Source organism: Salmo salar, chromosome 11 (genome assembly GCF_965601325.2).
Source record: "Salmo salar chromosome 11, fSalSal1, whole genome shotgun sequence".
Lineage (NCBI taxonomy): Eukaryota > Metazoa > Chordata > Actinopteri > Salmoniformes > Salmonidae > Salmo > Salmo salar.
This window is the reverse complement of record NC_138301.1, coordinates 113,397,345-113,541,523: the sequence shown is the minus strand read 5'-3', so window position 1 is coordinate 113,541,523 and position 144,179 is coordinate 113,397,345. Positions and strand designations below refer to the sequence as shown.

General features: G+C 45.3%; 4 protein-coding genes across 21 annotated transcripts; 2 read left to right on the top strand and 2 right to left on the bottom strand.

Annotated features, from left to right (window-relative positions):
- Positions 1–63,881: 63,881 nt before the first annotated feature.
- On the bottom strand, positions 63,882–104,492 carry nf2b (NF2, moesin-ezrin-radixin like (MERLIN) tumor suppressor b). 14 transcript variants are annotated; one of them, XR_014379486.1, is made up of 19 exons: positions 103,734–104,017; positions 102,942–103,060; positions 102,618–102,743; positions 102,322–102,444; positions 98,618–98,701; positions 98,419–98,487; positions 98,225–98,307; positions 97,613–97,688; positions 95,942–96,088; positions 95,630–95,704; positions 95,408–95,521; positions 94,769–94,891; positions 94,447–94,664; positions 93,765–93,867; positions 93,420–93,550; positions 93,040–93,211; positions 67,824–67,940; positions 64,277–67,126; positions 63,882–64,204 (listed from the first exon to the last, which is right to left on the bottom strand). XR_014379486.1 is itself a non-coding variant. In XM_014129706.3 (17 exons), exons 2-17 carry the CDS (start codon positions 103,029–103,031, stop codon positions 67,079–67,081), a joined length of 1,782 nt encoding a protein of 593 aa, XP_013985181.1. In that variant the 5' UTR covers positions 103,032–103,060; positions 103,734–104,017; the 3' UTR covers positions 63,882–67,078. The 14 variants fall into 14 exon arrangements, 1 of the variants encoding a protein (XP_013985181.1); XR_014379484.1 differs by having other exon boundaries at positions 63,882–64,258; positions 64,297–67,126; XR_014379485.1 differs by having other exon boundaries at positions 63,882–64,240; positions 64,297–67,126.
- mettl27 (methyltransferase like 27) lies at positions 103,925–125,542 on the top strand. 3 transcript variants are annotated; one of them, XM_014129710.3, is made up of 6 exons: positions 103,925–104,209; positions 112,517–112,648; positions 113,383–113,511; positions 113,653–113,788; positions 115,587–115,679; positions 121,092–125,541. In XM_014129710.3, exons 2-6 carry the CDS (start codon positions 112,535–112,537, stop codon positions 121,298–121,300), a joined length of 681 nt encoding a protein of 226 aa, XP_013985185.1. In that variant the 5' UTR covers positions 103,925–104,209; positions 112,517–112,534; the 3' UTR covers positions 121,301–125,541. The 3 variants fall into 3 exon arrangements, with proteins under 3 accessions (XP_013985185.1, XP_013985184.1, XP_013985186.1); XM_014129709.3 differs by lacking the exon at positions 103,925–104,209 and adding an exon at positions 104,624–104,876; XM_014129711.3 differs by lacking the exons at positions 103,925–104,209; positions 115,587–115,679 and adding an exon at positions 104,624–104,876 and having other exon boundaries at positions 121,092–125,542.
- Positions 125,543–130,040: 4,498 nt separating this feature from the next.
- Positions 130,041–132,947, top strand: LOC106563814 (methyltransferase-like protein 27). 3 transcript variants are annotated; one of them, XM_082958291.1, is made up of 5 exons: positions 130,041–130,186; positions 130,374–130,500; positions 130,658–130,793; positions 131,315–131,407; positions 132,481–132,749. In XM_082958291.1, the coding sequence occupies exons 1-4, from the start codon at positions 130,179–130,181 to the stop codon at positions 131,359–131,361; spliced, it is 318 nt and encodes a 105-aa protein (XP_082814417.1). In that variant the 5' UTR covers positions 130,041–130,178; the 3' UTR covers positions 131,362–131,407; positions 132,481–132,749. The 3 variants fall into 3 exon arrangements, with proteins under 3 accessions (XP_082814417.1, XP_082814419.1, XP_082814418.1); XM_082958293.1 differs by lacking the exon at positions 132,481–132,749 and adding an exon at positions 132,815–132,947 and having other exon boundaries at positions 130,059–130,186; XM_082958292.1 differs by lacking the exon at positions 132,481–132,749 and having other exon boundaries at positions 130,059–130,186; positions 131,315–131,501.
- A 2,533-nt stretch (positions 132,948–135,480) lies between these two features.
- LOC106563811 (claudin-4) lies at positions 135,481–136,713 on the bottom strand. Its single transcript, XM_014129676.3, has one exon. The coding sequence runs from the start codon at positions 136,578–136,580 to the stop codon at positions 135,624–135,626; it is 957 nt and encodes a 318-aa protein (XP_013985151.2). The 5' UTR covers positions 136,581–136,713; the 3' UTR covers positions 135,481–135,623.
- Between the last annotated feature and the right edge of the window lie 7,466 nt (positions 136,714–144,179).

Sequence of the window (144,179 nt, the reverse complement as noted above, 5' to 3'; positions counted from 1 at the left end):
TACAGTCTAATACAGTGAGATACAGGCTACTAAAGTGAGATACAGCCTGCAGCCTACTACAGTGAGAAACAGCCTACAGAATACAGTCTACTACAGTGAGATGCAGGCTACTACAATGAGATGCAGCCAACAGGCTACTACAGTGAGATACAGGCTACAACAGTGAGATGCTGCCCACTACAGTGAGATACAGCCAACAGACTACTACAGTGAGATACAGGCTACCACAGTGAGATGCAGCCTACTACAGTGAGATGCAGCCTACTACAGTGAGATCCAGTCTACAGCCTACCACAGTGAGATACAGTCTACTACAGTGAGATACAGCCTACAGTCTACTACAGTGAGATACAGCCTGCAGCCTACTACAGTGAGATACAGCCTACTACAGTGAGATACAGCCTATTACAGTGAGATACAGCCTATTACAGTGAGATACAGCTTACAGCATACCACAGTGAGATACAGTCTAATACAGTGAGATACAGGCTACTAAAGTGAGATACAGCCTGCAGCCAACTACAGTGAGATACAGGATACAACAGTGAGATGCTGCCCACTACAGTGAGCTACAGCCAACAGCCTACTACAGTGAGATACAGGGTACTAAAGTGAGATACAGCCTACAGCCTATATTTGATACATTATGAATATGGTATTCAGGTGAGGTTATCTATGAGATTACCGGTTTACTGTTGTGCGCATTCAGTGAGATACAGGGTACTAAAGTGAGATACAGCCTACAGTCTACTACAGTGGGATACACGCTACAACAGTGAGATGCAGCCTACTACAGTGAGATACAGTCTACTACAGTGAGATACAGTCTACAGTGTACTACAGTGAGATACAGCCTGCAGCCTACTTCAGTGAGATACAGCCTACTACATTGAGATACAGCCTAATACAGTGAGATACAGCCTAATACAGTGAGATACAGCCAACTACAGTGACACACAGTCTACTACAGTGAGATGCAGCCTTCGGTCTACTACAGTGAGATACAGCCTGCAGTTGACTAAAGTGAGATACAGCGTACTACAGTGAGATACAGCGTTCTACAGTGAAATACAGCCTGCAGCCTACTACAGTGAGATACAGCCTACTACAGTGAGATACAGCCTACTATAGTGAGATACAGCCTACAACCTACTACAGTGAGATACAGCCTACTACAGTGAGATACAGTCTACTACAGTGAGATACAGCCTACAGCCTAGTACAGTGAGATACCGTCTACTGCGGTGAGATGCAGCCTACAGTCTACTACAGTGAGATACAGGCTATTACAGTGAAATGCAGACTACTACAGTGAAATACAGCCTACAGCCTACTACAGTGAGATACAGCCTACTACAGTGAGAAACAGGCTACTACAGTGAGATAGAGCCTACAGCCTACCACAGTGAGAAGCAGTCTACAGCCATTTACAGTGAGATTAAGCCTACAGGCTACAACAGTGAGATACAGGCTACTACAGTGAGATGCAGGGTACTACAGCGAAAAGCAGACTACAGCCTACTACAGTGAGATACAGGCTACTACAGTGAGATACAGTCTACTACAGTGAGATTCAGCCTACTACAGTGAGATACAACCTACAGCCTACTACAATGAGATTCAGCCTACAGCCTACTACAGTGAGTTACAGCCTAATGTAGTGAGATATAGCCTACAGCCCACTACAGTCAGATACAGCTTAATACAGTGAGATACAGCCTACAGCCTTCTACAGTGAGATACAATCTACTACATTGAGATAAAGCCTACTACAGTGAGATACAGTCTACTTCAGTGAGATGCAGCCTACTGTTTACTACAGTGAGATACAGCCTACAGTCAACTACAGTGAGATACAGCCTGCAGCCAACTACAGTGAGATACAGCCTACTACAGTGAGATACAGCCTAATAAAGTGAAACACAGCCTACAACAGTGAGACACAGCCTAATACAGTGAGATACAGTCTACTACAGTGTTATACAGTCTACTACAGTGAGAAACAGCCTACTACAGTGAGATACAGTCTACTACAGTGAGATGCAGCCTACAGCCTACTACAATCAGAAAGTAGGCTCCAGTGAGACACAGCCTACAGCCTACAACCGTGGGATACAGCCTACTGTCTACTACAGTGAGATACAGCCTACAGCCTATTACCGTGAGATACAGCCTACTACAGTGAAATGCAGCCTACAGCCTACGACAGTGAGATGCAGCCTATAGCCTACGACAGTGAGATGCAGTCTACTATAGTGAGACACAGCCTGATATACTGAGATACAGCCTACAGCCTACTACAGTGAGATACAGCCTACTACAGTGAGATACAGCCTAATACAGTGAGATACAGCCGACAGTCAACTACAGTGAGATACAGCCTACTACAGTGAGATACAGCCTACTACGGTGAGATACAGTCTACTACAGTGAGATGCAGCCTACAGCCTACTACAGTGAGAACAGCCTACTACAGTGAGATACAGGCTACTACAGTGAGAGGCAGCCTACAGCCTACTACAGTGAGATACAGTCTGCTACAGTGAGATACAGCCTGCTACAGTGAGTTACAGCCTACAGCCTACTACAGTGAGATACAGCCTACTACAGTGAGATACAGCCTAATACAGTGAGATACAGCCTACAGTCAACTACAGTGAGATACAGCCTACTACAGTGAGATACAGCCTACTACAGTGAGATACAGGCTACTACAGTGAGTTACAGCCTACAGCCTACTACAGTGAGATACAGCCAACTACAGTGAGATACAGCCTACTACAGTGAGATACAGCCTACAGTCTACTACAGTGAGATACAGCCTGCAGCCAACTACAGTGAGATACAGCCTACAACAGTGAGATACAGCCTAATACAGTGAGATACAGTCTACTACAGTGAGATACAGCCTACAGACTAGTACAGTGAGATACAGTCTACTGCAGTGAGATGCAGCCTACAGTCTACTACAGTGAGATACAGGCTACTACAGTGAGATAGAGCCTACAGCCTACCACAGTGAGAAGCAGTCTACAGCCAACTACTGTGAGATACAGGCTACTAAGGTGAGATGCAGGCTACTACAGTGAGATACAGCCTACTACAGTGAGATACAGGCTACTACAGTGAGAGGCAGCCTACAGCCTACTACAGTGAGATACAGTCTGCTACAGTGAGATACAGCCTGCTATAGTGAGTTACAGCATACAGCCTAATACAGTGAGATACAGCCTACTACAGTGAGATGCACGCTACTACAGTGAGATGCAGCCTACAGCCTAGGACAGTGAGATACAGGTGACTACAGTGAGATGCAGCCTACTACAGTGAGACACAGTCTACTACAATGAGACACAGCCTACAGTCTGCTACAGTGAGATACAGCCTGCAGCCTACTACAGTGAGATAAAGCCTACTACAGTGAGATACAGCCTAATACAGTGAGATACAGCCGAATACAGTGAGATACACCCTGCAGCCAATTACAGTGAGATACAGCCTACAACAGTGAGATACAGCCTAATACAGTGAGATACAGTCTACTACAGTGAGATACAGCCTACAGACTAGTACAGTGAGATACAGTCTACTGCAATGAGATGCAGCCTACAGTCTACTACAGTGAGATACAGCCAACAACAGTGAGATACAGCCTAATACAGTGAGATACAGTCTACTACAGTGAGATGCAGCCTACAGCCTACTACAATCAGAAAGTAGGCTCCAGTGAGACACAGCCTACAGCCTACAACCTTGGGATACAGCCTACTGTCTACTACAGTGAGATACAGCCTACAGCCTATTACCGTGAGATACAGCCTACTACAGTGAAATGCAGCCTACAGCCTACGACAGTGAGATGCAGCCTATAGCCTACGACAGTGAGATGCAGTCTACTATAGTGAGACACAGCCTGATATACTGAGATACAGCCTACAGCCTACTACAGTGAGATACAGCCTACTACAGTGAGATACAGCCTAATACAGTGAGATACAGCCGACAGTCAACTACAGTGAGATACAGCCTACTACAGTGAGATACAGCCTACTACAGTGAGATACAGTCTACTACAGTGAGATGCAGCCTACAGCCTACTACAGTGAGAACAGCCTACTACAGTGAGATACAGGCTACTACAGTGAGAGGCAGCCTACAGCCTACTACAGTGAGATACAGTCTGCTACAGTGAGATACAGCCTGCTACAGTGAGTTACAGCCTACAGCCTACTACAGTGAGATACAGCCTACTACAGTGAGATACAGCCTACTACAGTGAGATACAGGCTACTACAGTGAGAGGCAGCCTACAGCCTACTACAGTGAGATACAGTCTGCTACAGTGAGATACAGCCTGCTATAGTGAGTTACAGCCTACAGCCTACTACAGTGAGATACAGCCTACTACAGTGAGATGCACGCTACTACAGTGAGATGCAGCCTACAGCCTACGACAGTGAGATACAGGTGACTACAGTGAGATGCAGCCTACTACAGTGAGACACAGTCTACTACAATGAGACACAGCCTACAGTCTGCTACAGTGAGATACAGCCTGCAGCCTACTACAGTGAGATAAAGCCTACTACAGTGAGATACAGCCTAATACAGTGAGATACAGCCTACTACAGTGAGATACAGGCTACAGGCTAGTACAGTGAGAAACAGGCTACTACAGTGAGATACAGCCTACAGTCAACTACAGTGAGATACAGCCTGCAGCCAACTACAGTGAGATACAGCCTACTGCAGTGAGACACAGCCTAATACAGTGAAACACATCCTACAACAGTGAGACACAGCCTAATACAGTGAGATACAGTCTACTACAGTGAGATACAGCCTTCAGTCAACTACAGTGAGTTACAGCCTTACAGCCTACTACAGTGAGATACAGCCTACTACAGTGAGAGGCAGCCTACAGCCTACTACAGTGAGGTACAGTCTGCTACAGTGACATACAGTCTACTACAGTGAGTTACAGCCTACAGCCTACTACAGTGAGATACAGCCAACCACAGTGAGATACAGCCTACTACAGTGAGATACAGCCTACAGTCTACTACAGTGAGATACAGCCTGCAGCCAACTACAGTGAGATACAGCCTACAACAGTGAGATACAGCCTAATACAGTGAGATACAGTCTACTACAGTGAGATGCAGCCTACAGTCTACTACAGTGAGATACAGGCTACTACAGTGAACACAGCCTACTACAGTGAAATACAGCCTACAGCCTACTACAGTGAGATACAGCCAACTACAGTGAGATAGAGCCTACAGCCTACCACAGTGAGAAGCAGTCTACAGCCAACTACAGTGAGATTAAGCCTACAGGCTACAACAGTGAGATACAGGCTACTACAGTGAGATGCACGCTACTACAGTGAGATGCAGCCTACAGCCTACGACAGTGAGATACAGGCGACTACAGTGAGATGCAGCCTACTACAGTGAGACACAGTCTACTACAATGAGACACAGCCTACAGTCTGCAACAGTGAGATACATCCTGCAGCCTACTACAGTGAGATACAGCCTACTACAGTGAGATACAGCCTAATACAGTGAGATACAGCCGAATACAGTGAGATACAGCCTACAGCCAACTACAGTGAGAGACAGCCTACTACAGTGAGATACAGCCTGCAGCCAACTACAGTGAGATACAGCCTACAACAGTGAGATACAGCCTAATACAGTGAGATACAGTCTACTACAGTGAGATACAGCCTACAGACTAGTACAGTGAGATACAGTCTACTGCAGTGAGATGCAGCCTGCAGTCTACTACAGTGAGATACGGGCTACTACAGTGAGACACAGCCTGATATACTGAGATACAGCCTACAGCCTACTACAGTGAGATGCAGCCTACAGCCTACGACAGTGAAATGCAGTCTACTATAGTGAGACACAGCCTGATATACTGAGATACAGCCTACAGCCTTCTACAGTGAGATACAGCCTACTACAGTGAGATACAGTCTACTACAGTGAGATACAGCCTGCAGCCAACTACAGTGAGATACAACCTACAACAGTGAGATACAGCCTAATACAATGAGATACAGTCTACTACAGTGAGATACAGCCTACAGACTAGTACAGTGAGATACAGTTTACTGCAGTCAGATGCAGCCTACAGTCTACTACAGTGAGATACAGGCTACTACAGTGAGATAGAGCCTACAGCCTACCACAGTGAGAAGCATTCTACAGCCAACTACAGTGAGATACAGGCTACTACAGTGAGATGCAGGCTACTACAGTGAGATACAGGCTACTACAGTGAGAGGCAGCCTACAGCCTACTACAGTGAGATACAGCCTACTACAGTGAGACACAGTCTACTACAATGAGACACAGCCTACAGTCTGCTACAGTGAGATACAGCCTGCAGCCTACTACAGTGAGATACAGCCTACAACAGTGAGATACAGCCTAATACAGTGAGATACAGCCGAATACAGTGAGATACAGCCTACAGTCAACTACAGTGAGATACAGCCCACTACAGTCAGATACAGCCTGCAGCCAACTACAGTGAGATACAGCCTACAACAGTGAGATACAGCCTAATACAGTGAGATACAGTCTACTACAGTGAGATACAGCCTACAGCCTACGACAGTGAGATACAGGCGACTACAGTGAGATGCAGCCTACTACAGTGAGACACAGTCTACCACAGTGAGACACAGCCTACAGTCTGCTACAGTGAGATACAGCCTACAGCCTACTACAGTGAGATACAGCCTACAGCCTACTACAGTGAGATACAGCCTACAGGCTACTACAGTGAGATACAGCCTACAGCCTACTACAGTGAAATACAGCCTATCAGCGAAATACAGCCTACAGCCTACTACAGTGAGATACAGCCTACTACAGTGAGATACAGGCTACAGCCTACCACAGTGAGATGCAGCCTACAGCCAACTACAGTGAGATACAGGCTACTACAGTGAGATACAGCCTACTACAGTGAGATACAGCCTACAGTCTACTCTAGTGAGATACAGGCTACTACAGTGAGATCCAGCCTACCACAGTGAGATGCAGCCTACAGCCTACTTCAGTGAGATACAGGCTACTACAGTGATATGCAGCCTACTACAGTGAGATGCAGCCTACTACAGTGAGATGCAGCCTACTACAGTGAGATACAGCCAACAGCCTACAACAGTGAGATACAGGCTACTACAGTGAGATGCAGCCCACTACAGTGAGATACATCCAACAACAGTGAGATACAGTCTAATACAGTGAGATACAGGCTACTAAAGTGAGATACAGCCTGCAGCCTACTACAGTGAGAAACAGCCTACAGAATACAGTCTACTACAGTGAGATGCAGGCTACTACAATGAGATGCAGCCAACAGGCTACTACAGTGAGATACAGGCTACAACAGTGAGATGCTGCCCACTACAGTGAGATACAGCCAACAGACTACTACAGTGAGATACAGGCTACCACAGTGAGATGCAGCCTACTACAGTGAGATGCAGCCTACTACAGTGAGATCCAGTCTACAGCCTACCACAGTGAGATACAGTCTACTACAGTGAGATACAGCCTACAGTCTACTACAGTGAGATACAGCCTGCAGCCTACTACAGTGAGATACAGCCTACTACAGTGAGATACAGCCTATTACAGTGAGATACAGCCTATTACAGTGAGATACAGCTTACAGCATACCACAGTGAGATACAGTCTAATACAGTGAGATACAGGCTACTAAAGTGAGATACAGCCTGCAGCCAACTACAGTGAGATACAGGCTACAACAGTGAGATGCTGCCCACTACAGTGAGCTACAGCCAACAGCCTACTACAGTGAGATACAGGGTACTAAAGTGAGATACAGCCTACAGCCTATATTTGATACATTATGAATATGGTATTCAGGTGAGGTTATCTATGAGATTACCGGTTTACTGTTGTGCGCATTCAGTGAGATACAGGGTACTAAAGTGAGATACAGCCTGCAGCCAACTACAGTGAGATACAGCCTACAACAGTGAGATACAGCCTAATACAGTGAGATACAGTCTACTACAGTGAGATACAGCCTACAGCCTACGACAGTGAGATACAGGCGACTACAGTGAGATGCAGCCTACTACAGTGAGACACAGTCTACCACAGTGAGACACAGCCTACAGTCTGCTACAGTGAGATACAGCCTACAGCCTACTACAGTGAGATACAGCCTACAGCCTACTACAGTGAGATACAGCCTACAGGCTACTACAGTGAGATACAGCCTACAGCCTACTACAGTGAAATACAGCCTATCAGCGAAATACAGCCTACAGCCTACTACAGTGAGATACAGCCTACTACAGTGAGATACAGGCTACAGCCTACCACAGTGAGATGCAGCCTACAGCCAACTACAGTGAGATACAGGCTACTACAGTGAGATACAGCCTACTACAGTGAGATACAGCCTACAGTCTACTCTAGTGAGATACAGGCTACTACAGTGAGATCCAGCCTACCACAGTGAGATGCAGCCTACAGCCTACTTCAGTGAGATACAGGCTACTACAGTGATATGCAGCCTACTACAGTGAGATGCAGCCTACTACAGTGAGATGCAGCCTACTACAGTGAGATACAGCCAACAGCCTACAACAGTGAGATACAGGCTACTACATTGAGATGCAGCCCACTACAGTGAGATACATCCAACAACAGTGAGATACAGTCTAATACAGTGAGATACAGGCTACTAAAGTGAGATACAGCCTGCAGCCTACTACAGTGAGAAACAGCCTACAGAATACAGTCTACTACAGTGAGATGCAGGCTACTACAATGAGATGCAGCCAACAGGCTACTACAGTGAGATACAGGCTACAACAGTGAGATGCTGCCCACTACAGTGAGATACAGCCAACAGACTACTACAGTGAGATACAGGCTACCACAGTGAGATGCAGCCTACTACAGTGAGATGCAGCCTACTACAGTGAGATCCAGTCTACAGCCTACCACAGTGAGATACAGTCTACTACAGTGAGATACAGCCTACAGTCTACTACAGTGAGATACAGCCTGCAGCCTACTACAGTGAGATACAGCCTACTACAGTGAGATACAGCCTATTACAGTGAGATACAGCCTATTACAGTGAGATACAGCTTACAGCATACCACAGTGAGATACAGTCTAATACAGTGAGATACAGGCTACTAAAGTGAGATACAGCCTGCAGCCAACTACAGTGAGATACAGGATACAACAGTGAGATGCTGCCCACTACAGTGAGCTACAGCCAACAGCCTACTACAGTGAGATACAGGGTACTAAAGTGAGATACAGCCTACAGCCTATATTTGATACATTATGAATATGGTATTCAGGTGAGGTTATCTATGAGATTACCGGTTTACTGTTGTGCGCATTCAGTGAGATACAGGGTACTAAAGTGAGATACAGCCTACAGTCTACTACAGTGGGATACACGCTACAACAGTGAGATGCAGCCTACTACAGTGAGATACAGTCTACTACAGTGAGATACAGTCTACAGTGTACTACAGTGAGATACAGCCTGCAGCCTACTTCAGTGAGATACAGCCTACTACATTGAGATACAGCCTAATACAGTGAGATACAGCCTAATACAGTGAGATACAGCCAACTACAGTGACACACAGTCTACTACAGTGAGATGCAGCCTTCGGTCTACTACAGTGAGATACAGCCTGCAGTTGACTAAAGTGAGATACAGCGTACTACAGTGAGATACAGCGTTCTACAGTGAAATACAGCCTGCAGCCTACTACAGTGAGATACAGCCTACTACAGTGAGATACAGCCTACTATAGTGAGATACAGCCTACAACCTACTACAGTGAGATACAGCCTACTACAGTGAGATACAGTCTACTACAGTGAGATACAGCCTACAGCCTAGTACAGTGAGATACCGTCTACTGCGGTGAGATGCAGCCTACAGTCTACTACAGTGAGATACAGGCTATTACAGTGAAATGCAGACTACTACAGTGAAATACAGCCTACAGCCTACTACAGTGAGATACAGCCTACTACAGTGAGAAACAGGCTACTACAGTGAGATAGAGCCTACAGCCTACCACAGTGAGAAGCAGTCTACAGCCATTTACAGTGAGATTAAGCCTACAGGCTACAACAGTGAGATACAGGCTACTACAGTGAGATGCAGGGTACTACAGCGAAAAGCAGACTACAGCCTACTACAGTGAGATACAGGCTACTACAGTGAGATACAGTCTACTACAGTGAGATTCAGCCTACTACAGTGAGATACAACCTACAGCCTACTACAATGAGATTCAGCCTACAGCCTACTACAGTGAGTTACAGCCTAATGTAGTGAGATATAGCCTACAGCCCACTACAGTCAGATACAGCTTAATACAGTGAGATACAGCCTACAGCCTTCTACAGTGAGATACAATCTACTACATTGAGATAAAGCCTACTACAGTGAGATACAGTCTACTTCAGTGAGATGCAGCCTACTGTTTACTACAGTGAGATACAGCCTACAGTCAACTACAGTGAGATACAGCCTGCAGCCAACTACAGTGAGATACAGCCTACTACAGTGAGATACAGCCTAATAAAGTGAAACACAGCCTACAACAGTGAGACACAGCCTAATACAGTGAGATACAGTCTACTACAGTGTTATACAGTCTACTACAGTGAGAAACAGCCTACTACAGTGAGATACAGTCTACTACAGTGAGATGCAGCCTACAGCCTACTACAATCAGAAAGTAGGCTCCAGTGAGACACAGCCTACAGCCTACAACCGTGGGATACAGCCTACTGTCTACTACAGTGAGATACAGCCTACAGCCTATTACCGTGAGATACAGCCTACTACAGTGAAATGCAGCCTACAGCCTACGACAGTGAGATGCAGCCTATAGCCTACGACAGTGAGATGCAGTCTACTATAGTGAGACACAGCCTGATATACTGAGATACAGCCTACAGCCTACTACAGTGAGATACAGCCTACTACAGTGAGATACAGCCTAATACAGTGAGATACAGCCGACAGTCAACTACAGTGAGATACAGCCTACTACAGTGAGATACAGCCTACTACGGTGAGATACAGTCTACTACAGTGAGATGCAGCCTACAGCCTACTACAGTGAGAACAGCCTACTACAGTGAGATACAGGCTACTACAGTGAGAGGCAGCCTACAGCCTACTACAGTGAGATACAGTCTGCTACAGTGAGATACAGCCTGCTACAGTGAGTTACAGCCTACAGCCTACTACAGTGAGATACAGCCTACTACAGTGAGATACAGCCTAATACAGTGAGATACAGCCTACAGTCAACTACAGTGAGATACAGCCTACTACAGTGAGATACAGCCTACTACAGTGAGATACAGGCTACTACAGTGAGTTACAGCCTACAGCCTACTACAGTGAGATACAGCCAACTACAGTGAGATACAGCCTACTACAGTGAGATACAGCCTACAGTCTACTACAGTGAGATACAGCCTGCAGCCAACTACAGTGAGATACAGCCTACAACAGTGAGATACAGCCTAATACAGTGAGATACAGTCTACTACAGTGAGATACAGCCTACAGACTAGTACAGTGAGATACAGTCTACTGCAGTGAGATGCAGCCTACAGTCTACTACAGTGAGATACAGGCTACTACAGTGAGATAGAGCCTACAGCCTACCACAGTGAGAAGCAGTCTACAGCCAACTACTGTGAGATACAGGCTACTAAGGTGAGATGCAGGCTACTACAGTGAGATACAGCCTACTACAGTGAGATACAGGCTACTACAGTGAGAGGCAGCCTACAGCCTACTACAGTGAGATACAGTCTGCTACAGTGAGATACAGCCTGCTATAGTGAGTTACAGCATACAGCCTAATACAGTGAGATACAGCCTACTACAGTGAGATGCACGCTACTACAGTGAGATGCAGCCTACAGCCTAGGACAGTGAGATACAGGTGACTACAGTGAGATGCAGCCTACTACAGTGAGACACAGTCTACTACAATGAGACACAGCCTACAGTCTGCTACAGTGAGATACAGCCTGCAGCCTACTACAGTGAGATAAAGCCTACTACAGTGAGATACAGCCTAATACAGTGAGATACAGCCGAATACAGTGAGATACACCCTGCAGCCAATTACAGTGAGATACAGCCTACAACAGTGAGATACAGCCTAATACAGTGAGATACAGTCTACTACAGTGAGATACAGCCTACAGACTAGTACAGTGAGATACAGTCTACTGCAATGAGATGCAGCCTACAGTCTACTACAGTGAGATACAGCCAACAACAGTGAGATACAGCCTAATACAGTGAGATACAGTCTACTACAGTGAGATGCAGCCTACAGCCTACTACAATCAGAAAGTAGGCTCCAGTGAGACACAGCCTACAGCCTACAACCTTGGGATACAGCCTACTGTCTACTACAGTGAGATACAGCCTACAGCCTATTACCGTGAGATACAGCCTACTACAGTGAAATGCAGCCTACAGCCTACGACAGTGAGATGCAGCCTATAGCCTACGACAGTGAGATGCAGTCTACTATAGTGAGACACAGCCTGATATACTGAGATACAGCCTACAGCCTACTACAGTGAGATACAGCCTACTACAGTGAGATACAGCCTAATACAGTGAGATACAGCCGACAGTCAACTACAGTGAGATACAGCCTACTACAGTGAGATACAGCCTACTACAGTGAGATACAGTCTACTACAGTGAGATGCAGCCTACAGCCTACTACAGTGAGAACAGCCTACTACAGTGAGATACAGGCTACTACAGTGAGAGGCAGCCTACAGCCTACTACAGTGAGATACAGTCTGCTACAGTGAGATACAGCCTGCTACAGTGAGTTACAGCCTACAGCCTACTACAGTGAGATACAGCCTACTACAGTGAGATACAGCCTACTACAGTGAGATACAGGCTACTACAGTGAGAGGCAGCCTACAGCCTACTACAGTGAGATACAGTCTGCTACAGTGAGATACAGCCTGCTATAGTGAGTTACAGCCTACAGCCTACTACAGTGAGATACAGCCTACTACAGTGAGATGCACGCTACTACAGTGAGATGCAGCCTACAGCCTACGACAGTGAGATACAGGTGACTACAGTGAGATGCAGCCTACTACAGTGAGACACAGTCTACTACAATGAGACACAGCCTACAGTCTGCTACAGTGAGATACAGCCTGCAGCCTACTACAGTGAGATAAAGCCTACTACAGTGAGATACAGCCTAATACAGTGAGATACAGCCGAATACAGTGAGATACACCCTGCAGCCAATTACAGTGAGATACAGCCTACAACAGTGAGATACAGCCTAATACAGTGAGATACAGTCTACTACAGTGAGATACAGCCTACAGACTAGTACAGTGAGATACAGTCTACTGCAATGAGATGCAGCCTACAGTCTACTACAGTGAGATACAGCCAACAACAGTGAGATACAGCCTAATACAGTGAGATACAGTCTACTACAGTGAGATACAGCCTACAGCCTACGACAGTGAGATACAGGCGACTACAGTGAGATGCAGCCTACTACAGTGAGACACAGTCTACCACAGTGAGACACAGCCTACAGTCTGCTACAGTGAGATACAGCCTGCAGCCTACTAAAGTGAGATACAGCCTAATACAGTGAGATACAGCCTACAGTCAACTATAGTGAGATACAGCCTACTACAGTGAGATACAGGCTACTACAGTGAGAGGCAGCCTACAGCCTACTACAGTGAGATACAGTCTGCTACAGTGACATACAGTCTACTACAGTGAGTTACAGCCTACAGCCTACTACAGTGAGATACAGCCAATCACAGTGAGATACACTCTACTACAGTGAGATACAGCCTACAGTCTACTACAGTGAGATACAGCCTGCAGCCAACTACAGTGAGATACAGCCTACAACAGTGAGATACAGCCTAATACAGTGAGATAAAGTCTACTACAGTGAGATACAGCCTACAGACTAGTACAGTGAGATACAGTCTACTGCAGTGAGATGCAGCCTACAGTCTACTACAGTGAGATACAGGCAACTACAGTGAACACAGCCTACTACAGTGAAATACAGTCTACAGCCTACTACAGTGAGATACAGCCTACTACAGTGAGATAGAGCCTACAGCCTACCACAGTGAGAAGCAGTCTACAGCCATCTACAGTGAGTTTAAGCCTACAGGCTACAACAGTGAGATACAGGCTACTACAGTGAGATGCACGATACTACAGTGAGATGCAGCCTACAGCCTACGACAGTGAGATACAGGCGACTACAGTGAGATGCAGCCTACTACAGTGAGACACAGTCTACTACAGTGAGACACAGCCTACAGTCTGCAACAGTGAGATACAGCCTACTACAGTGAGATACAGCCTACTACAGTGAGATACAGCCTAATACAGTGAGATACAGCCGAATACAGTGAGATACAGCCTACAGCCAACTACAGTGAGAGACAGCCTACTACAGTGAGATACAGCCTGCAGCCAACTACAGTGAGATACAGCCTACAACAGTGAGATACAGTCTACTACAGTGAGATACAGCCTACAGACTAGTACAGTGAGATACAGTCTACTGCAATGAGATGCAGCCTACAGTCTACTACAGTGAGATACAGCCAACAACAGTGAGATACAGCCTAATACAGTGAGATACAGTCTACTACAGTGAGATACAGCCTACAGCCTACGACAGTGAGATACAGGCGACTACAGTGAGATGCAGCCTACTACAGTGAGACACAGTCTACCACAGTGAGACACAGCCTACAGTCTGCTACAGTGAGATACAGCCTGCAGCCTACTAAAGTGAGATACAGCCTAATACAGTGAGATACAGCCTACAGTCAACTATAGTGAGATACAGCCTACTACAGTGAGATACAGGCTACTACAGTGAGAGGCAGCCTACAGCCTACTACAGTGAGATACAGTCTGCTACAGTGACATACAGTCTACTATAGTGAGTTACAGCCTACAGCCTACTACAGTGAGATACAGCCAACCACAGTGAGATACACTCTACTACAGTGAGATACAGCCTACAGTCTACTACAGTGAGATACAGCCTGCAGCCAACTACAGTGAGATACAGCCTACAACAGTGAGATACAGCCTAATACAGTGAGATAAAGTCTACTACAGTGAGATACAGCCTACAGACTAGTACAGTGAGATACAGTCTACTGCAGTGAGATGCAGCCTACAGTCTACTACAGTGAGATACAGCCTACAGACTAGTACAGTGAGATACAGGCTACTACAGTGAGACACAGCCTGATATACTGAGATACAGCGTACAGCCTACTACAGTGAGATGCAGCCTACAGCCTACGACAGTGAGATGCAGTCTACTATAGTGAGACACAGCCTGATATACTGAGATACAGCCTACAGCCTACTACAGTGAGATACAGAGATACAGCCTACTACAGTGATATACAGTCTACTACAGTGAGATGCAGCCTACAGCCTACTACAGTGAGAACAGCCTACTACAGTGAGATACAGCCTACTACAGTGAGATAAAGGCTACTACAGTGAGAGGCAGCCTACAGCCTACTACAGTGAGAGGCAGTGTGCTACAGTGAGATACAGTCTACTACAGTGAGATACAGCCTACAGCCTACGACAGTGAGATACAGGCGACTACAGTGAGATGCAGCCTACTACAGTGAGACACAGTCTACCACAATGAGACACAGCCTACAGTCTGCTACAGTGAGATACAGCCTGCAGCCTACTACAGTGAGATACAGCCTACTACAGTGAGATACAGGCTACAGGCTAGTACAGTGAGAAACAGGCTACTACAGTGAGATACAGCCTACAGTCAACTACAGTGAGATACAGCCTGCAGCCAACTACAGTGAGATACAGCCTACTGCAGTGAGACACAGCCTAATACAGTGAAACACATCCTACAACAGTGAGACACAGCCTAATACAGTGAGATACAGTCTACTACAGTGAGATACAGCCTTCAGTCAACTACAGTGAGTTACAGCCTTACAGCCTACTACAGTGAGATACAGCCTACTACAGTGAGAGGCAGCCTACAGCCTACTACAGTGAGGTACAGTCTGCTACAGTGACATACAGTCTACTACAGTGAGTTACAGCCTACAGCCTACTACAGTGAGATACAGCCAACCACAGTGAGATACAGCCTACTACAGTGAGATACAGCCTACAGTCTACTACAGTGAGATACAGCCTGCAGCCAACTACAGTGAGATACAGCCTACAACAGTGAGATACAGCCTAATACAGTGAGATACAGTCTACTACAGTGAGATGCAGCCTACAGTCTACTACAGTGAGATACAGGCTACTACAGTGAACACAGCCTACTACAGTGAAATACAGCCTACAGCCTACTACAGTGAGATACAGCCAACTACAGTGAGATAGAGCCTACAGCCTACCACAGTGAGAAGCAGTCTACAGCCAACTACAGTGAGATTAAGCCTACAGGCTACAACAGTGAGATACAGGCTACTACAGTGAGATGCACGCTACTACAGTGAGATGCAGCCTACAGCCTACGACAGTGAGATACAGGCGACTACAGTGAGATGCAGCCTACTACAGTGAGACACAGTCTACTACAATGAGACACAGCCTACAGTCTGCAACAGTGAGATACATCCTGCAGCCTACTACAGTGAGATACAGCCTACTACAGTGAGATACAGCCTAATACAGTGAGATACAGCCGAATACAGTGAGATACAGCCTACAGCCAACTACAGTGAGAGACAGCCTACTACAGTGAGATACAGCCTGCAGCCAACTACAGTGAGATACAGCCTACAACAGTGAGATACAGCCTAATACAGTGAGATACAGTCTACTACAGTGAGATACAGCCTACAGACTAGTACAGTGAGATACAGTCTACTGCAGTAAGATGCAGCCTGCGGTCTACTACAGTGAGATACGGGCTACTACAGTGAGACACAGCCTGATATACTGAGATACAGCCTACAGCCTACTACAGTGAGATGCAGCCTACAGCCTACGACAGTGAAATGCAGTCTACTATAGTGAGACACAGCCTGATATACTGAGATACAGCCTACAGCCTTCTACAGTGAGATACAGCCTACTACAGTGAGATACAGTCTACTACAGTGAGATACAGCCTGCAGCCAACTACAGTGAGATACAACCTACAACAGTGAGATACAGCCTAATACAATGAGATACAGTCTACTACAGTGAGATACAGCCTACAGACTAGTACAGTGAGATACAGTTTACTGCAGTCAGATGCAGCCTACAGTCTACTACAGTGAGATACAGGCTACTACAGTGAGATAGAGCCTACAGCCTACCACAGTGAGAAGCATTCTACAGCCAACTACAGTGAGATACAGGCTACTACAGTGAGATGCAGGCTACTACAGTGAGATACAGGCTACTACAGTGAGAGGCAGCCTACAGCCTACTACAGTGAGATACAGCCTACTACAGTGAGACACAGTCTACTACAATGAGACACAGCCTACAGTCTGCTACAGTGAGATACAGCCTGCAGCCTACTACAGTGAGATACAGCCTACAACAGTGAGATACAGCCTAATACAGTGAGATACAGCCGAATACAGTGAGATACAGCCTACAGTCAACTACAGTGAGATACAGCCCACTACAGTCAGATACAGCCTGCAGCCAACTACAGTGAGATACAGCCTACAACAGTGAGATACAGCCTAATACAGTGAGATACAGTCTACTACAGTGAGATACAGCCTACAGGCTACGACAGTGAGATACAGGCGACTACAGTGAGATGCAGCCTACTACAGTGAGACACAGTCTACCACAGTGAGACACAGCCTACAGTCTGCTACAGTGAGATACAGCCTACAGCCTACTACAGTGAGATACAGCCTACAGCCTACTACAGTGAGATACAGCCTACAGGCTACTACAGTGAGATACAGCCTACAGCCTACTACAGTGAAATACAGCCTATCAGCGAAATACAGCCTACAGCCTACTACAGTGAGATACAGCCTACTACAGTGAGATACAGGCTACAGCCTACCACAGTGAGATGCAGCCTACAGCCAACTACAGTGAGATACAGGCTACTACAGTGAGATACAGCCTACTACAGTGAGATACAGCCTACAGTCTACTCTAGTGAGATACAGGCTACTACAGTGAGATCCAGCCTACCACAGTGAGATGCAGCCTACAGCCTACTTCAGTGAGATACAGGCTACTACAGTGATATGCAGCCTACTACAGTGAGATGCAGCCTACTACAGTGAGATGCAGCCTACTACAGTGAGATACAGCCAACAGCCTACAACAGTGAGATACAGCCTAATACAGTGAGATACAGTCTACTACAGTGAGATACAGCCTACAGACTAGTACAGTGAGATACAGTCTACTGCAGTAAGATGCAGCCTGCGGTCTACTACAGTGAGATACGGGCTACTACAGTGAGACACAGCCTGATATACTGAGATACAGCCTACAGCCTACTACAGTGAGATGCAGCCTACAGCCTACGACAGTGAAATGCAGTCTACTATAGTGAGACACAGCCTGATATACTGAGATACAGCCTACAGCCTTCTACAGTGAGATACAGCCTACTACAGTGAGATACAGTCTACTACAGTGAGATACAGCCTGCAGCCAACTACAGTGAGATACAACCTACAACAGTGAGATACAGCCTAATACAATGAGATACAGTCTACTACAGTGAGATACAGCCTACAGACTAGTACAGTGAGATACAGTTTACTGCAGTCAGATGCAGCCTACAGTCTACTACAGTGAGATACAGGCTACTACAGTGAGATAGAGCCTACAGCCTACCACAGTGAGAAGCATTCTACAGCCAACTACAGTGAGATACAGGCTACTACAGTGAGATGCAGGCTACTACAGTGAGATACAGGCTACTACAGTGAGAGGCAGCCTACAGCCTACTACAGTGAGATACAGCCTACTACAGTGAGACACAGTCTACTACAATGAGACACAGCCTACAGTCTGCTACAGTGAGATACAGCCTGCAGCCTACTACAGTGAGATACAGCCTACAACAGTGAGATACAGCCTAATACAGTGAGATACAGCCGAATACAGTGAGATACAGCCTACAGTCAACTACAGTGAGATACAGCCCACTACAGTCAGATACAGCCTGCAGCCAACTACAGTGAGATACAGCCTACAACAGTGAGATACAGCCTAATACAGTGAGATACAGTCTACTACAGTGAGATACAGCCTACAGGCTACGACAGTGAGATACAGGCGACTACAGTGAGATGCAGCCTACTACAGTGAGACACAGTCTACCACAGTGAGACACAGCCTACAGTCTGCTACAGTGAGATACAGCCTACAGCCTACTACAGTGAGATACAGCCTACAGCCTACTACAGTGAGATACAGCCTACAGGCTACTACAGTGAGATACAGCCTACAGCCTACTACAGTGAAATACAGCCTATCAGCGAAATACAGCCTACAGCCTACTACAGTGAGATACAGCCTACTACAGTGAGATACAGGCTACAGCCTACCACAGTGAGATGCAGCCTACAGCCAACTACAGTGAGATACAGGCTACTACAGTGAGATACAGCCTACTACAGTGAGATACAGCCTACAGTCTACTCTAGTGAGATACAGGCTACTACAGTGAGATCCAGCCTACCACAGTGAGATGCAGCCTACAGCCTACTTCAGTGAGATACAGGCTACTACAGTGATATGCAGCCTACTACAGTGAGATGCAGCCTACTACAGTGAGATGCAGCCTACTACAGTGAGATACAGCCAACAGCCTACAACAGTGAGATACAGGCTACTACAGTGAGATGCAGCCCACTACAGTGAGATACATCCAACAACAGTGAGATACAGTCTAATACAGTGAGATACAGGCTACTAAAGTGAGATACAGCCTGCAGCCTACTACAGTGAGAAACAGCCTACAGAATACAGTCTACTACAGTGAGATGCAGGCTACTACAATGAGATGCAGCCAACAGGCTACTACAGTGAGATACAGGCTACAACAGTGAGATGCTGCCCACTACAGTGAGATACAGCCAACAGACTACTACAGTGAGATACAGGCTACCACAGTGAGATGCAGCCTACTACAGTGAGATGCAGCCTACTACAGTGAGATCCAGTCTACAGCCTACCACAGTGAGATACAGTCTACTACAGTGAGATACAGCCTACAGTCTACTACAGTGAGATACAGCCTGCAGCCTACTACAGTGAGATACAGCCTACTACAGTGAGATACAGCCTATTACAGTGAGATACAGCCTATTACAGTGAGATACAGCTTACAGCATACCACAGTGAGATACAGTCTAATACAGTGAGATACAGGCTACTAAAGTGAGATACAGCCTGCAGCCAACTACAGTGAGATACAGGCTACAACAGTGAGATGCTGCCCACTACAGTGAGCTACAGCCAACAGCCTACTACAGTGAGATACAGGGTACTAAAGTGAGATACAGCCTACAGCCTATATTTGATACATTATGAATATGGTATTCAGGTGAGGTTATCTATGAGATTACCGGTTTACTGTTGTGCGCATTCAGTGAGATACAGGGTACTAAAGTGAGATACAGCCTGCAGCCAACTACAGTGAGATACAGCCTACAACAGTGAGATACAGCCTAATACAGTGAGATACAGTCTACTACAGTGAGATACAGCCTACAGCCTACGACAGTGAGATACAGGCGACTACAGTGAGATGCAGCCTACTACAGTGAGACACAGTCTACCACAGTGAGACACAGCCTACAGTCTGCTACAGTGAGATACAGCCTACAGCCTACTACAGTGAGATACAGCCTACAGCCTACTACAGTGAGATACAGCCTACAGGCTACTACAGTGAGATACAGCCTACAGCCTACTACAGTGAAATACAGCCTATCAGCGAAATACAGCCTACAGCCTACTACAGTGAGATACAGCCTACTACAGTGAGATACAGGCTACAGCCTACCACAGTGAGATGCAGCCTACAGCCAACTACAGTGAGATACAGGCTACTACAGTGAGATACAGCCTACTACAGTGAGATACAGCCTACAGTCTACTCTAGTGAGATACAGGCTACTACAGTGAGATCCAGCCTACCACAGTGAGATGCAGCCTACAGCCTACTTCAGTGAGATACAGGCTACTACAGTGATATGCAGCCTACTACAGTGAGATGCAGCCTACTACAGTGAGATGCAGCCTACTACAGTGAGATACAGCCAACAGCCTACAACAGTGAGATACAGGCTACTACAGTGAGATGCAGCCCACTACAGTGAGATACATCCAACAACAGTGAGATACAGTCTAATACAGTGAGATACAGGCTACTAAAGTGAGATACAGCCTGCAGCCTACTACAGTGAGAAACAGCCTACAGAATACAGTCTACTACAGTGAGATGCAGGCTACTACAATGAGATGCAGCCAACAGGCTACTACAGTGAGATACAGGCTACAACAGTGAGATGCTGCCCACTACAGTGAGATACAGCCAACAGACTACTACAGTGAGATACAGGCTACCACAGTGAGATGCAGCCTACTACAGTGAGATGCAGCCTACTACAGTGAGATCCAGTCTACAGCCTACCACAGTGAGATACAGTCTACTACAGTGAGATACAGCCTACAGTCTACTACAGTGAGATACAGCCTGCAGCCTACTACAGTGAGATACAGCCTACTACAGTGAGATACAGCCTATTACAGTGAGATACAGCCTATTACAGTGAGATACAGCTTACAGCATACCACAGTGAGATACAGTCTAATACAGTGAGATACAGGCTACTAAAGTGAGATACAGCCTGCAGCCAACTACAGTGAGATACAGGCTACAACAGTGAGATGCTGCCCACTACAGTGAGCTACAGCCAACAGCCTACTACAGTGAGATACAGGGTACTAAAGTGAGATACAGCCTACAGCCTATATTTGATACATTATGAATATGGTATTCAGGTGAGGTTATCTATGAGATTACCGGTTTACTGTTGTGCGCATTCAGTGAGATACAGGGTACTAAAGTGAGATACAGCCTACAGTCTACTACAGTGGGATACAGGCTACAACAGTGAGATGCAGCCTACTACAGTGAGATACAGTCTACTACAGTGAGATACAGTCTACAGTGTACTACAGTGAGATACAGCCTGCAGCCTACTTCAGTGAGATACAGCCTACTACATTGAGATACAGCCTAATACAGTGAGATACAGCCTAATACAGTGAGATACAGCCAACTACAGTGACACACAGTCTACTACAGTGAGATGCAGCCTTCGGTCTACTACAGTGAGATACAGCCTGCAGTTGACTAAAGTGAGATACAGCGTACTACAGTGAGATACAGCGTTCTACAGTGAAATACAGCCTGCAGCCTACTACAGTGAGATACAGCCTACTACAGTGAGATACAGCCTACTATAGTGAGATACAGCCTACAACCTACTACAGTGAGATACAGCCTACTACAGTGAGATACAGTCTACTACAGTGAGATACAGCCTACAGCCTAGTACAGTGAGATACCGTCTACTGCGGTGAGTTGCAGCCTACAGTCTACTACAGTGAGATACAGGCTATTACAGTGAAATGCAGACTACTACAGTGAAATACAGCCTACAGCCTACTACAGTGAGATACAGCCTACTACAGTGAGAAACAGGCTACTACAGTGAGATAGAGCCTACAGCCTACCACAGTGAGAAGCAGTCTACAGCCATTTACAGTGAGATTAAGCCTACAGGCTACAACAGTGAGATACAGGCTACTACAGTGAGATGCAGGGTACTACAGCGAAAAGCAGACTACAGCCTACTACAGTGAGATACAGGCTACTACAGTGAGATACAGTCTACTACAGTGAGATTCAGCCTACTACAGTGAGATACAACCTACAGCCTACTACAATGAGATTCAGCCTACAGCCTACTACAGTGAGTTACAGCCTAATGTAGTGAGATATAGCCTACAGCCCACTACAGTCAGATACAGCTTAATACAGTGAGATACAGCCTACAGCCTTCTACAGTGAGATACAATCTACTACATTGAGATAAAGCCTACTACAGTGAGATACAGTCTACTTCAGTGAGATGCAGCCTACTGTTTACTACAGTGAGATACAGCCTACAGTCAACTACAGTGAGATACAGCCTGCAGCCAACTACAGTGAGATACAGCCTACTACAGTGAGATACAGCCTAATAAAGTGAAACACAGCCTACAACAGTGAGACACAGCCTAATACAGTGAGATACAGTCTACTACAGTGTTATACAGTCTACTACAGTGAGAAACAGCCTACTACAGTGAGATACAGTCTACTACAGTGAGATGCAGCCTACAGCCTACTACAATCAGAAAGTAGGCTCCAGTGAGACACAGCCTACAGCCTACAACCGTGGGATACAGCCTACTGTCTACTACAGTGAGATACAGCCTACAGCCTATTACCGTGAGATACAGCCTACTACAGTGAAATGCAGCCTACAGCCTACGACAGTGAGATGCAGCCTATAGCCTACGACAGTGAGATGCAGTCTACTATAGTGAGACACAGCCTGATATACTGAGATACAGCCTACAGCCTACTACAGTGAGATACAGCCTACTACAGTGAGATACAGCCTAATACAGTGAGATACAGCCGACAGTCAACTACAGTGAGATACAGCCTACTACAGTGAGATACAGCCTACTACGGTGAGATACAGTCTACTACAGTGAGATGCAGCCTACAGCCTACTACAGTGAGAACAGCCTACTACAGTGAGATACAGGCTACTACAGTGAGAGGCAGCCTACAGCCTACTACAGTGAGATACAGTCTGCTACAGTGAGATACAGCCTGCTACAGTGAGTTACAGCCTACAGCCTACTACAGTGAGATACAGCCTACTACAGTGAGATACAGCCTAATACAGTGAGATACAGCCTACAGTCAACTACAGTGAGATACAGCCTACTACAGTGAGATACAGCCTACTACAGTGAGATACAGGCTACTACAGTGAGTTACAGCCTACAGCCTACTACAGTGAGATACAGCCAATTACAGTGAGATACAGCCTACTACAGTGAGATACAGCCTACAGTCTACTACAGTGAGATACAGCCTGCAGCCAACTACAGTGAGATACAGCCTACAACAGTGAGATACAGCCTAATACAGTGAGATACAGTCTACTACAGTGAGATACAGCCTACAGACTAGTACAGTGAGATACAGTCTACTGCAGTGAGATAGAGCCTACAGCCTACCACAGTGAGAAGCAGTCTACAGCCAACTACTGTGAGATACAGGCTACTAAGGTGAGATGCAGGCTACTACAGTGAGATACAGCCTACTACAGTGAGATACAGGCTACTACAGTGAGAGGCAGCCTACAGCCTACTACAGTGAGATACAGTCTGCTACAGTGAGATACAGCCTGCTATAGTGAGTAACAGCATACAGCCTAATACAGTGAGATACAGCCTACTACAGTGAGATGCACGCTACTACAGTGAGATGCAGCCTACAGCCTAGGACAGTGAGATACAGGTGACTACAGTGAGATGCAGCCTACTACAGTGAGACACAGTCTACTACAATGAGACACAGCCTACAGTCTGCTACAGTGAGATACAGCCTGCAGCCTACTACAGTGAGATAAAGCCTACTACAGTGAGATACAGCCTAATACAGTGAGATACAGCCGAATACAGTGAGATACACCCTGCAGCCAATTACAGTGAGATACAGCCTACAACAGTGAGATACAGCCTAATACAGTGAGATACAGTCTACTACAGTGAGATACAGCCTACAGACTAGTACAGTGAGATACAGTCTACTGCAATGAGATGCAGCCTACAGTCTACTACAGTGAGATACAGCCAACAACAGTGAGATACAGCCTAATACAGTGAGATACAGTCTACTACAGTGAGATGCAGCCTACAGCCTACTACAATCAGAAAGTAGGCTCCAGTGAGACACAGCCTACAGCCTACAACCTTGGGATACAGCCTACTGTCTACTACAGTGAGATACAGCCTACAGCCTATTACCGTGAGATACAGCCTACTACAGTGAAATGCAGCCTACAGCCTACGACAGTGAGATGCAGCCTATAGCCTACGACAGTGAGATGCAGTCTACTATAGTGAGACACAGCCTGATATACTGAGATACAGCCTACAGCCTACTACAGTGAGATACAGCCTACTACAGTGAGATACAGCCTAATACAGTGAGATACAGCCGACAGTCAACTACAGTGAGATACAGCCTACTACAGTGAGATACAGCCTACTACAGTGAGATACAGTCTACTACAGTGAGATGCAGCCTACAGCCTACTACAGTGAGAACAGCCTACTACAGTGAGATACAGGCTACTACAGTGAGAGGCAGCCTACAGCCTACTACAGTGAGATACAGTCTGCTACAGTGAGATACAGCCTGCTACAGTGAGTTACAGCCTACAGCCTACTACAGTGAGATACAGCCTACTACAGTGAGATACAGCCTAATACAGTGAGATACAGCCTACAGTCAACTACAGTGAGATACAGCCTACTACAGTGAGATACAGCCTACTACAGTGAGATACAGGCTACTACAGTGAGTTACAGCCTACAGCCTACTACAGTGAGATACAGCCAACTACAGTGAGATACAGCCTACTACAGTGAGATACAGCCTACAGTCTACTACAGTGAGATACAGCCTGCAGCCAACTACAGTGAGATACAGCCTACAACATTGAGATACAGCCTAATACAGTGAGATACAGTCTACTACAGTGAGATACAGCCTACAGACTAGTACAGTGAGATACAGTCTACTGCAGTGAGATGCAGCCTACAGTCTACTACAGTGAGATACAGGCTACTACAGTGAGATAGAGCCTACAGCCTACCACAGTGAGAAGCAGTCTACAGCCAACTACTGTGAGATACAGGCTACTAAGGTGAGATGCAGGCTACTACAGTGAGATACAGCCTACTACAGTGAGATACAGGCTACTACAGTGAGAGGCAGCCTACAGCCTACTACAGTGAGATACAGTCTGCTACAGTGAGATACAGCCTGCTATAGTGAGTTACAGCCTACAGCCTACTACAGTGAGATACAGCCTACTACAGTGAGATACAGCCTAATACAGTGAGATACAGCCTACAGTCAACTACAGTGAGATACAGCCTACTACAGTGAGATACAGCCTACTACAGTGAGATACAGGCTACTACAGTGAGTTACAGCCTACAGCCTACTACAGTGAGATACAGCCAACTACAGTGAGATACAGCCTACTACAGTGAGATACAGCCTACAGTCTACTACAGTGAGATACAGCCTGCAGCCAACTACAGTGAGATACAGCCTACAACAGTGAGATACAGCCTAATACAGTGAGATACAGTCTACTACAGTGAGATACAGCCTACAGACTAGTACAGTGAGATACAGTCTACTGCAGTGAGATGCAGCCTACAGTCTACTACAGTGAGATACAGGCTACTACAGTGAGATAGAGCCTACAGCCTACCACAGTGAGAAGCAGTCTACAGCCAACTACTGTGAGATACAGGCTACTAAGGTGAGATGCAGGCTACTACAGTGAGATACAGCCTACTACAGTGAGATACAGGCTACTACAGTGAGAGGCAGCCTACAGCCTACTACAGTGAGATACAGTCTGCTACAGTGAGATACAGCCTGCTATAGTGAGTTACAGCCTACAGCCTACTACAGTGAGATACAGCCTACTACAGTGAGATGCACGCTACTACAGTGAGATGCAGCCTACAGCCTACGACAGTGAGATACAGGTGACTACAGTGAGATGCAGCCTACTACAGTGAGACACAGTCTACTACAATGAGACACAGCCTACAGTCTGCTACAGTGAGATACAGCCTGCAGCCTACTACAGTGAGATAAAGCCTACTACAGTGAGATACAGCCTAATACAGTGAGATACAGCCGAATACAGTGAGATACACCCTGCAGCCAATTACAGTGAGATACAGCCTACAACAGTGAGATACAGCCTAATACAGTGAGATACAGTCTACTACAGTGAGATACAGCCTACAGATTAGTACAGTGAGATACAGTCTACTGCAATGAGATGCAGCCTACAGTCTACTACAGTGAGATACAGCCAACAACAGTGAGATACAGCCTAATACAGTGAGATACAGTCTACTACAGTGAGATACAGCCTACAGCCTACGACAGTGAGATACAGGCGACTACAGTGAGATGCAGCCTACTACAGTGAGACACAGTCTACCACAGTGAGACACAGCCTACAGTCTGCTACAGTGAGATACAGCCTGCAGCCTACTAAAGTGAGATACAGCCTAATACAGTGAGATACAGCCTACAGTCAACTATAGTGAGATACAGCCTACTACAGTGAGATACAGGCTACTACAGTGAGAGGCAGCCTACAGCCTACTACAGTGAGATACAGTCTGCTACAGTGACATACAGTCTACTACAGTGAGTTACAGCCTACAGCCTACTACAGTGAGATACAGCCAACCACAGTGAGATACACTCTACTACAGTGAGATACAGCCTACAGTCTACTACAGTGAGATACAGCCTGCAGCCAACTACAGTGAGATACAGCCTACAACAGTGAGATACAGCCTAATACAGTGAGATAAAGTCTACTACAGTGAGATACAGCCTACAGACTAGTACAGTGAGATACAGTCTACTGCAGTGAGATGCAGCCTACAGTCTACTACAGTGAGATACAGGCAACTACAGTGAACACAGCCTACTACAGTGAAATACAGCCTACAGCCTACTACAGTGAGATACAGCCTACTACAGTGAGATAGAGCCTACAGCCTACCACAGTGAGAAGCAGTCTACAGCCATCTACAGTGAGTTTAAGCCTACAGGCTACAACAGTGAGATACAGGCTACTACAGTGAGATGCACGATACTACAGTGAGATGCAGCCTACAGCCTACGACAGTGAGATACAGGCGACTACAGTGAGATGCAGCCTACTACAGTGAGACACAGTCTACTACAGTGAGACACAGCCTACAGTCTGCAACAGTGAGATACAGCCTACTACAGTGAGATACAGCCTACTACAGTGAGATACAGCCTACTACAGTGAGATACAGCCTAATACAGTGAGATACAGCCGAATACAGTGAGATACAGCCTACAGCCAACTACAGTGAGAGACAGCCTACTACAGTGAGATACAGCCTGCAGCCAACTACAGTGAGATACAGCCTACAACAGTGAGATACAGTCTACTACAGTGAGATACAGCCTACAGACTAGTACAGTGAGATACAGTCTACTGCAATGAGATGCAGCCTACAGTCTACTACAGTGAGATACAGCCAACAACAGTGAGATACAGCCTAATACAGTGAGATACAGTCTACTACAGTGAGATACAGCCTACAGCCTACGACAGTGAGATACAGGCGACTACAGTGAGATGCAGCCTACTACAGTGAGACACAGTCTACCACAGTGAGACACAGCCTACAGTCTGCTACAGTGAGATACAGCCTGCAGCCTACTAAAGTGAGATACAGCCTAATACAGTGAGATACAGCCTACAGTCAACTATAGTGAGATACAGCCTACTACAGTGAGATACAGGCTACTACAGTGAGAGGCAGCCTACAGCCTACTACAGTGAGATACAGTCTGCTACAGTGACATACAGTCTACTACAGTGAGTTACAGCCTACAGCCTACTACAGTGAGATACAGCCAACCACAGTGAGATACACTCTACTACAGTGAGATACAGCCTACAGTCTACTACAGTGAGATACAGCCTGCAGCCAACTACAGTGAGATACAGCCTACAACAGTGAGATACAGCCTAATACAGTGAGATAAAGTCTACTACAGTGAGATACAGCCTACAGACTAGTACAGTGAGATACAGTCTACTGCAGTGAGATGCAGCCTACAGTCTACTACAGTGAGATACAGCCTACAGACTAGTACAGTGAGATACAGGCTACTACAGTGAGACACAGCCTGATATACTGAGATACAGCGTACAGCCTACTACAGTGAGATGCAGCCTACAGCCTACGACAGTGAGATGCAGTCTACTATAGTGAGACACAGCCTGATATACTGAGATACAGCCTACAGCCTACTACAGTGAGATACAGAGATACAGCCTACTACAGTGATATACAGTCTACTACAGTGAGATGCAGCCTACAGCCTACTACAGTGAGAACAGCCTACTACAGTGAGATACAGCCTACTACAGTGAGATAAAGGCTACTACAGTGAGAGGCAGCCTACAGCCTACTACAGTGAGAGGCAGTGTGCTACAGTGAGATACAGTCTACTACAGTGAGATACAGCCTACAGCCTACGACAGTGAGATACAGGCGACTACAGTGAGATGCAGCCTACTACAGTGAGACACAGTCTACCACAGTGAGACACAGCCTACAGTCTGCTACAGTGAGATACAGCCTGCAGCCTACTACAGTGAGATACAGCCTACTACAGTGAGATACAGGCTACAGGCTAGTACAGTGAGAAACAGGCTACTACAGTGAGATACAGCCTACAGTCAACTACAGTGAGATACAGCCTGCAGCCAACTACAGTGAGATACAGCCTACTGCAGTGAGACACAGCCTAATACAGTGAAACACATCCTACAACAGTGAGACACAGCCTAATACAGTGAGATACAGTCTACTACAGTGAGATACAGCCTTCAGTCAACTACAGTGAGTTACAGCCTTACAGCCTACTACAGTGAGATACAGCCTACTACAGTGAGAGGCAGCCTACAGCCTACTACAGTGAGGTACAGTCTGCTACAGTGACATACAGTCTACTACAGTGAGTTACAGCCTACAGCCTACTACAGTGAGATACAGCCAACCACAGTGAGATACAGCCTACTACAGTGAGATACAGCCTACAGTCTACTACAGTGAGATACAGCCTGCAGCCAACTACAGTGAGATACAGCCTACAACAGTGAGATACAGCCTAATACAGTGAGATACAGTCTACTACAGTGAGATGCAGCCTACAGTCTACTACAGTGAGATACAGGCTACTACAGTGAACACAGCCTACTACAGTGAAATACAGCCTACAGCCTACTACAGTGAGATACAGCCAACTACAGTGAGATAGAGCCTACAGCCTACCACAGTGAGAAGCAGTCTACAGCCAACTACAGTGAGATTAAGCCTACAGGCTACAACAGTGAGATACAGGCTACTACAGTGAGATGCACGCTACTACAGTGAGATGCAGCCTACAGCCTACGACAGTGAGATACAGGCGACTACAGTGAGATGCAGCCTACTACAGTGAGACACAGTCTACTACAATGAGACACAGCCTACAGTCTGCAACAGTGAGATACATCCTGCAGCCTACTACAGTGAGATACAGCCTACTACAGTGAGATACAGCCTAATACAGTGAGATACAGCCGAATACAGTGAGATACAGCCTACAGCCAACTACAGTGAGAGACATCCTACTACAGTGAGATACAGCCTGCAGCCAACTACAGTGAGATACAGCCTACAACAGTGAGATACAGCCTAATACAGTGAGATACAGTCTACTACAGTGAGATACAGCCTACAGACTAGTACAGTGAGATACAGTCTACTGCAGTGAGATGCAGCCTGCAGTCTACTACAGTGAGATACGGGCTACTACAGTGAGATGCACGCTACTACAGTGAGATGCAGCCTACAGCCTACGACAGTGAGATACAGGCGACTACAGTGAGATGCAGCCTACTACAGTGAGACACAGTCTACTACAGTGAGACACAGCCTACAGTCTGCAACAGTGAGATACAGCCTACTACAGTGAGATACAGCCTACTACAGTGAGATACAGCCTACTACAGTGAGATACAGCCTAATACAGTGAGATACAGCCGAATACAGTGAGATACAGCCTACAGCCAACTACAGTGAGAGACAGCCTACTACAGTGAGATACAGCCTGCAGCCAACTACAGTGAGATACAGCCTACAACAGTGAGATACAGTCTACTACAGTGAGATACAGCCTACAGACTAGTACAGTGAGATACAGTCTACTGCAATGAGATGCAGCCTACAGTCTACTACAGTGAGATACAGCCAACAACAGTGAGATACAGCCTAATACAGTGAGATACAGTCTACTACAGTGAGATACAGCCTACAGCCTACGACAGTGAGATACAGGCGACTACAGTGAGATGCAGCCTACTACAGTGAGACACAGTCTACCACAGTGAGACACAGCCTACAGTCTGCTACAGTGAGATACAGCCTGCAGCCTACTAAAGTGAGATACAGCCTAATACAGTGAGATACAGCCTACAGTCAACTATAGTGAGATACAGCCTACTACAGTGAGATACAGGCTACTACAGTGAGAGGCAGCCTACAGCCTACTACAGTGAGATACAGTCTGCTACAGTGACATACAGTCTACTACAGTGAGTTACAGCCTACAGCCTACTACAGTGAGATACAGCCAACCACAGTGAGATACACTCTACTACAGTGAGATACAGCCTACAGTCTACTACAGTGAGATACAGCCTGCAGCCAACTACAGTGAGATACAGCCTACAACAGTGAGATACAGCCTAATACAGTGAGATAAAGTCTACTACAGTGAGATACAGCCTACAGACTAGTACAGTGAGATACAGTCTACTGCAGTGAGATGCAGCCTACAGTCTACTACAGTGAGATACAGCCTACAGACTAGTACAGTGAGATACAGGCTACTACAGTGAGACACAGCCTGATATACTGAGATACAGCGTACAGCCTACTACAGTGAGATGCAGCCTACAGCCTACGACAGTGAGATGCAGTCTACTATAGTGAGACACAGCCTGATATACTGAGATACAGCCTACAGCCTACTACAGTGAGATACAGAGATACAGCCTACTACAGTGATATACAGTCTACTACAGTGAGATGCAGCCTACAGCCTACTACAGTGAGAACAGCCTACTACAGTGAGATACAGCCTACTACAGTGAGATAAAGGCTACTACAGTGAGAGGCAGCCTACAGCCTACTACAGTGAGAGGCAGTGTGCTACAGTGAGATACAGTCTACTACAGTGAGATACAGCCTACAGCCTACGACAGTGAGATACAGGCGACTACAGTGAGATGCAGCCTACTACAGTGAGACACAGTCTACCACAGTGAGACACAGCCTACAGTCTGCTACAGTGAGATACAGCCTGCAGCCTACTACAGTGAGATACAGCCTACTACAGTGAGATACAGGCTACAGGCTAGTACAGTGAGAAACAGGCTACTACAGTGAGATACAGCCTACAGTCAACTACAGTGAGATACAGCCTGCAGCCAACTACAGTGAGATACAGCCTACTGCAGTGAGACACAGCCTAATACAGTGAAACACATCCTACAACAGTGAGACACAGCCTAATACAGTGAGATACAGTCTACTACAGTGAGATACAGCCTTCAGTCAACTACAGTGAGTTACAGCCTTACAGCCTACTACAGTGAGATACAGCCTACTACAGTGAGAGGCAGCCTACAGCCTACTACAGTGAGGTACAGTCTGCTACAGTGACATACAGTCTACTACAGTGAGTTACAGCCTACAGCCTACTACAGTGAGATACAGCCAACCACAGTGAGATACAGCCTACTACAGTGAGATACAGCCTACAGTCTACTACAGTGAGATACAGCCTGCAGCCAACTACAGTGAGATACAGCCTACAACAGTGAGATACAGCCTAATACAGTGAGATACAGTCTACTACAGTGAGATGCAGCCTACAGTCTACTACAGTGAGATACAGGCTACTACAGTGAACACAGCCTACTACAGTGAAATACAGCCTACAGCCTACTACAGTGAGATACAGCCAACTACAGTGAGATAGAGCCTACAGCCTACCACAGTGAGAAGCAGTCTACAGCCAACTACAGTGAGATTAAGCCTACAGGCTACAACAGTGAGATACAGGCTACTACAGTGAGATGCACGCTACTACAGTGAGATGCAGCCTACAGCCTACGACAGTGAGATACAGGCGACTACAGTGAGATGCAGCCTACTACAGTGAGACACAGTCTACTACAATGAGACACAGCCTACAGTCTGCAACAGTGAGATACATCCTGCAGCCTACTACAGTGAGATACAGCCTACTACAGTGAGATACAGCCTAATACAGTGAGATACAGCCGAATACAGTGAGATACAGCCTACAGCCAACTACAGTGAGAGACATCCTACTACAGTGAGATACAGCCTGCAGCCAACTACAGTGAGATACAGCCTACAACAGTGAGATACAGCCTAATACAGTGAGATACAGTCTACTACAGTGAGATACAGCCTACAGACTAGTACAGTGAGATACAGTCTACTGCAGTGAGATGCAGCCTGCAGTCTACTACAGTGAGATACGGGCTACTACAGTGAGACACAGCCTGATATACTGAGATACAGCCTACAGCCTACTACAGTGAGATGCAGCCTACAGCCTACGACAGTGAAATGCAGTCTACTATAGTGAGACACAGCCTGATATACTGAGATACAGCCTACAGCCTTCTACAGTGAGATACAGCCTACTACAGTGAGATACAGTCTACTACAGTGAGATACAGCCTGCAGCCAACTACAGTGAGATACAACCTACAACAGTGAGATACAGCCTAATACAATGAGATACAGTCTACTACAGTGAGATACAGCCTACAGACTAGTACAGTGAGATACAGTTTACTGCAGTCAGATGCAGCCTACAGTCTACTACAGTGAGATACAGGCTACTACAGTGAGATAGAGCCTACAGCCTACCACAGTGAGAAGCATTCTACAGCCAACTACAGTGAGATACAGGCTACTACAGTGAGATGCAGGCTACTACAGTGAGATACAGGCTACTACAGTGAGAGGCAGCCTACAGCCTACTACAGTGAGATACAGCCTACTACAGTGAGACACAGTCTACTACAATGAGACACAGCCTACAGTCTGCTACAGTGAGATACAGCCTGCAGCCTACTACAGTGAGATACAGCCTACAACAGTGAGATACAGCCTAATACAGTGAGATACAGCCGAATACAGTGAGATACAGCCTACAGTCAACTACAGTGAGATACAGCCCACTACAGTCAGATACAGCCTGCAGCCAACTACAGTGAGATACAGCCTACAACAGTGAGATACAGCCTAATACAGTGAGATACAGTCTACTACAGTGAGATACAGCCTACAGGCTACGACAGTGAGATACAGGCGACTACAGTGAGATGCAGCCTACTACAGTGAGACACAGTCTACCACAGTGAGACACAGCCTACAGTCTGCTACAGTGAGATACAGCCTACAGCCTACTACAGTGAGATACAGCCTACAGCCTACTACAGTGAGATACAGCCTACAGGCTACTACAGTGAGATACAGCCTACAGCCTACTACAGTGAAATACAGCCTATCAGCGAAATACAGCCTACAGCCTACTACAGTGAGATACAGCCTACTACAGTGAGATACAGGCTACAGCCTACCACAGTGAGATGCAGCCTACAGCCAACTACAGTGAGATACAGGCTACTACAGTGAGATACAGCCTACTACAGTGAGATACAGCCTACAGTCTACTCTAGTGAGATACAGGCTACTACAGTGAGATCCAGCCTACCACAGTGAGATGCAGCCTACAGCCTACTTCAGTGAGATACAGGCTACTACAGTGATATGCAGCCTACTACAGTGAGATGCAGCCTACTACAGTGAGATGCAGCCTACTACAGTGAGATGCAGCCTACAGCCTACTACAGTGAGATACAGCCATGCACAGCTGTCTTGACAAACAAACAAATAGGCCTATCGGCACCATGAACAGCACCCTACACACTAAAACAAGATTGTGATAAAAAACAACAACAACATTCAGCTAAATTGTTTTAATCTTGCCTTTTAAAAAGAGATGCAGCTTCCTTGAACTTCCTGAGTAAATCGATCATTCCATTCGCCCCGAAGATCCCCCTCAAATGCCAGTTGTATTAGTTGAGCTTAGTTGTGATTTATTAGTTGTTGTTTTCTAACAGCCATAACCTCCAGACTCCTCATTACAGTTTAGAACAGGGGTGTTAAAATAATTTGGCCCCAGGGGTCACATTCGGTCTTCGACTAGGTCAGGAGGGCCGCAAAGGAAATTGGTTCTATTTCATTGCAGTCAATTTGCAAAAAATAGTCCTCTATCCATTGTTTTTGGAATTTTCAATGCACCCTGACTGTCAATTACTAGCGAGATGGACAGTCAAGAAACTGTACACCTGCTCGTCGAACATCTCATTCCAAAATCATGGGCATTATTATGGTGTTGGTCACCCCTTTGAAGCTATAACAGCCTCCACTCTTCTAGGAAGGCTTTCCACTAGATGTTGGAACATTGCTGCAGGGACTTGCTTCCATTCAGCCACAAGAGCACTAGTGAGTTTGGGCACTGATGTTGGGCGATCAGATCTGGCTCACAGTCAGCATTCCAATTCTTCCCGAAGGTGATGAGGTTGAGGTCAGGGCTCTGTGCAGACAATTCAAGTTCTTCCACATCGATCTCGACAAACTATTTCTGTATGGACCTCGCTTAATGCATGGGGGCATTGTCATGCTGAAACAGGAAAGAGCCTTCCCCAAACTGTTGCCACAAAGTTGGAAGCACACAATCGTCTTGAACGTCATTGTATGCCGTTGCGTTAAGATTTACATTCACTGGAACTAAGGGGCCTAGCCCGAACCATGAAAAACAGCCCCAGACCATTATTCCTACTACACCAAGCTTTACAGTTGGCACTGTGCAATGGGGCAGGGAGTGTTCTCCTGGCATCTGCCAAACCCAGATTAGTCCGACGGACTGCCAGATGGTGACGCGTGATTCATCACTCCAGAAAACAAGTTTCCACTGCTCCAGAGTCCAATGGTAGCGAGCTTTACACCACTCCAGCTGATGCTTGGCATTGAGCATGGTGATCTTAGGCTTGAGTGCGGCTGCTCAGCCATGGAAACCAATTTCATGAAGCTCCTGACAAACAGTTATTGTGCTGACGTTGCTTCCAGAGGCAGTTTGGAACTCGGTAGTGTGTTACAACCAAGGACAGAAGATTTTTACTCGCTACGTGCTTCAGCACTCGGCAGTCCCGTTCTGTGAGCTTGTGTGGACTACCACTTTGTGGCTAAGCCGTTGTAGCTCCTAGACATTTCTACTTCACAATAACAGCACTTACAGTTGACTGGAGCAGCTCTAGCAGGGCAGAAATTTGACAACTGACTTGTTGGAAAGGTGGCCTCCTATGACAGTGCCACGTTGAAAGTCACTGAGCTCTTCAGTAAGGCCATTCTACTACCAAGGTTTGTCTATGGAGATTGCATGGCTGTGTATTCGATTTTATACACCTGTCAGCAACGGGTGTGGCTGAAACAGCCAAATCCACTAATTTGAAGGGATGTCCACATACTTTTGTATATAGTGTAGGTCCATTGTGTAGGTCCATTGACTGTGCACAGTGCTTATTAGCGAGCTGGACAATCAAGAAACTGGTTTTAATCATTTTAAAGTACATTGAGTTTGTCTCGCCCCCACCCTCCCCCCCAAAAAACAACAACATTTAAACAAAAATACAAAATATATGCACTGCATATTATTATTTTTTACTCAAACCACCCGCGGGCTGGATTGGACCCCTTTGTTTTGAGCCGTACGTTTGACACCCCTGGTTTAGAACATCATTCATAGTTCTCTCCTCCCTACACAGAGAAGAGCAGGAATCCACCAAAGGTGCTTTGGTTGAAGTCATTATCATAGATTGCCATGCATGAGGGAAGGCTCACGTGCACCTGATCCCCTGTCTCCAGCTATAGAGCAACTGCATTAGATGGATACTCAAAACCAGCGTTTTCCTTCCGTTCTACATGAAACATTATTTTCTGATTATTCTTGGACATGTACACACCCATGTTGGCCTCACCATGGAGACCGCACAAGGTAAATCTGATGTAGTAGACTCCTCTCACTGGTGCTGTCAAGAAACCTGCAACGTAGAGAAGAGTAAAGAAATCAACACCGTCAGTCTCTTACAGACACTGAAGTAACCTAGTAATATATTGCAGCAACAACCAGCCATAGCAGGGGTTCAAACCCTATGGCACCACAGCACCACCTTTTGGACAAAATGGACTCATTTCCCTTGGATGAGCTACTTCTGTACTCCTTAACATGCCTGCCAAACAAGGGCCTCCCGAGTGGCGCAGTGGTCTAAGGCACTGCATCACAGTTGCTAGCTCTGTCACTAGATCCTGGCTCGAGTCCACACTCTGTCTCAGTCGGCCGCGACCATGGGGCGGCGCAAAGCTGTCCAGGTTAGGGGAGAATTTGCCCAGCAAAGATGTCATTGTCCCATTGCGCTCTAGCGACTCCTGTGGTGGGCCGGGCAAATGCACGCTGACACGTTCTCCAGGTGTATGGTGTTTCCTAAAACACATTGGTGTGGCTAGGTTGCAGGTTAAGCTGGTATTGTGTCAAGAAGCAGCAGCTTGGTTGGGTTGCAACTCCGTATGGGAGTTGCAATGATGAGACTATAACTGTTACAATTGGATACCGAGAAAAAGGGGTAAAACAATTTTTTTTATTAAAAAACATGCCTGCCGCCTCCCGGGTGGCGCAGCGGTCTAAGGCAATCTCTGTGCCACCAGAGACTCTGGGTTCGAGCCCAGGCTCTGTCTCAGCCGGCCGTGACCGGGAGGCCCATGGGGCGGTGCACAATTGGCCTAGCGTCGTCCGGGTTAGGGAGGGTTTGGCCGGCAGGGATATCCTTGTCTCATCGCGCACTAGCGACTCCTGTGGCGGGCCGGGCGCAGTGCACGCTGACCAGGTCGCTAGGTGTACGGTGTTTCCTCCGACACATTGGTGCGGCTGGCTTCCGGGTTGGATGCGCACTGTGTTAAGAAGCAGTGTGGCTTGGTTGGGTTGTGTTTCGGAGGACGCATGGCTCTCGACCTTCGCCTCTCCCGAGTCCGTGCGGGAGTTGTAGTGATGAGACAAGACAGTAACGACTAACAATTGGATACCACGAAATTGGGGAGAAAAAGAGGGTTAAAAAAATTACAATTAAAATAAAAACATGCCTGCCAAATACACTGCTCAAAAAAATAAAGGGAACACCAAAATAACACATCCTAGATCTGAATGAATGAAATAATGTTATTAAATACTTTTATCTTTACATAGTTGAATGTGCTGACAACAGAATCACACAAAAATAATCAATGGAAATCCAATTTATCAACCCATGGAGGTCTGGATTTGGAGTCACACTCAAAATTAAAGTGGAAAACCACACTTCAGGCTGATCCAACTTTGATGTAGTCCTTAAAGCAAGTCAAAATGAGGCTCAGTAGTGTGTGTGGCCTCCACGTGCCTGTTTGACCTCCCTACAACGCCTGGACAAGCTCCTGATGAGGTGGCGGATGATCTCCTGAGGGATCTCCTCCCAGACCTGGACTAAAGCATCCGCCAACTCCTGGACAGTCTGTGGTGCAACGTGGCGTTGGTGGATGGAGCGAGACATGATGTCCCAGATGTGCTCAATTGGATTCAGGTCTGGGGAACGGCCAGTCCATAGCATCAATGTCTTCCTCTTGCAGGAACTGCTGACACACTCCAGCCACATGAGGTCTAGCATTGTCTTGCATTAGGAGGAACCCAGGGCCAACCGCACCAGCATATGGTCTCACAAGGGGTCTGAGGATCTCATCTCGGTACCTAATGGCAGTCAGGCTACCTCTGGCGAGCACATGGAAGGCTGTGCGGCCCCCCAAAGAAATGCCACCCCACACCATGACTGACCCACCGCCAAACCGGTCATGCTGGAGGATGTTGCAGGCAGCAGAACATTCTCCACGGTGTCTCCAGACTGTCACGTCTGTCACATGTGCTCAGTGTGAACCTGCTTTCATCTGTGAAGAGCACAGGGCGCCAGTGGCGAATTTGCCAATCTTGGTGTTCTCTGGCAAATGCCAAACGTCCTGCACGGTGTTGGGCTGTAAGCACAACCCCCACCTGTGGACGTCGGGCCCTCATACCAGCCTCATGGAGTCTGTTTCTGACCGTTTGAGCAGACACATGCACATTTGTGGCCTGCTGAAGGTCATTTTGCAGGGCTCTGGCAGTGCTCCTCCTTGCACAAAGGCGGAGGTAGCGGTCCTGCTGCTGGGTTGTTGCCCTCCTACGGCCTCCTCCATGTCTCCTGATGTACTGGCCTGTCTCCTGGTAGTGCCTCCATGCTCTGGACACTACGCTGACAGACACAGCAAACCTTCTTGCCACAGTTCGCATTGATGTGCCATCCTGGAGGAGCTGCACTACCTGAGCCACTTGTGTGGGTTGTAGACTCCGTCTCATGCTACCACTAGAGTGAAAGCACCGCCAGCATTCAAAAGTGACCAAAACATCAGCCAGGAAGCATAGGAACTGAGAAGTGGTCGGTGCTCCCCACCTGCAGAACCACTCCTTTATTGGGGGTGTCTTGCTAATTGCCTATAATTTCCACCTGTCTATTTCATTTGCACAACAGCATGTGAAATTTGTTGTCAATCAGTGTTGCTTCCTAAGTGGACAGTTTGATTTCACAGAAGTGTGATTGACTTGGAGTTACATTGTGTTGTTTAAGTGTTCCCTTTATTTTTTTGAGCAGTATATAACAACTCAAAATATAACAGATCATGAAATACACTTTTGATGGATATTTTTCTTATGTTGACTACTTTAAATGGGATCTTCTCCAAAAACCAAGCCATGAGTTCAAAGGAATAGTCTGTAGAGCCCCGAGACAGGATAGTGTCAAGGCATAGTGTCACGACACAGACGGATGGTGGCGCCCCTCCTCGGCCGGGCGGAGCTCGGCGGTCGTCGTCGCCGGCCTACTAGCTGCCATCGATCCTTTTTTGTTTCACTTTCTGTTGGTTAGGTCTAGGTAGGTACGCACCTGTTTTGGGTTAGTTATTAGTAGGGGGGGTTATTTAGTTTAGCGTAGGATGTCTGTGTTTGTGCGTGATTATGTTTCTTGTCCGTTTTGTGTGCTTGAGGAACGTGTGCTGGTTTTTCCTCTGCCTGTGGTTGGTTTCGTTGTGTTCACCACCGCAGAAGTATTTAAGGGCTGCGTCCCTATTTTTTGGCGACCATATCTACTTTCTGGAATAAAGAAGTGTGGTCAAGAATTCTCTGTCTCCTGCGCCTGACTCTACCTCTCCTGCTTTCTTGAGCCAGCCCGTGACAGAAATCACGCACCAAACTTGATGGAGTCAGCAGGAGCTTCAGCACCAACCCTGTCCATGGAGGAAAGAGTTGCCCAACACTCCACCCTGCTCCACCGTCTGGGGACCGCCATGGATCAGGTGTTGGAGAGCTGGGACCGAAGCGCTCTCGGGCCCCTGAACGCGGCAGGTCAACAGCCTGCTCCCCCACCAGCACCCACAGCACCCAGTACCAGTGGGGTGAAACTTGCTCCCCCCAGGGAGTACAATGGGACGGCCGCTGGGTGTAAGGGCTTCTTACTCCAGTTGGAGTTATACCTGGTGACCGTTCGTCCCTCTCCCTCGGGGGAGGAGAGCGTCAGCGTCCTCGTCTCCTGTCTCACGGGTAAGGCCCTGGAATGGGCAAACGCCGTGTGGGACAGTCCGGACTCAGCCAGGGACAACTACCCAGACTTCACCCGCCGCTTTCGGGCAGTGTTCGATCATCCCCCGGAGGGGAGAGCGGCGGGTGAGCGGCTGTTTCACCTGAGGCAGGAGACGAGGAGCGCGCAGGATTTTGCTCTCGAGTTCCGGACCCTGGCCGCGGGAGCAGGGTGGAATGAGAGGGCCCTTATAGATCACTACCGTTGTAGTTTGAGGGAGGACGTCCGCCGGGAATTAGCCTGTCGGGACACGACCATCACCCTGGACCAACTGGTGGACCTGTCCATCCGACTGGACAATCTGCTGGCCGCCCGTGGACGTCCGACCCGGGCCCTGCTCATTCCACCCTCCAGCCCTCCTGCTCCCACGCCTATGGAGATAGGGGGGGCAGCAGCCAGGAAGACTGGAGGGGGAGTTCGCTCCTGCACCTCATGTGGTCGCAGAGGGCACACTGTGGACCGGTGCTGGAGAGACTCACCTGGGAGTCCAGAAGGCAGGCAGAGCGCTCCTTTGACACCTCAGGTGAGTCAGCACCAGCCTCACCCAGAGCCCCCTGTCCGTCACATGTATGTGTCAGTGTCTTTTCCTTGTTTCTCCCCTCACTCCCGGTTTAAGGCGCTAGTCGATTCAGGCGCGGCTGGGAGTTTTATGGACCGTGGGGTCGCGGCTAAGTTAGGGATTCCCCTGGTCCAGTTGGACCAACCCTTCCCCGTGCACGCCCTAGACAGTCGACCACTAGGGTCAGGGCTGGTCAGGGAGGCCACTGTGCCACTGGTCATGGTAATGCGGGGGGGTCATGAGGAGCGGATTAGTCTTTTCCTCATTGATTCCCCAGCGTTTCCAGTGGTTCTAGGGATTCCCTGGCTAGCCACTCACAACCCTAAGATTTCGTGGGGACAGAGGGCTCTTAAGGGGTGGTCAAATGAGTGCTCGGGCAAGTGCATAGGAGTTTCCATTGGTGCGACTACGGTGGAGAGTCCAGACCAAGTCTCCACCGTGCACATTCCCTCAGAGTATGCCGATTTGGCTATCGCCTTCAGTAAACCGAAGGCGACCCAATTACCACCTCATCGACGAGGAGACTGTGCGATAAACCTTCAGGTGGGCGCTGCACTTCCTCGTAGTCACGTTTATCCCCTGTCTCAGGAAGAAACAGCGGCTATGGAAACATACGTCACTGAGTCATTGAGGCAGGGATACATTCGGCCATCTAACTCACCTGTCTCCTCGAGCTTCTTTTTTGTGAAGAAGAAGGAGGGAGGTCTGCGCCCGTGCATTGACTATAGAGGTCTAAATGCCATCACAGTGGGTTTCAGTTACCCACTACCTCTCATTGCCTCGGCAATAGAGTCATTTCACGGGGCGCGCTTCTTCACGAAATTGGATCTCAGGAGTGCATATAATCTGGTGCGTATCCGAGGAGGGGACGATTGGAAAACGGCATTTTGTACCACATCTGGCCATTATGAGTACCTCGTCATGCCGTATGGGTTAAAGAATGCTCCCGCAGTCTTCCAATCCTTTGTGGACGAGATTCTCCGGGACCTGCTCGGTCAGGGTGTAGTGGTGTACATCGATGACATTCTGGTCTACTCCGCTACACGCGCCGAGCATGTGTCTCTGGTGCGTAAAGTGCTTGGGCGACTGATGGAGCATGACCTATACGTCAAGGCTGAGAAATGTGAGTTTTCCAAACCAGCCGTCTCTTTCTTGGGGTATCGCATTTCCACATCAGGGGTAGTGATGGAATGTGACCGCATATCAGCCGTGCGTAATTGGCCGACTCCCACCACGGTGAAGGAGGTGCAGCGGTTTTTGGGATTTGCCAATTACTACCGGAGGTTTATCCGGGGCTTTGGGCAGGTGGCGGCTCCCATTACCTCACTGATGAAGGGGGGCCCGGTGCGGTTGCAGTGGTCCGCGGAGGCGGACAGGGCCTTTAGTCGTCTGAAGGTTTTGTTCACCGACGCTCCGGTGCTGGCGCACCCGGACCCCTCTTTGCCCTTCATAGTGGAGGTGGATGCGTCAGAGGCTGGGGTAGGAGCCGTGCTGTCCCAGCGCTCGGGTGCCCCCCCCCAAGCTCCGCCCCTGCGCCTTCTTCTCTAGGAAGTTGAGTCCGGCGGAGCGTAACTATGATGTGGGGGACAGGGAGTTGTTGGCTGTGGTCAGAGCCCTGAAGGTGTGGAGACATTGGCTTGAGGGGGCGCGTCACCCTTTTCTCATCTGGACTGACCACTGCAATCTGGAGTACATCCGGGCGGCGAGGAGACTGAACCCGCGTCAAGCCAGGTGGGCGATGTTCTTTACGAGATTTCAGTTTAACATCTCGTATATCCCAGGTTCCCGGAACACTAAGGCCGACGCACTGTCTCGTCTCCATGACGCCGAGGAACGGTCCACCAATCCCACTCCCACACTTCCAGCCTCCTGCCTGGTGGCACCGGTGGTCTGGGAGGTGGACGCGGACATCGAGCGGGCGTTACGGACGGAGCCTACTCCTCCGCAGTGTCCAGTGGGTCGTAAGTACGTTCCGCTCGGTGTTCGCGATCGTCTGATTCGGTGGGCTCACACGCTTCCCTCCTCGGGTCACCCAGGGGTTGAGCGGACAGTGTGTGGTCTTAGTGGGAGATACTGGTGGCCCACCTTGGTGAGGGACGTGAGGCACTATGTCTCCTCCTGTTCGGTGTGCGCTCAGAGTAAGGCTCCCAGGCACCTGCCTAGACGGAAATTACAGCCCCTCCCGGTTCCACAACGACCATGGTCCCACCTGGCGGTGGATTTCCTGACCGATCTCCCGCCGTCTCAGGGCAACACTACGATCCTGGTCGTTGTGGACCGGTTCTCTAAGTCCTGCCGTCTGCTTCTGTTACCCGGTCTTCCTACGGCTCTGCAGACCGCGGAAGCCTTATTCACCCACGTCTTCCGGCACTACGGGGTGCCCGAGGATATCGTCTCAGATCGAGGCCCCCAGTTCACGTCCCGAGTGTGGCGGGCGTTTATGGAGCGACTGGGGGTTTCGGTCAGTTTGACCTCGGGGTTTCACCCCGAAAGTAATGGGCAGGTAGAAAGGGTAAACCAGGAGGTGGGCAGGTTTCTGCGGTCCTACTGCCAGGACCGGCCAGGGGAATGGGCAAGGTTCGTGCCATGGGCCGAAATGGCTCAGAACTCTTTGCGCCACTCCTCTACCAACATGTCGCCATTCCAATGTGTGTTGGGTTATCAGCCGGTCCTGGGGCCATGGCATCAGAGCCAGACGGAGGCCCCTGCGGTGGAGGAATGGGTTCAGCGCTCAAGGGAGACCTGGGATGCTGTGCAGGAATCCCTGGAACGAGCCAGGGAGCGACAAAAGGCGAGCGCTGACCGGCATCGCAGCGAGGCCCCCGTGTTCACCCCAGGGGAGAGAGTCTGGCTCTCAACCCGGAACCTGCCCCTCCGCCTGCCCTGCCGGAAGCTGGGTCCGCGGTTTGTGGGGCCATTTAAAGTCCTGAGGAGAATAAACGAGGTGTGTTACAGATTACAACTTCCTTCTTATTATCGTATTAATCCCTCGTTTCATGTGTCTCTCCTCAGGCCGGTGGTAGCTGGTCCGCTGCAGGAAAATTAGGTACGGGAGGTCCCTCCACCCCCCCTGGACATCGGGGGGCCCCCGGCATACACAGTCCGGTCCATCTTGGACTCCAGACGCCGGGCGAGGGGCCTGCAGTACCTCGTGGACTGGGAGGGGTACGGCCCAGAGGAGAGGTGCTGGGTACCGGTGGAGGACATATTGGACCCAGCGCTCATCCGGGAGTTCCACAGCCTCCATCCGGATCGCCCTGTGCCTCGCCCTCCGGGGTGTCCTCGAGGCCGGCGTCGGCGCGCTGCGGGAGCCGCGCGTCAGGGGGGGAGTACTGTCACGACACCGACGGATGGTGGCGCCCCTCCTCGGCCGGGTGGAGCTCGGCGGTCGTCGTCGCCGGCCTACTAGCTGCCATCGATCCTTTTTTGTTTCACTTTCTGTTGGTTAGGTCTAGGTAGGCACGCACCTGTTTTGGGTTAGTTATTAGTAGGGGGGGTTATTTAGTTTAGCGTAGGATGTCTGTGTTTGTGCGTGATTATGTTTCTTGTCCGTTTTGTGTGCTTGAGGAACGTGTGCTGGTTTTTCCTCTGCCTGTGGTTGGTTTCGTTGTGTTCACCACCGCAGAAGTATTTAAGGGCTGCGTCCCTATTTTTTGGCGACCATATCTACTTTCTGGAATAAAGAAGTGTGGTCAAGAATTCTCTGTCTCCTGCGCCTGACTCTACCTCTCCTGCTTTCTTGAGCCAGCCTGTGACACACAGATCTGTGGAAAGGTACCAAAACATTTCCAAATCCCCAAGAACACATTGAAGAATCTATATATTCTTATAGATTCAAATCAAAAAATATATTTTGATTTGTTTAACACTTTTTTGGTTACTACATGATTCCATATTTCTATTTCATAGTTTTGTAGAAAATAGTAAAAAATTAAGAAAAACCTCCATTCTTAAATGACAAGCCAAAAAACTAGGCTAAATAATAGCTAACGGCAACAAATACAATTGGGTTTCTCTCAGCGTCGCTGCTTGAACCCGTAAATATTCTCCTCGTGCCAGCATGTGGCCAGTTTAGTGTAGTCATTAGCCTACTTGTGGCTGGGTTGTAGCCCTTGCCGATGTTGGTGAAGAAGTTACTGTACTTCAGAGTAGTGTCAGTGTTGAAGGGCCCCATATATCCCGTATCAGTCAAATCAGTATAGAATGCCACCTTTGGTCTCTCTGTGAACACAAAATAGTAAACACTTTTTGATTTGTACTGGCAACTATGTTAGCATGAAGCGCACAACCTGCACTATATACTAAAGCAAATAGTTCAATCTACATAGTAAGCACATGAGGAAGGACTCAAGGCCTATTCTGACAGAAAACAGCAATATGGTGAAGGATGGTGTTGTGTTACGTCCATGTACACATTACCTGCATTCACACTCTTCAGCTCATCTACCTGGCTCTCACTAGCAGTTAGTCGGTTGTCCAGGGCTGACAGTTCTGCTGCTCGGCTGGAATAATGGGAAGAATTTTTGTATTTTGGAAATTCATTTTAGGACTTTTAGAATTAATCAAATTCACTTTTTGTAATTTTAGTGCACAGTCGTTTTTTAACTGTGTCTGAATGCATTGAAAATACACTGAAAACACCCAAAATACACTGCTCAAAAAAATAAAGGGAACACTTAAACAACACAATGTAACTCCAAGTCAATCACACTTCTGTGAAATCAAACTGTCCACTTAGGAAGCAACACTGATTGACAATACATTTCACATGCTGTTGTGCAAATGGAATAGACAACAGGTGGAAATTATAGGCAATTAGCAAGACACCCCCAATAAAGGAGGGGTTCTGCAGGTGGTGACCACAGACCACTTCTCAGTTCCTATGCTTCCTGGCTGATGTTTTGGTCACTTTTGAATGCTGGCGGTGCTTTCACTCTAGTGGTAGCATGAGACGGAGTCTACAACCCACACAAGTGGCTCAGGTAGTGCAGCTCATCCAGGATGGCACATCAATGCGAGCTGTGGCAAGAAGGTTTGCTGTGTCTGTCAGCGTAGTGTCCAGAGCATGGAGGCGCTACCAGGAGACAGGCCAGTACATCAGGAGACGTGGAGGAGGCCGTAGGAGGGCAACAACCCAGCAGCAGGACCTCTACCTCCGCCTTTGTGCAAGGAGGAGCAGGAGAAGCACTGCCAGAGCCCTGCAAAATGACCTCCAGCAGGCCACAAATGTGCATGTGTCTGCTCAAACGGTCAGAAACAGACTCCATGAGGGTGGTATGAGGGCCTGACGTCCACAGGTGGGGGTTGTGCTTACAGCCCAACACCGTGCAGGACGTTTGGCATTTGCCAGAGAACACCAAGATAGGCAAATTCGCCACTGGCGCCCTGTGCTCTTCACAGATGAAAGCAGGTTCACACTGAGCACATGTGACAGACGTGACAGAGTCTGGAGACGCCGTGGAGAACGTTCTGCTGCCTGCAACATCCTCCAGCATGACCGGTTTGGCGGTGGGTCAGTCATGGTGTGGGGTGGCATTTCTTTGGGGGGCCGCACAGCCCTCCATGTGCTCGCCAGAGGTAGCCTGACTGCCATTAGGTACCGAGATGAGATCCTCAGACCCCTTGTGAGACCATATGCTGGTGCGGTTGAGTGTGACTCCAAATCCAGACCTCCATGGGTTGATAAATTGGATTTCCATTGATTATTTTTGTGTGATTTTGTTGTCAGCGCATTCAACTATGTAAAGAAAAAAGTATTTAATAAGATTATATCATTCATTCAGATCTAGGATGTGTTATTTTAGTGTTCCCTTTATTTTTTTTGAGCAGTGTACATCATCAATACAACTATGTCCACAATGTGAAGTAAAAAAAAATTGACTTTGAGGTTAAAGGGGAACTGGACCCAGTGATTTAGCCTAGTTTTTTGTCTTGTTCCTCAAGAAATGCTGTTAGCCATGACAGAAGCCAAAGGTGAGTTGACTTGTGGGTGTGGTTTGATGTGGGTATTATATCTGTCAGAACATTGCCTGCAGCTGTTTCCCCACAATGAATCACAACAACAACAAAAACTCCTGCAGGTTGAGTTCAATAACTACAAGCAGACGTAGCGTGAGATGCCGGAGGAAGCTTTGAATTGGTCAGTAGCCGAGAGAGTAATATGAGAAGAATGCAATTGCTTAATTTATGGATATATTCTAAACTAAGTGTTTTGACAACTTTCAAATGTAGCATTGGGTTCATATAGAATAAACAACCCTTTACATAATACCATAGAAGCAGTATTCTGCTAATATAACAATGTACACCTTTCACCTTTCCTTATCATTCCCAGCCAATACAGATACTGTACCTATCAGCATTTTGTGTGGTGGTAATGTGGCTACTTTGGCAAACATGTCAGAGTGGTCATACCTTCCTGTGTGGTGGTAATGGGGTTACCATGGTAACATGTCAGAGTGTTCATATATTCCTGTGCGGTGGTAATGGGGTTACCATGGTAAAATGTCAGTGTTCATATATTCCTGTGTGGTGGTAATGGGGTTACCATGGTAACATGTCAGAGTGTTCATATATTCCTGTGTGGTGTACCATATACAACAGGAGTTCCCTGATCCTGATGCAGAATACACAGCCTCCCCATACTGACTGATATCATTCAATTCAATAACAAAATAATACAATACGAGTAAAAGTTGTGTCTAGTAAAAATTATATGCCGAGTCCCATGTTAGAGACATCAGTATCAAGCTTGTCTGTCAGTCTGGACTTCATCACATCGTCTTGCAAGTCTCCAAGTGCTGGCACCATCGAAACATCTGTAGACACATACACAGTCACTGTTCTATTACCAATGGCAGTTAGGGTAGGTGATATCTGACGAGCAAACATATACCATGTTTAAAGTTTTAACAGGTCAGACTAAACCTACCTAATTCTGGGTCTCCCCAGAATTAAGGTCTTTGCCAGCACCCCATTGATGGGCATAGCAGCATACATCAGCTCCTGGCCCCTCATCAAAGATACTGGTCACACACACACACACCTAGCCTGGTGGACCCAGCTTGATCGCTGTGTTTACCATTCCAGTGAAATAGAATGGTAAACACAGCGATCAAGCTGGGTCCACCAGGCTAGGTTATGAAAGTGAATTGGGACAAAACTGAAAACTGTTTCAACCTTTGACCAGGTCAAATGTCACCAACCTGATTCAAGTGTCCTTCCTGTTCCATTTATAGGAATGCCCACAGCGAGGGCATGTCTGCGTAATGTTGAGGGTCCCCTTGCTGGTCAATTCAACCATGAAGGCCTGATCATGCAGTCTCCTCTGAACAGTTGATGTTGAGATGTGTCTGTTACTTGAACTCTGTGAGGCATTTATTTGGGTTGCAATTTCTGAGGCTGGTAACTCTAATGAACTTATCCTGTGCAGCTGAGGTAACTCTGGGACTTGCTTTGCTGTGGGGGTCCTCATGAGAGCCAGTTTCATCATAGCGCTTGATGGTTTTTGCAACTCCACTTGAAGAAACTTTCAAAGTTCTTGACATTTTCCGTATTGACTGACCATTCGTGTCTTAAAGTAACGATGGACTGTCGTTTCTCTTTGCTTATTTGAGCTGTTCTTGCCATAATATGGACTTGGTCATTTACCAAATAGGGCTATCTTCTGTATACCACCACTAACTTGTCACAACACAACTGATTGGCTCAAATGCATTAAAAAGGAAAGAAATTCCACAAATTGACTTTTAACAAGGCACACCTGGTAATTGGAATGCATTCCAGGTGACTACCTCATGAAGCTGGTTGGGAGAATGCCAAGACTGTGCAAAGCTGTCATCAAGGCAAAGGGTGGATACTTTGAAGAATCTTAAATTGAAAATATATTTTGATTTGTTTAACACTTTTTTGGTTACTACATGATTCCATATTTCTACTTCATAGTTTTATAGAAAATAGTAAAAATAAAGAAAAACCCTGGCATGAGTAGGTGTGTCCAAACTTTTAACTGGTACTGTAAATATATTTTTTAATACCTTAAGACCAAAAATATGCTGCTTAACAGATTTCATGTATATGGCTGCCACCCACCGTTGTGCTACAACCCTGGAATTATAGTGCAGGGGGAACTGGGGAGAGAGGGTTGGGGGCTAAGGGGGGCAGGGAAGGGAGAACAATTTGTAGAGAGGGTCTTCTGGGTGGGGAGTGACCAATGGGTGGGCTTCCCTGTGTGTACTTTATATTTAACATCCATAGGCTTATCAACACTAAAGATAACAATTACATTTTTGAAAAACAATGGCAACACTAGCTATTCTCTTATTGAATTGGAAAGGCCTTAATATTTCTATCATGTGTAGTGCTAATTTCTGCATTACCAAATGAGGAGAGTTACAAACACACCAGTCTGAGTTAAACTACATATTTAATCATTAAGATACTTTTGCAAAAGTACTTTGACCTTCAATAATGCACTCTCTCAAATGAACCAGGAAGGTCACTATACAACAATACAAAGAGCTTTTTATACCCATGAATCCACCCCTTCAACGTACATGGACGAACCACAAATCGTAGGAACAGTTCACAAAGGTTAAGTTTTGTATGAAAATATATCTATAAAACACAGCAGACAGCAGCTGCTATCTCAACAGTGTTCATTATATAGACGAGTGTCTGGTCTTCCTAGAACCGTCTCTCCCTGGTACGGTATAGAACAAAACCATTAGCTCATGTCCTCTGGAATGCTTTTTAGGTGTTCTTATCAAAATACATCATAAATCTCCTCTGACAGTGCTATCTCATAGAGGCCCATCCTCTGTAAGACACCTTTTGTTCCCACTCCTGGACAAGATCACTGAGGGGAGTGACCTGCACACAGACATTGTGGAGACAAATAATTGGTTCCCCATTAATCACGCCATCCCTTCACATGGTTTAAGAATAGGTAAAGACATTCACATATGAAGACAATGTTTCATTCTGTCCTCCTCTCTTGCTGATATTCTGCATAGCAACAGAGACATGTAAAAAACAAGTCTGACCTCTCCCCTCTCTGGGCCCCAAGTGACTGAGCCCCAGCGAAGGGAAACGTGTAACTGAAAGACACCAGAGTCCAAAGGACACTTTCTAATGACAAGTAACTCACATAAGCATATTATACTAATAAAACATCTAAATTATCTATGTTACCCAACTAATTCTGATTCATCCACCACATTCCCCTCTCAAGGGACTCCATCCCTTCTAGAGAATCAGAACAGTAACGTTACAGGAGAACCAGTGTCTAAACACAGGCTTCATCACAACAGAGAAGACAGTCATCCCTCTGAGTCCCCTCTCAACTTAAAAGAAAATCACAAGATTTAAGAACATTCATTCACATAGAAAATACATATATTCTACCAAATCCAAAAATCACAAAACAATAACTCGTTGCATGGGGTTCCTGCACATGACCAACTTCCACAACACTAACTCAGCCTCATTCAAACCCCCAACACATTTTCTAAACACTCTAGCAATTTGTCTGGGAAGGTTATGAATCACAGTCACCTGCATGAATCCACGAAGAAAAACAAAAAATGCATACAGTTTATGAGATTCAAAGCTATATTTTCCATAGACAGCAAAAAGCACATAATTAATGCATAATGCAGTGCATGCAACAATTGAGTTTAATAAAATAATCTTTAGTTATCTAAAACACTCCAATGGATCAGCATAGTATGTTGCAAATGACTATTTCTATCCCAGAAACTAAAATTAGCATATCTTGTTGTACAAACCCAGGTAGTGACTCCTAGTTAAAATATATCCCCTTGGTGCCTAATGAACATCACCCAAGAGAAGCATCATGATTCCACTATTAAGGCAATGCCTATAGATCAAAATAGATTAGAATCATTTTCACTCTCCAGAGCAGAGTTCACCCATGGCAGTCACCATGGCATGCTTATAATAGCGTCAACATCCTTAGTTCATAACAACAATCTCCAATACATTAATTCCTTCACTCATTTAGATATTAACATACTCAAATCAATCCTTCAGTTTTAAAAATCATTCAATTTCCAAATAAAATCATAATTAGAACCCAGTTAATTATCCAACCAAAATTTTAAAATGACATTGCTCAGTGATTCAAATTTGTCTTATCACTCAAAGTAAAAAAACTCAATTTAACAAACATCAATATTAGCAGAATGTACATTTATATTACCATCCAGTACAATTCTCATAATTTCTACTATTACATTTTTTTATCATGATTATTATACAGATCAGTATCTCAATGCATTCTTAATCTAAATTACTATAATTTCACGTGGTGTAGACCTCTACAATCAACCTGATACCCCAAAAGTCTAAACAGTTTTGGGCACAGTTGACCAAACCCCTCTCTCCAGGCACTGATTCTTCTGGCGTCCTCTTTGTTCTTCAGATAGCTTTAAAGTTCAAAGTGAATGGCCCATTATAATGTCCCAATGTCAATGTTTCACCTTGGATGCCCATTCGTCAACCAATATACCAGCAACATAAGAAAAGTTTAGAACAGCACCTTTCCCCATGCTCACTCCACGTGGACTCCTCTCACAGTCCTGAGAGAAACATGAGAGAAAAGCAGTTGATAGATCAGATACTGTACACCGGTTGCTGGCTCGGCCATTCCTCTCGGTAGAAATGGTTCGGACAGGGCCATATTCAACGCCTTCATCACTCCTTCTTCAGCCAATTAGAGGGGGTTTGAGGTACACACACGTTTTGTTCCAATTATCTCTTCCATGCATTAAGATACCGTCTGATGTCACTTTTCATGATAACCTCGAAAGAACAGATCAGAACAACAGTTCAGTTCATTAACTACATGATAAATTATTACTTTTACCAATTATTCTTAATACAAATGTCTAAACATATTTCAAAGCGAATAACAACACATTCTATTGGAACTATTCTTTCAAATTGGCTAATACTTCCCATCACAATTTCAACTCCATCGCAGAGCCACACAATCAGGAAGTTAGACCTATAACCTATCGGGAATAGAACAGAACAAACAACACAATACACTCCTTCACATATGACTCAAGGTGTGTAAACTTCAATCCAAATTTTAAAGAACTGAATCCAAAACCTCAAAGGACTGTATCCTCCCCCATTTTTAACACATAACTCTCCATGAGAGTAATGTATTAAAAACACTACTGGTCAAAAGATAAAACAAATTTCAAATAACATAATCAAATGAAAATCACAACTCTGAAAACCTCCACAAAGAAAAAATTATTTTACCCATATGGTCATAGGAAAATAGACTTAAAGCAGCCTACCCTTAGGTAAAGGCATTGCCCTATATCACATAGGTGCAAATATGTCTAAGAACTCTAAATTCCATCATAATTATACATTTCACGAATGACCTTGAAATCAGTATAACAAATGACCTAAAATTCATTATGCAAATGGCTTTCTCATGAGGCTGATCAGACCACAAAAGAAAACCCTGACAAAGGTCATACCACCCCTTCACAGAAATGTTTTACTATTTTAGACAAATGAAAGAAAAAAACTCAAACATTTTCTGCATCTTGTATCACAGGTCCCCAGAACATTTCTTTAATTAAAAGAATCCACATCTTTAATTAAAACTCAGGGGGGAAAAAAAAAAACGTATTAAAATTACATGTGTATACCCCTTTAAGATATCTTAGCACTAAGTCAAATGGATAACTCACCAACCCCACAGGAAATAGAAAAACAAATCAAACATACTATTTTAAAAACACCAACAAATAGTAATAACAAATGTGTTGTGTGTGGGTATTTGCAAACCCTAAAGTAAAACCAAACAAAAAGTGTCCAGGCCTTTTCCATTTTGGTAGTTTACGACCTCTACCTCACTCACCCAAGACTATAGCCCCAGGAAACATTCCAAAGAGAGACAATTGTCACAGGCCGGCTCATAGCCTGTGGCAAAAATGAGAGGACATCAACAACCGGTATAGGCCAATTCAAAAAGTTCTTTATTATAAAACAAAACTATTAATTCTAAACAAAGAAAAAAGGAATGAGGTGTGGAAATGTCATAATGTAAGGTGTAAACCCCTACAACTCATCCAGAACGCCGCAGCCCGTCTGGTGTTCAACCTTCCCAAGTTCTCTCACGTCACCCCGCTCCTCCGCTGGCTTCCAGTCGAAGCTCGCATCCGCTACAAGACCATGGTGCTTGCCTACGGAGCTATGAGGGGAACGGCACCTCCGTACCTTCAGGCTCTGATCAGGCCCTACACCCAAACAAGGGCACTCCGTTCATCCACCTCTGGCCTGCTCGCCTCCCTACCTCTGAGGAAGCACAGTTCCCGCTCAGCCCAGTCAAAACTGTTCGCTGCTCTGGCACCCCAATGGTGGAAGAAGCTCCCTCACGACGCCAGGACAGCGGAGTCAATCACCACCTTCCGGAGACACCTGAAACCCCACCTCTTCAAGGAATACCTGGGATAGGATAAAGTAATCCTTCTAACCCCCCCCTTAAAGATTTAGATGCACTATTGTAAAGTAGTTGTTCCACTGGATATTATAAGGTGAATGCACCAATTTGTAAGTCGCTCTGGATAAGAGCGTCTGCTAAATGACTTAAATGTAAATGTGTATGTAAGGTGCATGGATGCATGAATATGTGTGTGTAAACACGACTGAGTGGAAACTAAATAAACCAACAAAAGGAACAAACAAAACCGGCTCATACCTGAAGGAGCAGGGAGAGAGAGCAAGAGAAGCGAGCCAGAGAGAGAGGTTAGTGGAGCAGTTTGTTAAATAGCCTGAGCCCAGGTGCCTCCAATCAACACCAGCTCCAATCACTAACGACCCTCTTCTGCCTGCAGGAGGAACCGCCCCTGCACTGCAGAGGAGGAGCCGTGACACAATGAAATCACCATTTTCCCAAATAAAAACACAAAACACTTCGGTAGCATTCATTATACTACACCGATTCAGAAACCCAAAAGTTAACTACAAACAAAACCTAATAATAATTCCACTGTACTACGTCAAATCATTAGTTTTAATCTACATCAATGTATATGTATGCTTAATTGACCATGCGTTACCCTTAGATACAATTATCCTGGTATTATTACTAGACCAATGTCCAACAAATATGTGATAGCTTTTTTCCCCTTTGGATTGTTCCTGTTACCCCACTAAATGTAAAAACAATACTGTCGCAAATGTAGGATATTTCTCAGCGTAAGGAATCAGCAATATTTAATCCCAGTCATTTAATAAAATGTTATTTGAGACGTGTTCTCCCATGTCGCCTTTAACATACATACTTTGTTGACTTCCATCTGTCCTGGAGGAAAGAATCCTACTCAATTAGATAATAAAATGCTTAATTAAGTGAAATCAACACCAAAAATAAACAAACAATAACCAGTTGTCGCGGTTCCTGCTGCAGGCAGAGGAGGGTCGTTAGTGATTGGAGCTGGCGTGATTGGAGCCACCTGGGCTCAGGGTATTTAAAACTGCTTCACTAACCTCTCTTTCGCTTTGCTTGGCTTACTCTCTCTCCCTGCTCCTCCAGGTATGATCCTGTTTTGTTTGTTCCTTTGTAGGTTTACTTAGTTTCCACTCAGTCATGTTTCCACACCCAGATTCATGCATCCATGCACCTTACATACACCCTACATTATGACATTTCCACACCTCATTCCCTTTTCTTTGTTTAAAGTTAATCGTTTTTTGGTTTATCATAAAGAAACTTTTGATTGGCCTATACCAGTTGTTCATGTCCCCTCATTTTTGCCACAGGCTATGAGCCGGCCTGTGACACAGTAAACTAACCTCTTTCCAGCAATCAAATAATTTCAACCTGTTGCATAAATTTAGTAAAAACACACATTTTGTTAAACAAATCAAACCTTTCAAAAGTTTGTGCTGTCTCATCAGCGTAAGAATCAAAACTATTTTTTTCCACTCATAATATACAATGTTTTCATTCCCCAAAGGTCAGTACTGTTCAGCTCGTACATGAATGATCTTCCTTCTGTCTGTACAGGGTCTGAAGTATCAATGTATGCAGATGATACATTGATCAATGCATGCAAATAACAAACAAGCTACACAAGAACTCACTACTGTAATTGTTCAGAGAATCATGTTTGCATCTCAATAAAATAAAAAATTAAAAGTCTGCATGTTCCTCACAAAGAAAACACTGATGCCCCTGAGACAGATGTTTATGTATCAGGGGGAAAGTTCCACGTGATAGCTGATTTTAAGTTCCACTGCATCATACTTGACTCCAAGCTCTCTTTTAAAAGCAAATGAAAAAGGTATTTCAAATAACCAAATGCAACCTAGCTAATTTCCAAAACATATGAAATTGTTTTACTACAGAAGTAACAAAACTATGCTTCAAGGTCTCAGAGCGAGTAACGTTACCGATTGAAACGCTATTAGCGCGCACCACCACCTCGGTTACACTCACCCCCCTTTCAAAGAGCGCGTCCTCGCGGCTCTATGTTTTACAGGAACGCGCATACCGGCCAAGCACACGCACAACTGTGATTCATTTGCACTGTCCCTGTAAAATAAAATTAACTCAACCTGCAATTCACTGTACTGTCCTTACATTGTTCCACGTAATGGAACAGATTATAATGTTTGAATACATAAACTTCCTTTTCAAATTCACTGGTGTTACCTAAACATTGAAACCAAGAATCAATAACCAGCTTTCTATCACAAAATGTTTCCTTCTAACCAAACATAGCCCAAGCATAGCCCAGCGCACATAACCAATTCTCTTCTTATCTTTATTTTTTACCCGTAAGCAAAAATATAACCCACTACTCAAACAACCTTCTGCCTTACCTCTATCCGGGGGGGACGGGGGGGACACGACCCCCCCATCCTGGGAAAAATATGATTTGTCCCCCCCAAATGTATCACTGAAACATAACTATGTAATTTAAATAATATTAATAATACGCAATGAAAGCAATTGTGCTGATTATAGACACTTAATAGCGCGTTTTTAAGTTTCAAAAGATTGCGACCCCCCGCACTTTGCCTCACAATGGTTTGATCCACTGCCAGTTCCTTAGCTTGCTACGTAACTACCGTGAGGTTCATCCAGTCAATCGCGCACACACACACTAGCTGAATATGCAGAGCTAGCGCGCAAATATTAACTATTAAGCTAGCTAGTACCTATTCCATTTATGTGGCGTCGTCAAAGATGGAATCAGCATGCAGATGATGTAAGTTAGTGCTTCAAAGTCCCTGTGATAAGGTTAGCGATAAACTGAAGTCCAAACTGAACAGAACTACACTCATCTACCATTGTCTTAAATATATTTAATGGTCTCGTTGCAAAAGCTAAATTGTCGCAACTTTTATTTATTTTATTTCCCCTTTATTTAACCCGGGTAGCAAAGATTATAGCAAACACCACTGAAACTGAATTGGTGCTCGCTAGCTTTGCAAATTCAGCTATTGTTGGAAGCCAGCCAATATGAAACAAACTATTAAAATTACAAAAGGTTGCAGCATATGTTGTGTAAATGGTGAACTCATACAGCTGTCAACTCTTGTCACTGCAATCCGTTTCACATTTGCTAGCTACCTTTTAGATCGAAGCCCAAATAGAATGATTGAAGATGATAGAAGCCCATCTCCTACTGTAAATAACCTACACACTGTGTGTAGCCAGCCAGCCAGCCAGGTAGAAAAATGGCAGAAAAATAAAAGACGGACATCAGAGTATTTTTCAATACACCAAAACGCATAGTAAGAACCCTAGTAGCCTAATATCTCAAAGACTAGTTGATAAAATGTTCATAAAGAAATGAAATTCTAATGGAAATGTTTCACAATGATGTCATTAGGCAGAGCAGGCAACAGATGGCACACAGACAGCAGAGTTGGGGACAGATATCCAGGGACAGACTGGCAGAGACAGGGAGTCTCAGGTAAGTTTGTTGAGTCTTTGTTTGGCAACATTATGAAAGGTTCTCAATTTTTTTTACTTGTAAAATAGGAACATAATTGGAAAATGCCATGGATACCCCCCACTCTCAACTTAAACTGGTGACTGAACTAAGATTTGTTAGAGGCAATGGTATTGCTGTTGTGATTAGTTGTGTAGTTTTGGGTACCGGTAGTTAGGAGTACGGCAAACACCTTATTTCTTTGGTTCCTCAATATACATTTACCATATTACAATGTAGGCTATGTGTTACAGCACTACTTTTGGTGTCCCCCTCAGGAATTGCTCGAGAAAATTTCATGTAATTGTCCCCTCCAAAGTGGATATCAGATTTTCGCCCCTGCCTCTATCGTAAGATTAAAACCAAACTTTACAACTTCCTCTTCTCTTTCGGCTTCACACTTATGAAATGTCCAAGACTTTAAAAATAACATGTAAATCGCCAAATTTAAAAAATACTTCATTCAAATCTTTCTCTGCATGTCATTTCCAGCAACAGACAATGTATTATATCAAAATTCGCCTCTCTTTTATTTTGAATGAATTAGTCTTTCAATTTAAACTAATCAAGCTATCAAAACTTTCAGTTTATATCTTCAACCAACACTAGCGACCGTATCTTTCTAGGCAAAACATACCAATAGTTGAATTACAATCAAAAACACAGATTTTAGTCCATTAGCCGGGAAACAAACCCAGGCCTCCCGCGTGGCAGGCGATAATTCTACCACTGAACCACCAATGCTGTTTAAATGGACTAGACTCCCAGCAAATATTTACAATATTTACAAATATTTACAATTTACAATTGTCTGTAGTTGTAAAATCAGGCACGTATTACTGAGACAATTCCCAGAACATAGCCCTAATTTCAAAGTCCAAGCTTTACTCCGGCGATGATTCTCACATGCCAAATGAATAGATTTAGCAGTCAAAGAGTAAAATCAACATTCATAGACTAGGAAACAGATCTTGCGCCTTTTAATAAAAGTAGATTATGTTTTCTCAACGTATTACAATTAGTTTGATGGATACCCTAGGCTTTGTCCGACTTTATAAATTACGTCGAGATTCCATCTTAATGTGCTCTAACGTTATGTAAAAAGGTTTATTCAATACATCCAGCAACTCCTCTCATACTGGGAGGAAAAAATGAAACAGTTTCAGAATTTAAGGGCAGTTTTAATTTCAACTGTTGTACCCAGACGGAGATAATCCAATACGCATTTATAGTTACATCGTTAGGGTAAGATGGACACACTCCAATCAGTTTCTAGAGCACAATTTCCCAAACATTATAGACAGTTTAATAACGCTTAAAACCTCATCTTTATCAAATTATCCATTAAAGATACCAACTCAAAACCTACGTACATCTACGAATGGATGGTTTAAATTGTATCTAATTATATTCTCAGCATTCTTTATCAAATCTCTAGTAATCGATTACACACACATACAATTTATCATATTTTCATATATTCACAGAATCCATATAAAATGTTAGAAATGTTTAGGTACTCACACAGAACTTTAAGGATCACCCACACAGGATTGGCCCGAAACTCACACAGAACTGGTCAGATGTCCACACAGAACATCAGAACATAATTGAAAGGTTACTCACACAAAGTAAACCTACCCCGCTCACACAGAACGCTCCTACAAAGATTACCTAGTGGTAACTTTAACAAAAATACTCACACAGAGTAACCCAGGGCATACCTGGCTAGTACATTTAAAATTATTGGAATTCACCACCTCTGAGGGTCACTTAGACAGTCACACAGACATTCTCAGAACTAGGTCCTTATTCCAATAGGGCTTCACCAAGTACCATGTTTCACATAGAACACACAGTCACCCTGGCCCCCCACCCCCACAAACCGCACCAATCCCCACTGTGATCAATTCAGTTTCAGGACAGCTCTAGGTCGCTTGCAACCGATCAGTGGCAGAGTATCTTTGAGTCCACAAACTCTCAGATTGCTTTCCTCTGACTCGGCCCTGTTTACACCTCCAAGGTGCCTCCCTCACAAAGGAATACACACTCAGAGCTCACGTAACAGAGGCTTTTCTAAAAACTCGACTTCAAGTGTGGTTTGCTCACCTCTTTCTTTAAAGAAAAATAAGTTCGAGATGTGGTATCCCCTCGGCTCACTGCCTCTCAGATCAAAGGTGGGTCCATCTGCTTCATTCCCGAAGTGTGGTTTCCCTGAGATCCCAAGTTTGAAGGATCCCTCGTGCACGATTTACCCAGATCGTCAGGCGCGATCACCGAGTGAAGATTCACATCCCATCCTCGTCGCCAAATGTAGTGGCTAATTTCTGCATTACCAAATGAGGAGAGTTACAAACACACCAGTCTGAGTTAAACTACATATTTAATAATTAAGATACTTTTGCAAAAGTACTTTGACCTTCAATAATGCACTCTCTCAAATGAACCAGGAAGGTCTCTATACAACAATACAAAGAGCTTTTTATACCCATGAATCCACCCCTTCAACGTACATTGACAAACCACAAATCTTAGGAATAGTTCACAAAGGTTAAGTTTTGTATGAAAAGACATCTATAAAACACAGCAGACAGCCACTGCTATCTCAACAGTGTTCATTATAAAGACCGGTGTCTGGTCTCCCTAGAATCGTCCCTCCCTAGTATGGTATAGAACAAAACCATTAGATCGTGTCCTCTGGAATGCTTTTTAGGCGTTCTTATCAAAATACATCATAAATCTCCTCTGACAGTGCTCTCTCATAGAGGCCCATCCTCAGTAAAACACCTCTTGTTCCCACTCCTGGACAAGCTCACTGAGGGGAGTGACCTGCACACAGACATTGTGGAGACAAATAATTGGTTCCCCATTAATCACGCCATCCCTTCACATGGTTTAAGAATAGGTAAAGACATTCACATATGAAGACAATGTTTCATTCTGTCCTCCTCTCTTGCTGATATTCTGCATAGCAACAGAGACATGTAAAAAACAAGTCTGACCTCTCCCCTCTCTGGGCCCCGAGTGACTGAGCCCCAGCGAAGGGAAACATGCAACTGAAAAACACCAGAGTCCAAAGGACACTTTCTAATGACAAGTATCTCATATAAGCATATTATACTAATAAAACATCTTAATTATTTATGTTACCCAACTAATTCTGATTCATCCACCACACACGCCTTCCAGCTGTCTTGATATTCTAGCAAGAAACCATATTGATGTAGAAATGCTCCAAGGACAACACCTGCTCCAAAAGGACACACATAGAATAGAGAACAACTTGTACAAACGGGCTGCTTTTTCATCAGCCTTAAATAAAACTAAGTGTGTAATTATAACGATACATAAGAAACTCAAAATCACCATCCTTGGTTAATACGAAGACCAAGAAGGCAGAATCCCTTTCTTTAAATGTATCCATAATGGAAAGAAAATGGCCTTTATGTGTATACTCCAAATTAATATGATCCTATGTTTATTCTGTGGACAACATATTGTTATAATTAACTGAATTCCAACTGGTTATAGGACAGACATGAATGCCATTCTGGACATGGTAAACAGATCTAATAAGCCAAATTACAATCTAAGGCTCTCCAACATATACAGTAGTATACTCTCCGATTAAAACCTCATTGATGCTTGGCAAGCTCATAACGCCAAAGCAAAAGGGTACACGCTCTATTCAAACAGGCACCAAACATTACCCCCAATCGATTTCGTACCATCTACTCCTCATATGAGCCTCTGATCATCATACTTATTACTGCCAGATACAAAATGTCAGAATCTCCTAAAACAGTGTTTTCCAACCCTGGTCCTCCAGTACCCCCAACAGTACACAGTTTCCTAACCCTGGTCCTCCAGTACATTTACATTTTAGTCATTTAGCAGACACTCTTATCCAGAGCGACTTACAGTAGTGAATGCATACATTTCATTTCATGCATTTTTTTTTTGTACTGGCCCCCCGTGGGAATCGAACCCACAACCCTGGCGTTGCACACACCATGCTGGCGTTGCAAACACCATGCTCTACCAACTGAGCCACAGTTTCCCAACCCTGGTCCTCCAGTACCCCCAACACTACACAGTTTCCCAACCCTGGTCTCCAGTACCCCCAACACTACAGTTTCCCAACCCTGGTCCTCCAGTACCCCCAACACTACACAGTTTCCCAACCCTGGTCCTCCAGTACCCCCAACACTACACAGTTTCCCAACCCTGGTCTCCAGTACCCCCAACACTACAGTTTCCCAACCCTGGTCCTCCAGTACCCCCAACACTACACAGTTTCCCAACCCTGGTCCTCCAGTACCCCCAACACTACACAGTTTTGTTGTAGCCCTTGACAAACACACCTCATTCAACTCACTGAGGGCTTGATGATTAGTTACAATAAAACTGTGCTGTGTTGGGGGTACTGGAGAACCAGGGTTGGGAAACACAGTCCTAAAAGAGACAAGATGGAGCTTTAATGTTTCCTTACTATAAAATCATACTTTCTGTGAACAATTTTAAACTGAATTGAATGAATTCATAATGATTAACAAAAATTTAAATCGATGATCCTCTGATTTTATGGGACACCATTAAATGTTTTATTAAAAACCATGCAACTACTTTTTTTCAATGTCAAGACAGAACTAAATCTATTGATGAGAGAAAGCAGAATTTGCCAACCATCGAGTTAGACTCAACCATTGTAATCGACCCAGTCGTCTACTGGCTAAAAGCTTAGCAGTAATGATCAATTAGCTGATTTTGTAACTATTGAATCTGAATCAGGTGAATTACTATCAGAACCCAAATTAAATCAACCAAAGAGTCTCCTGTTTCTATAAAGAACTGTACACCTCTGATTGTAAATCCACACCAAGCCAGAGAGTACTTTTTAAATGATATAAGAACTCCTCTTCTCTCAACTTAGGAAACCGGCTTGCCTGGAGCCCATGGATAACATGAATAACAGCAAATCACCTGGCTGTGACAGTATTCCTCCTGAGGTCTATTTAAAAATGTTAGAACCAATTAGGTCCACTGTTAATCATTTCAACTTACACAGCCGTTCAAAAAGGTTCATTTGGAAGGGATGTGAATACAGCATGAATTTTGCTTTCATTAAAAAAAGGATGATACCCATTGCTTTCACAATCGCCCTCCATCTTCGAACTTGACTGGCCGGCACAGAACCCTAACCTCAACCTCATCAAACACCTTTGGGATGAATTGGAATGGCAACAGGGAGCCAGGGCTAATCTCCAAACAGCAGTGCCCGACCTCAAGAATGCACTTGTGGCTGAATGGAAGCAAGTCCCTGCAGCAATGTTCCAACATCTAGTGGAAAGCCTTCCCAGAAGAGGAGAGGCTGTTATAGCAGCAATGGGGGGGGGGGGGGAAGGGGGACCAACTCCATATTATTGCCCATGATTTTGGAATGAGATATTTGACAAGCAGGTACATTCAAACAAACATGTACATTAATATCCATACTCTACCTGAATTCTCCCTCTCCTCCCTGTTTCTATTGTTAAGATTCATGTCTTTCTTCTCATCCAGCAAGAATAGCTGGATCTCTTCTCCCCTCTAGTGGAACATCAGAGTGGTACAGCGCAGACAGTCAGCCACTCCCAAATCCCTCTCTACCCCTTGGCCCTTTGATATAAGCAGTGTAGTAGTGGTGGTGGTGATTTGCACCATTTCTTTTTTCACCTTACAGATCTGCAAACATTGAAGTGTTTCACAGTCAATTTGATTACCAATATCAGCAAAACACATGTATCATGAATCTAACTTGTTAGACTAGAGTTACACAGCTTAAGCACAAAATGTATAAAGTACTTCATAAATATTTGATTGATGGATGCGGTCCTCTCCTGCTTCATTTGGACTCGCACTTCCCTTTACGATTATCATTGGTGACAACACTTCACCCCCAACAATCAATCTGTCTTTGGTGTGGCTGCCAAGGGTGCAGCAGGTAGCCTTGTGGTTAGAGGTGGAGGGTTGCTAGTTTGAATCACGGGTCTGCCGGGGAAATAATCTGGCGGAAAGTGAGCTGCCTGCCGTTCTGCCATTGAGCAAGGCACGTAACCCCCCCCCCCCCACAATAACAGCTCCGCACACCTCTCCTAAAACCTGTAGGTATGGGTCTTTCAGAGGGTTTGATAAAGACAGAAGGCAAATGTCAGTTGGATCTTGTGTGCAATTGACCAATAAAGTGATCTTAACCTTAACACTTTATCAGCAAAAATGTTTAAAAAAAATACCAAAATACAAAAACAAATTAAATAATAAATCGGTCTTCTCAAATGTATTCCAAACATCACAAAAAACATAAATCATTAGACAAGAGTTGTACAACTTCAAGACTATAACCATCAAGAACTGTGACAAAACAAGCAATGCTAATGTATATTTGTTTTTATAAGCAACAGCCAAGCCCTGTGACAACATTGATTCAGTTATGACAAAATGCAAAAAAAACAGCACTCAAAACACTTAATCTCAGAAATCAGACATTGTGACTCGCTTTTGTTTGGCATGTCCCTCCCTGACTGTGTCTTAATAGTGTTAACTAGCTTCCTTCCCTTGTGTCCTTTCCTCTATGGCCACTGATCTGGCAGGGCATGATAGGTGACAGCTACACGGAGGAAAACCTCTACACGGAGGAAAACCTCTACACGGAGGAAAACCTCTACACGGAGGAAAACCTCTACACGGAGGAAAACCTCTACACGGAGGAAAACCTCTACACGGAGGAAAACCTCTACACGGAGGAAAACCTCCACACGGAGGAAAACCTCCACACACGGAGGAAAACCTCCACACACGGAGGAAAACCTCCACACACGGAGGAAAACCTCCACACACGGAGGAAAACCTCCACACGAACCTCTACACGGAGGAAAACCTCCACACACGGAGGAAAACCTCTACAAACCTCTACACGGAGGAAAACCTCTACACGGAGGAAAACCTCCACACACGGAGGAAAACCTCCACACACGGAGGAAAACCTCCACACACGGAGGAAAACCTCCACACACGGAGGAAAACCTCCACACACGGAGGAAAACCTCCACACGAACCTCTACACGGAGGAAAACCTCCACACACGGAGGAAAACCTCTACAAACCTCTACACGGAGGAAAACCTCCACACACGGAGGAAAACCTCCACACACGGAGGAAAACCTCCACACACGGAGGAAAACCTCTACACGGAGGAAAACCTCTACACGGAGGAAAACCTCTACACGGAGGAAAACCTCTACACGGAGGAAAACCTCCACCTCTCTAATTGACTAGTGGCAATAAAGGTACGGAATCAAAGTTGTGAAGAAGAAAAACACAGTCCAGTGTAGTATTTTACAAGGTCAGCCATAGTAGTACGGCGCCCCTGGAGCTCAAGGGCACATCGACAAATGTTTCACCTTGTCGGCTCAGGTACTCGAATCAACGACCTCTTCGGCCGTTTACTGGCCTAACTAACCGCAAGGTTACTTGCCATCCTCTAAAAAGGAAAGGAGGCAACGACAGAGTGTTGAGACACAGTCATATAGTGTCTGTGTCCCAAATGGCACCCTATTCCCCCTTGTATAGTGCACTACTTTGACCCGATCCTGATGCTGGCACTGATCAAACGTAGTGCACTATATAGGGAATAGGGTGCCACTTGGGACAGATATGAGTGATTACAGTAAACCTATAGATATGGAACAGTTCTGAGGTCATTATTAAAACAAACTGATGTGACACTTAAGCCTTTTAAAGCCGATGAACACATGAAAAAGGAGGAGTGCGAGAGAGGGAAAGGAGGCTATGGGGGAGAGGATGGAAAAAGCAGGAATGGTTAAGTCAACAACATTAAAGAGAGTTTCTAGCTTCAGATAAACAACAAAAGGAGTTAACATTGTAAAACCCAACAACACTATTCTACACACATACATAGGTATAACCATCAGAAATGAAAAACACATGTACACAACAGTTATGCTGAGAGTGTGTGTGTGAGATCTTGCCATCCAAAACAACTCCATTTCAATTCAAACCTGACATCGGTTAGAGGAAATTCTGACAACAGATCTGACAATAATTTATGTTACAATGAAAATGACTAATAAATGTAGGGTTTAAATGTGATATTGACACATGGTTTGAATACATGGCTGTGTGTCTCTGTACGTGCAGGTGTCTGCACCCACACAAATGCCAAACCAACCCCCAACCTTGAAAATGTTGCATAATCTGCCAAGCAGTGTTCTGTTAGTTAGGATATCTGACCATGTAAGACATGGCTCCCATTCAAAAAACACAGCGAAGGTTGGGTCCAGACCATTCCAACTCAGCAAATAGGCATTATAATTTTATTATAGTCTGTTATTTTCAGATAATTTATGTGAAATGGAATTGACCCCAACCCTTAACCATGAGTTATTACATCTAAAACCTACTTCCTTCACAAGCACAAACCACCTTCTCTCTCCCTCTTCTCCTCCTCCATATACAGAATGTCTAACCTACTTTTCTAGATGGAATCTTCCTCTGAGCTAAGCACTAATAAGATGTCGTAGAAATCAGAAGAGAAGTGGACTTGTCTGCCTGCTAAACCCACCCCAGAGGTGTTGGAGCTAAACCCACCCCAGAGGTGTTGGAGCTAAACCCACCCCAGAGGTGTTGGAGCTAAACCCACCCCAGAGGTGTTGGAGCTAAACCCACCCCAGAGGTGTTTGACAATTCAGGCAGGTCATCGTCCCAAATGTCACCCTAAATGAACTAAATAGGGCACTGGTCAAAAGCAGTGAACTAAATAGGGAATAGGGTGCCTTTTGGGATGCTCCATAACAGGAACTAGTGAACGAGGGATTGCATATTTAAATGTTCGTAACGTGAAGAAAACTCTTTAAAAAGCAACGCTCTAAAATACTAAAAAAAGAAAACCGTTGAAATGACAGTTTGAACTGATAATGGTTAGGAGGCATAATGTGACGCAGGACACATGCATGTTGCTCTGGAGACGATCAGTTCGACCATGCTACAACATTAAAACAACTGAGTAAAGTAAGACATTATTCAACGAAGGCAAGGTATCACACCTGAAGCCTGGTAGCTTGACAGACATGATCCTGGTCGCTGAGAGATTATATTCCCCTAAAGGCACACTGTAGTGTAGAGTCAGTAATATAGGATAAAATACCTCAGTCAAATCTCTATCACACTCTACCAGGCATCCCTTTAAAAACCAAACATTGAAGTAAAATACATCCACAGAACACGCACACAGCACCGTCTTTGATAATATACGCCCACAGGCAGTGTAACTAGGGCTGCATCAAATAAAACATAACGGAAAACTGGAAGGAAAACTTGTAGTGTAGTGTTGTGTCATCTGAGGAATACAAATCTTTCCAAAGCACAGTCTTTTCTGGAGTGTCACTGGGAGTGTGTGTGTCAGTGTGCTCCTTTTGTCAGGCACAAAACATAGATAGATGAAGTAGGCATATCTTGGTATTAAGGAACAAGAGTCACAACGAATGTCTCGCCTCCCTGCGTGTCTTCCAATGGCACTTAGCCTACCCCTGTTTTCTCCAATGGCAGTTGGATCACACTTCTTCAAAAAAAGCCATCTGAGCCATGTAGGCAGAGTTTCTCTGAAAGAACAAAGAACAAAAATGTTTCAGAAAGGGGAAAAATACTACTCATAAAGAGGGCCCTGAGCTTTTCCTGGTCAGGTTATGTGGTCAGGTATGGAGTTTGTTTTCTGTTGCCTCGGTTACACTAAACTGTAAAGATGAAATGAATGTCTTAACAATCAAAAGGGTAAAAACCGCAGTGTTTAACACTCAATTCAGTAGTTTTGTGGTAAGTAACACCATCTAGTACTGTCCTGGTCATATCAAGGGTTCAACTGTCCCAGGGTTTAGATCTGTTCCTGGTCGCTAGGAGACCGTAAGAGAGGTCTCTTATCAAGGGGAATAAAAACGACATTCTAACTGGTCAGGGGAAACATCTGACACAGATACTGTATGTTCACATTAATAAACAGAAAAACACCACAACATTTTGTTTAGGGGGTAGGAGGGCAACTCTTAAATTACTATTGGGGCATGTAGGGAGGTTCTGGGGGGTAGCTGCTTTTAGTAACGCTAGTATTCACACACTGGGAATTAGCGTGCAAACAACTGAATAGCCGCCCGCGAGTCAGAAGTTAAATTCAATCTTACACTGTCGATTGTCTGTAGGCTTGGTCCTTATGCAGAGGAGGAATTTGAGAGAGAAACATCTCATTTAATGGGTCTGTTGCAGACCCATGCACTTCCTCAGTGAACTGTGTTCCTCTCGGCTTACCTCAAAAGAAAAAGTCCCCCACAAGTTCTTGTTTTTTTGTGCACGCAGGACTGTTGGAAAGTCTGTTTATTTATACATTAGATGTATTTTTCTCCATTCCCCCTGTAAGGACCAACCCTATGGACAATCGACAGTGTAAGAATAAATTCAATGTAAATTCAGGCTTGCGGATGACTATTCCGCTTTTATATTTTGAAAACAAATTCCTACCAAACATGTTTAACCCTTTGATTGTTAAGACATTTAAATTGTACAATTTAGTATAACCAAGGCAACAGTAAACAAACTGCTTTACTATCAGATGCTATTACTATGGGGCCTATAGAGTAGTTCTAATACTACTATGTGGCATGTAGGGTGGTTCTGGGGGGGGGGTAGTTCTAATATTACTATGGGGCATGTAGGGTGGTTCTGGGGAGGGGGGGGGTAGTTCTAATACTATTATGGGGAATGTAGGGTGGTTCTGGGGGGATAGTTGTAATATTACTATTGGGCATGTAGGGTGGTTCTGGGGGGGTAGTTCTAATATTACTATGGGGCATGTAGGGTGGTTCTGGGAGGGAGGGGGTAGTTCTAATACTATTATGGGGCATGTAGGGTGGTTCTGGGGGGGAGGGGGTAGTTCTAATACTACTATGGGGCATGTAGGGTGGTTCTGGGGGGGGGGTAGTTCTAATATTACTATGGGGCATGTAGGGTGGTTCTGGGGGGGGTAGTTCTAATACTACTATGGGGCATGTAGGGTGGTTCTGGGGGGGTAGTTCTAATATTACTATGGGGCATGTAGGGTGGTTCTGGGGGGGTAGTTCTAATATTACTATGGGGCATGTAGGGTGGTTCTGGGAGGGAGGGGGTAGTTCTAATACTATTATGGGGCATGTAGGGTGGTTCTGGGGGGGAGGGGGTAGTTCTAATACTACTATGGGGCATGTAGGGTGGTTCTGGGGGGGTAGTTCTAATATTACTATGGGGCATGTAGGGTGGTTCTGGGGGGGTAGTTCTAATATTACTGTGGGGCATGTAGGGTGGTTCTGGGGGGGTAGTTGTAATATTACTGTGGGGCATGTACGGTGGTTCTGGGGGGGGGTAGCTCTAATACTACTATGGGGCATGTAGGGTGGTTCTGGGGGGGAGGGGGAAGTTCTAATACTACTATGGGGCATGTAGGGTGGTTCTGGGGGGGTAGTTCTAATATTACTATGGGGCATGTAGGGTGGTTCTGGGGGGTAGTTCTAATATTACTATGGGGCATGTAGGGTGGTTCGGGGGGGTAGTTCTAATACTACTATGGGGCATGTATGGTGGTTCTGGGGGGGGGGGTAGTTCTAATATTACTATGGGGCATGTAGGGTGGTTCTGGGGGGGTAGTTCTAATATTACTATGGGGCATGTAGGGTGGTTCTGGGGGGTAGTTCTAATATTACTATGGGGCATGTAGGGTGGTTCTGGGGGGGGGGGTAGTTCTAATATTACTATGGGGCATGTAGGGTGGTTCTGGGGGGTAGTTCTAATATTACTATGGGGCATGTAGGGTGGTTCTGGGGGGTAGTTCTAATATTACTATGGGGCATGTAGGGTGGTTCTGGGGGGGTAGTTCTAATACTACTATGGGGCATGTAGGGTGGTTCTGGGGGGGGGGGGTAGTTCTAATATTACTATGGGGCATGTAGGGTAGTTCTGGGGGGGGGGTAGTTCTAATGTTACTATGGGGCATGTAGGGTGGTTCTGGGGGGTAGTTCTAATATTACTATGGGGCATGTAGGGTGGTTCTGGGGGGTAGTTCTAATATTACTATGGGGCATGTAGGGTGGTTCTGGGGGGTAGTTCTAATATTACTATGGGGCATGTAGGGTGGTTCTGGGGGGGTAGTTCTAATATTACTATGGGGCATGTAGGGTGGTTCTGGGGGGGTAGTTCTAATATTACTATGGGGCATGTAGGGTGGTTCTGGGGGGGGGGGTATTTCTAATATTACTATGGGGCATGTAGGGTGGTTCTGGGGGGGTAGCTCTAATATTACTATGGGGCATGTAGGGTGGTTCTGGGGGGGTAGCTCTAATATTACTATGGGGCATGTAGGGTGGTTCTGGGGGGGGTATTTCTAATATTACTATGGGGCATGTAGGGTGGTTCTGGGGGGGGGTAGTTCTAATATTACTATGGGGCATGTATGGTGGTTCTGGGGGGTAGCTCTAATATTACTATGGGGCATGTAGGGTGGTTCTGGGGGGGGTAGTTCTAATATTACTATGGGGCATGTAGGGTGGTTCTGGGGGGTAGTTCTAATATTACTATGGGGCATGTAGGGTGGTTCTGGAGGGGGTATTTCTAATATTACTATGGGGCATGTAGGGTGGTTCTGGAGGGGGTATTTCTAATATTACTATGGGGCATGTAGGGTGGTTCTGGGGGGGTAGTTCTAATATTACTATGGGGCATGTAGGGTGGTTCTGGGGGCAAAGCTCTAATATTACTATGGGGCATGTAGGGTGGTTGTGGGGGGGAGGGGGTAGTTCTAATATTACTATGGGGCATGTAGGGTGGTTCTGGGGGGGTAGTTCTAATATTACTATGGGGCATGTAGGGTGGTTCTGGGGGGGTAGTTCTAATATTACTATGGGGCATGTAGGGTGGTTCTGGGGGGGGTAGTTCTTACATTACTATGGGGCATGTAGGGTGGTTCTGGGGGGGTAGTTCTTACATTACTATGGGGCATGTAGGGTGGTTCTGGGGGGGTAGTTCTAATATTACTATGGGGCATGTAGGGTGGTTCTGGGGGGGTAGTTCTAATATTACTATGGGGCATGTAGGGTGGTTCTGGGGGGTAGTTCTAATATTACTATGGGGCATGTAGGGTGGTTCTGGGGGGTAGTTCTAATATTACTATGGGGCATGTAGGGTGGTTCTGGGGGGTAGTTCTAATATTACTATGGGGCATGTAGGGTGGTTCTGGGGGGTAGTTCTAATATTACTATGGGGCATGTAGGGTGGTTCTGGAGGGGGTATTTCTAATATTACTATGGGGCATGTAGGGTGGTTCTGGGGGGGTAGTTCTAATATTACTATGGGGCATGTAGGGTGGTTCGGGGGGGTAGTTCTAATATTACTATGGGGCATGTAGGGTGGTTCTGGGGGGGTAGTTCTAATATTACTATGGGGCATGTAGGGTGGTTCTGGGGGGATAGTTCTAATATTACTATGGGGCATGTAGGGTGGTTCTGGGGGGGGGGTAGTTCTAATATTACTATGGGGCATGTAGGGTGGTTCTGGGGGGATAGTTCTAATATTACTATGGGGCATGTAGGGTGGTTCTGGGGGGGGGGTAGTTCTAATATTACTATGGGGCATGTAGGGTGGTTCTGGGGGCAAAGCTCTAATATTACAATGGGGCATGTAGGGTGGTTCTGGGGGGGTAGTTCTAATATTACTATGGGGCATGTAGGGTGGTTCTGGGGGGTAGTTCTAATATTACTATGGGGCATGTAGGGTGGTTCTGGGGGGTAGTTCTAATATTACTATGGGGCATGTAGGGTGGTTCTGGGGGGGGGGTAGTTCTAATACTATTATGGGGCATGTAGGGTGGTTGTGGGGGGGAGGGGGTAGTTCTAATATTACTATGGGGCATGTAGGGTGGTTCTGGGGGGGTAGTTCTAATATTACTATGGGGCATGTAGGGTGGTTCTGGGGGTAGTTCTAATATTACTATGGGGCATGTAGGGTAGTTCTGGGGGGGTAGTTCTAATATTACTATGGGGCATGTAGGGTGGTTCTGGGGGGTAGCTCTAATATTACTATGGGGCATGTAGGGTGGTTCTGGGGGGGTAGTTCTAATATTACTATGGGGCATGTAGGGTGGTTCTGGGGGGGGGTAGTTCTAATATAACTATGGGGCATGTAGGGTGGTTCTGGGGGGGGGTAGTTCTAATATAACTATGGGGCATGTAGGGTGGTTCTGGGGGGGTAGTTCTAATATTAATATGGGGCATGTAGGGTGGTTCTGGGGGGATAGTTCTAATATTACTATGGGGCATGTAGGGTGGTTCTAGGGGGGTAGTTCTAATATTACTATGGGGCATGTAGGGTGGTTCTGGGGGGTAGTTCTAATATTACTATGGGGCATGTAGGGTGGTTCGGGGGGGGGGGGTAGTTCTAATATTACTATGGGGCATGTAGGGTGGTTCTGGGGGGTAGTTCTAATGTTACTATGGGGCATGTAGGGTGGTTCTGGGGGGGTAGTTCTAATATTACTATGGGGCATGTAGGGTGGTTCTGGGGGGTAGTTCTAATACTACTATGGGGCATGTAGGGTGGTTCTGGGGGGTAGTTCTAATATTACTATGGGGCATGTAGGGTGGTTCTGGGGGGGTAGTTCTAATATTACTATGGGGCATGTAGGGTGGTTCTGGGGGGGTAGTTCTAATATTACTATGGGGCATGTAGGGTGGTTCGGGGGGGTAGTTCTAATATTACTATGGGGCATGTAGGGTGGTTCTGGGGGGGGCGGTAGTTCTAATATTACTATGGGGCATGTAGGGTGGTTCTGGGGGTAGTTCTAATGTTACTATGGGGCATGTAGGGTGGTTCTGGGGGGGTAGTTCTAATATTACTATGGGGCATGTAGGGTGGTTCTGGGGGGTAGTTCTAATACTACTATGGGGCATGTAGGGTGGTTCTGGGGGGTAGTTCTAATACTACTATGGGGCATGTAGGGTGGTTCTGGGGGGGTAGCTCTAATATTACTATGGGGCATGTAGGGTGGTTCTGGGGGGGTAGTTCTAATATTACTATGGGGCATGTAGGGTGGTTCTGGGGGGGGGGTAGTTCTAATATAACTATGGGGCATGTAGGGTGGTTCTAGGCGGGTAGCTCTAATATTACTATGGGGCATGTAGGGTGGTTCTGGGGGGGTAGTTCTAATATTACTATGGGGCATGTAGGGTGGTTCTGGGGGGGGGGTAGTTCTAATATTACTATGGGGCATGTAGGGTGGTTCTGGGGGTGTAGTTCTAATATTACTATGGGGCATGTAGGGTGGTTCTGGGGGGGGGGGTAGTTCTAATATTACTATGGGGCATGTAGGGTGGTTCTGGGGGGGTAGTTCTAATATTACTATGGGGCATGTAGGGTGGTTCTGGGGGGGTAGTTCTAATACTATTATGGGGCATGTAGGGTGGTTCTGGGGGGTAGTTCTAATATTAATATGGGGTATGTAGGGTGGTTCTGGGGGGGTAGTTCTTACATTACTATGGGGCATGTAGGGTGGTTCTGGGGGGTAGTTCTAATATTACTATGGGGCATGTAGGGTGGTTCTGGGGGGTAGTTCTAATATTACTATGGGGCATGTAGGGTGGTTCTGGGGGGGTAGTTCTAATATTACTATGGGGCATGTAGGGTGGTTCTGGGGGGTAGTTCTAATATTACTATTGGGCATGTAGGGTGGTTCTGGGGGGGTAGTTCTAATATTACTATGGGGCATGTAGGGTGGTTCTGGGGGGGTAGTTCTTACATTACTATGGGGCATGTAGGGTGGTTCTGGGGGGGTAGTTCTAATATTACTATGGGGCATGTAGGGTGGTTCTGGGGGGTAGTTCTAATATTACTATGGGGCATGTAGGGTGGTTCTGGGGGGGTAGTTCTAATATTACTATGGGGCATGTAGGGTGGTTCTGGGGGGTAGTTCTAATATTACTATGGGGCATGTAGGGTAGTTCTGGGGGGGTAGTTCTAATATTACTATGGGGCATGTAGGGTGGTTCTGGGGGGTAGTTCTAATATTACTATGGGGCATGTAGGGTGGTTCTGGGGGGGTAGTTCTAATATTACTATGGGGCATGTAGGGTGGTTCTGGGGGGGGGGGGGTAGTTCTAATATTACTATGGGGCATGTAGGGTGGTTCTGGGGGGGTAGTTCTAATATTACTATGGGGCATGTAGGGTGGTTCTGGGGGGTAGTTCTAATATTACTATGGGGCATGTAGGGTGGTTCTGCGGGGGTAGTTCTAATATTACTATGGGGCATGTAGGGTGGTTCTGGGGGGGTAGTTCTAATATTACTATGGGGCATGTAGGGTGGTTCTGGGGGGTAGTTCTAATATTACTATGGGGCATGTAGGGTGGTTCTGGGGGGGGTAGTTCTAATATTACTATGGGGTATGTAGGGTGGTTCTGGGGGGGGGTAGTTCTAATATTACTATGGGGCATGTAGGGTGGTTCTGGGGGGGGTAGTTCTAATATTACTATGGGGCATGTAGGGTGGTTCTGGGGGGGGGGGGTAGTTCTAATATTACTATGGGGCATGTAGGGTGGTTCTGGGGGTAGTTCTAATATTACTATGGGGCATGTAGGGTGGTTCTGGGGGGGTAGTTCTAATATTACTATGGGGCATGTAGGGTGGTTCTGGGGGGGGGGGGTAGTTCTAATACTACTATGGGGCATGTAGGGTGGTTCGGGGGGGTAGTTCTAATATTACTATGGGGCATGTAGGGTGGTTCTGGGGGGGTAGTTCTAATATTACTATGGGGCATGTAGGGTGGTTCTGGGGGGTAGTTCTAATATTACTATGGGGCATGTAGGGTGGTTCTGGGGGGGGGGGGTAGTTCTAATATTACTATGGGGCATGTAGGGTGGTTCTGGGGGGGTAGTTCTAATATTACTATGGGGCATGTAGGGTGGTTCTGGGGGGGTAGTTCTAATATTACTATGGGGCATGTAGGGTGGTTCTGGGGGGGGGGGGTAGTTCTAATATTACTATGGGGCATGTAGGGTGGTTCTGGGGGGGTAGTTCTAATATTACTATGGGGCATGTAGGGTGGTTCTGGGGGGGGGGGTAGTTCTAATATTACTATGGGGCATGTAGGGTGGTTCTGGGGGGGGGGGGTAGTTCTAATATTACTATGGGGCATGTAGGGTGGTTCTGGGGGGGGGGGTAGTTCTAATATTACTATGGGGCATGTAGGGTGGTTCTGGGGGGGGGGGGTAGTTCTAATGTTACTATGGGGCATGTAGGGTGGTTCTGGGGGGTAGTTCTAATATTGCTATGGGGCATGTAGGGTGGTTCTGGGGGGGTAGTTCTAATATTACTATGGGGCATGTAGGGTGGTTCTGGGGGGGTAGTTCTAATATTACTATGAGGCATGTAGGGTGGTTCTGGGGGGGGGGGGGTAGCTCTAATATTACTATGGGGCATGTAGGGTGGTTCTGGGGGGGTAGTTCTAATATTACTATGAGGCATGTAGGGTGGTTCTGGGGGGTAGTTCTAATATTACTATGGGGCATGTAGGGTGGTTCTGGGGGGGTAGTTCTAATATTACTATGGGGCATGTAGGGTGGTTCTGGGGGGTAGTTCTAATATTACTATGGGGCATGTAGGGTGGTTCTGGGGGGTAGTTCTAATATTACTATGGGGCATGTAGGGTGGTTCTGGGGGGGGTAGCTCTAATATTACTATGGGGCATGTAGGGTGGTTCTGGGGGGTAGTTCTAATATTACTATGGGGCATGTAGGGTGGTTCTGGGGGGGTAGTTCTAATATTACTATGGGGCATGTAGGGTGGTTCTGGGGGGTAGTTCTAATATTACTATGGGGCATGTAGGGTGGTTCTGGGGGGGTAGTTCTAATATTACTATGGGGCATGTAGGGTGGTTCTGGGGGGGTAGTTCTAATATTACTATGGGGCATGTAGGGTGGTTCTGGGGGGGTAGTTCTAATATTACTATGGGGCATGTAGGGTGGTTCTGGGGGGTAGTTCTAATATTACTATGGGGCATGTAGGGTGGTTCTGGGGGGGTAGTTCTAATATTACTATGGGGCATGTAGGGTGGTAGTTCTAATATTACTATGGGGCATGTAGGGTGGTTCTGGGGGGGTAGTTCTAATATTACTATGGGGCATGTAGGGTGGTTCTGGGGGGTAGTTCTAATATTACTATGGGGCATGTAGGGTGGTTCTGGGGGGGTAGTTCTAATATTACTATGGGGCATGTAGGGTGGTTCTGGGGGGGAGGGGGTAGCTCTAATATTACTATGGGGCATGTAGGGTGGTTCTGGGGGGGTAGTTCTAATATTACTATGGGGCATGTAGGGTGGTTCTGGGGGGGTAGTTCTAATATTACTATGGGGCATGTAGGGTGGTTCTGGGGGGTAGTTCTAATATTACTATGGGGCATGTAGGGTGGTTCTGGGGGGTAGTTCTAATATTACTATGGGGCATGTAGGGTGGTTCTGGGGGGGGTAGTTCTAATATTACTATGGGGCATGTAGGGTGGTTCTGGGGGGGTAGTTCTAATATTACTATGGGGCATGTAGGGTGGTTCTGGGGGGGTAGTTCTAATATTACTATGGGGCATGTAGGGTGGTTCTGGGGGGGGGGGGGGTAGTTCTAATATTACTATGGGGCATGGGGGGGGTAGTTCTAATATTACTATGGGGCATGTAGGGTGGTTCTGGGGGGTAGTTCTAATATTACTATGGGGCATGTAGGGTGGTTCTGGGGGGGGGGGGTAGTTCTAATATTACTATGGGGCATGTAGGGTGGTTCTGGGGGGGTAGTTCTAATATTACTATGGGGCATGTAGGGTGGTTCTGGGGGGTAGTTCTAATATTACTATGGGGCATGTAGGGTGGTTCTGGGGGGGGGGGGTAGTTCTAATATTACTATGGGGCATGTAGGGTGGTTCTGGAGGGTAGTTCTAATATTACTATGGGGCATGTAGGGTGGTTCTGGGGGGGTAGTTCTAATATTACTATGGGGCATGTAGGGTGGTTCTGGGGGGGGTAGTTCTAATATTACTATGGGGCATGTAGGGTGGTTCTGGGGGGTAGTTCTAATATTACTATGGGGCATGTAGGGTGGTTCTGGGGGGGTAGTTCTAATATTACTATGGGGCATGTAGGGTGGTTCTGGGGGGGGTAGTTCTAATATTACTATGGGGCATGTAGGGTGGTTCTGGGGGGTAGTTCTAATATTACTATGGGGCATGTAGGGTGGTTCTGGGGGGGTAGTTCTAATACTACTATGGGGCATGTAGGGTGGTTCTGGGGGGGTAGTTCTAATATTACTATGGGGCATGTAGGGTGGTTCTGGGGGGGGTAGTTCTAATATTACTATGGGGCATGTAGGGTGGTTCTGGGGGGGTATTTCTAATATTACTATGGGGCATGTAGGGTGGTTCTGGGGGGGGGGGGGGTAGTTCTAATATTACTATGGGGCATGTAGGGTGGTTCTGGGGGGGGGGGGGGGGTAGTTCTAATATTACTATGGGGCATGTAGGGTGGTTCTGGGGGGGAGGGGGTAGCTCTAATATTACTATGGGGCATGTAGGGTGGTTCTGGGGGGGTAGTTCTAATATTACTATGAGGCATGTAGGGTGGTTCTGGGGGGGTAGTTCTAATATTACTATGGGGCATGTACGGTGGTTCTGGGGGGTAGTTCTAATATTACTATGGGGCATGTAGGGTGGTTCTGGGGGGGTAGTTCTAATGTTACTATGGGGCATGTAGGGTGGTTCTGGGGGGGGGGTAGTTCTAATACTACTATGGGGCATGTAGGGTGGTTCTGGGGGGGTAGTTCTAATATTACTATGAGGCATGTAGGGTGGTTCTGGGGGGGTAGTTCTAATATTACTATGAGGCATGTACGGTGGTTCTGGGGGGTAGTTCTAATATTACTATGGGGCATGTAGGGTGGTTCGGGGGGGTAGTTCTAATGTTACTATGGGGCATGTAGGGTGGTTCTGGGGGGGGTAGTTCTAATATTACTATGGGGCATGTAGGGTGGTTCTGGGGGGGGTAGTTCTAATATTACTATGGGGCATGTAGGGTGGTTCTGGGGGGGGTAGTTCTAATATTACTATGGGGCATGTAGGGTGGTTCTGGGGGGTAGTTCTAATATTACTATGGGGCATGTAGGGTGGTTCTGGGGGGTAGTTCTAATATTACTATGGGGCATGTAGGGTGGTTCTGGGGGGTAGTTCTAATATTACTATGGGGCATGTAGGGTGGTTCTGGGGGGTAGTTCTAATATTACTATGGGGCATGTAGGGTGGTTCTGGGGGGTAGTTCTAATATTACTATGGGGCATGTAGGGTGGTAGTTCTAATATTACTATGGGGCATGTAGGGTGGTTCTGGTGGGGGGGGGTAGTTCTAATATTACTATGGGGCATGTAGGGTGGTTCTGGGGGGTAGCTCTAATATTACTATGGGGCATGTAGGGTGGTTCTGGGGGGGTAGTTCTAATATTACTATGGGGCATGTAGGGTGGTTCTGGGGGGTAGTTCTAATATTACTATGGGGCATGTAGGGTGGTTCTGGGGGGGTAGTTCTAATATTACTATGGGGCATGTAGGGTGGTTCTGGGGGGGGGGTAGTTCTAATATTACTATGGGGCATGTAGGGTGGTTCGGGGGGGTAGTTCTAATGTTACTATGGGGCATGTAGGGTGGTTCTGGGGGGTAGTTCTAATATTACTATGGGGCATGTAGGGTGGTTAAGTCTTTACTGAAGACTTATCTCTTCAGTAGGTCCTATGATTAAGTATAGTCTGGCCCAGGAGTGTGAAGGTGAACGGAAAGGCTGGAGCAACGAACCGCCCTTGCTGTCTCTGCCTTGCCGGTTCCCCTCTTTCCACTGGGATTCTCTGCCTCTAACCCTTTTACAGAGGCTGAGTCACTGGCCTACTGGTGTTCTTCCATGCCGTCCATGGGAGGGGTGCGTCACTTGAGTGGGTTGAGTCACTAACGTGGTCTTCCTGTCTGGGTTGGCGCCCCCCCCCCCCCTTGGTTTGTGCCATGGCGGAGATCGTTGTGGGCTATACTCGGCCTTGTCTTAGGACGGTAAGTTGGTGGTTGGAGACATCCCTCTAGTGGTGTGGGGGCTGTGCTTTGGCAAAGTGGGTGGGGTTATATCCTGCCTGTTTGGCCCTGTCCGGGGGTATCATCGGATGGGGCCACAGTGTCTTCTGATCCCTCCTGTCTCAGCCTCCAGTATTTATGCTGCAGTAGTTTATGTGTCGGGGGGCTAGGGTCAGTCTGTTACATCTGGAGTATTTCTCTTGTCTTATCCGGTGTCCTGTGTGTATTTAAATATGCTCTCTCTAATTCTCTCTTTCTCTCTTTCTCTCGGAGGACCTGAGCCCTAGGACCATGCCTCAGGACTACCTGGTATGATGACTCCTTGCTGTCCCCAGTCCACCTGGCCGTGCTGCTGCTCCAGTTTCAACTGTTCTGCCTGCGGCTATGGAACCCTGACCTGTTCACCGGACGTGCTTGTTGCACCCTCGACAACTACTATGATTATTATTATTTGACCATGCTGGTCATTTATGAACATTTTAACATTTTAACATTTTGACCATGTTCTGTTTTAATATCCACCCTGCACAGCCAGAAGAGGACTGGCCACCCCTCATAGCCTGGTTCCTCTCTAGGTTTCTTCCTAGGTTTTTGGCCTTTCTAGGGAGTTTTTCCTAGGGAGTTTTTCCTAGCCACCGTGGTTCTTTCACATGCTTTGCTTGCTGTTTGGGGTTTTAGGCTGGGTTTCTGTACAGCACTTTGAGAATATCAGCTGATGTACGAAGGGCTATATAAAAATAAATTTGATTTGATTTGATTCTGGGGGGTAGTTCTAATATTACTATGGGGCATGTAGGGTGGTTCTGGGGGGGGGGGGTAGTTCTAATATTACTATGGGGCATGTAGGGTGGTTCTGGGGGGATAGTTCTAATATTACTATGGGGCATGTAGGGTGGTTCTGGGAGGGGGGTAGTTCTAATATTACTATGGGGCATGTAGGGTGGTTCTGGGGGTAGTTCTAATATTACTATGGGGCATGTAGGGTGGTTCTGGGGGGTAGCTCTAATATTACTATGGGTCATGTAGGGTGGTTCTGTGGGGGTAGCTCTAATATTACTATTGGGCATGTAGGGTGGTTCTGGGGGGGGGGTAGCTCTAATATTACTATGGGGCATGTAGGGTGGTTCTGGGGGGGGGTAGCTCTAATATTACTATGGGGCATGTAGGGTGGTTCTGGGGGGGGGGTAGCTCTAATATTACTATGGGGCATGTAGGGTGGTTCTGGGGGGGGGGGGGTAGTTCTAATATTACTATGGGGCATGTATGGTGGTTCTGGGGGGGGGGGGGAGTTCTAATATTACTATGGGGCATGTAGGGTGGTTCTGGGGGGGTAGTTCTAATATTACTATGGGGCATGTAGGGTGGTTCTGGGGGGGTAGTTCTAATATTACTATGGGGCATGTAGGGTGGTTCTGGGGGGTAGTTCTAATATTACTATGGGGCATGTAGGGTGGTTCTGGGGGGTAGTTCTAATATTACTATGGGGCATGTAGGGTGGTTCTGGGGGGTAGTTCTAATATTACTATGGGGCATGTAGGGTGGTAGTTCTAATATTACTATGGGGCATGTAGGGTGGTTCTGGGGGGGGGTAGTTCTAATATTACTATGGGGCATGTAGGGTGGTTCTGGGGGGGGTAGTTCTAATATTACTATGGGGCATGTAGGGTGGTTCTGGGGGGGTAGTTCTAATATTACTATGGGGCATGTAGGGTGGTTCTGGGGGGGGGGGTAGTTCTAATATTACTATGGGGCATGTAGGGTGGTTCTGGGGGGTAGTTCTAATATTACTATGGGGCATGTAGGGTGGTTCTGGGGGGGGGGTAGTTCTAATGTTACTATGGGGCATGTAGGGTGGTTCTGGGGGGGTAGTTCTAATATTACTATGGGGCATGTAGGGTGGTTCTGGGGGGTAGTTCTAATATTACTATGGGGCATGCAGGGTGGTTCTGGGGGCTCGTTCTAATATTACTATGGGGCATGTAGGGTGGTTCTGGGGGGTAGTTCTAATATTACTATGGGGCATGTAGGGTGGTTCTGGGGGGTAGTTCTAATATTACTATGGGGCATGTAGGGTGGTTCTGGTGGGTGGGGTAGTTCTAATATTACTATGGGGCATGATGGGTGGTTCTGGGGGGTAGCTCTAATATTACTATGGGGCATGTAGGGTGGTTCTGGGGGGGTAGTTCTAATATTACTATGGGGCATGTAGGGTAGTTCTGGGGGGTAGTTCTAATATTACTATGGGGCATGTAGGGTGGTTCTGGGGGGGTAGTTCTAATATTACTATGGGGCATGTAGGGTGGTTCTGGGGGGGGGGTAGTTCTAATATTACTATGGGGCATGTAGGGTGGTTCTGGGGGGGTAGTTCTAATATTACTATGAGGCATGTAGGGTGGTTCTGGGGGGGTAGTTCTAATATTACTATGGGGCATGTACGGTGGTTCTGGGGGGTAGTTCTAATATTACTATGGGGCATGTAGGGTGGTTCTGGGGGGGTAGTTCTAATGTTACTATGGGGCATGTAGGGTGGTTCTGGGGGGGGGGTAGTTCTAATACTACTATGGGGCATGTAGGGTGGTTCTGGGGGGGTAGTTCTAATATTACTATGAGGCATGTAGGGTGGTTCTGGGGGGGTAGTTCTAATATTACTATGAGGCATGTACGGTGGTTCTGGGGGGTAGTTCTAATATTACTATGGGGCATGTAGGGTGGTTCGGGGGGGGTAGCTCTAATGTTACTATGGGGCATGTAGGGTGGTTCTGGGGGGGGTAGTTCTAATATTACTATGGGGCATGTAGGGTGGTTCTGGGGGGGGTAGTTCTAATATTACTATGGGGCATGTAGGGTGGTTCTGGGGGGGGTAGTTCTAATATTACTATGGGGCATGTAGGGTGGTTCTGGGGGGTAGTTCTAATATTACTATGGGGCATGTAGGGTGGTTCTGGGGGGTAGTTCTAATATTACTATGGGGCATGTAGGGTGGTTCTGGGGGGTAGTTCTAATATTACTATGGGGCATGTAGGGTGGTTCTGGGGGGTAGTTCTAATATTACTATGGGGCATGTAGGGTGGTTCTGGGGGGTAGTTCTAATATTACTATGGGGCATGTAGGGTGGTAGTTCTAATATTACTATGGGGCATGTAGGGTGGTTCTGGTGGGGGGGGGTAGTTCTAATATTACTATGGGGCATGTAGGGTGGTTCTGGGGGGTAGCTCTAATATTACTATGGGGCATGTAGGGTGGTTCTGGGGGGGTAGTTCTAATATTACTATGGGGCATGTAGGGTGGTTCTGGGGGGTAGTTCTAATATTACTATGGGGCATGTAGGGTGGTTCTGGGGGGGTAGTTCTAATATTACTATGGGGCATGTAGGGTGGTTCTGGGGGGGGGGTAGTTCTAATATTACTATGGGGCATGTAGGGTGGTTCGGGGGGGTAGTTCTAATGTTACTATGGGGCATGTAGGGTGGTTCTGGGGGGTAGTTCTAATATTACTATGGGGCATGTAGGGTGGTTAAGTCTTTACTGAAGACTTATCTCTTCAGTAGGTCCTATGATTAAGTATAGTCTGGCCCAGGAGTGTGAAGGTGAACGGAAAGGCTGGAGCAACGAACCGCCCTTGCTGTCTCTGCCTTGCCGGTTCCCCTCTTTCCACTGGGATTCTCTGCCTCTAACCCTTTTACAGAGGCTGAGTCACTGGCCTACTGGTGTTCTTCCATGCCGTCCATGGGAGGGGTGCGTCACTTGAGTGGGTTGAGTCACTGACGTGGTCTTCCTGTCTGGGTTGGCGCCCCCCCCCCCTTGGGTTGTGCCATGGCGGAGATCGTTGTGGGCTATACTCGGCCTTGTCTTAGGACGGTAAGTTGGTGGTTGGAGACATCCCTCTAGTGGTGTGGGGGCTGTGCTTTGGCAAAGTGGGTGGGGTTATATCCTGCCTGTTTGGCCCTGTCCGGGGGTATCATCGGATGGGGCCACAGTGTCTTCTGATCCCTCCTGTCTCAGCCTCCAGTATTTATGCTGCAGTAGTTTATGTGTCGGGGGGCTAGGGTCAGTCTGTTACATCTGGAGTATTTCTCTTGTCTTATCCGGTGTCCTGTGTGTATTTAAATATGCTCTCTCTAATTCTCTCTTTCTCTCTTTCTCTCGGAGGACCTGAGCCCTAGGACCATGCCTCAGGACTACCTGGTATGATGACTCCTTGCTGTCCCCAGTCCACCTGGCCGTGCTGCTGCTCCAGTTTCAACTGTTCTGCCTGCGGCTATGGAACCCTGACCTGTTCACCGGACGTGCTTGTTGCACCCTCGACAACTACTATGATTATTATTATTTGACCATGCTGGTCATTTATGAACATTTTAACATTTTAACATTTTGACCATGTTCTGTTTTAATATCCACCCTGCACAGCCAGAAGAGGACTGGCCACCCCTCATAGCCTGGTTCCTCTCTAGGTTTCTTCCTAGGTTTTTGGCCTTTCTAGGGAGTTTTTCCTAGGGAGTTTTTCCTAGCCACCGTGGTTCTTTCACATGCTTTGCTTGCTGTTTGGGGTTTTAGGCTGGGTTTCTGTACAGCACTTTGAGAATATCAGCTGATGTACGAAGGGCTATATAAAAATAAATTTGATTTGATTTGATTCTGGGGGGTAGTTCTAATATTACTATGGGGCATGTAGGGTGGTTCTGGGGGGGGGGGGTAGTTCTAATATTACTATGGGGCATGTAGGGTGGTTCTGGGGGGATAGTTCTAATATTACTATGGGGCATGTAGGGTGGTTCTGGGAGGGGGGTAGTTCTAATATTACTATGGGGCATGTAGGGTGGTTCTGGGAGGGGGGTAGTTCTAATATTACTATGGGGCATGTAGGGTGGTTCTGGGGGGTAGCTCTAATATTACTATGGGTCATGTAGGGTGGTTCTGGGGGGGTAGCTCTAATATTACTATTGGGCATGTAGGGTGGTTCTGGGGGGGGGGTAGCTCTAATATTACTATGGGGCATGTAGGGTGGTTCTGGGGGGGGGGTAGCTCTAATATTACTATGGGGCATGTAGGGTGGTTCTGGGGGGGGGGTAGCTCTAATATTACTATGGGGCATGTAGGGTGGTTCTGGGGGGGGGGGGTAGTTCTAATATTACTATGGGGCATGTATGGTGGTTCTGGGGGGGGGGGGGGAGTTCTAATATTACTATGGGGCATGTAGGGTGGTTCTGGGGGGGTAGTTCTAATATTACTATGGGGCATGTAGGGTGGTTCTGGGGGGGTAGTTCTAATATTACTATGGGGCATGTAGGGTGGTTCTGGGGGGTAGTTCTAATATTACTATGGGGCATGTAGGGTGGTTCTGGGGGGTAGTTCTAATATTACTATGGGGCATGTAGGGTGGTTCTGGGGGGTAGTTCTAATATTACTATGGGGCATGTAGGGTGGTAGTTCTAATATTACTATGGGGCATGTAGGGTGGTTCTGGGGGGGGGTAGTTCTAATATTACTATGGGGCATGTAGGGTGGTTCTGGGGGGGGTAGTTCTAATATTACTATGGGGCATGTAGGGTGGTTCTGGGGGGGTAGTTCTAATATTACTATGGGGCATGTAGGGTGGTTCTGGGGGGGGGGGTAGTTCTAATATTACTATGGGGCATGTAGGGTGGTTCTGGGGGGTAGTTCTAATATTACTATGGGGCATGTAGGGTGGTTCTGGGGGGGGGGTAGTTCTAATGTTACTATGGGGCATGTAGGGTGGTTCTGGGGGGGTAGTTCTAATATTACTATGGGGCATGTAGGGTGGTTCTGGGGGGTAGTTCTAATATTACTATGGGGCATGTAGGGTGGTTCTGGGGGGTAGTTCTAATATTACTATGGGGCATGTAGGGTGGTTCTGGGGGGTAGTTCTAATATTACTATGGGGCATGTAGGGTGGTTCTGGGGGGTAGTTCTAATATTACTATGGGGCATGTAGGGTGGTTCTGGTGGGGGGGGTAGTTCTAATATTACTATGGGGCATGTAGGGTGGTTCTGGGGGGTAGCTCTAATATTACTATGGGGCATGTAGGGTGGTTCTGGGGGGGTAGTTCTAATATTACTATGGGGCATGTAGGGTAGTTCTGGGGGGTAGTTCTAATATTACTATGGGGCATGTAGGGTGGTTCTGGGGGGGTAGTTCTAATATTACTATGGGGCATGTAGGGTGGTTCTGGGGGGGGGGGTAGTTCTAATATTACTATGGGGCATGTAGGGTGGTTCGGGGGGGTAGTTCTAATGTTACTATGGGGCATGTAGGGTGGTTCTGGGGGGTAGTTCTAATATTACTATGGGGCATGTAGGGTGGTTCTGGGGGGTAGTTCTAATATTACTATGGGGCATGTAGGGTGGTTCTGGGGGGGGGGGTAGTTCTAATATTACTATGGGGCATGTAGGGTGGTTCTGGGGGGGGGGGGTAGTTCTAATATTACTATGGGGCATGTAGGGTGGTTCTGGGGGGGGGGTAGTTCTAATATTACTATGGGGCATGTAGGGTGGTTCTGGGGGTAGTTCTAATATTACTATGGGGCATGTAGGGTGGTTCTGGGGGGTAGCTCTAATATTACTATGGGGCATGTAGGGTGGTTCTGTGGGGGTAGCTCTAATATTACTATTGGGCATGTAGGGTGGTTCTGGGGGGGGGGTAGCTCTAATATTACTATGGGGCATGTAGGGTGTTTCTGGGGGGGGGGTAGCTCTAATATTACTATGGGGCATGTAGTGTGGTTCTGGGGGGGGGGGGGTAGCTCTAATATTACTATGGGGCATGTAGGGTGGTTCTGGGGGGGGGGTTAGTTCTAATATTACTATGGGGCATGTATGGTGGTTCTGGGGGGGGGGGGGTAGTTCTAATATTACTATGGGGCATGTAGGGTGGTTCTGGGGGGTAGTTCTAATATTACTATTGGGCATGTAGGGTGGTTCTGGGGGGTAGTTTTAATATTAATATGGGGCATGTAGGGTGGTTCTGGGGGGTAGTTCTAATATTACTATGGGGCATGTAGGGTGGTTCTGGGGGGTAGTTCTAATATTACTATGGGGCATGTAGGGTGGTTCTGGGGGGAGTTCTAATATTACTATGGGGCATGTAGGGTGGTTCTGGGGGGTAGTTCTAATATTACTATGGGGCATGTAGGGTGGTTCTGGGGGGGTAGTTCTAATACTACTATGGGGCATGTAGGGTGGTTCTGGGGGGGTAGTTCTAATATTACTATGGGGCATGTAGGGTGGTTCTGGGGGGGTATTTCTAATATTACTATGGGGCATGTAGGGTGGTTGTGGGGGGTAGTTCTAATATTACTATGGGGCATGTAGGGTGGTTCTGGGGGGGGGGGGGGTAGTTCTAATATTACTATGGGGCATGTAGGGTGGTTCTGGGGGGAGGGGGTAGCTCTAATATTACTATGGGGCATGTAGGGTGGTTGTGGGGGGGTAGTTCTAATATTACTATGGGGCATGTACGGTGGTTCTGGGGGTAGTTCTAATATTACTATGGGGCATGTAGGGTGGTTCTGGGGGGGTAGTTCTAATGTTACTATGGGGCATGTAGGGTGGTTCTGGGGGGGGGTAGTTCTAATACTACTATGGGGCATGTAGGGTGGTTCTGGGGGGGTAGTTCTAATATTACTATGAGGCATGTAGGGTGGTTCTGGGGGGGGGGGTAGTTCTAATATTACTATGAGGGCATGTACGGTGGTTCTGGGGGGTAGTTCTAATATTACTATGGGGCATGTAGGGTGGTTCGGGGGGGTAGTTCTAATGTTACTATGGGGCATGTAGGGTGGTTCTGGGGGGTAGTTCTAATATTACTATGGGGCATGTAGGGTGGTTCTGGGGGGGGTAGTTCTAATATTACTATGGGGCATGTAGGGTGGTTCTGGGGGGTAGTTCTAATATTACTATGGGGCATGTAGGGTGGTTCTGGGGGGTAGTTCTAATATTACTATGGGGCATGTAGGGTGGTTCTGGGGGGTAGTTCTAATATTACTATGGGGCATGTAGGGTGGTTCTGGGGGGTAGTTCTAATATTACTATGGGGCATGTAGGGTGGTTCTGGGGGGGTAGTTCTAATATTACTATGGGGCATGTAGGGTGGTAGTTCTAATATTACTATGGGGCATGTAGGGTGGTTCTGGTGGGGGGGGGGGTAGTTCTAATATTACTATGGGGCATGTAGGGTGGTTCTGGGGGGTAGCTCTAATATTACTATGGGGCATGTAGGGTGGTTCTGGGGGGGTAGTTCTAATATTACTATGGGGCATGTAGGGTGGTTCTGGGGGGTAGTTCTAATATTACTATGGGGCATGTAGGGTGGTTCTGGGGGGGTAGTTCTAATATTACTATGGGGCATGTAGGGTGGTTCTGGGGGGGGGGTAGTTCTAATATTACTATGGGGCATGTAGGGTGGTTCGGGGGGGTAGTTCTAATGTTACTATGGGGCATGTAGGGTGGTTCTGGGGGGTAGATCTAATATTACTATGGGGCATGTAGGGTGGTTAAGTCTTTACTGAAGACTTATCTCTTCAGTAGGTCCTATGATTAAGTATAGTCTGGCCCAGGAGTGTGAAGGTGAACGGAAAGGCTGGAGCAACGAACCGCCCTTGCTGTCTCTGCCTTGCCGGTTCCCCTCTTTCCACTGGGATTCTCTGCCTCTAACCCTTTTACAGAGGCTGAGTCACTGGCCTACTGGTGTTCTTCCATGCCGTCCATGGGAGGGGTGCGTCACTTGAGTGGGTTGAGTCACTGACGTGGTCTTCCTGTCTGGGTTGGCGCCCCCCCCCCCCCCCCCCCCCCCTTGGGTTGTGCCATGGCGGAGATCGTTGTGGGCTATACTCGGCCTTGTCTTAGGACGGTAAGTTGGTGGTTGGAGACATCCCTCTAGTGGTGTGGGGGCTGTGCTTTGGCAAAGTGGGTGGGGTTATATCCTGCCTGTTTGGCCCTGTCCGGGGGTATCATCGGATGGGGCCACAGTGTCTTCTGATCCCTCCTGTCTCAGCCTCCAGTATTTATGCTGCAGTAGTTTATGTGTCGGGGGGCTAGGGTCAGTCTGTTACATCTGGAGTATTTCTCTTGTCTTATCCGGTGTCCTGTGTGTATTTAAATATGCTCTCTCTAATTCTCTCTTTCTCTCTTTCTGTCTTTCTCTCGGAGGACCTGAGCCCTAGGACCATGCCTCAGGACTACCTGGTATGATGACTCCTTGCTGTCCCCAGTCCACCTGGCCGTGCTGCTGCTCCAGTTTCAACTGTTCTGCCTGCGGCTATGGAACCCTGACCTGTTCACCGGACGTGCTTGTTGCACCCTCGACAACTACTATGATTATTATTATTTGACCATGCTGGTCATTTATGAACATTTTAACATTTTAACATTTTGACCATGTTCTGTTTTAATATCCACCCTGCACAGCCAGAAGAGGACTGGCCACCCCTCATAGCCTGGTTCCTCTCTAGGTTTCTTCCTAGGTTTTTGGCCTTTCTAGGGAGTTTTTCCTAGGGAGTTTTTCCTAGCCACCGTGGTTCTTTCACATGCTTTGCTTGCTGTTTGGGGTTTTAGGCTGGGTTTCTGTACAGCACTTTGAGAATATCAGCTGATGTACGAAGGGCTATATAAAAATAAATTTGATTTGATTTGATTCTGGGGGGTAGTTCTAATATTACTATGGGGCATGTAGGGTGGTTCTGGGGGGGGGGTAGTTCTAATATTACTATGGGGCATGTAGGGTGGTTCTGGGGGGATAGTTCTAATATTACTATGGGGCATGTAGGGTGGTTCTGGGGGGGGGGTAGTTCTAATATTACTATGGGGCATGTAGGGTGGTTCTGGGGGTAGTTCTAATATTACTATGGGGCATGTAGGGTGGTTCTGGGGGGTAGCTCTAATATTACTATGGGTCATGTAGGGTGGTTCTGTGGGGGTAGCTCTAATATTACTATTGGGCATGTAGGGTGGTTCTGGGGGGGGGTAGCTCTAATATTACTATGGGGCATGTAGGGTGGTTCTGGGGGGGGGGGTAGCTCTAATATTACTATGGGGCATGTAGGGTGGTTCTGGGGGGGGGGTAGCTCTAATATTACTATGGGGCATGTAGGGTGGTTCTGGGGGGGGGGGTAGTTCTAATATTACTATGGGGCATGTATGGTGGTTCTGGGGGGGGGGGGGGGGGAGTTCTAATATTACTATGGGGCATGTAGGGTGGTTCTGGGGGGGTAGTTCTAATATTACTATGGGGCATGTAGGGTGGTTCTGGGGGGTAGTTCTAATATTACTATGGGGCATGTAGGGTGGTTCTGGGGGGGGTAGTTCTAATACTACTATGGGGCATGTAGGGTGGTTCTGGGGGGGTAGTTCTAATATTACTATGGGGCATGTAGGGTGGTTCTGGGGGGTAGTTCTAATATTACTATGGGGCATGTAGGGTGGTTCTGGGGGGTAGTTCTAATATTACTATGGGGCATGTAGGGTGGTTCTGGGGGGTAGTTCTAATATTACTATGGGGCATGTAGGGTGGTAGTTCTAATATTACTATGGGGCATGTAGGGTGGTTCTGGGGGGGGGTAGTTCTAATATTACTATGGGGCATGTAGGGTGGTTCTGGGGGGGGTAGTTCTAATATTACTATGGGGCATGTAGGGTGGTTCTGGGGGGGTAGTTCTAATATTACTATGGGGCATGTAGGGTGGTTCTGGGGGGTAGTTCTAATATTACTATGGGGCATGTAGGGTGGTTCTGGGGGGGTAGTTCTAATATTACTATGGGGCATGTAGGGTGGTTCTGGGGGGGGGGTAGTTCTAATATTACTATGGGGCATGTAGGGTGGTTCTGGGGGGGTAGTTCTAATATTACTATGGGGCATGTAGGGTGGTTCTGGGGGGGGGGGGTAGTTCTAATATTACTATGGGGCATGTAGGGTGGTTCTGGGGGGGGGGGGGGTAGTTCTAATATTACTATGGGGCATGTAGGGTGGTTCTGGGGGGGTAGTTCTAATATTACTATGGGGCATGTAGGGTGGTTCTGGGGGGTAGTTCTAATATTACTATGGGGCATGTAGGGTGGTTCTGGGGGGTAGTTCTAATATTACTATGGGGCATGTAGGGTGGTTCTGGGGGGGGGGTAGTTCTAATGTTACTATGGGGCATGTAGGGTGGTTCTGGGGGGGTAGTTCTAATATTACTATGGGGCATGTAGGGTGGTTCTGGGGGGTAGTTCTAATATTACTATGGGGCATGTAGGGTGGTTCTGGGGGGGTAGTTCTAATATTACTATGGGGCATGTAGGGTGGTTCTGGGGGGAGTTCTAATATTACTATGGGGGATGTACGGTGGTTCTGGGGGGGGGGGTAGCTCTAATATTACTATGGGGCATGTAGGGTGGTTCTGGGGGGGGGTAGTTCTAATATTACTATGGGGCATGTAGGGTGGTTCTGGGGAGGGGGGGGGTAGTTCTAATACTACTATGGGGCATGTAGGGTGGTTCTGGGGGGGTAGTTCTAATATTACTATGGGGCATGTAGGGTGGTTCTGGGGGGGGGGGGGTAGTTCTAATATTACTATGGGGCATGTAGGGTGGTTCTGGGGGGGGGGTAGTTCTAATATTACTATGGGGCATGTAGGGTGGTTCGGGGGGGTAGTTCTAATATTATTTTGGGGCATGTAGGGTGGTTCTGGGGGGGTAGTTCTAATATTACTATGGGGCATGTAGGGTGGTTCTGGGGGGTAGTTCTAATATTACTATGGGGCATGTAGGGTGGTTCTGGGGGGGTAGTTCTAATATTACTATGGGGCATGTAGGGTAGTTCTGGGGGGGTAGTTCTAATATTACTATGGGGCATGTAGGGTGGTTCTGGGGGGGTAGTTCTAATATTACTATGGGGCATGTAGGGTGGTTCTGGGGGGGTAGTTCTAATATTACTATGGGGCATGTAGGGTGGTTCTGGGGGGGGGGGGGGTAGTTCTAATATTACTATGGGGCATGTAGGGTGGTTCTGGGGGGGGGGTAGTTCTAATATTACTATGGGGCATGTAGGGTGGTTCGGGGGGGTAGTTCTAATATTATTTTGGGGCATGTAGGGTGGTTCTGGGGGGTAGTTCTAATATTACTATGGGGCATGTAGGGTGGTTCTGGGGGGGGGGGTAGTTCTAATATTACTATGGGGCATGTAGGGTGGTTCTGGGGGGTAGTTCTAATATTACTATGGGGCATGTAGGGTGGTTCTGGGGGGTAGTTCTAATATTACTATGGGGCATGTAGGGTGGTTCTGGGGGGGGGGGGGTAGTTCTAATATTACTATGGGGCATGTAGGGTGGTTCTGGGGGGATAGTTCTAATATTACTATGGGGCATGTAGGGTGGTTCTGGGGGGGGGGGTAGTTCTAATATTACTATGGGGCATGTAGGGTGGTTCTGGGGGGGGGGGTAGTTCTAATATTAATATGGGGCATGTAGGGTGGTTCTGGGGGGGTAGTTCTAATATTACTATGGGTCATGTAGGGTGGTTCTGGGGGGTAGTTCTAATATTACTGTGGGGCATGTAGGGTGGTTCTGGGGGGGTAGTTCTAATATTACTATGGGGCATGTAGGGTGGTTCTGGGGGGGTAGTTCTAATATTACTATGGGGCATGTAGGGTGGTTCTGGGGGGTAGTTCTAATATTACTGTGGGGCATGTAGGGTGGTTCTGGGGGGGTAGTTCTAATGTTACTATGGGGCATGTAGGGTGGTTCTGGGGGGTAGTTCTAATATTACTATGGGGCATGTATGGTGGTTCTGGGGGGGGGGTAGCTCTAATATTACTATGGGGCATGTAGGGTGGTTCTGGGGGGTAGTTCTAATATTACTATGGGGCATGTAGGGTGGTTCTGGGGGGGGGGTAGTTCTAATATTACTATGGGGCATGTAGGGTGGTTCTGGGGGGGTAGTTCTAATATTACTAGGGGCATGTAGGGTGGTTCTGGGGGGGTAGTTCTAATATTAATATGGGGCATGTAGGGTGGTTCTGGGGGGTAGTTCTAATATTACTATGGGGCATGTAGGGTGGTTCTGGGGGGGGGGTAGTTCTAATATTACTATGAGGCATGTAGGGTGGTTCTGGGGGGGTAGTTCTAATATTACTATGGGGCATGTAGGGTGGTTCTGGGGGGTAGTTCTAATATTACTATGGGGCATGTAGGGTGGTTCTGGGGGGTAGTTCTAATATTACTATGGGGCATGTAGGGTGGTTCTGGGGGGTAGCTCTAATATTACTATGGGGCATGTAGGGTGGTTCTGGGGGGGTAGTTCTAATATTACTATGGGGCATGTAGGGTGGTTCTGGGGGGGTAGTTCTAATATTACTATGGGGCATGTAGGGTGGTTCTGGGGGGGGGGGTAGTTCTAATATTACTATGGGGCATGTAGGGTGGTTCGGGGGGGTAGTTCTAATATTACTATGGGGCACGTAGGGTGGTTCGGGGGGGTAGTTCTAATATTACTATGGGGCATGTAGGGTGGTTCGGGGGGGTAGTTCTAATATTACTATGGGGGATGTAGGGTGGTTCTGGGGGGGGGGGGGTAGTTCTAATACTACTATGGGGCATGTAGGGTGGTTCTGGGGGGGTAGTTCTAATATTAATATGGGGCATGTAGGGTGGTTCTGGGGGGTAGCTCTAATATTACTATGGGGCATGTAGGGTGGTTCTGGGGGGGTAGTTCTAATATTACTATGGGGCATGTAGGGTGGTTCTGGGGGGGTAGTTCTAATATTACTATGGGGTATGTAGGGTGGTTCTGGCGGGGTAGTTCTAATATTACTATGGGGCATGTAGGGTGGTTCTGGGGGGGTAGTTCTAATATTACTATGGGGCATGTAGGGTGGTTCTGGGGGTAGTTCTAATATTACTATGGGGCATGTAGGGTGGTTCTGGGGGGGTAGCTCTAATATTAATATGGGGCATGTAGGGTGGTTCTGGGGGGGTAGTTCTAATATTACTATGGGGCATGTAGGGTGGTTCTGGGGGGTAGTTCTAATATTACTATGGGGCATGTAGGGTGGTTCTGGGGGGGGGGGGTAGTTCTAATATTACTATGGGGCATGTAGGGTGGTTCTGGGGGGGGGGTAGTTCTAATATTACTATGGGGCATGTAGGGTGGTTCTGGGGGGGTAGTTCTAATATTACTATGGGGCATGTAGGGTGGTTCTGGGGGGGTAGTTCTAATATTACTATGGGGCATGTAGGGTGGTTCTGGGGGGGGTAGTTCTAATATTACTATGGGGCATGTAGGGTGGTTCTGGGGGGGTAGTTCTAATATTTATATGGGGCATGTAGGGTGGTTCTGGGGGGGTAGTTCTAATTACTATGGGGCATGTAGGGTGGTTCTTACATTACTATGGGGCATGTAGGGTGGTTCAGGGGGGTAGCCGCGGGCCTCATTGCGGAGGCTGTAGACCCCAGCCTGCTGCTGCTGCTGCTCCTCCAGCTTCAGAGACTCAATCTCAGACTTCAGCTCCTTCAGCTGGTCCTGCAGGTGTTTACTCTTCTCCACGTACTCTAGTCTGGGGGAGAGAGGGAGATAGCCTTCACCTATCAGTTTTGTTTACTCAGATTCTTGAGATCATGAGAAAAGGGAACATCTTTTTGGAGTCAAATGTCCCAAATGGCACCCTATTACCTATGTAGTGCACTACTTCAGACCACATACCCTGGTCAAAATTAGTGCACTATTTAGGGAATAGGATGCCATTTGGAGGGAGCCCAGCTCACCTCTCCCTCTCTATCTCCATTGACAGTCTCTTCATATCAGAGTCTTTAAAGTCGATCCTCATCGATCCGGATCCCAGAGCTAGGTCTCCTCCCTCTGGGGGAGGAGGAGGGGGGGAGTAGGCCGCTATGAGCTGGAACACACACAGAGAAAGAACAAGAGGCGCCAGTTATAGGGGCCAGGAAAAAGGGAGGATGTGGTTTTGATAACCTCTGTTCGACATGATCAATATGGTTATGGTGTGGACTGTACTGGGTATGTTGTATTAGCTGTGATAGTGGTGAGCTCTAAAATGATGGTTCAGGTACCGGGTAAGATTTCTTGGTTAGGGTTATAGTTTTCTGTACCGGGTAAGATGTCTTGGTGATCTCCAGGAGTTTCTGCTTGGCTCTCCTCTCAGCATCCTTGGCCTCTGTCAGGTCCTGCTTCAGATGGTCCGCCTCCTTCGACCTACAGAGAGGAACCGCTACTTACTGTGCATTGACTAGTCAGCGATGCACAAAATATACTGCAGAGCTGGGCTGACTTTTATAACCAAGAGCGTGGAAAGTGGGTGTTTAAACTTCTCCGCTGTTTCGGTCCTGTAGCTATTACATTGGTGCATAATGAAGCGCACCCTGTGTACATGTGCAGACACTGTGTGAGTGCATTGTCTTAGGTTAAGCTCATCTGCAATCTCTACCATTCCTCCTGCAGCTATTTTAAGCTCATCTGCAATCTCTACCATTCCTCCTGCAGCTATTTTAAGCTCATCTGCAATCTCTACCGTTCCTCCTGCGGCTATTTTAAGCTCATCTGCAATCCCTGCCGTTCCTCCTGCTGCTTTAAGCTCATCTGCAATCCCTGCCGTTCCTCCTGCTGCTTTAAGCTCATCTGCAATCCCTGCCGTTCCTCCTGCTGCTTTAAGCTCATCTGCAATCCCTGCCGTTCCTCCTGCTGCTCATGGCTACATTTGACCTTTACTACTACTTATCCTCTTAAGTAAAACACTTCTAATAATAAGATGAATACTGACAGTAATATCTGTACCTCCTCTCTGACTGCTCCACCAGTTTGACGGCCAGCTGCTCTGCCTCTCTCATCTTCTGCTCCATCAGTCTCTTCTCCTCCTTGGTCTTGAGGGCGGTAGCCTCTATCCTCTGCCTCTCCTGCTCCGCCTCGGCAGCCTTGTGGGCCAACAGCTTGGCTTCCTCCTCGGCGATCTGGGCCTTCTCCGCCAGCAGGTCTGCGGTCTCCTCTGAACGCAGCTACAAACAGACACAACACCTTCATAAGCAGATATAACACTTATAAACGGTTCATAAACATTCCTAAGGAGACCCCGCCCTCATGGAACAGACGCCACCCTTACCAGCGCCTCATTGGCCAGCCGTGCCTCGTCCTGCAGCTGGAACAGCCGTCTCTCCATCTCCTCCTTCGCTCGCTCTGCCTCCTCCCTCATTTGCTTCTCCCGCGCAAGGATCTGACGCTCCACCTGCAGATGGACAGGCAGTTCAGCCAATCAGAGAACAGATAATATCACTCGCAACCAATCAGAACGCTCTGCCTGCAAACGGATAGGCAGAACAGCCAATCAGACATAGCTGCCAGTATTTTTTCAATGAGAAGATACTAAGTGTGTGTGTGTGTGTATATATATATATATATATATATATATATATATATATATATATTTACATTTACATTTTAGTCATTTAGCAGACGCTCTTATCCAGAGCGACTTACAGTAGTGAATGCATACATTGCATCCATTTTTTCCCCCCGTATTTCATAGGAAAGTATTCAGACCCCTTGACTTTCTCCACATTTTGTTAGGTTAAGGCCCTATTCCAAAATTCATCAAATTGTTTTTTTCCCTCATCAATCTACACACAATATCCCATAATGACAAAGGAAAAACATGATTTTATATATATATATATCTATCTCACTGAAAACTACAAAAATACAGGGGTGTGGTAGAGTGTCTGTGGATGTGTTGAGAGCGGACCTTCTTGCGAGCCTTCTCCTCCTTGGCCTGAGACTTCATCTGCTGTACCTCGATGGAGTCCACCTTCCTCCTCCTCATGAACAGGTCATGGTTCCCAATGCACAGCTGCAGGATCTGAACACACACACACAGGCGCAGGCAAACACACATGGGTTAAAATGGACTTGACCCGATAAGAGGTTAAAACTGGCACCAATTGACTTCCTACAAACAACAACCTACCAGTTTGTTGACTCTCAGTTGGGAGGAGTAGAATTTGAAAACATCCTTTTTCTTGTCCAGAGGTTTTATTGTGAACTGTACCAGGGGAGAGGACAAAGTTAATAACACGTTATCATCTGTGTAGTAGTGTAGTAGATGGGAGCCATTAGCGTCAGGAAACCAGACCGCTGCGATCAGGTTTACTTCACGTAAAACATAAAAGTGAGCTTGCGAGAGCAGGCCAGTTTAATGTGGCTAGGTAGCCATAACATCAGAGATGTATTTTTAATTGGATGAAAACTAAATAAATAAATAAAATAATAGCAGATTCACCGTGGTTACCTCCTTCTCGCTGTAGGAGATGTTGCGGATGCCGCTCCAGGGGAAAGATTTGTTGGGGTTCAGTTTGCTGTTGGGGCTGTAAATATGAAGGCCCTGGGCATCGACACCCAGTAGCAGGTCTGTGTCTCGTTTATTTTGCTGCGGAGATATCACAATATAAAACATTTGTGCATATATAAACTCATGCATGTCTGTGCCATGATTCATTTGCTGTGGAGATATAACGTATTATAACATTCATACATGTACTATTAAGACACTGAACAAAAATATAAACGCAACATGTATGTGCTGGTCCCATAATAATAAAGCTAGCATATGGAATTGTTTTAAGATCATCATACCAAGGATCGTTTAGCTATATGATTTAGAATTTTAGGACCCCTTAAGGTATAAAAAAACAAATATGTACATTTTTGTTGATGAAACATTGAATTTGGCATTATTGCTATTAGCCCATAGAATGCATTGAATATCAGATTCACTTCATAAAACAGATAGTCCCGGAAAAAATCTATAGGAAGTTTGTTCTGTCCTATATCTGAGAGACATAAGAATTATCAGGAAACAATATATTTTTTTACATGTATTTAACTGCTTATTTTAGGCACTAAACTAACTCCGTATATACACACACTAAATGACCAAAAGTATGTGGACACCTGCTCGTCAAACATCTCATTCCAAAATGATGGGCATTAATATGGAGTTGCTGACGTTGCTTCCAAAGGCAGTTTGGAACTCTGTAGTGAGTGTTGCAACCGAGGACAGATTACTTTTACGCGCCACTCGCTTCAGCACCAGGCTAAGTCTACCACTTCGCGGCTGAGCCGTTGTTGCTCCTAGATGTTTCCACTTCACAGTATCAGCCCTTATAGTTGACCGGGGCAGCTCTAGTAGGGTAGAAATGTGACGAACTGACCTGTTGGAAAGGTGGCATCCTATGACAGTGCCACGTTGAAAGTCACTGAGCTCTTCAGTAAGGCCATTATATTGCCAATGTTTGTCTATGGAGATTGCATGGCTGTGTGCTCGATTTTATACACCTGTCAGCAAAGGGAGCGGCTGAAATAGCTAAATCCACTAACTTGAAGGCGTGTCCACATACTTTTGTATATATAGTTGACTTCCATTCATTTGGAAGTACGTGTTCATGTATGTGTTCGTGAGAGACTCACCTTTCCACAGAGGGGTCATATTAGTGTGTAGCCCAAACTGTTCAGACGCTACAGACAGAAGTTGGCAGAAGAGGCTGTACCGACTTCAGACGAGTCCCGTGATGCTTGTAGGGGTCGTAGAGCAACACTGAGAACACCATTGTGTTCTTAAGACTCAACTTTCCACAGAGGGGTCATAATAGTTCAGGGTCATTATTACCATAGGGAAACGTTAGACTGTCTCGTGGTCTGACAAAATACCGCTCTAGCTAGCTCTGCCATCTTTCACCACAGATGTGGAAGGGCGATATCGGCAAATCACCAGAGGGTAACAAACTACTGTTTGATTGAAACGTGGTGGAAACTCCCTCTATCCCATGCCTTCACCAATCCAATTACTTTATTTGTGGGAAGTAGTGAACGAGTGTACACTTCAGGAGAAAAGAGGGATTATTGGGACGCAACCAAAGTAAGAGAGAAGTGTTTGACTGAAGGAGTGACTCACAGTGATGGCAAAGTAGCTGACTCCGTACATGTCCAGGTCCTGCGCTATCTTCAGGTAGTCCATCTCAGCCTCATCCCTGTAAACAGCACACATACCAAACACATCAATCATTAGACAACACTGTCTCTGGCCAAGCAACACAAGTCAATGGGTCATGTAGTTCTGTATCTATGGGAGAAACATCTGACTCGTCTGGTACTGGTAGATAATGCTCTATAGCTGTGTTTCTCAACTCCGGTGCTCCAGTAACCCCAACAGTACACATTTTTGCCATAGAACCACACCGGATTCTATCAATCAACTAATCATAAAGCCCTTGACAAGTTGAATCAGGGCCACGTTCAGCAGCCAAACATTATCGAACTATGCAGATAGAAATGCCATGAATGGCACAGACGTGAGTCCTTATTCTACATGTCAGAGATACATGTTAGTTCTACATAACATATCTATCTGAACTTTCCTAAACGTGGTGTGCTGCTGAATGCTCCTCAGGCGCGTTTGTCCGGGGCTACAACAATAATGTGAACCGCTGGGAGAACTTGAGGACCGGAGTTGAGACACTCTCTGCTTCTCTATAAGTGCAGTAGTAGCTGCGTCAGCTGGTCTTACCTGGCGATGCCTCTGTGCTCTGCGTACCAGGCTGTGATCTTCTCCTCCCACATGTCTGCAGTCATCTGGTACTGCATCAGAACCTGTGTAAACAAACAAATAACATGATCTCACACACCAAAAGATGACCACACATACACAAATAACATGATCCCACACACACCCACTTATTTGTCCATAGTGGTACTACTTACTCTTTTAGGTAGGAGCTCATCCTGGGCTAAGAACCCCGGCTTGTGAAAGTTTGGTTCATAGTCCCCATACTGTATGAGAGAGAAAAATACATTCATGTAGATGACAGCTTTCGAAATCTACACCTGGAGAAGCCTTGAAAACACAGCCCATATATTAACATCAACACAGGTTATTCACACTGAAAGGGCCTTTCCTTACCTTGGCTTGAACAGCGTACGACGCCAACAGGACAGAGGCTTCAGGAGAACAGAAAATCTCCTCGTCTAATATTTGCTTTTTCACCTGGAGGGAATTAGACATTAACCCAACCCGTTCTCAGCAAATACACTGGGTAGTCTGAGAACAGTTGGCACGACAAGACTTCTCAGGACAATTAAGCTACAGTAGTAAAGTCAGAACATAAAAGAGCTGAATCCCAACTTGATATATATACTAGAGGTCGACCGATTAATTGGCATCACCGATTAATTAGGGCCGATTTTAAGTTTTCATAAATCAGTAATCGGCAATCCACGAGGAAACTGCGTGGTAGGCTGACCACCTGTTACGCGTGTGAGCCTGCCACGCGAGTGCAGCATCAAAAAGACCTTGTGGCTGCAAGGAGCCAAGGTAAGTTACTAGCTAGCATTAAACTTACCTTATAAAAAGCAATCAATCTTCACATAATCACTAGTTAAATACACATGGTTGATGATATTACTAGGTTAACTAGCTTGTCCTGCGTTGCATATAATCAATGCGGTTTATCATCAAATCACAGCCTACTTCAACTGTAGCAAAAGCGCATTGCCGAAAAAAGCACAATCATTGCACAAATGTACCTAACCATAAACATCAATCCCTTTCTTAAAATCAATACACAGAAGTATATATTTTTAAACCTGCAAATTTTGTTAAGAAATTCATGTTAGCAGGCAATATTAACTAGGGAAATTGTGTCACTTCTCTTGCGTTCTGTGCAAACAGAGTCAGGGTATATGCAACAGCTTGGGCCGCCTGGCTTGTTGCGAACTAATTTGCCAGAATTTTACATAATTATGACATAACATTGAAGGTTGTACAATGTAACAGGAATATTTAGACTTAGGGATGCCACCCGTTCGATGAAATACGGTACGGTTCCGTATTTCAATGAAAGAATAAACGTTTTGTTTTCTAAATGACAGTTTCCGGATTGACCATATTAATGACCAAAGGCTCGTATTTCTGTGTTATTATGTTATAAATAAGTCTATGATTTGATATTTGATAGAGCAGTCTGACTGAGCAGTGTTAGGCAGCAGCAGGCTCGTAAGCGTTGATTCAAACAGCACTTCAATGCGTTTGCCAGCAGCTCTTAGCAATGCTTGAGCACTGCGCTGTTTATGACTTCATGCCTATCAACTCCCGAGATTAGGCTGGCAATACTAAAGTGCCAGCCTAATCCAATAGTCAAAGGTATATGAAATACAAATGGTATAGAGAGAACTAGTCGACGCGTCATAATTCCTATATTAACTACAACCTAAAAGGACCGACTGACCCATGTTCAACTGCTGTTCACACGGAACCCTTCTCCACTTCGACCTTCAAAGTTCTCGTTTGAATATTTGCTCTTTCTAAAATTATCCGCCGCAATTGTTGCAATCCCTATTACTAGCCTGTTCAACCTCTCTTTCGTATTATCTTAGATCCCCAAAGATTGGAAAGCTGCTTCAGTTCCCCCTCTTCAAAGGGGAGACACTCTAGACCCAAACTGTTACAGACCTATATCTTTCCTACCCTGCTTTTCTACAAGTCTTCGAAAGCCAAGTTAACAAACAGATCACCGACCATTTCGAATCCAACCGTACCTTCTCCGCTATGCAATCTGGTTTCCGAGCTGGTCGTGGGCGCACCTCAACCACGCTCAAGGTCTTAAACGATATCATAACCGTCATCGATAAAAGACAGTACTGTGCAGCCGTATTCATCGACCTGGCTAAGGCTTTCGACTCTGTCAATCACAACATTCTTATTGGCAGACTTAACAGCCTTGGTTTCTCAAATGATTGCCTCGCCTGGTTCACCAACTACTTCTCTGAGAGAGTTCAATGTGTCAAATCGGAGGGCCTGTGGTCCGGACCTCTTGCAGTCTCTATGGGGGTGCCACAGGGTTCAATTCTTAGGCTGACTTTTCTCTGTATACATCAATGATGTTGCTCTTGCTGCTGGTGATTCTCTGATCCATCTCTACGCAGACAACAGCATTATGTGTACTTCTGTCCCTTCTTTGGACACTGTATTAACTAACCTCCAGACGACCTTCAATGCCATACAACACTCCTTCCGTGGCCTCCAACTGCTCTTAAATGCAAGTAAAACTAAATGCATGCTCTTCAACCGATTGCTGCCCGCACCCGCCAATCTAGCATCACTACTCGGGACGGTTCTGACTAAGAATATGTGGACAACTACAAATACTTAAGTGTCTGGTTAGACCGTAAACTCTCCTTCCAGACTCACATTAAGCATCTACAATCCAAAATTAAATCTAGAATCGGCTTCCTATTTTGCAACAAAGCATCCTTCACTCATGCTGCTAAACATACCCTCGTAAAACTGACTATCCTACCGATCCTCGACTTCGGCAATGTCATTTACAAAATAGCCTCCAACACTCTAGTCAGCAAATTGGATGTAGTCTATCACAGTGCCATCCGTTTTGTCACCAAAGCCCCATATACTACCCACCACTGCGACCTGTATGCTCTCGTTGGCTGGCCCTCACTTCATATTCCTCGCCAAATCCACTGGCTCCAGGTCATATATAAGTCTTTGCTAGGTAAAGCCCCGCCTTATCTCAGCTCACTGGTCACCATAGTAGCACGCGCTCCAGCAGGCATATTTCACTGGTCATCCCCAAAGCCAACTCTCCTTTTGGCCACCTTTCCTTCCAGTTCTCTGCTGCCAATGACTGGAACGAATTGCAAAAATCACTGAAGCTGGAGTCTTATATCTCCCTCACTAACTTTAAGCATCAGCTGTCAGAGCAGCTTACCGATCATTGCACCTGTACACAGCCCATCTGTAAATGGCCCACCCAACTACCTCATCCCCATATTGTTATTTATTTTTTGCTCCTTTGCACCCCAGTATCTCTACTTGCACATTCATCTTCTGCACATCTATCATTCCTGTGTTAATGCTAAATTGTAATTATTTAGCCTCTATGGCCTATTTATTGCCTTACCTCCCTAATCTTACTACATTTGCACACACTGTATATAGGTTTTTCTATTGTGTTATTGACTGTACGTTTGTTTATCCCATGTGTAATTCTGTGTTTGTGTCGCACTGCTTTGCTTTATCTTGGCCAGGTCGCAGTTGTAAATGACAACTTATTCTCAACCGGCCTACCTGGTTAAATAAAGGTGAAATAAAAAAAATCAAACTTCTTAACTGGGAATATTGAACCACCAGCTTTCATATGGTGTCATGTTCTGAGCTAGGAACTTAAATGATAGCTTTTTTTTTTTTACATGGCACATATTGCACTTTTACTTTCTTCTCCAACACTGTTTTTGCATTATTTAAACCAAATTGAACATGTTTCATTATTTATTTGAGACTAAATAGATTTTATTGATGCATTATATTAAAGTTAAGATAAGTGTTAATTGTTCATTCAGTATTGTTGTAATTGTCATTATTACAAACAAATAAATATATACATTGCCCTATATAAATATATATATTGGCCTATATAAATATATATAAAAATCGGCCGATTTTATCATTTTTTTTTGGGGTCCTCCAATAATCGGTATCGGTGTTGAAAAATCATAAATCGGTCGACCTCTAATATATACACAAATAATCGACATCAAAGCATCGTTAGATTCGTGGATTCCCTAACAAGAGTTGAAATACAGTTGTTTTACCTGCAGGAAGAAGAGGTGTTGTGTGATTTCCTGCACCAGCTCTTCTTCTACCTTCTCTGGGAAGAACTTGGCCAGGAAGTGAAACGTTATCGGCGAGTCTTTAGGGACCTCTTGATCCAAGACCTGCATACACACAAACAAAAAATCAATACTGTTAGGCAATATTTTTTTCCATTTTCTTGCTTTCTCTCCATCTTTCCTTCGCTCTCTCTCCCTTGCCCCCCCCCCCCCCCCCCCCCTCTTATCAAGACCCACCCCCTCCTCTTCTTGCCCTACTTCCCTATTCTCTCACTCACCCGTTTCTCTGTCTTCAGCCATGCATAGGTATCCTTCACTGTGTACCGGAGCCCAAAGAACCAGGTTTCCCTCAGACCCACTGTCCGACACACCAGATCAAACAGATCCTTCCCTTTCCATTTCACCTGAGGGGGGGGGGGGGGGGGGGGCAGAGGAGACAGAGAATATTTGCATTAATAATTATTTGTACAGTATTCTAACATGATCATGATGAGGGAGGAAGGGGGGAGCGAGAGCATTCAAGACTACTATTTCAGCTACTGTTTCTGTTTGTTGTACACACAAAAATGTAATGTCATTACAATAGGGCAAAAGTGCATTACCTCACAACTAAACTCCATTTCAGCATCCATAGTGATGACTTTGACCTTAAAAGTCTTTGGTTGTTTCTTTTTTAATCCTAAAATCGACATTTTGGAGGCCTTGGAGATTGGTGAGATACCTGTAGAGGGGAAAACACCACCAAATACATGTCAATCATCATTCCATCAACAACTTCATGGTTCGCTTGCCCAGATTTAGGCCCACATCACCTTTCCCAAATTAGCGTTCACGCGAGAATTTAGTTCTGGGTTCAGAGATCATCCTGTCTTGATCGCTACAATAACTAATTTGCTGAGTTCTGAATATTGTATATCAATATATAATAAGCAAAAGATACCCGCTCTCAAACAAAGTAAAGAAAATGGTCTAGCGTAACTAGTTAAATGAGTTGTTAGATTCTTGTGAATCTATCGTTACCCTCTTGTTGTGACCATCCTCTATCAGCATCTAACTTAACTACTGTTAGTTAGCTAGTTAGCAAACACTTCTTACTCACAGTTTGTCCCAGATTTATAGAGTTCATTAACTACAGGGTGTCAACACTGCTATTCCTTCAAATATAATTATTCACAACATGAATGTGTTTTAGCTATTTGTTTACACATGCGCAAAGTAAGGTAGCCTGTGTTTGGTCTAGCTAAACTAGCTAGTAAATTAGCACAACGGCTTTGTAACTAGTCAGAAATTATTAACAACGTCTAAACCATTTTTTGGTGTCATATCTGCTAGCTTTAGAAAAAGTTCATTAAATGTAGCTAAACCTTTACTTAAGGAAAAAAAAAGTCACTGACGTTACTAGACAAGGCCGAGTCACAGGAACAAACTGCTCCACTCCTGCCGTCCAAGAGTAAACAGGAAAGGCTGAGATTTGGCTGGGAAAGCCACCGAACCTTTCGAAGCTAGCTAACAGTAAAGTTATTGGCTATAATAACACGAACAAGTTTTACGCCACGAAAGCGGACCAAAACAAGTTGTGGGACGGGCGAAACTTTCTCCAAACATCCATAATGACAAAATAATTTTAAAAAAAACTGCCGCTTCGACAACTTTGTACAGAAGGAGCTTTTAAAAGAGAACGGTAAAACCGATTACTTGTTAGCTAAACGCTCATAATATAGGGACGTGAATTACAACGTAGCTAACTATGAATTCCCAAATACGCGTGCACTAGCAGAGATCCCTTTGAGGAGAAGGGAATCCTATTAACGCCCATTGTGTGCGTTTCCCCTGCATCGTCAACGGGCTACGCGGTGCACTCTGGGCCAAGGTGAGTTTTCCTTCATGGAGAGAATGGGAGTCAATTGCTTTGCTAGCGCGACAACCCAACATTAGCATGTACAACATTACAAATATTTTCCGAGATGTGAGATAACTAACTTGTTTTCTGTAATATAGTAGAGCGTTGGAATCGCGAAAATACGTACTTTCGAGGAAAATAGGCAGGTTTATCGACTCATACCCTGACTGAGAAGGGATTATGTTAGCAACTGACAAACGTGAACGCGATTGGTCCAACAGTCTGCTGGGTGGGTGGTATACGTTTCGCCATTCAATGCCCAATTCGTTTCCTATCTCCTTTCTCTAATGTCTCTAGTACTTGGAATGCGATTCCTATCTCCTCCCTTTCTCTGATACCGCTGGTACTTGGACTTGGTGGTCACTAGTTACCACAGTCACAAACCCCGCCCATTTCTACAATTTTCTTCTTCAAATTTGGATTTTAACCTAACCTTATCCAGACGGTTAACCGTATGCCTAACAATAACCCTTAATTAATACCCCAAGTCACATTTTTTTTTTTTTTTTTTTTTAATATTTTACTATATAGTTGAAACACTTGTTGGACTCCCGTTTGCATTGCGTGTGTGCGTCACATCTGTGCCACCCCAAAGTCATTCCAGTTTTCTAGTGTAGCTAGCTAGCTAAGTCATCTGGTAAGTAAAAACATGAGTGATAACAGTAAATAAAATTAGATGCATGGTTAGTCTTGCGCCATTGAATGACCTCAGAAAGTCTACACCAGTACAGAAGCGGGCTGTTTCCTCATCTTTCCTCATGCTTTTGACATGCTTAGTTGTAGCCTTTGATGTTGTATGTGCTGATCATGCATTGTGGGAATCAATGACTTCCCTAATCTATAGAACAAACTGTTTTTAAGCCTAAAATTGAAACAGTTGTTTTGAAATGACTTTAATGTCCTATAGATCTTTAACAATAAATGTCACAATACTGTGCAGAGCGTTGGATTTGGCTGCTGGGGGGCAAGGAGACCCCCAGTTCCGCTAAAACCATTGACAACCACGTGTTGTTTTGGTTTTAATACCGTCACCTCTTGAAGAGCATAGTCAGAAATACATTTCCGATTATTCCACATTTAGCTCTATCATCAGAGTTGTACAGCATGTAGCTAAGTGCATGCTTTTCATGACGAGTAAAAAAAACAATTTAGCAGATACGTGTGGTATCTTATCCATTTGGCATGTACTGTAACGTTAGCTAGCTATCTATGCAAACGTATCATCTACTGTAGGTTGCTTTTTCAGATTTGGCTATTGGAAAGAGTCCTCAACCTCCTGGTAAAGTTGTCAGTCGGACTACTGCCATCACCAGTATTAGATGGCAAGCAAATCAAACTATATTTGGCCATCTAGTTTTACCACTGAAAATGAATTTGTTAACTAGCGACATTGACGTGGTCTTCTATTACCTATCTAGCCAATTTGACTGACGTGGTCCATCAATCAATGTTGTCTATCCTGTCTGTCAGCAGCAATCGTGATTAAACACTATTAAAAACAATGTTATAAAGGTGGTTACATTAGATAACTTCTCTAGGTAGGCAGGCCTACGTTGGTTAGAGAAAAAAGTACTGTGGTAGCTTGCAAAGTCAACGTGTCAGCTAAGGGACAGTTAGACATTTGCTGGCAGGGGGTCAAACTCTTTTTGTTGTTGTTGCATTGAGGAGTTAAAAAAATAAACATATAACGTTAATGGACACAGGAGGGGAGTGCGTTTCCCCCCATTTTGCAGGTTTTACTATATGTCTTCCATATAGCCACATTTTCCACATCTGCTTGCGCCTCCCATATAAAGGTGTTTGGTATTTCCACACTCTTACTATACAACAGGTCAGTATTCTCTACCAGTCAACTGTCTATCCTGCCCTCTGTCCATAGTGACTGCAGTAGTAGGTCGATCATATATACATTTTTATTAGTAACATGGCCAAATACAACACGTGAAATGCTTACTTACGAGCCACTAACCAACAATGCAGTTAAAAAAAATACGGATAAGAATAATCAATAAAAGTAACAAGTAATTAAAGAGCAGCAGTAAAATAACAATAGCGAGATTATATACAGGGGGTACTGGTACAGAGTCAATGTGTGGGGGCACCGGTTAGTTGAGGTAATATGTACATTTAGGTAGAGTTATTAAAGTGACTGCATAGATGATAACAACAGAGTAGCAACTGTGTAAAAGAGGGGGAAGGGGCAATACAAATAGTCTAGATACTTTAGATGTTCAGCAGTCTTATGGCTTGGGAGTAGGAGCTGTTTAGAAGCCTCTTGGACCTAGACTTGGCGCTCCAGTAGCGCTTGCCATGCGGTAGCAGAGAGAAAAGTCTGACTAGGGTGGCTGGGGTCTTTGATAGTTTTTAGGGCCTTCCTCTGACACCGCCTCGTATAGAGGTCCTGGATGACAGGAAGCTTGGCCCCAGTGATGTACTGGGCCGTTCGCACTACCCTCTGTAGTGCCTTGCGGTCGGAGGCCGAGCTGTTGCCATACCAGGCAGTGATGCAACCAGTCAGGATGCTCTCAATGGTGCAGCTGCAGAACCTTTTGAGGATCCATGCCAAATCTTTTCAGTCTCCTGAGGGGCAAAAGATTTTGTTGTGCCCTCTTCACGACTGTCTTGGTGTGTTTGGACCATGTTAGTTTGTTGGTGATGTGGACACCAAGGAACTTGAAGCTTTCAACTAGAGGTCGACCGATTAATCGGAATGGCCGATTTAATTATGGCTTATTTATTTTTTGTTATTTTAATTTTTTTTTGTGTATTATTATATATTTTTTAATATTTTTTTTGTTTTTTTACACCTTTATTTTACTAGGCAAGTCAGTTAAGAACACATTCTTATTTTCAATGACGGCCTAGGAACGGTGGGTTAACTGCCTTGTTCAGGGGCAGAACGACAGATTTTTACCTTGTCAGCTCGGGGATTCGTTTTTGCAACCTTCCGGTTACTAGTCCAACGCTCTAACCACCTGCCTTACATTGCACTCCACGAGGAGCCTGCGTGGCAGGCTGACTACCTGTTACGCGAGGGCAGCAAGAAGCCAAGGTAAGTTGCTAGCTAGCATTAAACTTATCTTATAAAAAACGATCAATCTTAACATAATCACTAGTTAACTACACACGGTTGATGATATTACTAGTTTATCTAGCGTGTCCTGCGTTGCATATAATTTATGCGGTGCTTGTTAATTTCTCATCGAATCACAGCCTACTTCGCCAAACGGGTGATGATTTAACAAGCGCATTCGCGAAAAAAGCACTGTCGTTGCACCAATGTGTACCTAACCATAAACATCAATGCCTTTCTTTAAAATCAATACACAAGTATATATTTTTAAACTTGCATATTTAGTTAATATTGTCTGCTAGCCTGTTAGGGCTAGGGGGCAGTATTGACACGGCTGGATAAAAAACATACCCGATTTAATCTGGTTACCACTCCTACCCAGTAACTAGAATATGCATATACTTATTACATATGGATAGAAAATACCCTAAAGTTTCTAAAACTGTTTGAATGGTGTCTGTGAGTATAACAGAACTCAAATGGCAGGTCAAAACCTGAGAGATTCCTTTACAGGAAGTGGCCTGTCTGACCATTTCTTGAACTTCTTTTCCATCTCTATCATTTACTAAGGATCTCTGCTCTAACGTGACACTTCCTACGTCGTCCATAGGCGCTCAGAGCCCGGGAAAAAACAGAATGTCGTCATTCCAGCCCCAGGCTGAAACACATTATCGCCTTTCTCAAGTGGCCGATCAAGGGACTCTGGGCTTATGCGCGTGACCCGACCGCCCCCGCCTTTGTGATTTTTTTTCCTCTGTTTGCCGAAAAGGAGATTCCCTGTCGGAATATTATCGCTTTTCTACGAGAAAAATGGCGTAAAAATTGATTTTAAACAGCGGTTGACATACTTCGAAGTACGGTAATGGAATATTTAGAATTTTATTGTCACGAATTGCGCCATGCGCGCGACACTTCTTTACCATTTCGGATAGTGTCTGGAACGCACGAACAAAACGCCGCTATTCGGATATAACAATGGATTATTTTGGACCAAACCAACATTTGTTATTGAAGTAGCAGTCTTGGGAGTGCATTCTGACGAAGACAACAAAAGGTAATCAAACTTTTATAATAGTAAATATGATTATGGTGAGTGCTAAACTTGCCGGGTGTCTAAATAGCGAGCCCGTGATGCCTGGGCTATGTACTTAGAATATTGCAAAATGTGCTTTCACCAAAAAGCTATTTTAAAATCGGACATATCGAGTGCATAGAGGAGGTCTGTATCTATAATTCTTAAAATAATTGTTATGCTTTTTGTGAACGTTTATCGTGAGTAATTTAGTAAAATGTTAGCGAATTCCCCGGAAGTTTGCGGGGGGTATGCTAGTTCTGAACGTCACATGCTAATGTAAAAAGCTGGTTTTTGATATAAATATGAACTTGATTGAACAAAACATGCATGTATTGTATAACATAATGTCCTAGGGTTGTCATCTGATGAAGATCATCAAAGGTGAGTGCTGCATTTAGCTGTCTTCTGGGTTTTGGTGACATTATATGCTGGCTTGAAAAATGGGTGTCTGATTATTTCTGGCTTGGTACTCTGCTGACATAATCTAATGTTTTGCTTTCGCTGTAAAGCCTTTTTGAAATCGGACAGTGTGGTTAGATTAACGAGAGTCTTGTCTTTAAATAGCTGTAAAATAGTCATATGTTTGAGAAATTGAAGTAATAGGATTTTTAAGGTTTTGAAAATCGCGCCACAGGCTGCAAGTGGCTGTTACGTAGGTGGGACGCCAGCGTCCCACCTAGCCCATAGAGGCTAGCATGAATTTCTTATAACTAGGGAAATTGTGTCACTTCTCTTGCGTTCCGTGCATGCAGCAGTTTGGGCCGCCTGGCCCGTTGCGAACTGTGTGAAGTCCATTTACTCCTAACAAAGACCATTATTCATTTGCTAGAATTGTACATAATTATGACATAACATTGAAGGTTGTGCAATGTAACGGCAATATTTAGACTTAGGGATGCTACCTGTTAGATAAAATACGTAACGGTTCCGTATTTCACTGAAAGAATAAACGTTTTGTTTTCAAAATGATAGTTTCCGGATTCGACCATATTAATGACCAAAGTCTCGTATTTCTGTGTGTTATTATGTTATAAATAAGTCTATGATTTGATATTTGATAGAGCAGTCTGACTGAGCGATGGTAGGCAGCAGCAGGCTCGTAAGCATTCATTCAAACAGCACTTTCGTGCGTTTGCCAACAGCTCTTCTCTGTGCTTCAAGCATTGAGCTGTTTATGACTTCAAGCCTATCAACTCCCGAGATTAGGCTGGTGTAACCGATGTGATATGGCTAGCTAGTTAGCGGGGTGCGCGCTAATAGCGTTTCAATCGGTGAAGTCACTCGCTCTGAGACTTGGAGTAGTTGTTCCCCTTGCTCTGCAAGGACCGCGGCTTTTGTGGAGCGATGGGTAACGATGCTTCGAGAGTGGCTGTTGTCGATGTGTTCCTGGTTTGAGCCTAGGTAGGGGTGAGGAGAGGGACGGAAGCTATACTGTTACACTGGCAATACTAAAGTGCCTATAAGAACTTCCAATAGTCAAAGGTATATGAAATACAAATGGTATAGAGAGAAATAGTCCTATAATAACTACAACCCAAAACTTCTTACCTGGGAATATTGAAGACTCATGTTAAAGGAACCACCAGCTTTCATATGTTCTCATGTTCTGAGCAAGGAACTTAAACGTTAGCTTTTTTACATGGCACATATTGCACTTTTACTTTCTTCTCCAACACTTTGTTTTTGCATTATTTAAACCAAATTGAACATGTTTCATTATTTATTTGAGGCTAAATTGATTTTATTGATGTATTATATTAAGTTAAAATAAGTGTTCATTCAGTACTGTTGTAATTGTCATTATTACAAATTAATTTTAAAAAATTGGCCGATGAAGGTGGGAAAGGGCAGTGTGGAGTGCAATAGAGAGAGCATCATCTGTTGGAGAGGTATGTAAATTGTAGTGGGTCTAGGGTTTCTGGGATAATGGTGTTGATTTGAGCCATGACCAGCCTTTCAAAGCACTTCATGGCTACAGATGTGAGTGCTACGGGTCGGTAGTCCCTTAAAAGATTTAGATGCACTATTGTAAAGTGGTTGTTCCACTGGATATCATAAGGTGAATGCACCAATTTGTAAGTCGCTCTGGATAAGAGCGTCTGCTAAATGACTTAAATGTAAATGTAAATGGTAGTCAATTAGGCAGGTTACCTTAGTGTTCTTGGACACAGGCACTATGGTGGTCTGCTTAAAACATGTTGGTATTACAGACTCGGACAGGGAGAGGTTGAAAATGTCAGTGAAGACACTTGCCAGTTGGTCAGCGCATGCTCGCAGTACACGTCCTGGTAATCCGTCTGGCCCCGCGGCCTTGTGAATGTTGACCTGTTTATAATGGTCTTACATCGGCTGCGCAGAGTGTGATCACACAATCTTCCGGAACAGCTGGTGCTCTCATGCATGTTTCAATGTTATTTGCCTCGAAGCGAGCATAGAAGTAGTTTAGCTTGTCTGGTAGGCTCGTGTCACTGGGCAGCTCTCTTTGTAGTCTGAAATGGTTTGCAAGCCCTGCCACATCCGACGAGCGTCAGAGCATGTGTGGTACGATTCGATCTTAGTCTACCCGTCAAACTGTCTATCCTGCCCTCTATCCATAGTGACAATAGTGGTAGTTGGATCATTTGTCCAGATCTGCAATAGGTTAACAACAATCATACCACACATAAAACAATTCAAATCTTCACCAATTTTCTATATAAATCCACAAGATAGAGGAATAGCTGATAGGCAGCGGAGAGGTCATGTGCTTCATTGCGCATAAAAGAGCAGTGAAGACATGCAGCTCAAAAATCACCCCTATTGATCTTGTTGATGGATAATAAAATGATCCTACCTAGACTATCCTACAACGCCATAATCAATGAATAATTGCATTATTGTTTTCAAATAAGTACAGTTCTACTATAGGCCGTAAACTGCAGTGAAAATTTTATTTGAGTAATGGCGCAAAAGCCTTGTATTTTGAATGTTTCATTCCATTTGGGTCAGTTGTGGGTCTACTCTGGACAGACTACAGAAAGGCACAGTAGCAGGCTAGTCTGGCTGTATTTTTACTTCTAATACTGATGCTCTGTCTGTTGCCGATCATCATTCACCCAAGTTGTCACATAGGCTTATGCCGCTGTGTTATTGGGGACCTTCAATGCTGCAGTAATGTTTCGGTACCCTTCCCCACATCTGTGCCTCGACACAATCCTGTCTCGGAGCTCTACGGATAATTCCTTCGACCTCGTGGTTTGGTTTTTGCTCTGACATGCACTGTCAATTGTGGGACAGGTGTGTGCCTTTCCAAAATCATGTCCAATCAATGGAATTTACCACAGGTGGACTCCAATCAAGTTGTAGGAACATCTCAAGGATGATCAATCGAAACAGGATGCGCTTGAGCTCAATTTCGCATCTCATAGCAAAAGGTCTGAATACTTTTGTAAATCCATTTATTTTATTTTTTATTTTAAACTTTTCGCTTCGTCATTATGGGGTATTGTGTGTAGATTGCTGAGAGAAAATATATATTTAGTACATTTTAGAATAAGGCTGTAATGTAACAAAATGTGGATAAAGTCAAGGGGTCTAAATACTTTCCGAAGGCACTGAAAATGTAATTTAATTATAGACATAGCATCAAAATGTAGAAAATGTGATTTCCCCCTAGCTGATCATTGTCTGCAGCCTTCTCTGATCGTAGTGTAATGAGACAGGCAGAGATGGTGAGCTCGTCGATGGTGGTTGGCGAACCCTAAACCTTCTGGCCCTTTAGCCTTGCATGTCATCGACTGTGCCACAAAACCATGCTAAAGTGGTAAGGTCCATATCCCCATTTATAAACACAGTGTTACTACAGTTATTGTTATTTATGCTGGTAATAATTATTTTTGAGTTAGTTTTAATAGGGGCAGGGTCATATGAAAATATATGTAACTTTGGGAATGGGGCTGAATTTGTTTTTAATGACACCTCGAGTTGGACCAGCCGAACACTGCACATTATTGTGACGTTTTATTGACAATGACCTATTTTGATAGCCCTGACATAATAAGGTCAATCCAATCGTTACCGTTGGTGTCTTGGGCCAAGGTTAGTATTCTGAATGCATGACATTGATTACAGAATTTTCTTCCACCAAAAGGATTGACAAGAATCTAGAATGTCATATAGAACATTTGAGGACGTGAAGGAAGTCATTCTATCAGCCCACAAAAACACAGAGGCCGGGGATAAAGTCGGCTTTTACAACACCTGGGCAGAGAACTATGACCAGGTAGGATCATTACTGTAGACTACATCTCAAATGGCACCCTATTTCCCATATACGGTAGTGAATGACTTGTTATCAAATCAAATCAAATTTATTTATATAGCCCTTCGTACATCAGCTGATATCTCAAAGTGCTGGACAGAAACCCAGCCTAAAACCCCAAACAGCAAGCAATGCATGTGAAAGAAGCACGTGAAAGAAGCACGGTGGCTAGGAAAAACTCCCTAGGAAAAACTCCCTATAAAGGCCAAAAACCTAGGAAGAAACCTAGAGAGGAACCAGGCTATGAGGGGTGGCCAGTCCTCTTCTGGCTGTGCAGGGTGGATATTATAACAGAACATGGTCAAGATGTTAAAATGTTCACAAATAGTAATAATCATAGTAGTTGTCAAGGGTGCAACAAGCACATCCGGTGAACAGGTCAGGGTTCCATAGCCGCAGGCAGAACAGTTTAAACTGGAGCAGCAGCACGGCCAGGTGGACTGGGGACAGCAAGGAGTCATCATACCAGGTACTCCTGAGGCATGGTCCTAGGGCTCAGGTCCTCCGAGAGAAAGACAGAAAGAGAGAATTAGAGAGAGCATATTTAAATTCACACAGGACACCGGATAAGACAAGAGAAATACTCCAGATGTAACAGACTGACCCTAGCCCCCCGACACATAAACTGGTCCAGAGAGACTGGGCTACTCCAGTGTCTACTGTGTATAACTGTGTGTATGTTAACTCCACCGCAGGACGTGGGTCTTCTGGACTATCGAGCGCCGAGTCTGGCGGCAAACTGCCTGTCTCCCTGTTTCCATGGCGACCGGGTGACAGCAGTGATTCTGGATGTGGCCTGTGGCACTGGATTGGTCGCAGCACAGGTGAGCCTCACTAAATCACACCCCCGACACCTATGATAAAATGTCAGGTAGCTTTAACACAGTTTTGCACAGTACACAGGATGGAGTGTAGCTTTGGGGTGAGTGATGACGTTTGTGATTTTGTGTCTGTCTGATATGCAGCTGAAAAGGATGGGCTTCAGGCATTTTGTGGGCGTTGATGGGAGCAAAGGCATGTTGGAACTGGCCAATAAGACGGGCCTCTACCAGGACCTCAAGCAATGCATGCTGGGAGACGAACCACTTCCTGTCCAAGCTGGTACCACTGAACTTTGTATAACTGATCATGTTCATAATAGTCAGCAAATATCAATCTGTCTGAAGCAATCAGACATTACTAGACCATTACATTTATTCTGACTTGAATACTGGCAGACTTTTATGCTTTACCCTATGAGATTACATTACAAACATGCAGGGAGACTACATTAGACATGCTTTACCCTATGAGATTACGTTACAAGCATGCAGGGAGATTAGATTAGACATGCTTTACCCTAGGAGATTACGTTACAAACATGCAGGGAGATTAGATTAGACATGCTTTACCCTAGGAGATTACGTTACAAACATGCAGGGAGATTAGATTAGACATGCTTTACCCTGGGAGATTACATTACAAACATGCAGGGAGATTAGATTAGACATGCTTTACCCTGGGAAATTACGTTACAAACATGCAGGGAGATTAGATTAGACATGCTTTACCCTGGGAGATTACATTACAAACATGCAGGGAGATTAGATTAGACAGGGTTTACCCTAGGAGATTACGTTACAAACATGCAGGGAGATTAGACATGCTTTACCCTGGGAGATTACGTTACAAACATGCAGGGAGATTAGGTTAGACAGGCTTTACCCTGGGAGATTACATTACAAACATGCAGGGAGATTAGATTAGACATGCTTTACCCTAGGAGATTACGTTACAAACATGCAGGGAGATTAGATTCGACATGCTTTACCCTGGGAGATTACGTTACAAACATGCAGGGAGATTAGATTAGACATGCTTTACCCTGGGAGATTACATTACAAACATGCAGGGAGATTAGGTTAGACATGCTTTACCCTGGGAGATTACGTTACAAACATGCAGGGAGATTAGATTAGACATGCTTTACCCTGGGAGATTACGTTACAAACATGCAGGGAGATTAGGTTAGACATGCTTTACCCTGGGAGATTACGTTACAAACATGCAGGGAGATTAGATTAGACATGCTTTACCCTGGGAGATTACGTTACAAACATGCAGGGAGATTAGGTTAGACATGCTTTACCCTGGGAGATTACGTTACAAACATGCAGGGAGATTAGATTAGACATGCTTTACCCTGGGAGATTACGTTACAAACATGCAGGGAGATTAGGTTAGACATGCTTTACCCTGGGAGATTACGTTACAAACATGCAGGGAGATTAGATTAGACATGCTTTACCCTGGGAGATTACGTTACAAACATGCAGGGAGATTAGGTTAGACATGCTTTACCCTGGGAGATTACGTTACAAACATGCAGGGAGATTAGGTTAGACATGCTTTACCCTGGGAGATTACGTTACAAACATGCAGGGAGATTAGATTAGACATGCTTTACCCTGGGAGATTACGTTACAAACATGCAGGGAGATTAGGTTAGACATGCTTTACCCTGGGAGATTACGTTACAAACATGCAGGGAGATTAGGTTAGACATGCTTTACCCTGGGAGATTACGTTACAAACATGCAGGGAGATTAGGTTAGACATGCTTTACCCTGGGAGATTACGTTACAAACATGCAGGGAGATTAGATTAGACATGCTTTACCCTGGGAGATTACATTACAAACAAATGCAGGGAAAGAAAAGCAACTTGGTGAAAAAGAGTTTACTACAGTTTCTCACTGTCTCCTCTTCACCCTCTGTCTCTTTCCCCCTCCTCCTCCTCATCCTCCCTCTCTATTCCTTCTCCCCCCTCTCTATTCCTTCTCCCCCTTCCCCCCTCTCTATTCTCCCTCTGCTTCCTCAACCCCTGTAACTCGTCGTCCTCCTCCTCTACCCTCCTACAGCGCAGTTTGAAGTGGTAGTGATTGTTGGGGCGCTAAGCGACGGCCAAGTGCCAGTGAGAGTCATCAGAGAGTTGTGCCAGGCCACCAAACCAGGTCACATGACTGTTTTTAATTGGACAAAACATACTGTACATAATGTAGTACCACTTTATATAGCGGGTAGTTTGGGTTCTGAAAGCTGTGGTATGTCAGACAATATACCACTGGTATGATGCAAAATTACTTGTTTACTCTTCTAGTTGCGTTTGTAACCAGGTTTGTGGTATATGGCCAATATAACCCAGCTAAGGGCTCTATAAGAATGGCCATATACCACACCTCCTCGAGCATTATTGCTTAAGTATACTATTCAGTAATAATACTGAAATGCATACATACACTTGTTCTATATACACGACAGTTCAAAAGTTTGGGATCACTTAGAAATGTCCTTGTTTTTGAAAGAAAAGCAATTTGTTTTGAGACTGGTGTTTTGTGGGTACTATATAATAAAGCTGGCAGTTGAGGACTTGTGAGGCGTCTGTTTCTCAAACTAGACACACTAATGTACTTGTCTTCTTGCTCAGTTGTGCACTGGGGCCTTACTATCCTCTCTATTCTGGTTAGAGCCAGTTTGCGCTGTTCTGTGATGGGAGTTGTACACTGTCGCACGAGATCTTTAATTTCTTGGCAATTTCTCGCATGGAATAGCCTTAATTTCTCCGTTTCCGGCCATTATGAGCCTGTATTGATGAGCTTGCTTTTTTGACTGTCTTTTTTTTGCCATTTATGAATGTGTTATTAAGTGCATTTCTATGGAATATAGTAGTAAAGGCCAAATTCAATATTTTATCAAATAGCGTTTAAATATATATACATTTTGAGTCTAAAGTGGTCCTAAAATTCTAAATGAAATAGCAAAATGATCCATGGTATGACCACAAAACAATTCCATATGTCAGCTTAGAACCAACTGAGCTAAAGAGGACCACTTTTCTAAGTTAAATCCTTCAGAAGAGAACAAGATAGCTAGCTAGCTACATTCTTGCCTTTGTATCATGATAATGGTGTAGTACTGAAACTATCGAGGTTAGCTAGCCAGCTATTTTCATCCTCCGCGACGCGTTCTCCAAACTCAGTCAACACTGCTAGCCAACTTCTACCGACTAGCAGCACTGTAGAAACTAATACATTACAACGGAACGATTTGATTAGTGTAGTGTTAGCTAGCTACATAGCTGTCTTTGCTGTCTTTGTATCTAAGATAATTGTGTAGTTTAGAGTAATCATCGAGGTTAGCTAGCCAGCTATTTTCGTCCGCCGCGACGCGACCCCGTTCCCCAGACTCCAGACTTAGTCAACACACCTAGTCATCATCAAACCCACTGCTAGCTAGCCAACCTTTACCGACTAGCAGCACTGTAGAAACTAATACATTACAACGGAATGATTTGACTAGTGTAGTATTAGCTAGCTACATAGTTGTCTTTGTCATAGTTTGATAATTGTGTAGTTTAGAGTAATTATCGAGGTTAGCTAGCCAGCTATTTTCGTCCCCCGCGACGCCATCTTCCAAACCTAGCCAACTATTACCGACGAGCAGCATTGTAGAAACTAAATACATTACAAAGGAACGTCTTGATTAGTGTTATGCTAGCTAGCTACATAGTTGCCTTTGTATCATGATAATGGTGTAGTACTGAAACTATCGAGGTTACCTAGCCAGCTACACTTTCAAACAAAGTCAACAACGCAGCCACTGCTAGCTAGCCTACTTCACCAGCCAGCAGTACTGTATCATTTTAGTCTTTTTAGTCAATAAGATTTTTGCAACATAAGCTTAACTTTCTGAACATTCGAGACGTGTAGTCCACTTGTCATTCCAATCTCCTTTGCATTAGCGTAGCCTCTTCTGTAGCTTGTCAACTATGTGTCTGTCTATCCCTGTTCTCTCCCCTCTGCACAGGCCATACAAATGCTTCACACCGCGTGGCCACTGCCACTCTAACCTGGTGGTCCCAGCGCGCACGACCCACGTGGAGTTCCAGGTCTCCGGCAGCCTCTGGAACTGCCGATCTGCGGCCAACAAGGCAGAGTTCATCTCAGCCTATGCTACCCTCCAGTCCCTCGACTTCTTGGTGCTGACGGAAACATGGATTACCACAGATAACACTGCTACTCCTACTGCTCTCTCCTCATCTGCCCACGTGTTCTCGCATACCCCGAGAGCATCTGGCCAGCGGGGTGGTGGCACTGGAATCCTCATCTCTCCCAAGTGGACATTCTCTCTTTCTCCCCTGACCCATCTGTCTATCGCCTCCTTTGAATTCCATGCTGTCACAGTTACCAGCCCTTTCAAGCTTAACATCCTTATCATTTATCGCCCTCCAGGTTCCCTTGGAGAGTTCATCAATGAGCTTGACGCCTTGATAAGTTCCTTTCCTGAGGATGGCTCACCTCTCACAGTTCTGGGTGACTTTAACCTCCCCACGTCTACCTTTGACTCATTCCTCTCTGCCTCCTTCTTTCCACTCCTCTCCTCTTTTGACCTCACCCTCTCACCTTCCCCCCCTACTCACAAGGCAGGCAATACGCTTGACCTCATCTTTACTAGATGCTGTTCTTCCACTAATCTCATTGCAACTCCCCTCCAAGTCTCCGACCACTACCTTGTATCCTTTTCCCTCTCGCTCTCATCCAACACTTCTCACTCTGCCCCTACTCGGATGGTATTGCGCCGTCGCAACCTTCGCTCTCTCTCTCCCGCTACTCTCTCCTCTTCCATCCTATCATCTCTTCCCTCTGCTCAAACCTTCTCCAACCCATCTCCTGATTCTGCCTCCTCAACCCTCCTCTCCTCCCTTTCTGCATCCTTTGACTCTCTATGTCCCCTATCCTCCAGGCCGGCTCGGTCCTCCCCTCCTGCTCCGTGGCTCGACAACTCATTGCTAGCTCACAGAACAGGGCTCCGGGCAGCCGAGCGGAAATGGAGGAAAACACGCCTCCCTGCGGACCTGGCATCCTTTCACTCCCTCCTCTCTACATTTTCCTCTTCTGTTTCTGCTGCTAAAGCCACTTTCTACCACTCTAAATTCCAAGCATCTGCCTCTAACCCTAGGAAGCTCTTTGCCACCTTCTCCTCCCTCCTGAATCCTCCTCCCCCTCCGCCCCCCCTCCTCCCTCTCTGCGGATGACTTCGTCAATCATTTTGAAAAGAAGGTCGACGACATCCGATCCTCGTTTGTCAAGTCAAACGACACCGCTGGTCCTGCTCACACTGCCCTACCCTGTGCTTTGACCTCTTTCTCCCCTCTCTCTCCAGATGAAATCTCGCGTCTTGTGACGGCCGGCCGCCCAACAACCTGCCCGCTTGACCCTATCCCCTCCTCTCTTCTCCAGACCATTTCCGGAGACCTTCTCCCTTACCTCACCTCGCTCATCAACTCATCCTTGACCGCTGGCTACGTCCCTTCCGTCTTCAAGAGAGCGAGAGTTGCACCCCTTCTGAAAAAACCTACACTCGATCCCTCTGATGTCAACAACTACAGACCAGTATCCCTTCTTTCTTTTCTCTCCAAAACTCTTGAACGTGCCGTCCTTGGCCAGCTCTCTTGCTATCTCTCTCAGAATGACCTTCTTGACCCAAATCAGTCAGGTTTCAAGACTGGTCATTCAACTGAGACTGCTCTTCTCTGTGTCACGGAGGCTCTCCGCACTGCTAAAGCTAACTCTCTCTCCTCTGCTCTCATCCTTCTAGACCTATCTGCTGCCTTTGATACTGTGAACCACCAGATCCTCCTCTCCACCCTCTCCGAGCTGGGCATCTCCGGTGCGGCCCACGCTTGGATTGCGTCCTACCTGACAGGTCGCTCCTACCAGGTGGCGTGGCGAGAATCTGTCTCCGCACCACGTGCTCTCACCACTGGTGTCCCCCAGGGCTCTGTTCTAGGCCCTCTCCTATTCTCGCTATACACCAAGTCACTTGGCTCTGTCATTTCCTCACATGGTCTCTCCTATCATTGCTATGCAGACGACACTCAATTAATCTTCTCCTTTCCCCCTTCTGATAACCAGGTAGCGAATCGCATCTCTGCATGTCTGGCAGACATATCAGTGTGGATGACGGATCACCACCTCAAGCTGAACCCCGGCAAGACGGAGCTGCTTTTCCTCCCGGGGAAGGACTGCCCGTTCCATGATCTCGCCATCACGGTTGACAACTCCATTGTGTCCTCCTCCCAGAGTGCTAAGAACCTTGGCGTGACCCTGGACAACACCCTGTCGTTCTCCACTAACATCAAGGCGGTGACCCGATCCTGTAGGTTCATGCTCTACAACATTCGCAGAGTATGACGCTGCCTCACACAGGAAGCGGCGCAGGTCCTAATCCAGGCACTTGTCATCTCCCGTCTGGATTACTGCAACTCGCTGTTGGCTGGGCTCCCTGCCTGTGCCATTAAACCCCTACAACTCATCCAGAACGCCGCAGCCCGTCTGGTGTTCAACCTTCCCAAGTTCTCTCACGTCACCCCGCTCCTCCGCTCTCTCCACTGGCTTCCAGTTGAAGCTCGCATCCGCTACAAGACTATGGTGCTTGCCTACGGAGCTGTGAGGGGAACGGCACCTCCGTACCTTCAGGCTCTGATCAGTCCCTACACCCAAACGAGGGCACTGCGCTCATCCACCTCTGGCCTGCTGGCCCCCCTACCTCTGAGGAAGCACAGTTCCCGCTCAGCCCAGTCAAAACTGTTCGCTGCTCTGGCACCCCAATGGTGGAACAAGCTCCCTCACGACGCCAGGACAGCGGAGTCAATCACCACCTTCCGGAGACACCTGAAACCCCACCTCTTTAAGGAATACCTGGGATAGGACAAAGTAATCCTTCTAACCCCCCCTAAAAGATTTAGATGCACTATTGTAAAGTGGTTGTTCCACTGGATATCATAAGGTGAATGCACCAATTTGTAAGTCGCTCTGGATAAGAGCGTCTGCTAAATGACTTAAATGTAAATGTGTAATCGACCCCACAAATACTGATGCTCCAGATACTCAACTAGTCTAAAGAAGGACAGTTTTATTCCTTCTTTAATCAGAACAACAGTTTTCAGCTGTGCTAACATAATTGCAAAAGGGTTTTCTAATGATCAATTAGCCTTTTAAAATGATCAACTTGGATTAGCTAACACAACGTGCCATTGGAACACAGGAGTGATGGTTGCTGATAATGGGCCTCTGTACGCCTATGTAGATATTCCATAAAAAATCAGACGTATCCAGCTACAATAGTCATTTACAACATTAACAATGTCTACACTGCATTTCTGATCAATTTTATGTTATTTTAATGGACAAAAAATGTGCTTTTCTTTCAAAAACAAGGACATTTCTAAGTTACCCCAACCTCTTGAACGGCAGTGTATATGGAACAAGTAACAATGGAGATCTACAAACAGCCAGATAGTGTATTTATAAACAGAAAGAGACAGAAACAAACTCCCCACCATGTCTCACTTTTACCCCTTCCAGGTGGTTACGTCTGCATGACAACCAGAGGTAACCATGACAACCTGGAGTACAAGGCAGCGCTGGAGCGTGAGCTGGAGCTGATGGAGGGGGCGGGACTCTGGGGTCCCGTGGCGATCACAGAGGTGGAGGAGTGGGAGAAAGCCGTAGCGGAGCCGGAGAAGGGGTACATACCTGGAGTGGTGTATGTTTACAGGAAGTCATCACTGTGACATTATCACAAACACGTGTACTGTTTTTTTTTCTCCCAAAATAATTTCCATATAAATCATTTGTCCATGTAAATGGACAATAAAGTATAGTGTATCGTATCACATTGACCTCATCACAGTAACAGACCTGTAACAACCCTGTACAGTAACACCTGTACAGTAACACCCCAGTAAAGTAACACACCTGTACAGGCCATAACAGTGACATCACAGTAACACCACTGTGCAGTAACACACCTGTACAGGCCATAACAGTGTCATCACAGTAACACCACTGTGCAGTAACACACCTGTACAGGCCATAACAGTGTCATCACAGTAACACCACTGTGCAGTAACACACCTGTACAGGCCATAACAGTGTCATCACAGTAACACCACTGTGCAGTAAGACACTTGTACAGGCCATAACAGTGACATCACAGTAACACCACTGTGCAGTAAGACACTTGTACAGGCCATAACAGTGACATCGCAGTTACACACCTGTACAGTCTGTGACAGTGGCGCCCTCCATTGGCATTGAGCGGCCATCTTTGAAGGCAGCTACTATTCCAAAGATAAAGATGCCTAGAAAATGCTTATCCAATAGAAATCCCCTCAATCACGCTTGTAGACAATGTTATGGCGACGTTAGCTAGTGAATATCATCCACAGAAAAATGAAATCAGGTCTAACGGTCGTGTTGCTCCGAACTGCTCCATTTTAGCTAGTGGCCATTACAGAGTGTCTATATACCAAATATTGAATGAATCTGAGTTGCGGTTCATGAGAAGAAGAATTTTAAAGGAATTTAGCATTAGCTTTATGCTAGCCCTTTTTTGTCAAACTTCAAAGACCCGTGTTGTCTTTGGAGATATCAACAACAAACTTATTTAATTATGATCAATCATGTACGAGTTGTATTTGATAGTTTGGCTGATAGAACAAAATAGCCTGGATTTATAGGCATCAAAGTTTGTGAGAAGTTGTCGTCAGACAAGCCAGTTGTAGCTTCAGAAGTTGTAGTAGAGTCGTCGTCAGACAAGCCAGCTGTAGCTTCAGAAGTTGTAGTAGAGTCGTCGTCAGACAAGCCAGCTGTAGCTTCAGAAGTTGTAGTAGAGTCGTCGTCAGACAAGCCAGCTGTAGCTTCAGAAGTTGAAGTAGAGTCGTCGTCAGACAAGCCAGCTGTAGCTTCAGAAGTTGTAGTAGAGTCGTCGTCAGACAAGCCAGCTGTAGCTTCAGAAGTTGTAGTAAAGACGTCGTCAGACAAGCCAGCTGTAGCTTCAGAAGTTGCACAAGTAAAGTTGCATGAGTAATGCAGAGTAATTCTGGAGGTGGACACGGTGACATGTAGATGCAAGTCAGACAATTTTGTATCCCCAAAATGCAACATACATTGAAAGTTGGTGATCAATGGAATTGGGTAAGAGCATTTCCTTTGTATCGTTGTTGATAATGTTTCTTGAACTATTTGTAATCGTATACTGTCTATATGGTTTTTGTTTGTTTATTTATTTTTCATAAGGTAGACATTTATGAGCCTTTAGCTGTTGTAATCATCATGTATGTCAATTGTCTTTTTTGGTGTTTAAACTCAATCAAATCATAAAATCAAATGTTTTTATAAAGCCCTTTTTACATCAGCTGATGTCACAAAGTGCTTATACAGAAACCCAGCCTAAAACCCCAAACAGCAAGCAATGTAGAACGTGGTGGCTAGGAAAAACTCCCTAAAAAGGTAGGAACCTAGGAAGAAACCTAGAGAGGGACCAGGCTCTGAGGGGTGGCCAGTCCTCTTCTGGCTGTGCCGGGTGGAGATTATAACAGTACATGGCCAAGATGTTCAAACATTCATAGATGACCAGCAGGGTCAAATAATAGTCACAGTGGTTGTAGAGGGTGTAACAGGTCAGCCCCTCAGGAGTAAATGTCAGTTGGCTTTTCATAGCCGATCATTCAGAGTTAGAGACAGTAGGTGCGGTAGAGAGAGAGAGTTGAAAACAACAGGTCCGGGACAAGGCAGCACGTCCGGTGAACAGGTCAGGGTACCATAGCTGCAGGTAGAACAGTTGGAACTGGAGCAGCAGCACGACCAGGTGGACTGGGGGCAGCCAGGGCTCAGGTCCTCCGGGAGGGAGAGAGAGAATTAGAGGGAGCACTCAATGTGTGTTACACCTCAATGTTGGTAACGCAATTGGAGATGCCAAAGCGGAAATAGTCCATCCACACACTGGAAGAAGTTCCCGATAGCAGAGAGAAATTGGCGAAGCAAGAGGTTTTACTCCTGCGAAAATCTGTCCACGACAATAAGCCCACTAAATGAGGTCAATGAGTTTCAAATTTGGTCTACAAAAAAATGGAATTGCTATTTTGCTACGTGAGGCTTATTTGATCAAATATAAGTTTTGTAGTGGTTAGGTTGTTACGCAAATTTCCAAAAATAAACTTTATATGGGTGTTGTGCCTGTTGTCATAGAGATAAATAGAGGACTGATCATGGATATAACCCATTTTAGCATGGACATTGCCATTGAGGGCTTCCACCATTTTTTAAATTAGTCAACTGGGTGGGGATTTTGGGCGGCAGGTAGCCTAGTGGTTAAGAGTGTGGGCCAGTAACCGAAATGTCGCTGGTTAGAATCCCAGAGCCAACTTGGTGATAAACCTGTCGATGTGCCCTTGAGCAAGGTACTTAACCCTAATTGCTCCTGTTAGTCGCTCTGGATAAGAGCGTCTGCTAAACGACTCAAATGTAAATGTATACAAAAAGTATATAAAAACGCAACAATTTCAAGGAACTTACTGAGCTACATTTGAAATAAGGTAATCAGTCAATTGAAATAAATTCATTAGGCCCTGTCGTGTCTTTGGCATCATTAAAACTGAACATGTATTTATCAAATAACTCTGTAATTATTATTAAGCGATTAAACTGATTAATCGTGTAACTGTAATTAACTAGGAAGTCGGGGCACCAAGGAAAATATTCAGATTACAAAGTTATAATTTTCCTAATATAACTTTCAGATATTTAATATCTGATCAATTAGTCTTCTGATTAATGACGTGTTCTTTACCTCATGTCAGTCTCATTCCAAACGTCGTAAATTGTTGGTTATCTGCACGAACCCAGTCTTCACTATGAGTCATCCATACATCAATTGTCTTAAAATCATTTATTTACTAATTAAGTAATTCACAGAAATGCATAACAAACAGTAGATATAGTTACAAAGAAATGATAGAGGAATGTTCCCTAGTGGGCTAAACCGGCATGGCGGCTTGTTATACAAAAGGGGGGTGGGGTCAGCTGAGAAGGCACTACAGAGTTGATAATTATAACAATTGAAATGCTAACCCTTTGCACATGAACGCCTACTCATTCGGGAATAATTGCAATCAATCTATATATTTACTCTCAGTGTGTCGTCGGGATCTCTGTTGAAAAGTTAGTTTCTGTTGGAGAGTCTGTCTGCTCTCTCTCTCTCTCTCTCTCTCTCTCTCTCTCGTGGTTAGAGTGGATAGTTCAGAGTGACATTCATTCATGTCGTTATAGAATAGTTGTTTTCGGCGGTTGTCGGTCTTCGCGTTCAATGATACTGAATTCCTAGCTGCAGACTAGTACTTAATATCAAACACTTGTTCTTATTCTGTCGGTATCAATAGTCTAAAAGTTTAACCATGTGGTATGGTTAAAAGTTCAGCCAGAGAAATGCATGGTCAAACCTTGGCCCTCTCGTTATCGAGGTAAGCTGGTTTCCAACCTTTAGCCATCTCGTAATTGAGGTAAGCTCGGTCTGGTGATAGAAAACCTAGGTGGGGGTTTTATTCGGAAGAGCAGAAAAGGGCCTGTCCCATGACGCCAGACCATAACTGTGCTCATGGAATTGGAGTTTCCTTCATTAAACAGTCCAAAATCACATTACACAATTTCACAAACAGTTCCATCCTTATTCATTCATTTTATACAACCATTTAGATGTAAGCCTCATAGCTGAGGCTATTGTATAAACATGATTATGGTAATGTGGCCGTATTGTCTCTCATGAGTTTCACAAAATTGTACCAAACGGACCTGTTCATAGCTGGATTCTTCACCGATCTTTTATACCTTCTCCAGAACCTGAATATTGTTGTCAAGTTCTGTGAGGTAGAATAAATTCCTTTGTGTGGTCTATGAAAACTCACTCTGTCTCTATACTGTGGCCATGAGGAGAGAATCTCCTCATAGGAATTCACAACCTCTTCTTACAGAGCCTGGTGTCAGGAGTATAGAGGTCGGGGGGGGGGGGGCTGGTGCAGAGGGAGGGGGGTCAACTGTGCTCGCTGTACCCGAAGAGGGCAACGTCATGACAGCCGTAATCTATGGATTTCACAAGACTGGGAATACAGAAATGCATCTGTTGGTCACAGATACCTTTTTTTTTAAAGTAGGGGTGTGGATCAGGAAACCAGTCAGTATCTGGTGTGACAACCATTTGCCTCGTGCAGCGCAACACATCACCTTCGCATAGAGTTGATCAGGCTGTTGATTGTGCCCTGTGGAATGTTGTCCCACTCCTCTTCAATGGCTGTGCGAAGTTGCTGGACTTTGGCAGGAACTGGAATAAGCTGTCGTACACGTCAATCCAGAGCATCCCAAACATGCTCAATGGGTGACGTGTCTGATGAGTGTGCAGGCCATGGAAGAACTGGGACATTTACAGGTTCCAGGAATTGTGTGCAGATCCTTCTGAAATGGGGCCGTGCATTATCATACTGAAACATGAAGTGATGGCGACGGATGAATGGCAAGACAATGGGCCTCAGGATCTTGTCACGGTATATCTCAGCATTCAAATTGCCATCGATAAAATGCAACTGTGTTCGTTGTCTGTAGCTTATAGACCCCCTTCTGTGTTTTCAAACATTGGAGCACGAGGGCGATGCGGGCTAGTTGGTAGGAGAACAAGGGGGAGTTCTTATAGAACGCCAGCAAAAAAAGCCTCTATTTACATGTTGCTTATGAGAGCATTTCACACTAATTTTGGATTATAATTGGATGTTAAGGCTCATAATGTCCTGCTTCATATAATGGTTGTCATCATCGCAAATCAACTGCATTATACTTCAACACTTCAACTTCAACCAATAAAATGGCTAACTTTTGCTACAGCCTATATCAATGAGTGTTAGCATTCTAGCTAACAACTGCTACATCCAAAATAATTATTTAGCAAATCACAACCAAATATAATCTGTTCATGTAGGAATGAAAACATAAGCGTTTGAGAACCTAAAAAGTTATTTTGTTTAGAAGTAATAAAAACGTAAATCTAGGCAATGTTGAATGTCACGAGCATCTGTGCATGATGTCAGTGTGTCGTGTAATGGAAAAGGGTCAATGCCTGCCCATTCCATAACCCTACCGCCACCATGGGGCACTCTGTTCACAACGTTGACATCAGGAAAACGTCCGCGCACACGACGCCATACACATGGTCTGCGGTTGTGAGGCCGGTTGGATGTACTGCCAAATTCTAATTTCTTATGGTGAAGAAATGAACATTCAATTCTCTGGCAACAGCTCTGGTAGACATTCGTGCAGTCAGCATGCCAATTGCATCTCTGACATTGTGTTGTGTGACAAAAACTGCACATTTTAGAGTGGTCTTTTATTGTCCCCAGAACAAGGTGCACCTGTGTAATGATCATGCACAAAATTTGATAGAAATTAGCTTTTTGTTTGTATGGAAAATGTCTGGGGTCTTTTATTTCAGCTCATGAAACATGGAACCAACACTTGACAACTCCTATGAGGTATGTGTTTGCGTAAAGGTATGTGTTTGCGTAAAATGTACATTTTTGTTTTATTCTATAAATTACTGACAACATTTCTCCCAAATAAAAATATTGTAATTTAGAGCATTTATTTGCAGAAAATGACAACTGGTCAAAATAACAAAGATGCAGTGTTGTCAGACCTCGAATAATGCAAAGAAAATAAGTTCATATTCATTTTTAAACAACACAATACAAATAATGTTTTAACTTAGGAAGAGTTCAGAAATCAATATTTGGTAAAATAACCCTGATTTTCAATCACAGCTTTCATGCATCTTGGCATGCCCTCCACCAGTCTTTCACATTGATGTTGGGTGACTTTATGCCACTCCTGGTGCCAAAAATCAAGCAGCTCAGCTTTGTTTGATGGCTTGTGACCATCCATCTTCCTCTTGATCACATTCCAATAATTTTTTTCCCTCATCAATCCACACACAATACCCCATAACAACAAAACAAAAAAACAGGTTTTTACACATTTTTGCAAATGTATAAATAAAACAAAAAAAACGGAAATAGCTTATTTACTGAATTCTGTCCGTGGCATTAACTATTTATTTATATTCACCTTCGCTAAATGATTACACTTCCTGATGGCGGTGCATTTGTCTTGGTAGCTGAGTAGAGGAGAGGAAAGGAGGGAGGGAGAGGTGAAGGAGGAGAGGAGAGGAGAGGAGAGGAAAAGAGAATACTCTTAATGCCCACAGGGGAACGCTCCAGCTAAGCCATATACAGACACAACCCTAGACATACACACACAATAAAAATGCTGCACACACATACAGTGCCTTGCGAAAGTATTCACCCCCTTCGCATTTTTCCTATTTTGTTACCTTACAACCTGGAATTAAAATTGATTTTTTGGGGGGAGTTTGTATCATTTGATTTACACAACATGCCTACCTCTTTGAAGATGCAAGATATTTTTGTGAAACAAACAAGAAATAAGACAAAAAAACAGAACTTGAGCGTGCATAACTATTCACCCCCCAAAGTCAATACTTTGTAGAGCCACCTTTTGTAGCAATTACATCTGCAAGTCTCTTGGGATATGTCTCTAAAAGCTTGGCACATCTACCCACTGGGATTTTTGCCCATTCTTCAAGTCAAAACTGCTCCAGCTCCTTCAAGTTGGATGGGTTCTCAATTGGATTGAGGTCTGGGCCATTACAAGAGATTTAAATGTTTCCCCTTAAACCACTCGAGTGTTGCTTTAGCAGTATGCTTAGGGTCATTGTCCTGCTGGAAGGTGAACCTCCGTCCCAGTCTCAAATCTCTGGAAGACTGAAACAGGTCTCAGTGTATTTAGCGCCATCCATCATTCCTTCAATTCTGACCAGTTTCCCAGTCCCTGCCGATGGAAAAACATCCCCACAGCATGATGCTGCCACCACCATGCTTCTCTGTGGGGATGGTGTTCTCGGGGTGATGAGAGGTGTTGGGTTTGTGCCAGACTTAGCATTTTCCTTGATGGCCAAAAAGCTCAATTTTAGTCTCATCTGACCAGAGTACCTTCTTCCATATGTTTGGGCAGTCTCCCACATGCCTTTTGGCGAACACCAAACATGTTTGCTTATTTTTTTCTTTAAGCGATGGCTTTTTTCTGGCCACACTCCATAAAGCCCAGCTTTGTGGAGTGTACAGCTTAAGTTGGTCCTATTGACAGATACTCCAATCTCTGCTGTGGAGCTTTGCCATATTCTTTCCATTTTTTAATAATGGATTTAATGGTGCTCCGTGGGATGTTCAAAGTTTCTGATATTTTTTTTATAACCCAACCCTGATCTGTACTTCTCCACAACTTTGTCCCTGACCTGTTTTGAGCTCCTTGGTCTTCATGGTGCCGCTTGCTTGGTGGTGTTGCAGACTCTGGGTCCTTTCAGAACAGGTGTGTATATATACTGAGATCATGTGACACTTAGTTTGCACTAGGGTGGACTTTATTTAATTAATTATGTAACTTCTGAAGGTAATTGGTTGCACCAGATCTTATTTAGGGGCTTCATAGCAAAGGGGGCGAATACATATGCACGCACCACTTTTCCATTTAGAATTTTTTGAAACCAGTTATTTTTTTCACTTCACTTCACCAATTTGGACTATTTTGTGTATGTCCATTACATGAAATCCAAATAAAAATCTATTTAAATTACAGTTTGTAATGCAACAAAATAGGAAAAACACCAATGGGGTGAATACTTTTGCAAGGCAATGTTTGCCTGATAAAATTAAGTGCAGAGTTAGAATGGGGTTACAGAGTAACAGAGAACCTCACATAAACCTCTGTGCTGCACCTCAACAACTGCATGTGGTTAGTTTGAAAATACTATATCCCTGAAAACAGGTAACATCTGCTTTATGCCAACACCGCTAAGGCTGTAGGTTGACAGGAGGAAATGGAGCCAATGGGGCTAATGCAGCTATTTGGAGCTAATGGTGCACAGCACATCCACAGAGCTAGAAAGACGACTCATCTCTATTTCAAAGAAGTTCATTTTCTTCTTATTTTGTGTTTGAAGAAAAGCATAAAGCTAATATTGGTGATTTACCGCCACCTGCAGTGCTGGAGTCCTGAACCAAATCTTATCATTCATTTATTGTGGCCACTAGATAGCAGTGATATAGCTTAAAGCCATGACAAACCAAGACAATGCTCTGATCCTTAGCTGATCACTCCCAACCCATAGGAATCCCCACCCAATTGACTACTTTCATATCATGAATGTTAATTGTGGTGTCTTCATTGGTGTTTAAATTCAACTTGCCAGTTACCAGCTCAATGCTTCAAACTCAATGTGTATTGCAACTCTATTCGAGGTGCCACAGCAAAAATAGTCCACCTACACATTGGCAGAAGTTCCCTTAACAAACATGTTCAAACCTGTGGCATGCTCAAACCCTGTGGGCTGTTGTGGGTGAAGTATTCAAAGGGGCCACACCTCTTGAAGGTTTTTTGAAGCAGTGTGAACAGCCTTCCATAAACCCTTTGTACAACTGCTGCACCTCAACTAGAACATTTGAAGATGTGAGGTCGGGGATACAGTCAACTTCTACAACACCTGGGCAGACAACTATGATCAGGTAGTGAAATGATTCTAATTCATGTACTCTTATTGTACAGACTTCTTATAGATGACTGCTTACTGTGATCACTATGGCTTTTAAAATGAACCTCTTGGTCTGACAAGAGGTCAATTGTAAACAAGCAATTGTGTGTATAACCGAAACATACTACATGTGGGCTGTTGACTGTATATTCAATATACAGGATCATGCACTTCTGGACTTTTACGGGCCGTGTAGTGCCTGCAAAATGCCTGTCCTGTTTCCATGGTGACCGGGAGACAGCTATGGTTCTGGACTTGGACTGTGGTACCGGAATGGTCGCATCACTGGTAAAACGCAAAACCACACTCACTATGTTAGGACAGTAGGAGGGTGATTGACAACACCTCAATTCAAGCATATCTTCTTCCCACTTGCTGAATAACTTGTATTGCAGCTTTGAAATGAGTGATGACGTCTGTGATTTTGTGTCTGTCTGATATGCAGCTGAAGAGGATGGGCTTCAGGCATTTTGTGGGCGTTGACTGGAGCAAAGGCATGCTGGAACTGGCCAATAAGACGGGCCTCTACCAGGACCTCAAGCAATGCATGCTGGGAGACAAACCACTTCATAACCAAGCTGGTACCACCGAACTTTGAACTTTATATAATTTATAATATGGATGATAATCAGCTAAAATCTTTGAATTGAAACAAAGTGGCACACAGAGAAGGACGGGAGCTGCCCTGATGTGCCCTTTCATTATATTCCTCTGTCTTCATCCTCTTGTCACACGCTATATTTCTCTGTCTTCATCCTCTTGTCACACGCTATTCCCACTCAGAAGCGAGAGCTATGGAATTTTCCTTCCAAATTATCCCATTCACTCTTCAAAGGGGCAATCTGCAGTTGCTACATCAATACATTTTTTGAATTCAGTCAGAAGAGCATGTCCTCTGGCAGTGAGGCCTTTCCTTACTGCTTCTTCAAACATCTTTCAGTAACGTCTCTCATCATCCTCATGTCATTCTCTGGGCCACAGGCAGCTTTAGCCTTCATCTGCCTAGAGTGGTACCTTAGGTGTTGCTGTGGTTTCGCAGGATCTTGACTCTCTCTCTCTCGTTCCTCTCTTCTACCTCCTCTATCTCAACCACTCCCGGCAGGTGTGTTTGATGTGGATGTGGTCGTCAGAGCTATGGCTCATGGTTAGGCACCTGTGAGTGTTGTCTGAGAGCTGTGTGAGGCCCTTAAACCAGGTGAGATTCCTCATTATACTTTACTCATTCTTCTGATTTGTACTGTAGGCTTAATGCTGGAGCTAAATAGACAGATGGAACAATACCGGTAGAAATCAAGAGAACTCACAATGTCTCTCTCTCGTTAACGCTGTGTTGGCAACGGTCATCAAAATTGTTAAAAGGTTTTAAAAACAATTCTAGTAAATACAACGGTTGGACAATGGATGAAGATATTCCCAACTTTAAGAATTGTTTAAATCCATCTGACATTGAGTGAATTATAGCACATAAAACACATGATCCCTCTGTCTTCCGTCTGTCTTCCATAAATACTCGCTATAACATGGCGATATGGCCGTGTGGGAACATTAAACCCTAACCCTATATAATGTGATGGAACTCAGTCACGATCAAGGGCTAGGACAGATAATGAATTGAGTTCAGTGATTTGGTGGAGAATTCAGGTTTTCAATGTATTGTAAAATACAAATGTTTCTTAGAATGCACTCATGTACAGTATTGTCTAATGGTATCAGGTATTTAAAAAAATGTTTTGTCTTAAAATAAAGAAAATGTTGCTTAATTTGCATAAATGCACTAGGTGTAAGTTAACATAAAGGGAGGAACAAGGCTGTAACCACTGTAAAACATGCTCTTTGTCAGCCTGCCTGTGCTGTCTAGACTGCCTCTTTAATTACTGTTGTTACTTTGTTGCATAATTCAACAAGTATGTCAATAGCAGGATTCTCTCAGATGATTTACCTTTATTTAATCAGGAAGTCACCATGGAGACCAAAGTCACTTTTAAGATACAATATGAAACAAATAAAATACAGCACAACACATATTGAACTTTTCTTCTAAAAGTTTGGTAATTTATTAAAAACAAAAACCAGAAATACCTTATTTACATACAGTACCTGTCAAAAGTTTGGATACACCTACTCATTCCAGGGTTTTTCTTTATTTTTACTATTTTCTACATTGTAGACAAATAGTGAAGACATCACAACTATGAAATAACACATATGGAATCATGTAGTAACCCCCAAAAAGTGTTAAACAAATCCAAAATATATTTTATATTTCAGATTCTTCAAAGCAGCCACCCTTTGGCTTAATGACAGCTTTTCACACTCTTGGCATTGCAAGTATGGCTCGTTCACCTGATCACCAATTGTGATTACAGCATTCCCAAGAGTCTAGATCAGATATACAATAGAAATATACTGTGCAGACATCAAGATCTTCTGAATGTCCAGATGAAAAACCATCAGAAGATCTGACATTCTTGTCTCATGGCCTGATTACTACCTAACCTGGGCTGTGTCAGAATCTTATTTAGTATGTCACGCCATGGGGACGGATTGTAAAACTCACTATATACTGTATATTCTGTGTCACTGCCGTCTCTTTCCTGCCAAGTCATGCAACGTGATCCCTCGATGGCCCGTGGAGTACAGAGGCTGAGCCTGATTTTTATTTTTTTTGGTCTGGTGATGGCAGTCTTCTGCATTTTGGGTTGGTCGGACATCAAGGACCACCATACCTGGGAATTCACACGTGTTGATGGCAACATTGTCAAAGCACGGAGCGCTTGGAAGACCTGCGAAAGCCGAAAGCTCTGGAGAACTGAAGTGTCAAGAGCATGATCCTGACTCCTTTGAGAAGCTTCCATCATATTTGCGCAATGCTCAAGACTTGATCAATAGAACTATCATTATAAGCGTAAGGCATATTGTTTGGAATATGTGCCCTAGCTGAAGCCCACAATTCAAGAAGAAAACATTGCTCTTACTACTGTAATTAATTTCATGCTCTCTGGACTGTGTCCTCAACGCTTCCAGCTGGGCGGCCAATGGCCTCTCAAACAACCAGCATGAGCTGTCAGTGGCTGATGGTCAGATGTGGGAATTCGGGAACTGTCTCTACATTGGCTGGGTGGCTGCAATCTAACTTGTCCTGGGAGGGGCATGCTGGTTAAATGCCACTTTGGACTTTAATCTTATATCTATTAAAGCATGCTTTGATTCGTTTTAATTATGTTCAGTCTATTAACAGTAAAATACATGTTGTCGGTGATGTAAACCTGCCAAGGACCGCAATACCTCGGAAGTCAAACGGGTTCATGGCAACATTGTCAAAGCACGGAGCTTTTGGAAGACCTGCGGAATAGAAAGCTCCAGAGAACTTTGTACAGAATGTGTTTTTGAGAAAGATTAGATTTGTACTACTTTGTAAACAGTTAATGTACTAACCAGCAAGTCAGTTAAAAATACTTCACCAAAACCCTATTTATTTTTCTCTGAGTTTCAATTAGTTAGATTGCTTTATGTATTTTAGTCTCTTATGTTGATATATAATTGATCAAATATGGAGTACTTGTTTTTAATTTCCTTCCATCAATTCCAATAGTTTGTAGCTGTTACTTTTTGTCAGTTTAAAATCTACCCAATCTGGGATGGTTCTTATCCATAAATGTAACAACACTGCAAAAAATGTTTTTTAAATCATCGATGTTATTAGATTTAAATCATATGGTGTTGCTTTAAGTCATCTCTTCTGTCCTTTATTTCTCGTTAAAATATAAAACAAGTAGCTGAATGTCATAGCAGTACTCTGGTGCACTATGTTTGAATTAATTTGCAGTTTAGTGTCTTTCCAATTTTATGTTGTTAATGTCTGAAAATGAATCTCATCTCTCAAAAGACCACAACAACAACATTCTTTAAGGTCTACATCAGATAAGTGAATACAGTTGATACTGTACATTCATAGAGGACATCTTTTCTCTTATCTGACACCATTCATACAGAGTTATACCATATCATACCTTCTTCTTACAGGTTCAATTTGAAAGGGATAGGGGTGGTTAAAATATATTGTGGTTTTTTTACCCCTTCTGACTAGGGTTGCAAAAATCCGGTAACTTTCCAAAAATCCTGGATGGAGGTTTCCGGGTTTCCTGCTTATTCCCTCTTGATTCCAGGAATCCACTACCCAGGATCTCTGGGAAACCTGGGAATTTTGAGAAAGTGAATTTTGCAACACTACCTTTTGACACTGAAATCCTAACTCTGTGTGAAAACAACCTTCTGTTTTGCCTTATCTCAAATTCATGTTTGTCAATGAAGGGGTAGCTCACCCAAATTACTAAATGACTTGTTTCCTTACCATGAAAGCAATATATGGACAAGGTGAGACCACAAGTGGTTCGAAACATTTAATAATATTGTACATTCCAGTCCTTGGGGCCTGAGGGTTTTCTCCTGCTCATTAATATATACCCTTTAGTCAATGAGAGTTACTGTGTTTACTGTGTTCATGTACAAACCCATCCAGACACCAGAGGGAGCTCAAACCTGCATTGTCATCCTAATTTGGCAAAACAGAGCTTGTGTTTGTTACATTCGGTTTAGTAGGCTAGAAGCATGTAGGCCGACAGTACATTTGATCCCCGCCTCCTGGTAGAGATATACTTGTTCAGGGTAAACAGGAAAATATCCGTATTTTAATAAACAAAACCCAGACGTCACATGTCCATGATCTGGTGAAACTCACATTTGAATCCTTCACGGATATCATGGTGTAAATCCCAAATTGCACCCTATTCCCTATGAGCCCTGGTCAAAAGTAGTGCACTGCATAGGCAATAGGGTGCCATTCGGGACACAGCATTTTATAGCTACCCAACACAATGCAAACCATTGGTGTGAGCTCAGCCTCAACTCACTCTCTGTCAAACTGGTTTGTCCTGGCTGGGGCTTTCCATAGCGTAGCTGGTCACATACTAATTCATATTGAACTGATTCTGAGTTTTGCACGTGAAAGAGCTACATACAGAGGAAATGTAATTTTAAATGGGTCAAAATGAAGCTATGAAACAAACTGCAGAACCAAGAAGCTTCATATAAACACTAATCAATAGTCTTACTGTATATAATGTCTGGTCATTGTTAAAGGAACTGAAAACATTCACATCAAGGGAAGTAGACTTTTCTTTACATACATTATTACAGCAACAAAACATGGAAAAGCTTTTACATGTCACAAACAAACCCAACTAATAAAAAGAAAACCTAACTTTCAGTGCCAGTTATATCCTTCATCAAATATTAAAAATTCTAATATCACTTTTTACACACAAAACAAATAAACAAGTACACACAGGCATAGTTAATGTCCATATTTGCCATAAACCATGCTGTGTGTGTGTGTGTGTGTGTGTGTGGTCTCAGAGATAGGTCTTAGTTGGGTTTAAGGATTCATCCTCACTGGGTTGAGACTTGTCTGCTAAACTCTCCTGAGACTCCAGTCTTTTCAACTGAGACTTTGTAGACGGTGCCTTACTCCCCCAAGACCCCGGCCTGTAGTCCTGCTCTACCACACCCAGCCCGTCCTCCTCCCAGGGAGGCCTGGTTTTCACCACTCCCCAGGGCTGAGACTTGGCAGATGCTGCCTGGCTGCTGTGAGACCTGGTAAAGGCCATTTTGCCGTTGGCCTGGAACTCTGTGGACGGTCCCCTGCTGTGCTGGGAGGCTGCTGCCTGGCTGGAGACGGCTCTGTTGGACGAGCGAACCACCAGGTAGCGAACAGAGGGGCTCTTATCCTCGTCGTGGGCCGGGAGGGGGCAGGAGGAGCTGATGAACAGCCCCCCTCCCAGGATGAGAAGGATGGATGCCCCCCAGCCGATGTATAGACACGCCCCGATCTCCCTCCGCTGGGCATCGGTGGTGGAGCTGTAGAACCCCTGCACCACCGCCCCAGCAGCCCACGAAGTGGGGATCAGGCACAGCACCCCCGTGGCGATCAACACCGCGCCCGCTGTCACGGCAACCCGTTCTTTGACCCCACCCCTTTGCTCATCCAGAAACCGAGTGCACTTCCCCCCGACGAAGGCCAGTAGGAGCCCAACGGCGCCCGTGGCAATGGCGAGGGCGGTGAGCGCTCTGGCGGCTTGGAGGTCGGAGGACAGGGCCAGGAGGGAGTCGTATGGTTTGCACTGCATCTGGCCTGTACTCTCGACCACGCAGCTCATCCAGATACCCTCCCAGATGGTCTGAGACGTGATGATGGTGGCTCCAATGAAGGCCGTGACCCTCCACATGGGCAGGGTGCAGGTCAGGATGACCCCCACCCAGCCCAGCAGGCTCAGGGCACTGCCCAGCATCTGGATCCCCAGAGAGACCATGTTAGAGGGGGCAGAGGAGAGAACACACTGTCTCTCTAGCTGCTTGCTGGTTGTTGTCAGTCAGAGTCCTTAGAAAGTCTGACGTTCGCACGCCTCTGTCTCTCACAGTCCCTATCTACTCTATTGGCACTCCCTTTGGATTGTTCAGGGTCTGTGAGTGCTGAACTGAAACACTCTTTAGTCACTTCCCGTTTTCTCCAGTTTCTCAGTCCTTTAATGGTTGGCAGTGTCTTTTTTTTCAGCTGACCCTTCTTCAGTTTCAGCCTCTTCTTTCCCTCCGCTAAGCTGCTGTTATGTATAGTGGGTCACCAGAGATCCCAGATCGCTGCCTTGCCCACCTGTTACAGGCCTCTGTTCCTGCGTACAGTTCCTACCTGCCTACCTCTGGGTGTATCTGTGTCTCTATACCTGTTCTGCTACACCTGACTCTCTTCCCCTCCCTCTCTTTGCCTCTCTCCCTCTACCTCTCTATTTTCTCTCTTTTTCTCCCTCCTCCTCTATCAGTCTTTCCCTCCTCTCTTCCTCCCTCCCTCCTCTCAAACGCTCTCTCTGTGAATGGTGGCGTCAGTATTGTCTTCTCTCTCTCCTGAGTATCCACCTGGGTGACAGTGAGCAGGTGTATATACCACACCTCCCTCTGGGGGAGAGAGGGAGATATATATGTCTGTGTGTGTGTGTGTGTATATGTATACATGTATGTGTATGTGTATATATACTGCTCAAAAAAATAAAGGGAACACTAAAATAACACATCCTAGATCTGAATGAATGAAATAATCTTCTTAAATACTTTTTTCTTTACATAGTTGAATGTGCTGACAACAAAATCACACAAAAATAATCAATGGAAATCCAATTTATCAACCCATGGAGGTCTGGATTTGGAGTCACACTCAAAATTAAAGTGGAAAACCACACTACAGGCTGATCCAACTTTGATGTAATGTCCTTAAAACAAGTCAAAATGAGGCTCAGTAGTGTGTGTGGCCTCCACGTGCCTGTATGACCTCCCTACAACGCCTGGGCATGCTCCTGATGAGGTGGCGGATGGTGTCCTGAGGGATCTCCTTCCAGACTTGGACTAAAGCATCCGACAACTCCTGGACAGTCTGTGGTGCAACGTGGCGTTGGTGGATGGAGCGAGACATGATGTCCCAGATGTGCTCAATTGGATTCAGGTCTGGGGAACGGGCGGGCCAGTCCATAGTATCAATGCCTTCTTCTTGCAGGAACTGCTGACACACTCCAGCCACATGAGGTCTAGCATTGTCTTGCATTAGGAGGAACCTAGGGCCAACCGCACCAGCATATGGTCTCACAAGGGGTCTGAGGATCTCATCTCGGTACCTAATGGCAGTCAGTCTACCTCTGGCGAGCACATGGAGGGCTGTGCGGCCCCCCAAAGAATGCCACCCCACACCATGACTGACCCACCGCCAAACCGGTCATGCTGGAGGATGTTGCAGGCAGCAGAACGTTCTCCACGGCGTCTCCAGACTCTGTCACGTCTGTCACATGTGCTCAGTGTGAACCTGCTTCATCTGTGAAAAGCACAGGGCGCCAGTGGCGAATTTGCCAATTTTGGTGTTCTCTGGCAAATGCCAAACGTCCTGCACGGTGTTGGGCTGTAAGCACAACCCCCACCTGTGGACGTCGGGCCCTCATACCACCCTCATGGAGTCTGTTTCTGACCGTTTGAGCAGACACATGCACATTTGTGGCCTGCTGGAGGTCATTTTGCAGGGCTCTGGCAGTGCTTCTCCTGCTCCTCCTTGCACAAAGGCGGAGGTAGCGGTCCTGCTGCTGGGTTGTTGCCCTCCTACGGCCTCCTCCACGTCTCCTGTTGTACTGGCCTGTCTCCTGGTAGCACCTCCATGCTCTGGACACTACGCTGACAGACACAGCAAACCTTCTTGCCACAGCTCGCATTGATGTGCCATCCTGGATGAGCTGCACTACCTGAGCCACTTGTGTGGGTTGTAGACTCCGTCTCATGCTACCACTAGAGTGAAAGCACCGCCAGCATTCAAAAGTGACCAAAAAATCAGCCAGGAAGCATAGGAACTGAGAAGTGGTCTGTGGTCACCACCTGCAGAACCACTCCTTTATTGGGGGTGTCTTGCTAATTGCCTATAATTTCCACCTTTTGTCTATTCCATTTGCACAACAGCATGTGAAATTTATTGTCAATCAGTGTTGCTTCCTAAGTGGACAGTTTGATTTCACAGAAGTGTGATTGACTTGGAGTTACATTGTGTTGTTTAAGTGTTCCCTTTATTTTTTTGAGCAGTGTGTGTATATATATATATATATATATATATATGTATGTATGTGTGTGTGTGTGTGTGTGTGTGTGTGTGTGTGTGTGTGTGTGTGTGTGTGTGTGTGTGTGTGTGTGTGTGTATACATACATACACACACACACACACACACACACATACACGTATGTATGTGTATGCCTGTGACATCATCTTCTAGCCCAGCAGGGCCACGTTCAGTTGAAAAACCTTCTCGAACGTTGCAGATAGAAATACCATGAATAGAGCCGACGTTATTCCTTATTCAACATGTCAGAGAGGCATGTTTGTTCTACATAGCCAATTTCTATCTGAACAATCCAAAAAGTTGCATCCTGCTGAACTCGCCCCAGGTTCTTCTCTGGGCAATTAGGGCGTGGCATGATGCAAAGCATTATGGGTCATGGAACATGATGGAAGTTTAACAAATGCTTTAGAATTGGATAAGATAGTACTTTATTCAGGCAATGTTCCTTAGTTTATGCCCTCATGAATATCTTACGCATCGTAACATTTCTGATTTTGCCAGACTTTTGATTTCTTCATTTGGGTTTAATTTGATAAAAATTATTACAATATGTGAGGGACAGACAGAATGTGTGTCAGATTTTGCACGTGTTATGAGTGTGTGTATGTGTGGTGTGCATGTGTGTGTGTTTGAAGGGACACATTGAGCAGAGTGTGACAGGCGGAGGAGGGATGTGACGGGGAGGAGGGATGTGATGGGGAGGAGGGATGTGACGGGGGAGGAGGGATGTGACGGGGGAGGAGGGATGTGACGGGGAGGAGAGATGTGACGGGGGAGGAGGGATGTGACGGGGGAGGAGGGATGTGACGGGGGAGGAGGGATGTGACGGGGGAGGAGGGATGTGACGGGGGAGGAGGGATGTGACGGGGAGGAGGGATGTGACGGGGGAGGAGAGATGTGAAAGGGGAGGAGAGACTTGACGGAGGAGGGATTAGTGTAACAGGATCGGCTGAAAGAAAAAGCTTTTTGTTCAAACAAAAAACGGCATCTAGAAAAAACTGTTTGTAACCATACTCCCCCACTCCCAGACTTCAGAAACACTTCCCTTTCTTGTGGAGTTGTGAAGGAGGCTTTGTGTGGCCAAGGGGTGTTTCAGATTCCATGCTGTCAGTTATGAGATTAAAAAGGACCATAGGGACTGTTGCTGTGAATTACTATAATTTAAAGTGTTATGGTGCAAATAATCTGACTGCTGCTGATGGTGATTCAGACAGTATGTCGTGTTTTTAAAGCTGCACTGTGGAACTTTTTGGGCGACCTGACCAAATTCACATAGAAATGTGAGTTAAAGATATGTCATTCTCATTGAAAGCAAGTCTAAGAAGCGCTATATAGATCTGTTTCTATGTGCGCTATTTCTATGCTTCCCTTAAGTTTATTTTTTGTATCTTTTACTTTTTGTTTTGCACACCAGTGTCAAACAGCTAAAAATACAATATTTAGATGGTACAACTATTCTCTACACTATGTGCTGCTTGTTTTCTCACATAACTGGAAATTGCACCTTTAAGTGTGCGTGTGTGCGTGCATGCTCTTATCTGGTAAATCTATGTTGTTGACACTGAAAACAGTATCCTGCTTGTTGCCAGTTTAATGTAAGGGACAGATGGACATGCAAGCTGTGTAGAGTGTAATGTAAGGGGGGAGGGGCTGGTCCAACTCAAGGTGTCATAATATAAAATGCACCCCACTCCCCAAAGTAAAACATTATCACATGACCCTCCCCATGTACTGTAAAATACATTGAACACAAAATAAAGTTAATGAGCACAAATAACAACTGTAGTGACCCTGCGTTTATAAACGTTGATATTGACTTTGCCACTAAAGCATGCTTTTCAAATCAAACCAAATGTTATTTGTCACATACATATGTTTAGTAGATGTTATTGCGGGTGTAGCGAAATGCTTGTAGGACAAAGTTGCTTAGGAGCTAGAAGCAGAGCTGCCCTATCTGTCAGCACCATCTTGACAGTTTCTTGCATGCTTTTGTGGCATAGTTGATGCCACGCAGGGCTACGTGCCAGAAGGTTGACGGTTTGTTGACCACAGACGAGCTCACTTTCCCTGCCTGTTTTCAGTTAGGGGGAAATCAGATTTTCAACATTTTGATGGCATATTTATAATTATATAAAATATATGCAACAGATTTTCCACCAACAGGTTTCTGTGCCAATACACCACACAACCAATAAACAAATTTATACTGACTTTGAGCACTTCAGTATCATGGTTTGCGTTTTCAACACCACAATAATAAACTATGTCAATGTCGACAAACAGAAAATCCATCCCTCCATTCTATAGGGATGGCCCCATTTTGGTCAACTGAGATTTATTTAGTCAAGCAGTCACAAATATATGTATTTTTTCATGGTGCACAAGACACCAGTCTGATTAGCGCCTGTCTCAGTGGACTAATCCATTGCAGATGCTGTGGGGATGGCACAGCAGTGGCGTGTATTCATGGATGCCAAGGGAAGCCAGGCTTCCCCCAAAAATGTATTAAGAAAAAAAATAATTTTATGTTATCTTAATTTTCCTTCAATTCGCAGGTGGCTGAATGTATGTCATCGGAGAAAGCGTCAGAGCAAGCAAAACAGCGCCCCTCTGTATGTGTAGCCCATCTGTCAAATGCTGTCGGGTCAAAAAGACTATGATATTGTTGTCGCCCATAGCATTGAATGCAAGGGAAGCCAGCGAGCATTTGGCCTCCCTTGATTTAAAAAAAGTATACAATAATAGCCAATCAGCATTGAGCTAAACTGAGTGAGCTCAGCTTTTAATGGTCCTGGCGCACCAAAACAAGTGTCAAAGGAAGCCAGTTTAGATTTGACTTCACACAATCACATCACATCAAGCTAAGCATCATTGACAGGGGAAAAAATGGGTCCTTTCCTAAATTAGACATGGATGATTTTACTTAATTCTCTGTACTGACCAATGATTATAACCAACCATACATTGTGCCCCTGGCCTGAGAGGATGGAAATTCAATATGTAGCTAGATGTAGTAGGCTAATGTTAACTAACTGGCTAATTGTTGCCCATGAAATGAAGTTGAAAGGAAGTTGCCAGTGTAATGCAATGGAACAATCTAAATGTAAGGGGGGGCAACCATTAAATTGAACCCCCTCCCCCTCATAGAATTAACTCAAAATAATGTTTATGAGCACAAATATCAATAGCGACACTGTGTTTCTAAAAGTTGATATTGACTTTGCCACTTCAGCCTACTTTTGTGGCACAGTCGATGCCACGCAGGGCTACGGGCCAGAAGGATGAGGGTTCACCGACCACCACAGACGAGCTGACTCTTCCTGCCTCTTTCATTACACTATGATCAATTAGCCAGGTAGCCTAGGACAACAAAAACTAAAAGCGTGTACTGTATGACAGAGTCATAGACCGTTTCATCAACATGAGAGGAGGATGGCATTGGCGTTTCTCTACAAGTAGGGGGAGACATGTTTTTTTTTTCTACTTACGCACGCACAGGCGCGCGCACACACACACACACACACACACACACACAAACGCATACAGAAATCCGTTCCATGGACAGCCACATGATATTTATCTTACGTTGATTGTACTAATTGTTTTTGGAATCTTTTAGTCGTCACTGTATTAGACATAGGTGATTTGATGATGAAATGTTGAGGCAGCTCCTGTTTTCTTTGCGACTTGCGGTAACTCTCTAGTGTTCTAAAAAAAAAAATGGTTTAGTAGTCCGAAAATGTCCGAAACATTAAAGGAAAACTGCACCCAAAACCGATATTTTGGTATTTGTTTCATTAGTCCATTGTTAACAGTACCAAAATGTTTTTCTTGTCAGCAATCAAGTTTTCATGTACTGTAACTTTCAAAATACAGACATCATATGTATTTAATCATTAGGATCATCTGAGGCAAAATGCATCATAGTGGATGATTTCTGTATTTTGGGTAGAGTTTTACTTTAACTTGATTGACCATGCTGTAGGTTATGTAACTGTTTGTTACATGCAATATGCTTTGTGGACTTCACCAGACAGATGTTGCTCTCCAGTTTTGTGATGAAACAAAGGTGTGGTTGAATTTATTCTGCCACTGTATTTTCTTATTGTCTCGGCCTTAGACCTATATATCACGGTGTCAAGGCATATGAACTAACAGGTTATAGAGCAAATAATGCAATTATCACAACACATAGGTTGTAATATGGCTTTTTTTAATCCTGTCATGACCTACACCTGTCTTGGCTTCCCCAGTGATTTCACCTACGTACCATTACTGTGGCACAGTAAATCACTCTTAAGATGTGCTGCTGAAATTGTATATGGTTATATTATGTAAGAACAATGGTGCAACTAGGGTTGTAAAATTACTGGAACTTTCAATAGATTGCCTGGTTTTCCCCAAATCCCAGTACACATGTTCCAAACGGTCAGAAATATAATAATATTGTAATCTAAAAGCATTTGTTTGTCACACATAATAGGTTACGCACGCAGCTCTCACTCCTATACCCTCATTTTTCTTGATCTCCTTCTTATTGTTATTATTACTATTATGATCATCATTATAATAGTATGTAATGTCATTATCATTAGTAGACTTAGTAGCTTTGTATAACCACCATCGAGCTGTAGGCCTAAGGGCGTGTCCTGTTTAGCGGTCTTAAATACTGTAATTTAGGCCTATATTTCAATATAGGCTACTGTGTCAATAAATCAATCATTAATCCATTCATATCATCACACAGCATATGAGTCCTTCATGCTTTGAAATGCCATTTTTGTTTTTAAAGTGAAATAACAAAGGGAGCCTTGAATAATTAGCCTAAACAATAAATAAACTGCAACATCTGGGTTCCTGAGTGGCGTTGCGGTCTAAGACACAGCATCTCAGCGCTAGAGGCATCACTCCAAACAACCTGGTTCGAATCCAGGCTGTATCACAACCGGCCGTGATTGGGAGTCCCATAGGGCAGTGCATAATTGGCCCAGCGTCGTCGGTGTAGGCCGTCATTGTAAATAAGAATTTGTTCTTAACTGACTTGCCTAGTTAAATAAAGGTTAACTTAAAAAAAAAAAAAAAAAAAATTTGCATTCACGAATACATGCGACTATTTTTTGTCTTTGCAGTAATAAAGGCTTTACAATTTTTTTTGTTAGAACAGACTCTCTGGTACACTTATAATTTAGTGTAGTTTACACTGTTCCAAACGGTCAGATTTTTTTTTTATATTGTAAGCTTCCACAACTAAGTCAAATGTCTTCCACACATCGG

Bases quoted from the DNA above. Each gene is read 5' to 3' on its own strand.
- LOC106563811 (XM_014129676.3), bottom strand. From the start codon at position 136,580: ATGGTCTCTCTGGGGATCCAGATGCTGGGCAGTGCCCTGAGCCTGCTG.
- LOC106563814 (XM_082958293.1), top strand. The intron at 130,501-130,657 runs GTAAAACGCAAA...TCTGATATGCAG, and splicing joins CCGGAATGGTCGCATCACTG to CTGAAGAGGATGGGCTTCAG. The intron at 130,794-131,314 runs GTACCACCGAAC...CACTCCCGGCAG, and splicing joins ACCACTTCATAACCAAGCTG to GTGTGTTTGATGTGGATGTG.
- nf2b (XM_014129706.3), bottom strand. From the start codon at position 103,031: ATGTCGATTTTAGGATTAAAAAAGAAACAACCAAAGACTTTTAAGGTC. The intron at 96,089-97,612 runs GTGAGTCACTCC...ATATCTCCGCAG, and splicing joins TCAGCTACTTTGCCATCACT to CAAAATAAACGAGACACAGA. The intron at 67,127-93,039 runs GTAAGAACCACC...TTGTTCTTTCAG, and splicing joins CCTACATGCCCCATAGTAAT to AGAAACTCTGCCTACATGGC.
- mettl27 (XM_014129710.3), top strand. From the start codon at position 112,535: ATGTCATATAGAACATTTGAGGACGTGAAGGAAGTCATTCTATCAGCC. The intron at 112,649-113,382 runs GTAGGATCATTA...ACTCCACCGCAG, and splicing joins GGGCAGAGAACTATGACCAG to GACGTGGGTCTTCTGGACTA. The intron at 115,680-121,091 runs GTCACATGACTG...TACCCCTTCCAG, and splicing joins GTGCCAGGCCACCAAACCAG to GTGGTTACGTCTGCATGACA.